This window comes from Rhinolophus ferrumequinum, chromosome 8 (assembly GCF_004115265.2).
Source record: "Rhinolophus ferrumequinum isolate MPI-CBG mRhiFer1 chromosome 8, mRhiFer1_v1.p, whole genome shotgun sequence".
NCBI classification, from domain to species: domain Eukaryota; kingdom Metazoa; phylum Chordata; class Mammalia; order Chiroptera; family Rhinolophidae; genus Rhinolophus; species Rhinolophus ferrumequinum.
In genome coordinates, this window is record NC_046291.1 from 80,152,536 (window position 1) to 80,296,714 (window position 144,179).

At 36.2% G+C, this 144,179-nt stretch overlaps 1 protein-coding gene and 1 pseudogene across 3 annotated transcripts; one reads left to right on the forward strand and one right to left on the reverse strand.

Annotated features, from left to right (window-relative positions):
* Positions 1-18,378: 18,378 nt before the first annotated feature.
* On the reverse strand, positions 18,379-73,618 carry SPOPL (speckle type BTB/POZ protein like). 3 transcript variants are annotated; one of them, XM_033112539.1, is made up of 11 exons: positions 73,403-73,618; positions 34,577-34,711; positions 34,262-34,383; positions 33,864-34,015; positions 31,830-31,957; positions 26,089-26,266; positions 25,952-26,007; positions 24,420-24,542; positions 22,804-22,946; positions 22,663-22,716; positions 18,379-19,043 (listed from the first exon to the last, which is right to left on the reverse strand). In XM_033112539.1, exons 2-11 carry the CDS (start codon positions 34,652-34,654, stop codon positions 18,899-18,901), a joined length of 1,179 nt encoding a protein of 392 aa, XP_032968430.1. In that variant the 5' UTR covers positions 34,655-34,711; positions 73,403-73,618; the 3' UTR covers positions 18,379-18,898. The 3 variants fall into 3 exon arrangements, with proteins under 3 accessions (XP_032968430.1, XP_032968431.1, XP_032968432.1); XM_033112540.1 differs by lacking the exon at positions 73,403-73,618 and adding an exon at positions 29,929-30,025 and having other exon boundaries at positions 33,864-33,944; XM_033112541.1 differs by lacking the exon at positions 73,403-73,618 and having other exon boundaries at positions 33,864-33,944.
* Positions 73,619-131,533: 57,915 nt separating this feature from the next.
* Positions 131,534-131,972, forward strand: LOC117026219 (60S ribosomal protein L32-like; annotated as a pseudogene).
* Positions 131,973-144,179: the final 12,207 nt, after the last annotated feature.

Consider the following 144,179-nt stretch of genomic DNA (forward strand, 5'->3'; position numbering starts at 1 on the left):
GGAAAATTAGAAAATGATTCAAATGGAACGATAATGAAACACAAAAAGCAATTTGTAAGATGCAGTTATACGATTTTGTAAGAGGACAAGTTATGGCTTTAAATGATTGTGATATGAAAGAATAAAGGTATAAAATGCATGATCTAAGTTTCTATCTTAAAAAGCTAGAAAGCGATGAGCAAATTATAGTAACTAAAAAGAAGGAAACAGTCAACAAGCTGGAGATCAATGAACTAAAAAAATAAACAATAGAAAGAGAAATTCAAAAGGAAATTAAAAAAACAAAATTTGACATTTGGTAAGATTAATGAAAGCTGATAAACTCCTATCAGACCAGTCAAGAAAAAAACAAAAGAAAAAAAAAACAATATCAGGAATGAAAAATGGTTATCACTGTAGTTGCTACAAACATTAAATGCATAAAAAAGGCAATATTATGAACAAATTCATGTCAATTAAGTTTGACAACATATATAAAATGGTCATAAGTGAAAAAACACAACTTACCAAATGAACACAAGAAGTACAAAATCTGAATAGCCTTATATTACTAAAGAAATTGCAAGAACATCCTTATTGAGAACATTTCTGGTCTATATAACTTAACTGATGAGCTTTTTACAAGCATTTAAGAAGACAATAATGCCATATTACACAATCTCTTTCAGGAAACAGAGGGCAAGGGAACATTACCCAACTCACTTAGAACAATTTAGCTAGAATAATTGCATTACCAAAGCCTAATATAACTATTACAAGAAAATACACACACACACACACACACAAACACACACACACACACACAGAACAATATTCTTCATGAACATACACATGTATATTAGCCAATTCAATTTAGTAATACAGTGAAAGACTAATACATCATGGCCAAGTTGGGTTCATTCCAGAAATTCAAGGTTGGTTTAAAATTTTTAAGCTGCTCAGTGTAATCCACCACATTAAAAGAATAAAAGACATGTAATCATGTCAATACATTACAAAAAGAGAGAGAATTTGACTAAATTGAACACCTGCTTATGAGAAAACTGACAAAAGCAGGAATAGAAGGGAACATCCTCAGTTTGGTAAAGGCATCTATGATAAACTGAAGGTATCATCATACTTAATGGAAAAATGGTAAACATTTTCCTCCTTACTTCAACAACACACACCACGTCTATTCAACATCGCACCAGAGATCCTAGACAATGAAGTAAGGCATAAATAAATAAATAAATAGCATAAAGAATAGGATTTCCAGTCAAGATGGCAGAGTAGGTAAATGCTGTGCTCATCTCCTCTCAGGACCACATCAATTACAACTAAACCACAGAAAAACAATTACTGAGAATCACCTGAAGTCTAGCTGAACCACAGCCCTACATCTACCGACATAAAAGAAGCCAACTCAAAACCGGAAGGAAGGGCAGAGATGCAGAACAGGCTGAACCCACACCAGGATGTGACCATTAAAAATTGAATCAGAAGGAATCTCTCGGCTGTGGAGGTGGACCTCTGAGGAGCAAGGGGTCCCAGCCTCAGCCCAGCCCAGGGTTTCAATGCCTGGGAGAGAAGTCCGCACAACTTCTGGTTATGAAAACCAGCAGAGATTGTGGCTGAATGACATGGAGGGCAGCTGCACTCCCAGGTGCTCCTCTTAATGGGACCGCGCACAAACTTACTCGTTGATGGATTCACTCGCTCTGAGCTCCAGTGCTGGGGCAGCAGCTCCAAAGGTGTCAGGGACATATGGGGAAGAACTGAATTGTGTAGCTTCAGGGTGTAATCTGGAGGGGCAGCTTTCTCTCAGATGGAGGAGCTGGAGGAAGCCATTGTTTCTTTGTTGAGCCCTCCCACTTCTTGGCGTGCTGACGCTGGCTCGCAGATGCCTTATCTGAGTCTCCATCAAACTGACTATCACCATTCTCTGCCCCGCCCCCGTGATTTCCTAAGACCACACCCCGCCCAACTTTCAGGCACACCAAAGCTGCTTCCAGTGGCTTTTCCATATAAATGGCTTGCCTAGCAAACCCTTCATACTTTCCTAAAATCTCTCAAAGGTTCAAAAAATCCAAACAAGCAGCATCTGGCTTCATTGTGTTCTGTACCTCTGGCTGATCAGCTCTAACCCCTGCACTAGTGGCTTTGGTTGATGGCTTGGATTCTCAAGTTACCTCCAAGCACAGCAAGGGCAGTGGTCATTTCTAGATTACTTTGTGGCTCATGCCAGGTGGCCCTGGTCAGGGCACGGACAGAAGCTGAACTTGGCCTCCCAGGAGTCCCTGGGGCTGGTAGACCCAGTGTCTAGCTGTGGATTAGCCAGAGCATTCCCAGCCACCTCCATGGAGACACACCCAAAGAGCAGAATGGGCGGGCACCAGAGCCCTGCTAAAGTGAACTCTGCTCTATAGGGTCAGCCCCTGCACAACAGCTCCTCCACTGTAGTCACAGCGAGTCCTCACAACCAATCAGCCTGAGGGTCAATCTCTCCTATTAATGTGCAAACAGCAATCAAGTTTCAACTATACCAGGAGGGCACACACAACCCACACAGGGACATACCTTGAGCACCTGGCTCTGGTGACCAGGGAGACTGCACCATTAGGTCCCACAAGATATCAATTATATAAGGCCACTCTACCAGACTGGGAAGCATAGAAGCCCTACCTAATACATAGAAACAAACACAGGGAGGTAGCCAAAGTTTGGAGACAAACAAACATTTCACAAATAAAAAAACAACAAAACTCCAGAAAAAGAACTAAATAAAATGGAGACAAGCAATCTATCAGATGCAAAGTTCCAAACACTGGTTATAAAGATACTAAGTGATCTCAGAGAGAACTTCTACAAAATGATAGGAAACAGAAATGGAGATAGAAAACAAAAAAGAACTAGTCAGAAATGAAGACAATAACTGAAATGAAGAATACATTAGGGGGAACCAACAGTAGACTAGATGAAGCAGAGGATCAAATCAGCGATTTAGAACATAAGGTAACAGGAAACACTCAATCAAAAAAGCAAAAAGAGGCTTTGGCTCAAGCTGCAGACTTTCCCAAATTCTCTCAAAGGTTTGTGGAACCCAAGACACATCATAATTAAAATGTCAAAGGTTAAATACAAAGCAAGAATCTTAAAAGCAGTAAGAGAAAAGCAGTTAGTTACCTAAAAGGAAGCCCCCATAAGACTGTCAGCTGATTTCACAACAAAAACTTTTCAGGCAAGAAGGGAGTGGCAGGAAATAATCCAAGTGATGGAATGCAACGACATACAACCAAGATTGCTCTACCCAGCAAGGTTATCATTTAGAATTGAAGGACAGATAAGGAGATTCCCAGACAAGAAAAAGCTGAAGGAGTTCATCACCACCCAACCACTATTACAAGGAATCTTAAAGGGACTTGTTTAAGAAGGGAAAGGGGTTAAGGATGGGTGGAAGGAGAAGGGATTAACAAGTACAAATTGGTTGTTATACAGTAGTCATGGGGATGTAGAGTCTAACATAAGGAATATAGTCAATAATATTGTAATAACTAGGTATGGTGCCAGATAGGTACTAGATCTATCAGGGTGATAGAAGGGAATGGGGTTGGGTCCAGGGTGAAAAAGTTGAAGGCATTAAGAAATACAAATTGGTAGTTAATACAGTATGGGGAATATAATCAACAAGGTTGTAAAGATCATGTAAGGAGCCAGATGGGCACTGGACTTATCAGGGGGATCATGTCATAGACTGTGTAGATGCCTGACCACTCTTCAGGTGCCATACACCTGAAGAGCTGAAGTAGAATAATATTGAATGTCAACTATAACTAAATATATAGGTATATATAGTCACGGGGTGTGGAGTTCAACATAGGGAAGATAGTCGATGGTATTGTAACAGCTATATAAGATGTCAGAGGGGTAGTAGCTTCGGGGGTGGGTTATTAATTTATGAGGGGTTTAAATGTCTAACTATTACATTGCTTTGTACACCTGAAACTAATAAAAAACAAATTAAAAATATTTTTATATACAAACAAAACACACACACAGCAAAAAGAATCCCCCCCCAAAAGAAAAAAATGAGGACAGATTAAGAGGCCTCTGGGACAATATCAAGTCTACCAACATTCACATCATAGGGGTACCAGAAGGAGAAGAGAGAGAGCAAGACACTGAAAATCTATTTAAATAAATAATGATGAAAAAATTCCCTAACCTGGCAAAGGAAATAGATATACAAGCCCAGGAAGCACAGAGTCCCAACCAAGATGAACCCAAACAGGCCCACAGCAAGACACATCATAATTAAAATGCCAAAGGTTAAAGACAAAGAGACAATCTTAAAAACAGCAAGAGAAAAGCAGTGAATTACCTAAAAGGGAGTTCCTATAAGACTGTTAGCTGATTTCTCAACAGAAACTTTGCAAGCCAGAAGGCATTGGCAGGAAATATTCAAAGTGATGCAAAGCTAGGACCTATAACTAAGATTACTCTACACTGCAAAGCTATCATTTAGAATTGAAGGACAGATAAAGAGCTTCCCAGACAAGAAAAAGCTAAAGAAGTTCATCGCCACCAATCCAGTATTACAAGGAATGTTAGTGGGACTACTTTCAGATGGAAAAAAAAAAAAAAAAAGTTGGAAAATATGAACGATAAAATGGCAATAACTATATATCTATCAACAATTACTTTAACTGTAAATGGATTAAATGCTCCAATCAAAAGATAGGGTTCCTGAATAGATAAGAAAATAAGACCCTTACATATGCTGCCTACTATCATTTCTGATCAAAAGGCACACACAAACTGAAAGTAAAGCATGGAAAAAAAGATATTTCATGAAAATGAAAACAAAAAAAAAGCTGTGGCAGCAATACTTATACCAGACAAAACAGAATTTAAAATAAAGATCATAACAAGTGACAAAGAAGGACTCAGTAATCCCACTTGTGGGTAATTATCCGAAGAAACCTAAAACACTATTTCAGGGAACATGTGCATCCATATGTTCATTACAGCATTGTTTACGATGGTGTTGAGGCAGCCTGGGTGTTTTTCGAAGGATAAACGGCTACAGAGGAGGTCGTACACATATACAATGGAATATTGTTTGACCATGAAAGGCAAGGGGTCCTTGCAATCTGCACTGGCATGGATGGACCTGGAGGGTATTGTGCTGAGTGAAGTATGTCACACAGCAAAAGACAGATGCAATGTGATTTTGTTTATATTTGGAATCTAAAGAAGAAAATAAACAAACAGAACAGAAACAAACTCATAGATATAGAGAACATTTTGAAGGTTGCCAGATGGGACAGGGATTAAGAAGTACAAATTGATTGCTACAAAGCAGTCATGGACATGTAGGGTACAGCATAGAATATAGTCAAAAATATTATAATAACTATGTATGGTGTCAGATGGGTACTAGATTTATTGGGGTGATTAATAGGAGGAGGGCTGGGAGACAGGGTGAAAAGATGAAGGCACTAAGAAGTACAAATTAGTAGTTACAATATAGTCATGTGAATGTAAAGCATAGGGAATAGTCAATAATATGGTAATAATTATGTATAGTGTCAGGTGGATACTAGACTAGTCGGGGGGGGGGGTCACTTCTTAAATTAAATAAATGCCTAACCACCAAGTCATACACCTGAAATTAACGTATCATTGAATGTCAACTGTAGTTGTAATATTAAAAATAGGAGAAAAAGGTGAAGGAGAATATAGGTTCAAATTTCCAGGTATAAAATAAATAAATCATGGGGATATAATTTACAGCATGGGGAATATAGTCAATAATATGGTGATAGCGTAGTATGATGTCAGATGGTTGCTGGACTTATGGTGATCACTACTTTAGGTATAGAAATGCTGAATACCTATTGTGTACACATAAAACTAATATAATAGTTTATGTTAGCTGTATTTCAATAAAAATCTTTTTTAAAAGTATAAAGAATAGAAAGGAAGAAGTAAAACTTTCTTTTGTCACACAGGACAAAAATTTATGTAGCAAATCACAAGGAATATACAAAAACCAAAACAAAATCCCTAGTACAGTTAATAAATGAATACAGAAATTCAGAAGCACAAAAGCAATAAGACTAATTGTACATCTTTATCTTAGAAGCAAACAGTGAAAAAAAAAAATTAAAATACCAAGATTCCCAGTTCCATTTAGTATTTAGATGGTTGCAAGAGCCTCTAACTTTCACCCTAACCATCAAAATAAGCCAGAGAAGGTACAATACCATATTTTTTCCTAAATCCATCAAGAACTGCACATGCAAAACAAAAAACAAAAACAAAACAAAAAAACAAAACAAAACAAAAAAACACCCAAGTAATGAAAACTCCAGAAAGTAACTAGCTCTTCATAAGGGAGAAGAAACCCATGGCTGTTATCACCTCTGGTGAGACAGCAGGGTAAAGCAGAATCTATCATAGGTGTAAAGTGAAACTAACCCATTTTTTTAGACTACTTAGTGGTTGTGCATGGACTGGTATGACAAATTAAAATTCTGAAAAGCCACAGTCACAGAGCAAGTCAGGCACCAACCTGCCAAACCTTTCCTATGGCACTTTACAGAGTACTAGGAACCATATACTAAATCTGACGGCAGGGCACGGCAGGGCAGGGAGGGAAAGACACCCTCTGGCATGCAGAGCCTCTCTCTAAGGTAAGACAGCCACTCAGTGAATTGAGTAAGTAGAGCAAATAAAATGAGAGAAATCGACTCAAGGTACTTAGGACTTTTACCTATGAAGTGTAGGTGTCAGAGCCTTAGAACTGAGAGAGTATCTCTCACGCCCCATCACTCTAGGCACTCTAGACTCTCAGCTTCCAAGGTATGGGGATGAAGACATATGAGGTGTGATAAAAAAAAATATGGGGTGTTTAAATTCTAAAAACATTATTACAGTAAAAGACACATTGCCATTAACCCCCCTCAAAACACTCCCTCCCGCTTCAAACACACTAATGTCATCATTCTTGCCACTTTCTGAAGTAGTTCTGGAAGTCCTCTTTCATGTCTTTAGTTGCATTGTCGTGGCTGCCTTGATGTCCTGAATCGATACAAAACATTTTCCTTTCATGGTTATTTCGACTTTGAGGAAGAGCCAGATGTTGCACAGTGCTAGATCGGTGAATAAGGTGGATGAGGACACACTGTAATGTTTTTGACAGAAATTGCTGTATCAGAAGTGATATGTGACATGGAGTGTTGTCATAATGGAGGATGAAGTAAAGAAACTCACACGAAAGAGGATTTCGAGAACTGCTGTAGAAAGTGGCAAGAACGATGGGATAAGTGTGTTTGATGCATGCGGGAGTATTTTGAGGGGGATTAATGGCAATGTATCTTTTACTGTAATTTTTTTTTAATTTAAACATTCACTTTTTTTTTTTTTTTTTTTTAAATCACACCTTGTATATCTCCAATGCATTCTAGGTGGAAAGAGATCTCCCAAGGAATTGAAAGCCTGGAACAAGACTAAAGAGCAAATGAAACTTCTTGGCTGATAGCATGGCTATAAAACAAGATACATCGGAATATTGCCAGTCATCAGAAGGGAAAATCTTGATCTTGTTTCAAAGTATTTGAAGCCATTGGTGAAATGCATTAACCCAAAGCTGCAACAAAACCCAAGAGCAAATCACTACATATCATATTGACTCAGCCTCATGTTAGAGGCATGACACAAGAAAGAGCATGCACTTGTGGGGAAACAAATATTATTTACTTTAGTTTCTATTGCTTTTTGTTCATGTGTGCCATAAAATCAAACATTAGGGAAAAAAATTAAGAAAAAAATGTGACTTTTTGTCAAGAAAATAGGCAATAAAAGCAGATTCAGCTATATCCAAGTAGTCAGAATTAACACACAGGGACTTGAAACTATAATACAAATGCTGAAGGAAATGAAAAGCTAAACAATATACAAGAAAAGAATAAGAAACTTCAGAAGACACACTAAAACATTGCAAGAATCAAAGTTCACAAATTCCCTAAGTGAAAATTACATCATTAGGTGAGATTAATAGCAAATGGAATTCCACTTAGGAAAGAATCCATGAACTTGAAAACAGTCAATAGATAGTACCCAAACTAGGCAATAAAAAATAGAATAGAGAATGGAAAAAAACAAAAACAAAACAGAGCATTTGAGATGTTAGGCAATATTAAATGATTTAACATACATAATTGGAGTCACAAAAATAGAGGAGAGAGAGAATGGAAAAGATGAAATATTCAAAAAAATAATGACTGAGAATCTTTCAAACGTGATGAAAGACATCAATCTGTATTATCAAAAAGCTCAAGAAACCCTAAAAGGGTTTAATGCAGAGGAAAACATACCTAGATATTTTACTGTCAAAACTGCTGAAAACTAAAGATAAACAGCAATTTTAAAAGTAAATGGGGGTGTGGGTGGGAGTTGGGGAGAAGACATATTACATACAGGGGAATAATAATAGAAATCACCAGAAACAACAGAGTCCAAAATGAAAGCAATAACATCTTCAACGTGTTGAAAGAAAACAAACTACCAACTTAGTATTCTACACCCCGTGAAATGGTAATTTAAAAATAAAGGAGAAATATAAACCATTTTTAGGCCTACAAAAGCTCAAAGAATTTGAAATGCTAATAGAAGCTCTTCAGACTAAATGTAAATGATACCAGTTATAAATAGATAACTAAAGGAACAAAGAACACTGAAAAGGATAAATACTGGGGTAAGTGAAAATAACTTCTAAAAAAAGTCCACACACGTGTAATAATTTAATTGTATTTAATTGTGTTTAAAAATATATATACATACATACATACATACATATATATATATACATACATTATATATGCACATAGTATACATACATATATACATACATATATATATATATATATATATATTCACTGTGGGATTTGAGCATGTATACATATAATATATAAGCAGATAAAAGCACAAAAGGTGGGATTGACTTATACTACTGTATGTGAAATATATTAGTTGAAGGTAGACTGTGATAAAGATGCATATTATAGTCTTTAGAGCACTCAATTGAAAACAGATCAAAGGAACTACATAGCAAGAATTTCAATATAATGAAATTATCATGAAGGTATAATGAAATGTTTAAAAAAACAAAACAAAAATACATGTGATTCACTCCATAGAAAGCAGGAAAGGAGGAAGAGAAAACAAATGGATGGGATAAATACCAGATATCAAGATGGGAGAGTTAAACTCAAACATATCAATAATCACATTAATTGGAAATGGACTAAAACACTCCAAGTAAAATGCAGAGATGTTCACACTGAATAAAAAGCTAGATCCAACTATGTGCTATTTATAAGAAACATATTTCAAATATAAAAACAGAGTCAAACTGAAAGTGAAAGAATGGGAAAATATATACTGAAAACAGTATAAGAAAGCTGATGTGACTATATTAACCATCAAAGTGACCTCAACATGAAGAGTATCACTAGAGATAAAGAAAGGTCTTTTATGAAGATAAAAGGACCAACTTACCAAGAAGATATAACAACTCTAAACATGTGTGCCCTTAAAAACAAAGTTTCAAAATACACAAGGAAAGAAATTAACAGATAAGGGAGAAGCAGAACAATCTACAGATCAAGTTGGAGATTTTAACATTCATTGTTCAGTAATTGCTAGAACAAAGTAGAGAAATATTAGTGAACATATAGAAAATTTGAACAGCACTATCAATCAGCCTGACCTAATCATTATTGCTAACACACAATACTCAACAATTGCGCAAAACATTCTTTGCAAGTGCATATTAGAACCTTCACCAAGATAGACCATTTTCTGTGTCATACAACAAATATCAATAAATATCAACTGACTGAAATGATACAGATCATATTCTCTAATCACCATAGAGAATAGAATCACCATAGAGATTTAATTTGAACTGGTGATAATGAACATACAACATACAAAAACATTGTGGGATGTAAATAAGGCAGCGCTTAGAAAAAAATCAATAGCTTTACATGATTATTAGAAAAGAAGAAATGTGTAAAAATCAATCATCTAAACTTCCACCTTAAGCCAGGAAACGATGAGTAATAGTTAAGTAGGACATCAATAAAATAGAAAATAGACTAACAGCAGAGAAAATCAAGTGTTTTTGATACACATCTAGCAAGATTGATCATTACTGATTAATGACAGTTCCTTTACTAGTCTGTGAGCAAGGTGCATGAGAGTAAGAGGCCTATCTTTGCTTGTAATCATTTTGTTTTGTTTTACCATCACTGTATCCCCAGCATTTTGCACAGAATAAGGGCTCAGTTGTATAGTTGTAACTAAAGGAAACACCCCTTCTTTCTGTCTAAAGCCTTAGATCCCAAGAGGAGTGGATCAGGTCAAGACTCCGGGGTGCTAAATTCTCCCAGGTTTGTTACCAGTTTTCATTTATAAAAGATCAATGATCATCCATTTTATGGAAAATGCAAAAAAATAGGTTTATGAAAAATGTGTCTTTTTAAAATAATTTACATTATCCTAGCACTTGCATGTCACTTTATTCCCAAATGATTACAAACAATCTGAATTAAGTACAAACTATTAGGTTGGTGCAAAAATAATTGCGCTTTTTGCCATTATTTTTAATCTTTTAAACTGCAATTACTTTTGCATCAACCTAATAGCAAATCGACCACGTGACCTGTAATATTACGTTTCCCAAGCTGGGGAAGTCATTAGTCTCACTAATTTCTCTTGATTTTACCACCTTTACCATTCTGGATAGCTTTAAAAAAACTGATTTATTGACTTTCCCAAAATGTACCTTTTTTTAATGTTTACTCTTTATTCTAATAATGTACACATTTGTTTTATGGAAATTTTGGAAAATACAGCCCATTAGGACAAATGATTCACAGTATTACATAACCCAAAGACAAATATTTCTAGTGTTCTTATATTTTTATTCAAGTATATGTTTATTAAATATTGGTACATACTATGATTTATCTTTCTTTTTTTTCCCTACAATTCTTTTCCTATCCTTTGGTAAAAATTTGTAGGATATTTTCCCATGTTGTAGTACTCTTACTTCTAAACCTAAGATCATTCCTAGGCCTTTTCATTTTCTGCTGTGTTTGAGATGTTATTTCTCATAAAAGGTTTCCGCCAGTACGTATATCTTGCATATTATCTCTAGATTTCCCCAGCCATTTTACTAAATTAGGATCAAATTTTAAATTTAATTTGGGTCTTATAGGAAAATTGTATATAATTTTCAAATATAGGCCTTTCCCATACTTGTACTGTATATTTGTTTCATGTTTATTTCATGGATTAAAATTTCTGGAATAATTTTAAATAATAAACATATTGTCAAGCTACCTGTTTTAGTTCTGATTTTAATGGGAACTATAATGTGTTATGATGTTGACTAATGGTGAGTGATATTTTTTATGGTGTTGAATAATTAACTCCCATAGTTTGTAAAGATACCTTGGGTGAAATGAATGTGGTTTTGTAGAATTTAACTAGATGATAATGGCTTTTAGTTTACCTTTTGATGTGGTGCAAAACTGATATCCTAATACTAAACTACCCTCAAGAGTACTAGGTTAACCTTAGATGACTTGTTTTTTTCCATTACTGAATTTTAGTTATTACCCTTTTATTTAAGATTCTATCTTTAATATTTTAAAAGAAATGGGCCCGTAATCTCACTTTTTGGTTTCTTGCTTAGCAAAAGAGCGAATGGGACTGGGAGCAAACATTTACGAGGTCACTGCTACCTCTTGGACATTGCATTAGTGTCTTGATTTCATTTATTTTTTGCAATTTTCTAACATTATCTGGTTTATACTAGCTTGATTAAAAGTGATTGTTTAATTTTTCAGTATTTACTTCAATTCCTGTACTATGGAATTATCAGTTCCTATCAAGTTTAAAATAATTTCCATATAAAACCAACCTAGTCCCAAGCCTTCTGTGGAGGTTATTATTTTTATATGTGTTTTCATTGTTTTCCTTGATTGATTCAGTTTGTACAATTTAGAATTTAAAAGGGCTTTCTTGTCTTAGTCTGACCAGAGTTCTCTCACTTGGATTCCTATCCCCTTAAAAATAAAAAGATGCACAGAGACACTGCACGTCAACAAAAAGCTGACCTTTCGGCTCTACTGCATTTTCAGTAAAATCACCATCCCCTTGCCTGGGCCTTTACACTTGTTCCTGGGCCTTTAAGTGTTCCGTTACACTTGTTCCTAGCCAGGCAGAGAGGAGAAAGGAGGAAAAACACTTTCTCCTCTCTGCCTGGCTAGCAATTATGTACTGCTGAGATGTACTACACAACACCCTCTACTTCCCCTTTCATAAGGCTTATATTTTGTTATTGGTATTATTAAATTCCATCAGAACAGGGTGTCTATTACATACCTAGCTAGTACAACCTGATGAATGAGATCATTGCTGAATAAGTTTTTCTTCGAGTAGGTGTGCTTAATCTACTCCATTTGTCACACTAGTTCTACTAGAGTTTTGCAGTATTATCTTTGCCTTCTCCTTTATTGGTGTCCTTTGCCACACACACAATGTTTTGTTTGTGCTTTGGAAGATATACAAAGTCTAATTCAAATTCTACCAGTGGATACAGCTGAACGATTTAAAAATCTTTCAATGTTTGTACCTCAAAGTTTAAATGTTGGTAAGAAAACATTTTAATTCCTGTTTATGGAAGAGGAAGAATTTTGCACTTTTATTTCCCAATCCCAGTTCCCCATCTTCCTCTTGTCTAGTTTCATTTTTATATATAATACATGGTCACCTTTACATTTATAATTTTACATTTTAGTTTATTTTTCCTAACTATCCAGGGCCTCTCAGAAAGGCAAGACAGTGCGTCTCTGCAGGGAAGATAATAACTGTTTCCCTATGTACTCCTGAGGGGTGGGAGAATGAGTGGAGGGGTACCAGAAGTTGGGGTGACAGAGTTGTGATCAATCTTTACATTTTTTACATTTATATTTGTAAATAATGTTACAATAAGTTAGACTTCCCTCTACCAGTTTAATACTCATTGTCAATCCTTTTAAGACTTAACATCTATGCTTGTATTAATTTTGATCAATTTTCAGCATTCCCTGTGCTTTGGGTACTATGTTAACATACTTCTATGTAATTTATATGTTAACTTCAGAAATGAATCACTAAGCAGCTAAGCGTCCTTCAAATTTTTTTTCACTTATTGTCAGAAATATATCTTTCACAATTTTCTTTCTTGCTTGGATGCTCACAAGGATCATTTATACCTTACACTGGACACATTTTCAGCGCAATGCCTGCTACTGCATTTAATTCACTAATAGAAATTAAACCGAATCACCTTTCTTTCCATCTCTATTCTTGTCTTTGTGATCTGGGAGCATTTCTGAACCTTGTCTTCTACTGACTCAAATTTCTGTTATCATTTCTGGTAATTATGAAGTTCAATGCATCTAATTTTACTTTTTCAATTGTACATTATTTTCATTTACTTCATTATGCCTAATTTTTATAATGTCCTGAAGATCTTTTTAGCACTCTAATAGTATATATTCTACAAACGTTTTATTATGGTAATGAATCTATTTCAGAGCAAAGTGAGTAACAGAGTCATCAGGACACTGATTGTTTTTTGTTTTGTTTTGTTTTTGGTACTGTAATTAGTATTCTTAAATTCCACATTTTTCTTTCTTTGCTCTTTGTCTATTAAGGCCCAGTTTGAATTTGGGCAAAAGGGTAAGACTGGATACTATAGGAACTGTTTGGCTATTATGATACAGACTGGCACAAGACTACACCTGAATCCTTCACAAAAAGATTAAGGGTGGAGGGCAAGAAGCAGAAGAAGAGCTGAAAAGGAAGCTTTCCTAAGAGGAACGACAAACCTTTTTGCCACTGCAGATGCTGCAAACCTCCCTGGGGCCAAGAAAAGAAAAAAGTAAGAGCAACGCATTATATGAAAGATTTCTACCAATGTTTTGTATTTAAAAATAGTGACCAAAACAAATACCACTTTTGGCCTTCTCTTAGACACAAATGACTCTGAGTGGTAGAACGGAGAAGACTCAACATTTCAATGTTCTAAAAGTGTTACGGGCGCTGCCTGCTACAGAGTGGAAGGGAAAAAGTTATTCAGTTCACTTGAAGTTTAGAATATGACTGCTTGTCCTGTTTTACTATAATCACACAATGTTCTTAAGTTTTTCAACCTTTCTCTTATGTTTCTAAGGCGAATTCAGTGTGCATGCACAAGTGTATGTGCATGTTGGGCAAGTTTTTCCACTGTGCACTTCTACTGCCACTTTGGCCATCATTTTCTAGCAGTCAGTTGTGTTACTGTTACTAAGCTGGTCCAGGAAAGCACTGCCCCAAATCTGCTCTTTTTGATAGGAGCAAATGATTAAGTTGCCAGTGGAAATTAAGAAGGGATGGGAGGACTAGGGAAAGGTGATTTTTAACGGCTATATTAAAGTTACAGGACATTAGCATAAGTCATTTAATATTGATGATATTCACATGTTAAATACATGTGCAATACCTCAGTTAAGGAATAAGTTTTTAGTAGATTTCAAAAAAATACTAGATTTCCTATGTAGAAAAGACAACTACTCTGCATAATTTTGAAGGCTATCATATCAAATATGTGGCTCTTACACAAAACATCAGTCATCTAAAAAAGAAGAGTTTCGTATTTTCAAATAAACACAAAATAAACCAATTAATTCTGAATAAGTAATAACAACTTTATTTTAATGCAACGTGCTGAAATGCAAAAGTATTTTCAGCAACAAGATACCAAAAGTATGTATCTCATCATTAACATGAGCTGATTAAAATTGAGGCTGAAAAGTTCAATATAAGTCTTTATACATTTGAAATTTGAAAATCAACTTCCCCCAGAACTAATTTTTATATAATTTTAGCAGAATTTTATTTTCGAAAGTGGGGCTCACTTAAGTTTTACCTTTATTCTAAAAAAATGAATGCAAAATTAACTGGGTTACAGTATACTATGATAAACTCTAACAACAGAAAAAAATTAAATATAAGAATTCCTTTTTAAATATAAAGTCCACATATTGCAAGCAGAAGACACGGTATGGTGATTTAATTCCTAGTGAAGAAGTCTTGCATACGGTAGGCACTCAGTATTTGTTTAACTGAACCTAAAACTTACATCATTCCATGAACAATTAAAGTAAGCTCATAATCTGTATAAAAGAGGTTTGCAAAATACTCTTGTGTGAAAGTGCTATCTTTATAATCTGAAAACACTGAAACCCACCCACACACTTTATTTTGCAAGAATACACTGAATATTTTTATTTTATCCACCAATGAGCATTAAAGTCCAACTCGAAATAATTCACCACTTGAAGTATACTTGGCTATGAGAAAAGCTTGTGTGTTGAATTTTAACAAAACAACTTACCGAAGTCCCTAGTGTTCTATTTTAGTAATACTGGATAGCATCTATGATCCACATTTTCATAAAGAATTTGGCTTAGATTTCAAATTTATGCACAAAACTTAAATGGATAAATTAGTAATTAAACTTTTGGCAATTTAAGCTCTAACTTAGGTCTAGTTTGAAATTAAGCCAATAACGTTCATGATATTATAAGAGATCTTTGTTATCATTTTAACATTAATTTTTAAATTAATGGTGTCCTAAAAAGGCACTGTTTTTAGTCCATCATGCAGTAAATTGGTCACATTTTTGAGAATTATAATTTCCTTTGTCAATCATTTGTCCCCCTAAGTAAAGCACATTTAAATGAAATATTTCAACTAGCCTGAAATTTCAATATTTAACTGTGTCATATTTTCAAAAGTTCACTCTTTTGAATATGCCATACACAAGTCCAAGTGAAAACAAATACACGTACACTCACGCACACACATGCATGCACGCAAGCACACCGACACCCAAAGGACCACATAATACATGCAAGGCTCCTCAATTACTATTTCAAGACAATGACACACGAGTATTCAAGGAGGTAACAATGGCAAGCCATAATATTATGGCACCTTCATATTTGTGCTCCAAATACCAATACACATTAATATTCAGAAACAAAAAAGGCACAAATATAGTGTTTCTGTATCTGAACCTAAAGAACAGTATTCCAATGGTTGTAATATGTAACATTGAAAACCAGTCACGACTTTTCTAAGGAGAAGTTCTGTTTAGGTGACAAAAGGGAAACAGGAGCAGGTTGATAATCAAAAACAGAACAGAATCTGTGCCTACTGAAAACAATGTATTTTAAAAATGAAAAAAAAAAAAGGCTATTTGAGTACTCACATCAGAATACATTAACAGTTTTTTATCATTGCCTCAAGAACCCACAATACCAAAAATATACATAATAAATAAAAAAAATAAATCAACTACATACAATTCTGTTAGTATAAAGGTAGGCATTATATTATCTGAAAAGTGGACATTTCTACAAACGTGGATATTCTTACAGCACAGTGTTTGACGTTTTTGGTACAAAATGTGCTATCAAACTAAAAAAATCTTTATAATAAAACCCTTAAGATTTGCAATAAACATGAAAACAAGTTAAGTAAAGGCAAGCTGAAATGTTCATTATATGGTGTTATTACTGAAGTCACTATGGTTAGAAACGTAGATTCAAGCAGTAAATTCACAATGTGCCTGTGTGCATTTGATATAAATGTGTATACCAGTACTGTTTTTGACATGACAACAAAATTCTACAGCCTGAGGAAGGAATTTTTGTTTTCTTATTAGACCCTGGCAAAATTTAAATTAAGATCTTAGTTTGTATGTATGTGTTTTTAAACTGTACATTGTAAATTCAGTCTCATGGTAAAGTTAAGGAAATGAGTTTCTGCTCCGTGTTGTACTGTTAAATAGGATGGAGTCCATTCACACGTAAGAATCTTCTATCCCAAGGGATTCTTCCAACTTCAAATTTAAGTTAACACAACAAAGACTCAATGAAACTACATAGAAAGACATGAAGACATCTGAAAATATGATCCTTTCAAACTCCAGTTTGTTATGGACAACAAATGTTCATTTGACAGTGTTGTTTAAAGTAAATATGAATCACTCTTAATATATTAGAATTGCTTCAGTGAATACCTAACAAAGAGACAACAAAAAAAATCTATTTTAAAACCTCAGGCTTAATTTTTTTTTCCTTTCGTCCTAAATTCAAAAACTAAATAAACAAATTATACAAATTTTAATCTGGAGAATAAAATTATATATGCAAATGTATAGGTAGATGCAATTTTCCACTTGTGGTCAAATATAAATCCTTCCTAAGAAGCATACTGTCACCGTTACAGGAAATACGATGCAGTGACTTGACACTGACAGCTCCTCCTTCTCCAGGACAATGCACCAGAACAGACCTCCATTGTGAACAGACCTATCAAACACTGAACATGTGTATGTTTAAAGCTAAAATTCATTTATAATAAAGAACTGGCCCATGAAAAGCAGTTTATAAATAGTATATCCTGTTCACATTACGAAGAATTTCAGTATCATCCACAATGTTTAGTATAGTAACTGAAACAGAAAGAAGTTGGGAGCGGGGGCAGTGGGGAGAAGTGGAAAAGGTTCAGAGTGTGGCCTGACATTTCTAAGGGTTCTCTCCTTTAATCTGTGAATAGTATCAGTTCATTGTTTTTAAAAGGGAGTAGACTGCACAGGATTTATTTATTATTCAGGTGCCTTCTCCAAAATGTGATAAAGCAGGAATAAATTCAATAATGAATATCTGAAATCGAAACCAATTTAACTATAATAAAGGATATCTTTCTTATCAATTATCACAAACATCCCAGTTGTCTCCATCTGTCTTAAAAAATTCTGTCAAAAGTTAAGACACAATTAATTATACCTTATTAATTCCTCAAAAGCAAAAAAAAATATATGTACCATTCAGCATACAAAAGTTACGCATTAAAAGTGCATATATATCTTTCTTAATTGGCCCACTCATTAAATTTACATTTGGTCATTCTTACTTTTAACATGTACAGAATTCTTCCTATAAATGCAGATCACTGTAAATTAAAATAAAAAAATACAGCACAAAACATGCTTTCTTCTCATTGAAATCTTAACCTCAATCAGTTCTAAATCATTTTAAACTTGGATAAACCCACAAAGAAACACAAGCAAAGGTTTGTTATGCTTCTCTCAGTTTGTTGAACAGTTAACATACAGACAAACATCACAAATTTTACTAAAAATTTGGGCCAACTCATTGCATATTTGCCCCCTGAAATGAAAAATAAATTAGAATTGAAGCAGTGTATTGCCATAACTTACCTCGGAGGTAAGCAGGTTCTCCTGTATTTATAGAACTTAGAGCGGAGACATTACCAGTTATCTCCAATGCAAGTGCTTTTAAGGACAACCTAGTTTTAAACTTTGAGATAGCACAGCACAAACCCTATAAAATTAATTTTGCTCTTCTCAAGCTAATGGAAGATCCTTTTGAAACTTAATTATCTTCACTTATCAATATTACTGCATTATGGAGCTAGTGCAATCCTGCATAGCCTTGGTCAAAAAGACAAGGCACAATAAAAAAATTAAAGTATTATATGAACAAGAGAAGTCACTGGAGATAATTTAAGGCCTTGAAGTGAATTAGAGTATAGTCAGTCTAATTTAAAGCTGAAGAATAAACCATAAATTATCCACCTGAAACGTAAGCAATATGCTTTTTTCAGCTTCTGTTCTGTGGACAAGATAACAGAAACAACTCTGGCTTATGGTTTGTCTACTAGAATCCTTCTGGACCTGGAGGAATAAAAGTCAGTTCCATTTTTCTACAGTTCATGAAAGGTTTCAGGACTGTTTTAGCCGTTTGCGTGGAATGCCAAACTGTGGACACTGTGCAGATGCTAGCGCTCGGAAGGCCTCTGCTACTAAATGAGGGTGCGACTGAATCATGGACTTCCACCCTGATGTTTCCATTATGTCTGTCGCTTGGCTGAAAAATAAAATGAAGAGATGTTTATTAAAGAGTACTTTTCAAAATGCACTGTCAATTTTTTTTATTGATGGATTTCAAAACATTTTGAACACTTGGCCTTTGTATGTATTCAAACCATCTGAATTCACTAAAATATCACCTTTACCTTACTAGTATTTTTTGTTGCAATTGAAACTATCAAATTTTTCTGGGAGGTCTATTCTCCTGAAGTATGTATGTCCCCACAGGTCCACTCCCAGTGTTAGCATTTTCGTAGCAGCTCTTTGAGCTCTTTTCCCTAGTTTACATGCAGGTTTTCTCCAGAGTTCCAACTCTTGCTTTCTACTCTTCTCCCTTAACATTCATTATTTATTCTATCTCATCCATTCTTCACAATTTTACTGTCATGTTCAATGATAAAAACTACTGATTCGCTCAATCTTAAGCCTCCCACAACGTTCGTTCCCAAAACCATTTGTTCTCTTTATTTGGATGTGCTTCAAGACTCATAAATTCAGGTTTGTTAGGTAAGAATTCAACATGTTTTTCCTGAAGCTCCAAATTCTTCCTCCCTCATTCCCATTCAGCTAATGCTTCCACCATTAGCCAGTGATTCAAGTCAGAAACCTGGGAGTCATCCTAGACCCTGTGCTTTCCAATCAATCATCAATGCCCTACTTTAATTCCCAAACACACCCTGAATCCCTAGTTAAGGCCCGTATCATTTCATGTACAGTTATTACGACAGTCTCCTAATTGGTCTAATAGTCGCCTATCTTGCTCCTCTCACAACCAGCTTCCATGCTGCCTTCGTAATATAAGTATGACTACATTAGGTCCTCTTCCATTGTTCCCCAGTGCCTGTATCCAAGTTCTTTAGAAAGAGAAACAGGTTTTCTACTTCCTCTCTTTAGCTTTCCACCTCCCACTTCTGTGCTCAGGCATTTTGTATATTGATACTGAACTGCTTATTTTATCCTATGTACAACATGCTCTCACTGAGCAATCAGAGTAAATACCTAATTGCTAAAATACCTAATTGCTAGTTACCCTTCCATGTCTCCTGTCTTCTCTCCCTTATATCAACCCTGCATCCAAATAATACCCAAATCTTATAGATTGTTCCATCAAAATACTATAGCCGGTCATTTCTCTCTGTTCCCTCTGTCTCCCCCAATCAAGTCTAATATCACCCTTCATCTCTTGCCAAAACTACTCCAATAACTTTCCAATTGGTCTACCTATATTTATTTAACCTTGCTCCTCAATTACCACACTACCTCAACCTCCCCACAATCTATTCCTTACCCTGCATGAAATGAAAGTGCGAAAAATGCAAACCTAATTAGGCCATGCTCTAAGTTAAAACCTTTTACTGGATGCCCTTACTCTTCAAGTAATGTCTAAAAGCCCTGATGTTATTCACATGGCTTTCCAGAATTTGATCCCTGCTGGCTTTCTCCAGCTTCTTCTCATAACCGCTCTCTCTCTCTCACTCTATACTCTTCTTTCTTATCACCAAAACTTTAAATACCTGATTCCCTTTTTCTGGGGAATCAGAAGAAGGGATACACTTTCCCACTCTTGCCTCTTCTTCACCAGGGTACTTCCTACTACTTAATGCTTTAGGCCTTTATACAAACTTCCCTTGAAAGAGCTCTCTGTGACCCCTAGATTAGGTGAGGTTCCTCTGCGATATGCTCCGATGAGCATGCTATCCTTTACCATCACACTTTGTTTCAATTACCTGTTTAATTCTTATTTATCTCCTGCTCAACTATAAACTCCATGAAGCCAGGAAAAACATCTGTCATGTTCACCATTATATTCTTGATTCTGAGCACAGTGCCTTGGGTATTTACTGGACAATAAATATAAGTATGTGTAAAATGACAGACTATTGTTTCATGCTTTCATACTTGATTCAATCTATCCTTTCTGTCTGCAATGCCTGTTGGTTCCTTTTTAGTTCTGCTAATTCGTATTCATGTTTTAAGGCAGCTCAGTCATCTCCAGAAAGGCATCCCTAAACCTCCAGCCTTTGTTAAGTACCCTCTTTCATCACATTGCTTACCATATTATAACAAAACATTCGTGTATTTGTTTCTTTCACTAAATTTTTATCTATATTTCTATTTATATATGAATGATATGTGCATGTATTTGTTTCTTTCATTAGATACATTTCTCAAAAACAAGGATTTTTCCTCATAGTTGTATTTATAGGCAGCACCCTAGCATGGTGTTTGAGACACAACAGGTACTAGGTAAATATTTGTTGAACTAAACAGTAGCTAATAATAAAACAATCCCTTTTATTTGCCTGACATCAAATTACAAGTTTGTCATTATGTTTATAGTTTCAAATAGTTGTTTGGAATCATATAGATGTCTCTTAATATACCTGACGTTTTCATTCATTTAATTCAACAAATAGCTACTGAACATCTGTACATACAACAGCTTATTCAGAGGATATAAAATAAGCTGATATTTTTTGACATTGAAAAAGTTATACAACATAAAATATTTTCTTAACAGAATAAAACTGGAGCTTGAAAGTGGCTAAGTATAATACAAAGGATCACAAAATTGTCTTTTGCTTTGAATACATTGTATTATAAATTCAAATTGATATTTTTCTACAGTCCTATACCATCATGATAATGTATTATTGCACATTGACCAATATACAGAACAACCAATAACTTAAAAGTAGTCACTAATTTTTACTTTTAGAAAAGAGAATTTACAAATTGAGAGGAATTCCGTTAACCAACTGCATATATACCAAAACAGATCAAAGCAACGGGAAATAATTAAGTCCAACATTCATTTAATTGTAGCTAACACTGTCTTTTTTGACTTTTTTGTAAACTTGTCTTTTTTGACATATCAATTTTTGATAATTTGCGAAAACAGAATTTAAGGGTTTAGAAACAAAAACTAATCAAAAGCAGATACAAATTTTTCAACCTATCAACTCTCCCTTTTTGATTTTGAATAATTACAAAGAGTAGAAAAGTGTTTCTAAAAATGAGAGAAGAAAACGGAAAATAATAAATTCTAATAGCTCATATTCAGAAAGTCCAGGCTTAGAAAGATGTAACAACTATGCCACCTCTTATAGTTTTACCAGGGTAAGTAAAGATCAAATTGCTCCCATTTTTGGAATGTTAGGCAGCTACCCTAATATAGCATTTGATGCAAGGTACTTGGCTAACCTAAGAAGCAATGGGTTAACATTCAAATGTAAAGACTTCCTAGGCAAATTTGGCGGGTACATTCCTCAAAGGATAAAATGAGTATTTTCCGTATTTTTAGAAATCCTTTCTGAGGGGACAAAGAAAGCAATTCTAGTAGCCACTGAAATACCTAGACTCAGCTATATACTATGTGAGCATATGTGCTTAAGCTATTACAGCATCCATCCCAGTTTACATTAACAGCTGATCTACAAGGACGCATAGCCTCAAGAATCCACTAAGTACTCAAATTATTATTTTTTTAAACAACCAGCAGCTTTCTTCAGATAACTAATATCTGGATTCATACTTATTGCAGATGAACAAAAGGCTATGCAAACAATTTTATGTAAGCAGATCAACTTTTAAGTCAGAAACAGAAGTCATCTTACTTGCTGTTCCAGTTTTTCCCATCTTTACATCCAAGCTGTCGAAGTACACTGCACCTGCGTTGAAGATTTAAACATACTTAAAAAAAGTCCAGTCAAAAAAGTTGAAGGTGTCATGCCCACTGAAATGCAAGCATAGCTCACCTATTAATAAAGTCTATGGCTTGTGCTTTCAACTGTTCTGCACTGTGCAAATCTGCAAGAACAAGGGTATCAGCAACATTTTCTACTGAGAGGTTACTACACAAAGCTTCTTCACACATGACCTTCAGCCGTTCCAGTGCATACTATCCAAAAGGAAAACATAACCATTAAACATTTACTCAAACTACCAAGTTTTAAATACATATTTGTGACTTAGAAAATGAAGTTAAAAGCACATTATCCTTTGAATTGAAGGTACTTTAAAAGTCTCCAAGTTATTTAAAACCTAATATGAAGAAAATAGGAACACATTCGAGAGCACAACCAATTTTCTTAAGAAAATTTCAATTTGCATAAGTGTAAAACAATGTATATTTTAAGAACAGAGTTTTAGTCTTGAAAAAAAAACAAACCTTATTTATTCTTTAAAAAAAGAAAAGCCTTATTACTCAACACTCTTAATGAGTGTACTTCTCTTCTCTACTATTTTGAACATGAGTGTACCAACCAGTACACTGCATGTTGTTACAACTCAATCTTGAAGAATTAATTATAAAACAAATCATATTCATAACCACCAAAAATCTTAGTGTGCGTTTATTATAACATCTTAGGCAGCTTTATTGAGGTCTAATTGGCATACAACAAACTACACATATTTAAAGTTTACACTTTGATAAGTTTATCCAGCCACATAAACACCATTAAATCAAGACAGTGAAAATATTCATGACCAAGAGTTTCCTCCTGCCCCGTCACCCTTTCTCTCACCCTACCCCAGGCAACACTTATGATACGCTTTCTTCTGCTAGAGTATGTGTTTTCTGGAGTCTCCCTTAATTGGAATCATATAATTTATACTCATTTTTGTCTGGATTCTTCAATTCTTCAACTTAATACAATTATTTTGAGATTCAAGCATGAGATTTACCTCTCTATTTTGTTTAGGTCTACCTGAATTTCACTTAGCAATATAATTTTCAGTATGTAGATCATGAACATTTTTGACAGATTTATGCCTATGTATTTAATATTTTTGATGCCAATGTGCTTTCAGGATTAAAAACTACTGGCTTCAAAATTTCCTGGTATTTTTGCACTGTTTCCTCACCATCATAAAAGAGTATTATAAAATTAACATTGTTTTTTTTCTCTTTCTATTCTACCATATTAGAAAATAAATCTGTGAATACAGAGAATTAAATTAGACACAATACCCAATATTTCTTCCTTTCTTTAAACATAGTCAGGCATTGTATCTTAAAACTAAGAATACCTGAAAATTGCAATAAATTATACAAGCTATTGTGTGTTTTTATAAAACAGAGTAAAGATACACTCAAAACTACTGAGTTCACAGTTTAATCTCCCATGAAAAATTCACTTTCTCCAAATACTGGCTCAAGATATTTTTATGTCTTACTGATTAAAAAAAAAAATCTCATTTCCTTATTATCCCACTGTATGCTATTTCATAATATTCTCAAGAGCCATCTACAAATAGTATAAATTAGTTCAATATCTCAAGTTATTTGGGGTTTTCATTTGATGACAGCTTTCTAGATGCATCAAAACCTTGAGGACATTTTTTGGCTCTTCAAGGCCCAATTACTTACTTTGTCTGCAGCTGCCAACAAGTTGTCAGCCATTTTGTCAAGGTTTGGTGCTTTCCCTGTATAAACGAATCTCATCATTTCTTTAAAAACGTCAGGGTCTACATCATTTATTTCCACTCGATTCTGATATTGAAAACACAGAAAAGTTATACTTAAAGAACATACACACACAAACGAACCAAGGGGAAACTCTGACAGCAATTTAAAAGCCCTAAATCTGCACTCAAGTACTGTACAACTCAAATATACATTCAAGTCTTTTAAAATTGAGGTAAGTAAATATTCAGTAAGCTAAGGAGGCAAAGTAAAACAGGCAGATCTAACAGGACAAGTATACCCCAGCCTAATACTAACACATAGGAATATAAACCCCAACTTCTCAATTAAAAAGAGTAAAACAAAAAACTTGTAGGCCTGACAAAATATGTCTGTGTTGAGTTTCTAACCTCTACCTTAGAGGAAGATGTCTATTAACTTTTTTTTTGCTAAATTCCTAAGTTGTAATGCAATACCTAAGATCCTATGACTAATGGTTCTGTTCCCAGCTTTAAGCAAAAGAGGGTCAGGTATATGAGATAATTCTAGAGCCCACTATACCTCAGAACGCTTCCTTTTGCAAAATGCCATGTAATATTATCTATGGACACCTCACTTCTGTGCTTGACACATACTCAAGTCCAAATAGGACTAGTTCCTTTTTTGCGCTTTGTAAATTGGGTACCTCTCCTGAAATCAATCAAGTGAAATATCTAATACTAAACGATACCAAACTTTTCGGACCCTTTGTAGTCAATACCACTTGACATCACTGATGTCTCCTTAGTTGGAAGTGATAAGAAGGCTCATCATAGTACCTGCCCAGACCAACAACCAAAAGAAAAAAAGCAGCTATTTTGTTGCAGCCTCTACTCTGCAGAAAGAATAAAGCTGAGCCACACAAATAAACTCCGGAGTTGGAGCACTAAGGATCAGTTTTAATACCACCAGCAAAGAATCAGCCTCTGATCTTTAATCTGACAACATTTTAAGATGACAGGTGACAGAAATGTCTGGGAAAACCAAATAGGTAATACCTTGATTACAGTTAATGTACAATAATGTAATTTATGTCATTTTTGTTAAATCTAATAAATATCCTCTTACTTTAGTGGTAAAAAGAATGTAGACATTGTTTTTGTTCTAGAAAACAAATTCCAGAATTAACTCATAAAGTCTTGACAGGATAAATATACACCTTAACCAGAGAACTCTCAAACAGCTATGGACTAGAACAGTCCACATATACTAATCTGGAAAACAACTACCCATTTAGTTTCCGACCAAGTGGGAATCAAAATAACTGTTATTTGGAATATTCACCCACATTGGGTTACATCTATTGTTCTACTATGGAATACATTTCCCCATCTTTGTATTGTTTTCTAAAATCATTGTATAAAAATGAGAACATGCACTGTTTCATTTAAAATATACATTCCACTATTCTGCATTTATACAAATTCAATATTAGCTTTTAAACCATATTTTCTTACCTTTTTGCTTTCTTCCATTTCATGTTCAAACATTGCATTAAAAACTGGGGATCGAGCTGTAACAAGATTAAGCATCATTATTTAATGCACAAACTTATGAAAAAAAATGTACTATATTACCCAAAAGTAGACAGTACCTGCAAGTACAGATTTATGAGCTTTAAATTCTTGTCCTCTCACAAAAAAACTGCAATCTGTAAATCTTGTGTTTTCCCAGAGATTACCTAAATCTTCTGCTAGTCGACATTCAGGCACCTTCAAAGTATTTGTATTAGTATGCCCTGATATATTTACTGAATCTTGGACCACACTCACCTAATAAAAAAGGGACAGTAAGAAAAACACTTTTATAATTTATAATAATTAGTTACTAAAACTATATTTAAATTTCTTATCATTAAAATGATTTGAGTAATTCAATGTAATCCTGATCAAAAATGCTAATACCTAAGAATTGAATTTACGGACACAATTTAAAGAGAAAAAATATAGAAAAAAATCTGAAACAAACTAGATCATTTTCAAGTGACACTTTGTATGAATAAAAGGGTTATCAATTGATTAGAATGCTTGCTTGGTTATTGAAATAATTACAAAAACTATTTCTCAACATGAAGTAAGTCATAATGTGATGTCAAATTCAAACAAGGAGAAGACATGTTTGTGAGGTGGAGGGAGAAATTCCTTTAATTTTTATTTTCTCACACTACAGACCTATCAGTATTTCAAGTTTATTATACATACAGTAACCATAGTATCACACTCATAATGGCTTTGACAGTTGTAGTTTACAAAAGGTTGTAAAGCTACAGTCTATGATATGCAATTTGGGAAGTATTTCAAGTGCTGCTTCTACATGTTTCAAGTCTAGTAAAATTGATTCAAATGTTTAATTAAATTGATTTAAATTTTAAAAGTACAAGAATTCTCACAAAAGCAATTGTAGTTATTGAAGCTTATGGTATCTTTCATTAAAAAGTCAACAGTAAGAACAATATAAATATAATTTAGTTTGATTTTCAGATGTTTTATTGCCTATTAACTAATCAATAAATAAAAGCTGATAGAGTTACATTCCTTTTACAGACTCCAATATAATATGAATTAAATCATCTCTCATTAAAGATGACCACTATCTACTGAATACAATCTTAAAACACTACTGACCAAGTCTTGCACACCACTTTTAAGAAAAGGTATTCTATTATTAGAAATTTCACATTACATTTAATAAAGTATAGAAAAATACTACCTCAACAAGTAAAGCATATGTTTCAGAGTAAATGAACCATTTTTTATGAAAGTGCTACCATGCTTCCCCGAAAATAAGACCTAGCAGGACCATCAGCTTTAATGCGTCTTTTGGAGCAAAAATTAATATAAGACCTGGTCTTATTTTAATATAAGACCGAGTCTTTGCAATATAATGTATAATATAATATAATATAATATAATATAATATAATATAATATAATATAATACTGGGTTTTATATTAATCTTTGCTCCAAAAGACGCATTAGAGCTGACGGTCCGGCTACGTCTTATTTTGGGGGAAACCAAATAAGCTGTTTTAAACTGCTCGGTTTTGTGGTCATTTCTTATGCAGCAATAGATAACCGTGCTCATTTAAAAAACATATTTCATAAAGCTTTTATTAAAGTAGGTATAAATAAGGAAATGTATAAATGTAGTAAACTATGTAGGAAATGTAAATTGCATATGGGTAAATTCAACCAAACTACAAACACACTAACACAAAAAGTATAATAATGGTCCAGCATAAAATATTTGGAGAATTAAATCTCAGAAGTCCTCATTCATACAGATGCATGCGTATATCTCGTGTGAATGAATAGACACTTCTAAAGAAAAATTTTATTTTCTGAGTATATTTTTATGAATCACTTTGTTTTTGCCAACTTGCATTAACCTTTTGGAATCATGTCCCTTAGAAATCATCTAATCCAATTACCTTGTTTTGTAAAATGTTTTCAAAGTGAGGTCAAGAGACGGTAACTAAAGTGTCCTAAATTACACTGCTAGTCAGTATCAGAGGAAGATTAGACCTATATCTCCAGATTCCTTTTTTGTTTAGCACTCTTTGCAATACGCAATATTTCTTTGGATATTTCTTTTAAATTAGTAGTACTTTTAATACAATTATGATTCATAAAGGGGATTTATCACAACAATCTTTTTAGATGCTTTTCTAAACACAGGAGCCAAAAAATACTGTCTACATAAATAATATTCTCCTATTGAGTTTTTAATTATTCAAATAATTTCTAAAGTTTTAATAACTACAAAACAGAAAAAAGCTTCTCTAATCCCTACTTGATTGCCCGATTACACCATACATTGTAACTTAATGTTCATAAACCAAATATGTTGGTGTTAATATTCAAGGTTTAGTTAGGGATCAGTTTTTCATCATATAGACAGTGTTTACTTGTTCTGAAGAAGCATTTCTCTTGAAATTTCTAGACAGCAAGAACTGGATCAATTCAATTACTTGCATAAAGTATGCAAGTGCAGTTATAAAAATGTGATGATATATTTAATTTAGAAATGGATTTCTTAAATTCTATTCATTGTCTATTATCCTAACCCAAACTAGTATATTTAATGTAAAAACCTGGCAAAAATCAGGTGACAAGAAATAAAGCCATCAAAAAATAAAGCCATTATTACCAGGCATAAAGAATATCTTAGCAACAGAAAAGTAAGATGGGAAAAACGGTATTAGTATTTTGTACATGTAATCATAATTCAGAAGTATTTATATTATTAACATACATATCTATATAGTAGTGTCATAGCAACGACAAATTTTAACTGAGACATTTCATACTCCAAAGGATATTCAAGGGACTACTTCTAGATAAGTTAATGATCTAATTAAAAATTGACACGCAATGAATACCTATAATTAAGAAATTACTAAATTTTTAGTTTTTTCTAGTACATATTCAAATATAGATAATGAACATTCCTGCTGAATAGAACCTAAAGTAAAAAATTCAGAAGAAAGGCTGAGATTCTTTCCTCAGGTTAAATTGTTCTTTCAAAGTAAAAAGGCAAGTGAACAATACTCAAAATTGACAAATGCTGCAATGCAGCACCTCAAACTCATTTGACAGTTCTTTTTCAAATTTGCTGTTGGCTTACCTTTGAGAATTCAATTAGGACTACCAATGAACATGCACAGGCTCTAATCAACTATAATGACTCTAGAAATCTGGGTCTCCTCTAGTGTGGTGACAACTGGTTCCAATTTTTAAAAATCTCAGTTCTCCACAAACTAATTCTGAAAGCTAGGAATTTACAAAAGTGCTTAGGGCTACAAATTTTGCCACTCTAATCAACAACCTAACCATTCCTCATACTGGCTCCAAAGTGAGAAACTTTTAACAGTACGATTTCACATCATCTTATAGAATAGTGGGTCTCAAGACTTTTTCACTTCCATAGATAGGTATCCTATTTCTATCATTTGGGTGATAGAAATAGGATTGTCAAGTTTTTCAGTTTGCCATAAAAGGACTTTTTAGAGAATAAAACCCAACTTCCATCCATTACCACAAGTAGTATAAAACAGAAAGAATATCTTAGCAACAGAAAAGTAGGATGGAAAACAGGGTATCTTTCTAAATGAAATAATTTAATGAAAACCTCACTATCCATCTTTCTTTCTATCAATCCATCCATCATTTTTCTATATATCACGGAATGGCATGGGGCTGTAGACTATGAGATTATTTAAAATCTGCTGGATTCAAAAGATGAATTAATCTAACCAATTTTCTATTTTTTCTACTTATTCCTCAAGTCCTTGCTTCTGTATCACCTTGGGGGAGAAGAGGCAGAGCTGTTTACATGGCTAGAAATCTCTACCTCTGGCTATTGGGTTCATAGTATGGAACTTGCAAGATTAAGTTATGTCTTGCTCAAAAAGGGTAGCACCAAACTGCCTTACCTGTCTACAGCACCACTTGCAGGGGAGGGGGAGGAGGCAGTTCTTTACGGAGGGCAGTGCAATGCTTCCTCCTCTTCTGCAAGCAGTGCTGGAGATGCTGTAGAAGGAAGGGCATCAATGAGAGGTATGGAAGAAACAGTGGAGAGCATGAGGAATGTTTGCTCAAAGTACTTTTTGCCTGTCTATGCCAAATACGGTGCCCAGGGTATAAATGTCTCGATAAAAAGGTACATATTACAGTCTCCAAAACTGAATCTGATCAATGACAACTTAAAATGTATATCATGGTGGGTTCTATTTTAAGGTCACTAGTGTGTCTAATCTAGCTTGTAGATAAAGTATACTTGAAAAAACATAAAATCTTTATTTCAGCCTTTATTCTGAATTTCTTGGTTGTCTAGGTTCCAATAGAATATGCTTAGAAAAATATCTGTAAATAGCATTTCAATGCTAAAATATATATTATCTTTTAAAAGTTTATTCACGAAACACTTTTAGCTACAGTTTTTTTAAATTGTATTCACAGCTTTAAAGGTCCTTTAAATTCTAAGATTACAAGATTTTTAAAAATTAACATGCTGAAATTTAAGATAAGTGCTAAAATTCTAGAAGATTATATATTAAGGGTGCTAAAATTTTTAAATAACATGACTTATATTTATTTAGACTACTACTTAGAATATCTATTTATTGACAATAAACGTCTTAAGTTATTTAAAAAAAAATTTTAACGATAAGCTCTGCTCAAGACACTGTAGTATGTGCTTTACCAACCAAATGATTGTATTCACAACAAATTCATTAGACAGTTCATTTAACTTGTCTAAGTGAAAATAAATGCACTACATTTGCACTATGTAGTCTCTAGAGCCATATTTCAATTATTCTTCTGACACAGCATAATGACATACAATTAGTCTGTAATCTTGCCAAGAAATTTTGCACATTTTCTATAAAGAAATTAAAGCTAACTTAGTAGCAGGTTAAGGAAGTTATCAAGCTTCCAAGACACTCATCTATCTACAATAACCAATTGAAATATACTTAACACTGAGTTTACTTGATCATAACCTTTTCAAGTGGCTTTCCTATGAAAATTATCAACTACAATAAACATTTTTGATAAAATTATGTTACTGATGCATATTCTCTATAAACTGTACTGCTAACACAATATCCTTGAATTCATTCCAAAGATGAATCTCAGCAGTTATAGATAAAATTACAAAATGATAACAAAGACAGAAGCAAATCCCAACTTCAAATTAAAGTAAATCATAAGTTTAAATTATTGGCAGAAGCAATGCTGGTAACTTCCAAAATATAGTATTTTATGCATATAAATATACCTCCTAAGTTTGTCTGCAGACACAGGCATACTTAAAGATTTGAAATGCTATTGCTTATAATGTTAACATTTGATTAAATAAACTCAACTGTTTGAATGAATAAAAAGTGTCCCAATCTTTTTCAGGCACTTACTGTTCAAGTATGGATTCAAACTGATAAACTACTAATAATACCTACTATGATCAATCTTAATATAACAAAAAATATTGACCATCTATGTCAGAATTATTCAGGATGAAGAGGTATTTAAAATTCTTATATAAAGATGTACATATCGATAGTATTCCTAAAAGGAAGAAATATTTAGTATGTGTTAGTATAACTCCATATACAATTTATAAATAGAGATGTGACTGAAATTTTTCACAGTGAGCTACTACTGATTTCTAAGACAATCTAGTCAGCTTTCACTGGTAAAACATATATACAAATGAAACCTTATCAATTATACCAACTATTAATTTTACAGAATACCCAATATTATTGTAGTTTGTTTTTGCTTTATTGCTAAATATAACCGTGGAGTTCCTTGAAATAAAAAATGTACCCACCTCACAAAATAACGTAAGCTTGTCATCTGGTAAAAGACCATTAGTTTCATCAAGCAAAAAGTCCCTTCGAATGAATTTTTTAAAACCCCAGTCCTTCCCTTGTACAAATCGATATGCTCTTTGGCTTTCTGGTGGGAAACAGAATAAAAGTTTAAATAAAACAAGTATCCAAAAAATAGTTTTGTTAATGATAACATAGTTAAATTAACATGCAAAAATATGACTTGGTCAATATATCCATCATAAAAAGTACAGATAATTGTGTTTCTAAATAAAATGTCATTAAGAGTTACATAAGATAGAACCAGATCATCCCACAGTAAATACACAAATTTTAGCCATCAAATGAGCTCACTTTCCGATTTCTGGTTATCTAAGTAGAAGAAAAGCCAGATCAAAATTGTGGAGAAGATTTAGGCCCTATAATAATAAAGTAGGATCAAAACACACTGGTATAGGCATACTATACATTGTCTACCATCAGAACCTGATTAAAAATATACCTCTCATTTCCCACTTTTCCCTTAAAAATTGATGCTCTAAATCACCAGGGCATCCTTTAGGTTTTCCTGGGACATCCATCCCACTGACTTCAGTTTTACTGAATTAAAAAAAAATCAATTAACTGGTGAAAAAGGTAAACAGTCCCTTATCATTCCTAGGTCTTTAGACATAATCCCCTCACCCCTAAAAATAACTTTCATAAAAGTGCAAAAGACAGTGATCAGTATAATTTCTAAAAGGTTTAATAAATATGTCTGAAGTGAATGTTTCAAATGCCTATCATACTGTATAACAACCATATTCTATGAAGTAAGATCTTCTACAGTAAGAATTCACTATGTTATACAAAGAATTAATTGGAGGTAGAAACCAGCAGTAAATCTAATTGAAATACTCCATGTTATGGACTGAATGTCTGTATCCCATCAAATTTCTTCTATTGTTGAAACAATACTTCCCAATGTAATGGTAATAAGAAGTCATGAAGGGATTAGATGGGGTCATGAGGGCTTCACCCTCATGGGAATGTTGCTCTTATAAAAGAGACCCCACAAAGCTCCTTAACCCCTCCCACCATGTGAAGACACAGTGAGAAGTACGCAGTCCACACCCCAGAAAGGGTCTTCATGGGAACCTGACCGTGATGGTGCCCTGACCTTGGACTTCGCAGCCTCCAGATCTGTGAGAAATGAATTTCTGTGGTTCATAAGCTACCCAGTCTGTAGTATTTTGTTATGGCAGTCTGACCTATTAAGATACTCCACTATCTTAAATGCCAGACAATGTAAAAATATATGTATGAAACTATGTATTACTTCAGCAATAAAAGACATTATTTAAACATGTATTTGGAGGAGGTTATTTTGTAATAACGTTACTTGATTCTGTGATTCACTTTTACAAAACACTTAAAATTTAATGTGACAGTTCACTATATATTGTCCTACTATGCACACTGTACATCTCCTACAATGCTCTTCTATTATGAAGCTCTAGGCTATATGGTATCAGCTGGCTCTGTGTGTGAAGCTTGAACTGAATTTACCAGGTCTTGAGACTAAGAAAAACTGATTTATTTTCAGTCAGTATTGTCTATTGTTCAAAAAATTTCTAGAGACAAGATACTTAATCTCTTTTCACAGTGTTCTTTGATTGTATTATCTGGCAAAAACAGTAAGGGAGAAGACAAATATTTCCTGAACACCTGCTATATATGTCAGGCATTGAATCAAACACCTTGCCCTTAATAGGTACTGTTTTTCCAAGTGACAAGTGAATGTTGTTTTAGGAAATGAGAAAGTTGAATTTTAATATTATTTTTTTTTAATTTTACATGTCTATTAAGTCCAAGATTTAGTACAACTGTAGTTGTACTAAATAATGTAAAATTAAATAATGGCCAAAGTTAACGTTTTAGGTTAAGCATATTTTAGTAGGAAAAGAATATCCTAAATTTTTCTAGGTAAAAGTGCAGAAGTCACAGTATGTAGTTACACAGAGACTTCTTCACTCAGTTTACAAACCACTTACCCATTGCTTTTGTTTCTTCCCTTTTAGCATTCAGAAGGGAAAATTTGAATTTTGCTCGAACTTCACTTTTTGGGCAGCTGACTAAAAGCAAATATAAGGACAAGTAGTCTTTACTTTCATCATCTAATCCCTTTGGATTTACCCTCAGGCACCTAAAATAAAACAATAGGCTCACATGGAGAAATAAAGTACTTTAAACATTCAAGAAAGAGGCAATATTAAAGTCATTTGTCAATATCCCATCAACATCCCAACAGTTCTTTACCATTCTCTGTATTATTAGGAACTTCTTACAAATCAATTATAAAATAGACGAATATCCATTCAGGAACAATAACAACAGAACCATCAAGTAGCTGAAACTCCAAACAAAACTCCAAAACAATCAAAACTCTTACCATTTCATTTTGTCACTTGGGCTAGATGAGAATGTTGAACTTTTTAACACTTCACCCATTTCTTCTCGACAAAAACTGAAGTTATTAATGGTCCACATGTAGGAAAATTTTACTACTTTAACCTAAAGAGATTCAGAAAAACACTTTTATGATGACTTTTATGCTTTTTAACCTGTCACATGTTAAACATTCTATAACCCACTCTCCTAACTTCTCTAATAACTATGCCATTTCTGTAACTATGCTTCACAGTATCCTTCAAATACTACAAAATTTATAAGTGACATAAAGTAAGGCATTTTCAACAACATGTACCTGTGTATAACACCAGCTCTCTGCTATAGGCCCAGTAGACATATCTCCAGAGAGAGGCGGGGTGGGTTCCCGAGACATTGCCACTTTATTGCAGTCTTCCAAGATTTATGCAATATCCCAGAGTTGAGTACTTTACTACAAAGGAAAAAATTTTCATTTACTGATTGAAAGGTTTAAGTGACTGAATCAAGAGAAGAAAAACTAAATAGTTATAAAACAACTGCTTTCCCAAATTAGACTATATGGGAACATGAAGATTTCATTATCTTTTTTCAGTCTTTAAGAAATAAAATCAGCCTTTGTAATGTAACACTTGAAATCTAAACAAACCTAATACTTGTAGATAAAGGCAGACTTACCAAAATACCATAAATCATAAACTTATATAGCTTAATAGTACGATCATAAAAATCACAAAATAGCATGGCAACAATATCTGATTCACCTTCTTTCATATTTTCATTGGCATAGTCACAAAAACCAAAAGATTTGAAAAGTAAGCAGAGCCCTGGAAATTACATATATTAGTCACTCATCTGTTAGCCCCAAAGTTTTGATCAACTGAAACACAGATGGGACCTAATGGGTAATGCAGTGTAAGAAGAATTACATAGATTTCCACAAAGTCTAACTCCATCTCAGATAAACCTGTTCTCTGCTAAGACTTCATCCCTATCATATTGCTCTCCACCAGATAATATGTACCATATCAGCAATTTTCCTCCCAGGTAGCTGTTCTCATACTACATCCATTTGGATGCATAATTAATTCCCCATAACCTGGCCAGGACATTAGTAACTATATGATGATGATGCTTTGCAACTTGGGAAGTCTATAAAAGAGGCAAAATACAAAAGAGCTACATATGTAGGTTACTTTGCAGGAGTATAGGTAGGGGGCATTTCAAGATTACATTCCAACACAGGGACCCGGGTCTGGAGAACCCTCTTTTCATTTAAGAATAAGAGAAGAACACTATATGATTCCTATAAAAATAAACCACTATGGCAAAAAAGGGTAGGATTTCATCCAAATGGAAAACAAAATATTTGATCTATGTCTATACCCAATGAAACAGTATAAAATGAGAAAACAAAGATTGAAGAAAAACACCTGAAAGATACATAGAAACAAAAGAACCTATAAAAGGTATGAAAACTTTAAAACTACAAATGAAGAAGCACATTAAAAATCTGCACTAGACTTGACGTAGTGGCCTCAGTAGGAGATGATTCATGTTGTTCAACTTTGCCCTAGCTCTTGGTTGTCTCTCAAACCTTTGTGCTTGTCTAAGCAACCCATTACATTTTTAATAGCACCCAGTAGTTAAGCATATGCCAAGACTTGTCAGTGTCCCAAACGGGAGGATGTCAGCACCTACATGCAGGCTGAATGAGAGCCAGACTTTCGGGCAACTTTTAAAAGTATGCAAATACATAGAGTCCTATGGGACCACAAGAGTAAGTCATGCTACCCACCAGAGCCAGGTGTCCCTTGGGTGGCAGCTGCAAAAATAGGGGCTCCAGTTGTGCATACAAGCTCTTTTCTGGGTGATACCAGCAAGCTGGAGCAAAGGAGAGAGACAGCACCAAGATGGTGTCCACAGCCTACATGCCCTGAGAGCAGCTATGCAGGATGCTAGATGTGTGCCAAACCCTCAGGCCAAACAAAGAGTATTCTTTCACAGAAAGACTGGGATATGTGCCTCAGTTTGCTGCCTGTTCATGCACTGAGAGTGGTAGCATGCCAATACCCAACTCGCCAATTGCCACAGTCCAGTCCCGTGAATGGAAGCCCCCCTTGGCCACCAGAGCCAGATTATCAAGGGGTATCATACCCCTGGCCAGTAGGCACAAAAATTAGAACACCAGATGTGTATGTGTGTGTGTGCATAGCTTCCTTTTGGGGGAAACTAGCCTAGGAGATGTGGTTGTTTCACCTACTGCATAGAAACCAACACAGAAAGTGAAACAAAATGAAGAAACAAAGAAATATGTTCCAAATGAAATAGTAATAATAATAATAATAATAATAATAAAAAACTTAATGAAATGAAAACAGGTAACTTACCTGATAAAGAGTTAAAAGTAATGGTCATAAAAATGCTCACCGAACTACAGATAAGAATGGAATAACGCAGTGAGAACTTCAACAAAGAGAAGAGAAACATAAAAAAAGTACCAAATAGAAGTCACAGAGCTATAGAATACACAATAACTGAACTGGATAATACACTAAAGGGGTTCAACAACAGACTACATGAAGCAATAAATGATTAGTCAATTTGAAGACAAGGCAATGGAACTTACCCAACCAGCTCAGCAAATAGGAAAAATAATTTTAAAAAGTAAAGATAGCTTAAGGGACTTAGGTGACGTCAAACAAACTAAATTCTCATGATACTGCTTCTACAAGGAGAAGAGAGAAAAAGAGACACAATTCTTATTTGAAGAAATAATGGCTAAAAACTTCCCTAACCTGGGGTTAGAAAACAGACAACAATATCAGGGAAGCCAGTGAGTTCCAAATAGGATGAACCCAAAGGGACCCACACCAAGACACGTTATAATTAAAATGCAAAAGTTAAAGACAAGGAGAGAATGTTAAAAGCAGAAAGAGAAATATAACTTGTTATGCACAAGGGAACCCCCATAAGACTATGAGCAGATTTTTCGGCATAAACTTTGTAGGCCAGAAGGGATGGTGCAATATATTCAAAGTGCTGACAGGAAAATGAAAAATCCAACCAAGAATACTCTACCCAGCAAAGCTGTCATATTTCTCCTTCAGATTTGAAGGAGAGACAAAGAGTTTTCCAGACAAGGAACTGCTAAAGGATTTCATCATGACTAAATCAGACTTACAAGCACTATTGAAAAATTTCTTTAAGCTGAAAAGAAACGGCATCAGTTAGTAACAAGAAAACATGTGAAAGAATAAAATTCACTGGAAAGGTAAATATAGAGTAAAGGTAGTGGACTAATCACTTATAAAGCTAGTATGAAGATTAAAAGAGAAAAGTAGTAAAAACTATGATTACAGTGATTACTCAAGGAAATACACAAGATAAAAAGATGTTTAAGATGTGACCAAAAAAAAAAAAAAAAACCCAAAACATGGAGAGTTAAAATGTTGAGTTTTAAAATGTGATCAAATTTAAGTTGATATCAACTTAGAACAGACCATTATAGATATAAGTTGATATATGTAATTCTCATGATAACCACAAAGCAAAACCCTATGGTAAGTACACAAAAGATAAAGAGAAAGGAATCTAAGCATAGAACCAAAGAAAGTAATAAAATCACAAAGAAAAAGAGCAAAAGAAGACAGAAACAGAGAGATATTATAAAACAGACAGAAAAACAATTACATACCTATCAATAATTACTTTAAATGTAAATGGACTAAATTCTCCAGTCAAAAGATACAGAGGCTGAATGGATAGGGGGAAAAAAAACACACCCAAGACCCACCTATATGCTGCCTATGAGAGACTCACTTTAAATGTAAGTACACACACAGACTGCAAGTGAAGGATGGAAAAAGATATTCCATGCAAATGAAAGCCAAAAGAAAGCTGGGGTAGCTGTACTTGTATCAGACAAAATCAACTTTAAAACAAAGACTGTAATAAGAGACAAAGAAGGGCATTATATAATGATAAATATAACAAGAGACTATATCACTTGATAATCTAACAAGAGGATATAACATTTGTAAGTATTTATGCACCCAAAAGAGGGGAACCTAATTTTATAAAGCTAGTATTGATAGATCTGAAGGGAGAAATACACAGCAATACAATAACAGTAGGGGACTTTAATACCCCACTTACATTAATGGATAGGTCATCCAGACAGAAAATCAATAAGGAAACATCAGCCTTAACTGATATCCTAGACTAGATGACACCCTAACATACATATTCCACCCAAGAGCAACAGAATATACCTTCTTCTCAAGTGCACATGGAACATTCTACAGGATAGATCACATGTTAAGCCACAAAACAAGTCTTAGTAAATTTAAGAGGACTGGAATACTACCAAGCATCTTTTCCAACCACAATAGTGCTAAACTCAAAATCAATTACATGAAGCAAACTGGGAAATTCAAATATGCGGAGATTTAAACAACTTGGTACTGAACAATCAATGGGTCAAAGAAATCAAAAGAGAAATTAAAAAAATACCTTGAGACAAATGAAAATGGAAATATGACAAAAAATTATGGGATACAGCAAAAGCAGTTCAAATGTAAAGTTCACAGTGATAAATGCCTCCATCAGGAAAAAAGAAGTCTCAAATAAACAACCTAATTTTAAACCCCTCCACCCAAGGAACTAGAAAAAGAACAAATGAAGCCCAAAATTAGTAAAAGGAAAGAAATAACAAGAATAGAGCAAAATAAATGAAAGGTTTAAAAAGATAGAAAAGCACAATGAAAGTAATAGCTGGTTCTTTGAAAAGATAAATGGAACTGACAAAACTTTAGCTAGACTCACCAAGAAAAAACAGAGGACTCAAATAAAATCAGAAATGACAGAGGAGCTATTATAATTGATACCACAGAAATACAAAGGACTACTATGTACTGTATATAAACATATAACAAACTACTATGCTAACAAATTAGACAACCTAAAAGAAAAGGGTAAGTTCCTAGAAACATTCAACCTACCGAGACTGAATCACGAAGAAATACAAAATCTGATCAGACTAATTAGTAATAAGGAAATCGAATCAGTAAATAAAAAAGTCCCAACAGACAAAAGTCCAGGACCAGATGGCCTCACTGGTGAATTCTACTAAGTATTCGGAGAAGAATTAATACCAATCCTTCTCAAAATCTTCCAAAATATTGAAGGACAGAACTCTCAAAATTATTTTATAAGGCTATCATTACCCTGATAACAAAACCAGACAAGGACACCACAAGAAAAGAAAATTACAGGTCAACATTCCTGATGGACAGATGCAAAAATCCTCAACAAATACTAGCAAGTGGAATTCAACAACACATTAAAAGAATCATATGCCATGACCAAGTGAGATTTATTCCAGGGATGCAACGCTGGTTCAACATCTGCAAATCAGTCAATGTGATACACCAAATTAACAAGATGAAGGATAAAAATCATATGATCATCTCAATAAATGCAGAAAAAGCATCTGACAAAATTCAACATCCATTCATGATAAAAACTCTCAATAAAACGGGTATAGAGGTAATATACCTCCATAAAGGTGACATATGACAAGCCGACAAACATCATCATACTCAATGGTGAAAACTGAAAGGAAAATTTCAAATGGAACAATTTTTCAATTAATCATTAGTTTACGTAATTTCACTTTTCAATAATGGTGTCTATATTAATACACTCACCCAAATGGATTTATGTAGGTTCCTCACATACAAGAGTTCCTGTCATGTAACATACTTGTAGCACAACATAAGGAAGTGAGAAATCAGCATGGCAGCCAGGTAAGAAAGTTAGGATGGTAACACTGGAAATATTCTATCAGAAGCACTTACAAATCACAATCAGCATTAAAGGAGAGGTGAAAAAGAATGGGTGTCCCTTAATTAAACAAGCAATAATACAGTAGATGAATGATGGAAGAAAATAAGAATGCCTCAAAGAATAATGTTTAAACAATTTAAGAGCATTACATAGTATCACTTGAACAAAAATTATTCACCTCTACGTAAAAATTAGGTATTGCTTTTTTAAGTACTTCCAGCTGTTATCTTCAATTACCTTCATAAACCACAAATGGTTACTTTTATTTAAAAATAGAATAGCAAACACATATATATAGTCCCAACAGTTAGTTATGACCATTAATAGAGTACCATCATTTTAAAGATGTTGGTTCCCCCTCCATCTCTAACAGCATTACTGAGGTATAATTTACGTATCACCACTCATTTTAAATGTACAGATCAATGATATTTAGTGAATTCATAAAGTTGTACACAATAAAGTTTTAGAGTACTCCCATCACTCCACAAGGTCCTTCCCACACCCAAAATTAGGCAACCACTAATCTGCTTTCTATAGTTATACCTTATCTAGAAACTTCCAGTAAATAAAATTGTATAATATATAGTTTTATGCCTGGCTTCTGCTTTTTTTTACTGAATATGTGTTATAGTTTCCCAATTTTTTTGCCTGTCTCATAACTTTTGCCTTAAAACTGGACATTTTAGTTAATATACTGTAGCAACTCTGGATTCTGATTTGTTTCTCTATGGACAATTTTTTTTTATAGTAAATTGCCTGTCTCCACCATATTGTGTGGCTGCTGATGTTTCTGGCTTTTTATACTTTCTTTCTTTATTTTTTTCTGCCTGGTTAGCAGAACTGCAGGCTGTCTCCTTTCCTTCAAAGTGAGTTTGCTACTTTTAGTGACAAATACCATGTTTCCCCGAAAATAAGACCTAGCCGGACCATCAGCTGTAATGTATCTTTTGGAACAAAAATTAAAACAAGACCCAGTATTATATTACATTACATTATAATCGGTGTTATGTTATGTTATGTTATACCCGGCTTATATTAAGACTGGGTCTTATATTAATTTTTGCTCTAAAAGACACATTAGAGCTGATGGTCTGGCTACGTCTTATTTTTGGGGAAATATGGTACATAGGTTCCACACTCCCATCCCCAAATCTAATTCACCTGATCTGGCAGCAAAGCTACTGTTTTTCTAGGCTAGCCCCAGGCTGGTAAAACTGGGATGGGGTGGAAATAGGAGCAAAAAAACAAGTTGGATATTTCTCTTAAGTAAATTAATAGTTAATAAATGTACTGAAAAAGTAATGACTCAGACTTTACAGGCAGGAATATGTGAAAGGGCTGTGTCCTAGTCAATACATGTGTCAGTGGCTCTGAAGCAAGCTGATAAGATAAACCATCACGACCGATTTTAAAAACAATGAACCAAGGAAGTATTTGTTTTACATACAACACATAAAGGTTCATTTTCCTAATATATAAAGAATTCCTAAAAGTTAGAAAGAAAAAGTAAAGAATTCAAACAAATAATTCCCATGAAAAGAACTTTACCCATAATTAGAGTAATACAAATTAAAACTAAATTAAGAAGCCTTTTTTTAATCTATCAGATTGGCAACAATCCAAAAGATTGGGGACAACATACAAACAAGCCCTCTCATACATTTCTAGTGGGAACATAAATTGTAAAGTTGTCTTAATAATCACCCTGCTCATTTTTTATGGTGAAATTTCTGGCAAAAAGGGAAGGAAATGATGATAATAAGCTCATAATTTTATATAAAAATGCCAATGGAGTTATTTGATGTCCATGAGAATCATTTACATAGTTTGTGGCAACTAAGAATAATTTCAAAAACATTCCGAAAGAGGTATTGAGATGAACAAGCAATTTGTAGAAAAATAGCTACAAAAGCTACAAACCTCATTTGTAATCAATGAAATACAGAAAGAACCCACAGCATTTTTCACCTACAGTATCATCAAAGATTATTTTAAACTGTCAATCTGTCGGCAAAATTGCACAGAAGCAGATATTGGTAAGAATTTTCTGTAGGACAATTTTACAATTAGTATCAACAGAAATACTGTCAGATTCATCCTAGAAATTCATCCTGGGAAAAGTATTACAACTGTGATAACTGAGTATAAACAAGGTGTGTTTTTGTGATATATTTATACACGAAGAACTATGCAACTATCAAGAGTATATAGCATTTTCTCAATGAAGAATTCAAGATAAGTTGTGTATAAACAAATTACACAAAGAGTATGCCTGAAAGGACCTCACTTTTATAAACATAGTAGAGATTAAGAGATGTTAGGTCAGAGAAGATGGTAAGTCAAAGAAAAGCTTTATAAGACACTACTCAATTTAATCCTAATAAAATACATAAATAACAAGTAAGTTTTAAAAACCTGGAGAAGAGACAGTTCTTTAACGACTCTGTAAGGGTTATTACCTTTCTCAAGTGTAACTCACAAAACAGTTTATATATAAAAGCAAACTAAATAAAAGGTTACAAAGATTTTTGTTTTCTTTCCGGCTACTCCTTCAAATGATGCAGTTATGGGATGGGGGTACGGAGAATGCCGGTGAACAGTTACCTTTGTGAGCACTTACATGTCATTATGTACCGACATTGTTTATTCTTCAGCAATTCATGCGAGATGGGTGGTAATAATGTCATCTTAACCATGAGAAAATTATTAGATCAGTTAGAAGGCTTACTTTACACTGTAAGTAACCAGAAAGTGACAAATTTACCTGGCTCCACTCTCTATGCCCATCCCTTCCAAATAATCATGCTGCCCCTCCTGGTATTACAGAGCTGAAATAGCTGTTATCTATCTGATGCAATTCTTATTTTACAGATGAGAACCAAGATGAGAGAAATGGATTAGACTAGAGAAATAAACCATCCAAGTTTACACTGTTAGATAAATATTAGAAGAAAGACAAAGATCTCCCAATGTTCATTTCAGTGCTATTTCCAGTATTCTATTTTTTCCTTCTCTTCAAAAGAAAAAAAAAGATAATAAACTATCAGTTACAATCATGATATTCTGGACTTCCTATTCTTGTTCTCACGAAAAAGCTTGCAAAAAGCACAACCAAAATCTGGAGAATAATTTAAGACAAGCAATCTACACCAATTAGCAAATAAGTAAAGGCTTCTTCCATATTCTAAATACGCTTCTTTTAAAAATGTTAAGTGTGATGTTTCCTAGTTTTACTTATTAAAGGAAGACTCTTACTTTTTATTGGAATAAACACATGCAATTTTCTACTTTAACAAAATGTCTGTGTGTCAGACTTAATGTTTTGTATGTCATAGACATACTCACAGCTACATGAACTATAAAGAATTTCAAATATTCAGAATATATAGTCACATGTCAAACAACCATCTTCCCACCATTCTAGTGTATCCATTTTCCCACCATCATCAAATCTCCTCCTCTACCAGAAGTTATCTGTATCCTGAATGTGTTATCATATCAATGCATTTCTTCACATTCTTATCATACGAGTTGTGATCAGGAAGTATGGAGAATGTTTAAATACACAAAATATATATTTTTTAATTAAAAGCTGCCTTTTAAAAAAATTTTATTGGGGAATATTAGGGAACAGTATGTTTCTCCAGAGCCTGTTAGCTCCAAGTCATTGTCCTTCAATCTAATTGTGGAGAGCACAGCTCAGCTCCAAGTTCAGTTTTCTACCTTTAGTTGCAGGGGGCAGAGCCCACCATCCCATGCAGGAATTGAACCGGCAACCTTGTTGAGAGCTTGTGCTCTAACCAACTGAGTTGTTCGGCGCCCCCTCTGGCAGCTCAGCTGCAGCTCATTGTCTTCAATCTAGTTGTGGAGGGCGCAGCTCACTGGCCCATGTGGGAATCAAACCGGCAACCCTGTTGTTCAGAGTTCGCACAGTAAACCAACTGAGCCGCCCAGACGCCGAAAAAAAAAATTATTACAGTAAAAGACACATTACCATTAATCTCCCTCAAAATACTCCCCCTCACTTCAAACACACTCACCCCATCATTCTGCCCACTTTCTGAAGCAGTTCTGGAAGTCCTCTTTCGTGTCTTTAGTTGTGCTGTTGTGGCTGCCTTGATGTCCTGAATTGATTCAAAATGTTTACCTTTCATGGTCATTTTGACTTCAGGGAAGAGCCAGAAGTCGCATGGTGCCAGATCCGGTGAATAAGGTGGATGAGGACACACTGTAATGTTTTTACTTGACAGAAATTGTTGTTACCAGAAACGATGTGTGACACTGAGCCTTGCTTGTCATGATGGAGGGTGAAGTAAAGACACTCATGAAAGAGGACTTCCAGAACTGCTTCAGAAAATGGCAAGAATGATGGGGTAAGTGTGTTCGATGCGAGGGGAAGTATTTTGAGGGGGATTAATGGCAATGTGTCTTTTACTGTAATAAATCTTTTTTAACATTTACCATATCTTTTGATCACACCTTATATGTATATCTGTGAATCTTACACTAGAGAGATAGAAGTTCACAGGTATGTAATAAAGTATATGCACAAAGATGTCACAGAAAATGGCAAAGTGGGTAAATCCAAAACTCTATCCCTCCACAAAAGCAATAAATAGGCTAGCAAAAACTGTCAGAATCAATTTTTTCGGAACTCTGGAATCAAAACAACACTTACAACCAGGGGAATGCTTAATGATGAATGCAGCTGTTGAATTTCAGGGAGAAACTGGCATTTTTAACATACTCACCATGGCCCCCTACCCAGTTCAGCAGCAGGCATGCGATATCAGCCCACATTCCTGGTGCAGGTTGCTGGTACCAGAGGGAGCTATATGGACTTATTCTAAAAGAACTGTGTGGCTGTATGCCTTGTCCAGTCTAGTAACTCCCTGAAGGGCCAGCTAGCTCAAGGGCCTACCTTATTTCACTTGACTTGGAGCTTCCCCATGGTAGAGGCTGCATTCTGGATGGCACCATTTGTCAAAAGCATTTAAAGGCAAATGTATTAGCCACAAGGCATAAGAGTTGGGGCTAGCAAGAGCCAGACAGGAAAGCCTGGGACAAAAGGTACTGAGAAAGACAGTTGGGGGAAAGGAGCTTTGAAGAGTTCCCATACCAGGGGAACTAGAAAACTATGTGCATACCTGAGGCTACATGCATGCTTGAAAAATATGTGAGAAGACCCTGAACTATCAACTTTGGCTGACCTTTAGGTGCCTAGCAAGCAGAAAGCGAAGACTAAGGGTGAGTTGTAAAGGACCTCGCTAAGAGTTTAAGGAGTATCCCAACACAGAATTAATCTCTACAGACTAGAAAATGTTTTTAGCGTTTTTAGGTTGTTTTTTTTTTGGGGGGGTGGTTCCACACATTTATGGAAATCAAAAAATAAACTGAAAGTGAAAAGACAGAAAAAGATATTTCATGCAAATAACCAAAAGAGAACTGGTTGGCTATACTAAGACAAAATAGACGTTGGTAAAAAATTCATCAAGATATAATATCTATAAATATATATGCACCAAATAACAGAGCTCTAAACTGTGTCAAGCAAAACTTAACAGAATTAAAAAGAAAAAGACAGTTCTACAATAATAGTTGGAGATATCAATATCTGACTTTCAATAATGCACAGAACCAAGAAGCTCATCAGCGATAGAGGATTTGAACAACATTAAAAACCAACTAGCCCTAACAAACATTCACCAGTCAACAGCAGAATATACATTCTTTTCAAGTGCACATGAAACACTCTCTATTTAGACCATATGCTAGGCCACAAAACAAGTCTAGAAATGTATGAAAGACTGAAATCATACAAAGTATCTTCTCTGATTGCAATGGAATGAAATTAGAAATCAACAAAAAAAAAAAAACTGGAAAATTTACAAATATATGGAAACTAAACACATTCTTAAACAACCAACGGGCAAAAAAAAAATCACAAGATAAATCAGAATATATGTTGAGACAAAAGAAAATGAGAATATACCAAAATTTATAGGAAGCAATGAAAGCAGTACTAACAAGGAAATGTGTGGTCGTAAACACCTAAATTTAAAAAGAACAAAGATCTCAAGTTAGTAAGATAACTTTATACCTAAGGTTCTAGGAAAAAAAAAAACAAACTAAACTCAAAGCTTATAGAAAGGAGGAAATAACAAAGATAGAGAACTTTATAAAGTTCTCAATAAAGCAGAGAACAGAAAAACAATAGAACAAATCAAATCAAATAAGAACTGGTTCTTTAAAAAAAATCAACAAAACTAACAAACCTTTAACTTGACTTACAAAAAAAAAAAACTCAAGTGACTAAAATCATAAAAGAGTAGTGCATTACTACCAACCTTACAAAAATAAAAAGGATTATAAGAGAATACTATGAATTATTGTACACCAAAAAGTTAAATAACCTAGAGGAAATGGACGAATTTCTAAAAAGCACAAATTATCAAGACTGACTTGAGAAGAGACAGAAAATCTGAACAGACCTATAACCAGTAAAGAGACAGAATCAAAAAGAAAACTTGCAGCATGACAGCTTGAGGAACTCCATGGATTTGGTCTACAGTGAAACACGTGAAAATTGTAAAAGAACAACCATTTAAAGTCTCTGGAAATGCTTCTGGGGGCATAGAGCAAATGAAGAAACTATATTCAAGAAAATCTACTAGGGACTTTCAAGAAAAGTGAGATTCTATAGTGTTTGAAGTGGGACCTGTCCTTCCCTCAGACCTTCCAGCTCAGGGAGGCAGGAACTCCATTCCAGACTGGTACAACCAAGGGCACAACACTCCTTCTTCCCCAGGGGACTCAAGAGTCTGTCTTACTGGGAGGGGCAGGATGTCAATATTTCCCATCCTGCCTCCAGCTACCTGCAATGAAGCTAAGTTCCCAGATGAATGTGGCCAAGAGGTGTGAGGGTGTTGAGGGGGAGGGGTCTCCCTTCTTCCATGAAGCCCCCATTGGTGTGGTGTAGGCTCTACCTTACGTGCGGTGCTGCTCGGGCGCTGACTGCTATTGTTCTAGTTTGTAAGGTGGGAGTTCCACAGTGGGAGCCAAGCCAAGAAGACCTGAGGGTACTGTTCGCTTCCCGTCTCCCCATTCCACCACGTGCTCAGCTCCTACAGCAGCGATATCAATGGAGAGCAACATATCATCACCACTCCATGTTCCAGAGACAAGGCTTGGAGATATTGCCTGTAGGGAGAAGGGAGACTATAAAATAGATAGTTCCAAATCTCTTCTCAAAGAAATACTGACTTCATTTGCAACAGAAGGACAAGGATGCTCTAAAAAACAATCCAAGTCCTGGTGAAAGGCAATTGAGAGGAGACTGGAAAAATCTTTGAACAAAAAGGCTAATCTATAGTGTAGTTTGTTTGCCAAGAGAGAACAAGGAAGGGAGCTAGCTAGGAGGAGCCTGCCAGGGGTCAGAACAAATCTCAAAGTACTGACTTAGGAAACTATCCCTCCAAAGGAACTCAAATTTGATTAGTCTGTGGAGCAATTAATACTTCAAGGCATTGCTGAAAACAACAGCACTAGACGGGTGGAGCTTAACAGTTGTACGTAGTTAGGGAAAGAGATTTTCAAAGAGAGCCCTGCCCAAACCACTGTCACCCCAGGGTAACTGGGAAAACCCAACAAGGCTGTGCCTCTGAGGAGCAACACTGGAGGCTTAAAACTCTGTGTGTGATACATAGGTGATGTATTATACAATTGTACCCTTGAAACCTATGCAATTTTACTAACCATTGTCACCCCAATAAATTTAATTTTTAAAAAAGTGTGTGTGTGTGTGTGTAAGAGAGGGAGGAGGGTAGAAGGAGAGAAAAACAGACTGCACTAACTCAGCCTTTCACTAAACAAATAAAGAAGCAAGAAACAATAACACATACTGGAAGGGAGAAATTAGTTCCAATAATTTCTACATTACAGGCATTCCTTCTTTTATTGCACTTTGCTTTATTGTGCTTCACAGATGTTGAGTTTTTACAAATTGAAGGCAAGACACTCCACCAACAAAAGAATTGTGACTTGCTTTATTGCAATACTTGCTCTATTGGAGTGGACTGGAACCGAACCAGAAACATCTCCAAGGTATGCCTGTATGTCCAGTTTTGATCAAAAAATTATGAAATATGCAAAGAAACAGGAAATTATGACCTATATAATGGGGGAAAAGGAGGTAACAGAAACTGTCTATGATTGCGAAATGTTGGATTTAACAGACAAAGCATTCAAAGTAGCCACTGTAAATATGCCTCAAGAACTAAAGGAAACCGTGTTTAAGTAGAGGAAGGTATGCTGACAATGTCTCAAAAAATAGTGAATATCAATAAACAGGTAAAAATTGTTTTAAAAATAAAGGAAATTCGAGTTCAAAAATGTAACTGAAAAATGAAAAAATTATTCAATTCATAAGGGGTTATATTCATATATAGTAGATATGAACTGGTAGAAGAATTATTAAGCTTTCTAAGAGATCAATAGAGATTATACAATAAGCCACAAAAGAATAAAGAAAAGTGAACAGAGCCTCAGAGAAACATAAACACTATTACACACATTCACGTAAATATAATGAGAGTACAAAAAAGAGGAGTGACAAAAAAGGAGCAGAAAAAAATTTGAATAATGGCTGAAAAACATTATTGAACATTTATTGAAAAAACATTATAAAAACATTTATTGAAAAATATTAATATAGGTAAATTTTAAAAGCTCGACTAACTCTAAGTAGGATAAATGCAAACAGATTCACAAACACATCACAGTAAAAATGATGAAAGTCAAAGAAAAGGAGAACATAATCACTAAGATGGCTGTAATAAAAAAAATTACCAGTGTTGGCAAGGATACAGAGAAATTGGAAAACTTGTATACTGCTGGTGAAATGCAAAATGGTTCAGTCACTGTGGAAAACAGATTGGCAGTTCCTCAAAAAGTTAAACATAGTATTACCATCCAGCAATTCCACTCCTAAGTATATATCTAAAATAATAAAAAACAGGTGTTCAAACAAAAACTTGTACATGAATGTTCACAGCAGCACTATTCAAAATAGCCAAAAGGTTACTGGATAATAATCAATCCACAGATAGACACTTCAAATAACCATCAACAAATGAATGGATAAACAAAATGTGGTATATCCACACAATGGAATATTATGTAGCAATAAAAAGTAATAAAGTACTGACATATGCTACACATGGATGACCCTCAAAATATCATGTAAAGTGAAAAATGGCAGACAAAATACCACACATTTCATTTATATGAAACATCTAGAATAGGCAGCTACATCGAAACAGAAAACATATTAGTGGTTGCGTAGGGCTGGAGGGAGGGGAGTGAGTGTTCAATGGATATGAGGTTTCCTTTTGGAGCAATAAAATGTTCTGGAACTAGACAGTGGTGCTGGTTGCATAGCACTGTCAATGTACTAAACACCGCTAAATTGTACACTTTAAAACTGTTAAAATGGTGAATTTTGTTTTATGAATTTTACCTCACTAAAAAATATATATGCACATACATCACTCTCATCTACACACATATTTCTTTTGTCATTAAAAAAGTAATGGAAGCAATTATAAAGTTTCTTCGCTAACCACTGAGTCTAAATTGGCCACTATTACAGAATAAAGTACTAAACAGATTCTTTTTAGTAACTCTCAAAATAAAAACTATTAAGATTTTTGAACAACTGTCTTGAATTGTGCAGTATTCCTAACATGTTGCCGTGTTTCCCCGAAAATAAGACCTAACCGGAAAATAAGCCCTAGCATGATTTTTCAGGATGACATCCCCCGAACACAAGCCCTAATGTGTCTTTTGGAGCAAAAATTAATATAAGACCCAGTCCTATTTTCGGGGAAACACAGTGGCTTACTGAGCTTCCAGACAAAAGAAATATATGAATTATCCAGCAAAGTAGTTTTTTTAAATCACTCTCTGAAGAATATTATCAAAATTCTATCCAGTTATAAAATGTGACTATCATGTTTATGAGATCATCTGTAACCTCTTTCGTAGTGTCATCTGTAATAAGTGCTAGTCTTCCAGGAGCTAGCTTAATCAATTGCAATGTTAATCATACAATATATTTTTGTTTACTAATTCTTCAACTAACAAAATGTAAATCACTCTACAACTGTAAAATACTACCATACTTATGTTGAAAGTTATCTGAACTGCTTCACGAAGTTATAACTAAAAATACTGTCTGAGGTCAAAGCAATTTTATATAGCTAATGACTATGATTACATAATGAAAGGAAATGAATTAATATGTAACAATATATAACCTTCAACAGTTTTGCAAAGACTGTTATCAGGAAGAATAATTAGACCACAATAAATGTTTATAAAGGTGATAATACATGTATCATAAATTTCTTAAATGTCTTTGAATTAAGCATATGACTTCATGTGAATGCAATAAACATTTATTATATGCTAGATATATTATGCAATCTAATGGATCTTAAAGTACAAAGATGAATAAATTATAGTCCCTACTCTGGAAAAGATGATAAAATAGCAGAAGAGACAATACATGCTAGGATACTTTCAATATAACAGGACAGTGGAATGTATGGAGTAATGAAGCACTGTCAGGACAGAAAGCATGTCCTGAAGATAGTCCGAGCTAGATTCTAAGGGAAGCAAATGAATTATAAGAAGACTCAAACTAAAGCACAGATTTTAATACCAAGTATAGAAATACTGAGACCAACCTGAATCATTGTTTTGTCATGAATTCTGTAATCTTATAGACATTGGGCATTTCCTTTGTCTACCCTTTGACTATAGCATCTCATTTCTCGAATATGGTTAGTAATTGAATAACATCAAATAATATATATACATAGCACAAAGTGAGTACTAGAAAAGACATATAGCAAAGAAAACTTCACAGGTGACGTATGAGGATAAATAATTTGGGTAGTGGTGGTAATAATCAAGTCAAATTAATGTATATTAAAAAGTACTTAAAAGTTATCAAGAGGTCTTCTGAGTAGGATGGAATAGTTGGCAGGTGAATTAAGTTCTGCTATCAAGTAGAAAAACTTGGATAAAAATAACTATCTATTTAAAGGCATCTAGAGCTGCTCAAGCAATCAGGGTAGGGGTCCCAAAATTCCACAGAAGAGTGAATAATCTAAAGGTAAGCTGATATGCTACAGCTACTTTCTTCCGTAAGACTATTTGCTGATTCTAGTTACAAAGCAAAATGAGAATCCAGGTTTTGTCCTGGCTGAGGGCTGCTGCCAAGGGGTAGAAATACCAGCGAAGATTTTGTGGGCCTCATAGGTAGAAAACAAAAGATACCTCAGGAGCTAAGATCCTAATACAAAATGCTCTTTAATATTTCTGCTGAATGTTGACCCTGCATGGAGCAAGATGCCAAGAAGGAAGCCTCCAAAAAGCACAGCAACATTTTCATATATCTCATATTGTGAGGAGACAAGGATTAGAGTTCAGGTTCAAGTAGAACATCAGGCTCTCATCTGAAGGCCTGGAAAACTAGGCTGTATGAGGACAAACCAAATGGACAAATAGCCTAATTCTGTCTTGATTCACACAGTCCCTGCCTGTCTCAAAGTTACCTACCCCTATGCTTTATATCTAGAAGGGGAAAGCATGAATCCTCTATGAAAAAAGATGCCATCTGGAGCCTTTCCAATTTTCATAATGGATGGTATTCAATTAATAATTACCAGGGTGTCAAAAGACAGATGCCTATGACTAAAAACTAGGAAAGAAAAAAACAGCACCAAAAACAGACCCATAGAACTTCCAGACAGAAGTCAGAAGACAAGAACTCTGAAATAACTGTAATTAACATGTTGTAGAAGAGAGAGAAAGATGGAAAAAATAGGTGAAAATTTTATCAAGAATTTAATTCTTTAAGAAAGAATCAAGTAGAAATTCTAGAACTGGAAAACGGAAATTAACAATCTAATATATGTTTAACAGCAGACTGAACAGACTATATACTTTAAAGGTCAATAGATATCTGCACTAAAGTAGAAAAAATTATGAAAAATACAAAAGGAACCTAAGACAAATGTGAGACACAATGAAAGTATAACCTAGTGTGAGTGGAGTTGCAATAAGAAAAGGTAAATAAATGAGAATTTCCCAAAATTGTCAACAAAACAATAATTGTAACGTCATGTGGAGCTTAAATATGTGTACAATTAAAATGCATGACAACAATAATGTAAAAGGCATGGGGGTAAATGGAATGAAAAGTGTTTCAAGGGTCTATCGTTCTTGGGGAAGTGGCAAGTCTAAGAATTAGTATTAGCTGTAAGTCAATGAAGCATACTGTAATCACTAGGGTAACCACTAAAAGTGAGACAGCATAACAAAATATAATAGATAAAAATAATTACATTTACATGTAAATAGGCTACACACTCCACTTATCAGACTGGATTAAATAACGAGATAACCAAAGGCATAACAACTAAGTGCAATGCCAGGTTTCAGAATAGTAAAAAGACAGTAGCGGGAAAACTGGTAAAAAATCTGATTTAAGTCTTCAGTTAGTTAACAGTATTATACCAATGTTAATTTCTTGGTTTCAATTAAGTTTAATATTGTTATATTATTGAATATAATAACAAGGTTTTTCTATTTACGGGTGTTTAATATGCGTTCAATGTAGTGTTAACATTATGGGAAGCTGTGTGAGGCAAAAGCAACGCAAGTATTTACTGTCTGGGAAGACTTAAATATAAGGATATAGAAAGATTTAAGTAAAAAGGATGGGAAATATACACCTTGCAAATCCTCGCCAAAATAAAGCAAGTACACCTATACCACGATCAGACAAAACACACTTTAAAGCAAGCATTAGAAAAGGTAAAAAGGAACATAATAAAATGAGAAAAAAAGACTAATTGTGAAAATATAATTCTAAATCTGTCTGCATGCAGTAACATTGGTTCCAAAAACCATAGGAGACTTTAATTCACTCCTCTCAATAATTAAAATAGATTAGATACCCACATGTGTCTGTGTGTATATATATGGATATATACAGAGAGCGTCAAAAACATGTATACATTTTAAGAACGGAAAACTATTAAAATTGTAATACTCAATATATACCAATAACAAAAGATGAATACAAGTCACGTTTGACTTGTGAAATTACAAGAAGTGCTCAAAGTGGTTACCATCAGTGCTCAGACATTTCTGATCACGGTGAACTACTGCATGAGCAACGATGACCAAAGTGTCCACTTGTAGACATTTTTTTGGCAGCCCTGGTATAATACAGTGTTTTCTTGAAAATAAGACCTAGCCAGACCCGGTCTTACCAATTTTTGCTCCAAAATACGCATTAGAGCTGATTGTCCGGCTAGGTCCTATTTTTGGGGAAACACAGTAGAGAGACAACATGCCACCCAACAGCAAAAGAATGCAAATTCTTCTCAACTACACAAAAAACATTTACCAAAACCAACCATATTATTACATGATAAAGAAAGCCTTGCAAACAAATTTCCTTAATCACAGTGGAATTAAATTAAAATCAATAAGCAAAAGATAGCTACAAAATATCTAAGTCCCCAGAAATTAAATAGTATACTAAACAATAATCTATGGGTGAAAAAAGAAATCACAATGGAAATCAGAAATATTTTCAACTGAATGATATTCAAGATAAAAAATTTCCAAACTCGTAAGTCAAAGATAAAAAATTTCCAAACTTGTAAGTCACAGCAATATCAATGCTTAGGAAATATACAACCTTTCACGAATGTAGCAAAAAAGGAAAGCTGATCTAAAGAAGCAAGGAGGAAAAAAAAAAAGTCAAACCCAAAGAAAGTAGAATAATAAAGGTATGAGCAGAAACCAATGATTGGGGGTGGGGGGTCAGGGGGTGGAAATGTACAAGACAAAATACAAAGCCAAAAGCTGACTGTGAAAAACTAGTAAAATTGACAGGTTTAGTCAGACTAATCAAAGGAAAACAGAGGGGACACAATTTTACACCACCAAAAATGATGCCCTAGAAAATAATGAGGCAATCATGAAAACGTTGCATTAATTTAATTGATAGCATAGATGAAATGAGAAAATTACTTGAAAAATATGACTTACCAAAACTAATACACAGTATGAAAATCATAAATAGTTCTACTTTGATTAAAATTAAATTAGTTATTAAAACCCTCCTTCAAAGAAAACTTACAGATAGCTTCACCGCACAAGCTCTTCCACAAAATTGAAAACGAAAACAAACTTTGAAGCTTGTTTTATGAAACCAGTATGACTTTTATACCAAAACCTGTCAAGCACATTACAAGAAAGTAAAATATAGGAAAGTCTTTTTCATGAACACAGGAGTAAAAATCCTACACAAAATAATAGCAAGTGAAACTTAGCATTGCATAAAACGTATAATGCATGACCAATGGTGTTTTATTCGAATAATACAAGGCTGATTAACATCAGAATCTAATAATGTAATTTATCTTATTAACCAAAAAAGGGAGAAAAGGATCACCTTGATAGATGCAGAAAATGTTAGATAAAACTCAATACCAATTCAGGACAAAATCTCTTAACAAACTGAAAGCAAAAGAGAACTTCCTTAATTTTACAAAATGTCTTAAAACACACCCCTACAGTATGAGTTCCCAGTCAGACGAGACAAGAAAGACCACTATCAGCACTTGAATTCAGCATTGTACTGTAAGTTCTAGCCAGTACCTTAAGGCAAGAAAAACAAAAAGCACAGAATTGAAAAAGAGAGAAATGATCATTATTCACAGATAATATGAATGTATAAATTAATAGAATTAACAGGTAATTTTGTCTAGGTTGCTGTATACAACATACAAAAATCCATTGCATTTCTATATGTTAGCAACAATCAGAAAATAAAAAATTTAAAAGATACCATTGTTAGTATTTAAAAATCCAATTCTAGAAACAAATCTAATGAAGGATATTCACAATCTCTACACGGAAAACTACAAAATGATACTCAGAGAAAGTAAAGGTAAGCTAAATTAATGGAGGAATATCCCATGTTCATGAAATTGAAAATTTATCTAATAAAGGATTCCCCCCGGATTGACATATAAATTCAACACAATCAGAATCAAAATCTCTATAGTGCTTTTTGTGGAAATTGGCAGGTTATTGTAAAATTATTTCACAATGAATAAAAGGGTGAAGAATACCCAAAGTAATCTTGAACAACAAAGCTGAAGGATTTTAAGTATATCCGGTATATGACATCAAGACTCAAGTATAAGAAGTAAGTATAAAGTATCAACACTTAAAATACAGTCATTGAAATTAACAGTGTGTGGTATTGGTGTGAAAAATAGAGAAACTGGTCAATGAGTGGAAGAAAATAAACAGGCCAGAAACAGACACACACCTTTTAGTCAGTTCACCCATGACAAAGGTAGTAATAACGTTCAGTACAGAAGGGATGGTCTTTTAATAAATGGGGCTGGGTCAAATGGATAGTCATACAGAAAAATAAAATCTTGACTCCTATTTCACATCATATACAATGGTCAATTCTAGATGTACTTTGGATATAAATATGAAAGTAAACCAATACTGTTTTGGGGGGAGAAATGAGAGAGTATCTTTATAACTCTGGGGTAGGCAAATATTTCTTAAGCAGAACACAAGGTAGAAGAAATTTGCAATACAGGTATCCAACACAGGACCAAAATATAAATAGAATATATCCAAAATATAAGTAGAATTCCTGCAAATTACTGTAAAACATGCAGGCAATACAACAGATTTGGCCAAAGACTAACATAAATTTGGCCAAAGACTAACATAAAAAGTAAAAAAGAGGATATCCAAAAGGTCACTTAACATATGAAAAGGTATTCATCAGTCTTTAGGCAAACATAGTAAGACAAAAATGTGATGCCACTACTCACACAACACAGTAGCTAAAATTAAAAAAAAAAACACAATAAAATAAATGTTGACAGATATTGAGAAGTGAATATCTAAAATTACACTAATAGTGAAAGTATAAATTAGTATAGCCACTTAGGAAAACTATTTGCAGTATCTATTAAAGCCAAACAAATGGATACAACCCATCAATTCCACTGCTGGGTATATATCCAATAGCATACATTCACGTGTACAGGAATATAATTTGTACAAAAGATGTGTACAAGAATGTTCATAGATGGACTCCATATATAAACATGAAAATAAAGCAATCAAGTACTTGTGATAACCAAAAACGAAAAACTACACAAATGTCCATCAACAATATAATGGATAAATTGTGACACATTCATATAATCAAATACTATACAGCCATGAGAATGAACAATCTATTAAAACATGCAACATGGATGTATCTCATAGACATAACGTTTAGTCAAAAAATGCAGACATGCTGTATGATTCCATTCAGACAAAGTTTTAAAACAGGTAAAACTAATTTATGATATAAGAAGTCAGAATAGCAGAGGTCCAAGTGACAAGATTTTGAGGAATTATGGATATCAAGATTTGTAGTTTAGAAAACAGACTTAGTTCAGTAATAAAGGGAATTCATGTAAAAGACAAGAAGAAGTTGGGTTTTGGGACAACTTCGGAGTTTGAGATCCCAGTAGGAGAAGCGGGGTGGTGGTGGTAGGGTGCTACATGGTCTTTTAAAAAGACCATTAAAATATACATCATATTTATCACAGCTTTACAGAAGTGCACACACAGAAATTATACAATGAGATGAGTGTTATTTACTGGCTTTCTCTGAGCCCAATTAGGCAAAGAGCTATACTACTCCAGTCAGCGCTTCCTAATAAGGGAACAACAATCTCTAGTAGCCAAACCCCTGCAAGTATGCTTGCTACTGACTCCCACAAACCACCAACAAACTTCTTCACCAAGTTTTCAACTAACATAGCAGAAAGATTTTCCTCTGCAAATGCACCTTCAGTGTTACAAAGAGAATCACTGTGAGATTTTATTTTATAATAAACTACTTCATAGCCAACTTTGAAGAAACTCACTTGTTCTGTAAGGAAAGAGCTATCAAAATTCATAACTAACATTTTCCTGAATAGAAGCAATTTAATAATACCAAGAATATATATATTTTAATGACTTTTTATATGCCAGGCTTAAGTATTTATCTGATTTGATTCCTAAAATAACTCTATGAAGAAGGTAATAACTGCCTCTGCCAATGTTATATATAGATGCAAACCTGAGTACAAAAAGGCTATATCACCTGCCCAAAATTATAACACTAAGATTTGGTAACACCTGCCTGGATTTCAGCTTAAATTTACACTACCAACATGTAAGTTCTTAAGGACATCCTTTTCAGCACATTAGTAACAGGAAAAAAAAGAAAAAGATGTCTGGTTTAAAAACCCACAAAGGGATTCAAACCCTCTCCCAAACTTATGTGACAGTTATATAGCCTTCCATCAATTTTCTAATTTCTAGATAACTACATCAGATATTGCACCCAAGATGGAATTTTGAAAACAGGCCATGGCTCAAGGCAGTGAAGCGAGCACATTTATCTGTCTCTTTTACTTTTCAACATAGCAATGAGATGACAAAACAGTTTTACAAAAGAATGAAGGCATAATAAGGCTGGAAAATAAGAAATGGTAATGTTAGTGTAACAGAAATTTTGAGAAATTCAAGGCAGATAAATGAGAACAAATTAGTAGAGAAATCAATTAGATGGGAACAAATTAGCAGAGAAACGAAGAGAGAAAAATCACAATCCAAGACACTAGAGGTATTCACAGTTCTTTCAAGGAGGCCCAAATAAGAACCATCCCTTCATCAAATACAAACAGCAGGAAAAGGACAATGACAATCCCCAGGTTAATCATTTTGGAAACAGCGCTTGGGCTAGCTGAGAAAGGTAGGGCCCTCCCCTTTCCCAAGGCTGGCAGTTGTGGGTTTTACCATCATGCCAAAGCCCAAGACTTGCCCTCTAAAGGAAGCAGGCCACCAGTCTGGGCACATTCCTTATGAGAGTGTCAGTGACTGAGACACAAACACAATACAGATTGGAGTTAACTGAGTATCATAACAGACATTAGGGACAAGATGGTGAGAAGAGATCATTCCTAACAGACATTAAATATGAAAACACTCTACCACACAAAATAAAGCTCTCCTTACTCAGTCATGTATACAGGTTCGCAACTTACACACGCAACCTATAGGTCACTGTTGAAACACTGCCCACCTACACTGAACACATTCATAGTCTTCCTTTTTCAGGGGAGAGGCCTGCCAGGGAACAGACCTAACAACTTCAGGAAAAAACCGTACCAGCCAGATACTGTTACTCATCAACTTACTTCTTCATCTCAAAATATTAATGGAAAACCAAAGACAACAGATATTTGCGAAAAGATCCAAAAATATAAAACAAACCAAATAATCCTAGTAGAAATGAAAATAATTCAGGGAACAGAATGGTACACTTAAATTTCTTTCTCATAAAAATATACTTGAAAACAAGAACAAGCTGCTTTGAAAAGGTGGTCAGAAAACAAAGAATTCTTGTTAAAAATACAAATGATAAAATAAATTCAACTTCCATCTCCCTTTTAATGCAAGGAATGTGGAGCTAGAGTTGGAAAGGGACAGACTGATGTCCAAAACTTCTCAAAGGAATTGGGTAACCTTCAAGGGAACTTTCTGGAGAAACAGACATGATCTGTATCTTGATTGGGCTGTTGCAATACAGGTGAACACATCTGTTAAAACTATTGAAATGTACCTGTAAGATCTGTATATATAACAATACAAATTTAAACATATATATACCGGGGTGCCAAAAAAATGTATACACAACTTGTATTCATCTTTTGTTATCGGTGTATATTGAGTATTACAATTTTAATAGTTTTTTTTTTCCTTTCTTAAAATGTGTATACATTTTTTTGGCATGCTGTGTGTGTGTGTGTGTGTGTGTGTACACACACATGTATGCATACATATATATATGTTTCATAACCCTTGAACAAGTTACTTTCCTTTTCTGGCCTTTAGCTTCCTCATCTTCAGAAAGGGAATAATTCCTCACTCAGAAAGATGATATTAAAGGAGATACACAGTTACAGTAGTGTCTGTAATATACTTACAGTAGTGTCTACAGTTTGTTGCCAATTCTGGATCCACTAATATTAACCCTGGGCATTTTTCAAATTTACTGAGTCCTAAAGCATTCATCCACAATAAAAGCTATATTCTTTCCCTCTCCCTTCTCCTACTCTCCACCAAAATCTTTTTAGGAAAATATGGGTAAACATTTGTTTAAACCTTTTGACCCCCATAGTTTTACTTTTACAGAATTGTTAAGTCTTTCACTTTCATTCTTCATCTCCTGCTCATTTAGCAATGGCTAAAAATTTTACCTTAAATCACTGAAGACTTCTTTATCTATCTTGCCCAAAATTAATGTGCTACAATACCTCCCTCAAGAGACTAATGTGCCAATGAAATGGAACAGCAAAGTAAGGAGTTGATGGAGATTAGAGCTGTAATAATCGTTGAAAGGTCTGAAAGATATGCATCAATTTTGCAATATCCTCTTGTCAACCTGTAAAAATCAAGAATAATCCCCAAATATCCTAGCTACCCTTAATAACCCATTATGAAACTACTATCCACTAATTTATGTAAAATATTATATAATTCATTTCCTGTATTACCTTTTGAAATACAAACATGTCTAATTAAAATTGGGGTAATTAATTCTATACTTTGAAAATACAATTGTGTTAAAGTAACAGTTCCTTTTACTAATTTTCAAATCACTTTTTTAAAGTGTCTAAGCAATGCTCTTTGTTCTAGAATTCCAGGACACTGAAAGAATTTCACACTCTAGCATTTACTGAACAAACATTTATTAGGTACCTAAATAATTCAGGCACTGGAGAAACAAAGATAAGCACAGAGAGGCAAATACCTAAAGTAGAATTACTAAAATAATACTGTCCTTACACCTGTGAAGGATTTAGGGGAAAAAAAGTTGAAGTAGAGCTCTTCCAACTCTTCACTGTTCTCCCAGACTACTTTTCCACCCTTCCAAAAGTGGCAATTTCATGAGTCCAATATTATTAATATATTCTCTTACCAGCTTCGCCTGTGTTTTGATCTACTCCCCTCTTCCGGTTAAGCTCCCTTATGGAGGACTTTCACACTTGTCTCCATTGCCTTCTTCACTATTCCTGCCATCACCTTGGATAACTTCACTTCTGTGGATTCTGACCTACCAGCAAAGTTCCGTGCCTTCCTGAATGATCTCATCCACTTAACATTTTAGCAATTTTTTTCCAAAGATTCTGACTTGGAATGTATTACCTGGAATAGCTTAACCAACTATGAAAATAAACCTCAGTATATCATTTTTATAACAGAATTTATTCCTGTTGTTATCAATTTAATCCACGATACTTATTATCAACACTTCATTTAGCCCTTCTCATTCTTAAGTCATTATCCCCATACAGCTTCCCTTCCTTATCAGAAACAAAATCCACAATGCATCATTTCAAACACTCTCTAGCAAGCATGCTTAACATTTCACTTTTTTTTTTTTTTAACCACAACCATTCTGTAAACCCTCCTTCACTCCATATCAATCTAACCACCCACTGTCTGCTCCTTTATTTTGGCTGCTGAGCAATGGTATAGAAAAATCTTAAAAAAACAAAATAGCAATTTCTTAAGTGTATGCTTTCATTAAATATATATTTGTTTTTTAACTAATTGTTGTCAAAAGGATTTGTTGCAAAATAAAAGTCTTACCAAATAATGAAATAAATTAAAATTTCAGTTTCTTAATTGTACTAGACTCATTTCAAGTACTCAGTAGACACAAGTGGCTAGTGTCCATGAAAATGGAAAGTGGAACTTATAGAACATTTCTATCACCGCACAAAGCTTTAGTAAACAGTGCTGCTCTACACATTCTATGGCAGGACTGCCCAGCCACTATTTCCGCTCACAAACCTGTAATTTCCCACTGACAGCACCTACTGCCATCCTTGTGACTTCGTGAATCTTTCAAGCTGCAGCAAGGAACATGAAACAACAGGCTGGTACCAAAGTGGTAAGAGCAGTGGCATCAAACCTCTCTCTTCCCATCATCACCTAAGACCAAAATTAGTTGCTTCTAATCGTTTGTGTCCTAGCCCATGTCCAATCATGGAGATCCCTGCCCCAAAACTGTCATTAAAGGAATATGATCCAGGAAGAGCAATGTGTGAGGAGACCCTGGATTTTAATCCAGTCTTTTCTAAAACGAAGTTAACATGTGGTCAAACTAGACTTAATGAGGAATCTATTGCCATCCACCTACTAATCCTACCTCTCTAACAAGGAAATGTTTTGCAAAATAAACTGAGTTCTTTTCGTACCTCATAGGAACCCTTTACGGACATGAATGCCATCTCAGCTCCTCTGACGATGAGCCAGTAATTCCAAGGTAGTTCCCCCTGACCCCCAAGGTTCTTATAACTAGTGAAAATCAGTAATTGTATGTGAATATGTAGAGCACAAGTATTTATCAAACAACTGTTCTACCTTGCAGTTGTACTTTGCAGCAATAATAAATGAAGTAAGATATAAAAATATTAGCTACAAAAAGGCATATAAAAGGTTAAAAAGGAAAAACTATGGGCTTATCTGCAGTTATGACTCTATATGTGTGTTTACATAGAAGTAAACAATGAATTACGATGCCCAAAATGTACAAGAATGGTGCTTCCCCACATATGATTCTAACATGATCGACATTCATTGAAGAATGAGAAGAGACTAACCATAATCCTAATACTGAAAGAATATGCAGACTGAAATATTTTTTGCATCCTTGATTTTCACTACACAATTTGAAAATGAAAAATACATATTAGCAACGCTGCCTTTTGTGACACAAGGAAAAAATCCATAAATAACAAGAAATTAAATATAAAACAATACACAGCTTGTTGTGGGCATGTTGGTAAATTTTTCTCAATTTGACTTTTAAGTTTTGAAAACTGAGTAAGCTCTGCTGTATAGGCAGTATTTTCCTTATTCAAGAGGTAGCAAAACCTCACAAAATAATGAATGAATACAACCTACAATCTGGGTAGACAGTCAAGTAACAGCAAGAGCATTCCAGCACTATGTAATTACAGCTGTGGGCCAATGTTGCAAACTCACTCAATAAAAGAGCCTACAAAACTTTTCACCAGCTTGCAAATCTTAAAACCTTTCTCATGTTTAGTAATAGGCAGAAGTGCACCATTTGTCTGAAAATCAGTGAACTATACAGTGAAGCTATAATTTTCATGATGGTCTCATTTTCCTTAAATTATACTTAAATGTGTTTTATAGTCTGCATCTTATCAACTGAAAAGGCAACCAGTATAATCCAATGGATTTTGTGAAAATAAGCATGCCTCTATTGTACTTTCTGTTGGTATGCACATGGGAGGGATGTGTAAGTATGAGTGGGGAAAATGGAATCATGTTTATTTTGAAAAAATAGCCTATCCACAATGCAATACTACTTTATACTCACTAGAACTGCCAAATAAATGAGACAAGTATCAAGCAAATGTTGCAGAGCATGTGGAACAAGCAGAACTCTCATTCACTACTGATTAGACTATAAACTGATGCAATCATTTCGGAAAACACTGGGTATTTATACTAAAACTGAACATAAACACACACCATGGCCCAACAACTTCACTACAAGGTACAGAATGTGCTACACAGAAATGTATTCATGTGTACCAAAAGGTATGTAGAAGAGTACTCTATAGGGGCATTATTCATTGTGGCTCAAAACTGGAAACAGCCTAGATGTTCACCAACAGTAGAATGGATAAATCATGGTGTGTTTATAGCCATACAATGGAAGAGAATATTACAGAACAATGAGAATGAACAAGCTCCTGCTACACACTACATGGAAAGATCACATACAAATGTTCAGGGCAAGAAGCCAGACACAAAGGTGTACATGCTGTATGATGCTATGTGCATGTCTTTGAACATGTTATATTTCAATAACAGGTTAACTAAAACAAAAAGAAGAAAATAAATATCTAATAAATACGCAACCTTGATGCCTACATATTTATAATAAAAATCCTCTTCCCAGTGCCACGTTACTTCCACCCTAAAATTGGGACAGAACACTTTTTTGAATCTTCCCTCATGCTAATTTAAAACATTTTTATATTAAAACAAAGAAAGCTGTATTAAGGTAATAGAATACAAAAGTTAAATCCTGTTTAGGAAAAAATACTAATTTGAAAAGAATTTTAATAACAAAGTTCTCTCCAGAAAATATTGGATACATTGATGTGCCTATTTAAAAACAGTCCTTTGGCCAACAGGAAATACTGGCTGAAGATGGAAAGTTATTACTAAAAAAGTTCTATGATTTCAGAGTCCTGTTCTTAACGCCCCACTTACCCAAAACTCAAATTCAAGATATGCAGACCTGGATTGGGTCTGTGGCCTTAAGACGTTAGTTTTGAAGGACTCAGTTGGCTGGTTGATAACTAAGAATGGACCATTTGAATCTAAGATGATGAAAGCCTATCCATTTTCAGCCTCTAAAATTAACAATGACACACTGCCAAGTAGAACACTTCCTGATGGGTTTTAATTTTAAGAGGCTGGGTAAGAGCCACTCAAAACATTCTGAAGCCACATAACATTTGGTAAGTTAAAATGTGTTTAAGTATATATAGTAGAACAAAACATACTATTAACCAATATCTGTCTATAAAAGAGTAATTTTAATTTTAAAAAAGAAGTGTGTATATAAAGATTTCAGTACTGTGCCTAAGAATTCAATGACTGGACAGAATTAATAAATACTAAATAGTGAGTCTTTCAGGTCAAGGGCTATTTCTAATTCACCACTGTAAACACAAAATAGTTGGTCAATAAATATTTGCGGAGTAAATGAATGACGTAAGCACAAAACAAACAAAAAAGAACAAACTGATAGAAGGCAAAAGTGGGAAAGAGGAATGAGAGACAAAATCAAGGTCAAAGGAAGATCTTAACCTATTTTTGTTATCAGGGTATATGGCAAGATTTTTAAATCTCAATATGAAGCAATGAAACCGTATACACATAAAACCATTAAAATAAACAAAAACTGCCTCAGTATTAATTTTCCTCCATAGAGTGGGATGTTGATTCTGAAATTACTGCCCATTCCTTTCCAAACATTACCAAACTGCAACACTACAACTTCCAGCACCTGTTCCCTGCTGCAGAGCTTGAAATAAACGTGCCTCTGCACCCACAGCAAACTTCATACTTCAACCAGTGAAGAGGTATATGCTTCTATGAAGCTGTTTCTGTGAAACTGGAAGTTTAAGAAGGATTGAAGAAATATTAAAGAGGTGGAAAAGAGATTGATATGGTGCGGAAAATGATATGAGGAAAGTTTGACTTCCAGGTTCCTGGTTTGAGCAGCTGGTTGTGGTGCCATTATCCAAAATGGGGAAAGGAAAAGGAGCAGGGCGAATGAAGAAAAAAATTGATTCTGAACATTTGTGGTATGAATGAAATAGCAAGGCCACCTACAAATTAAAAAAAAAAAAATACATGGTTAATACTGAAACCCTTTAAAAGATTTCTGAATGAATTCCTTGTAAGATTGACAGGAATCGTAAGTATATTACAGGTTATTTTCAAGACATCCATCTTATTCGCAATCGATATTATGACTAAATGTAACAGAGGTGAAAGAAAAGCAGATTTCAGCTGATGCTTTATAAGTATCATTTTTATGAAAATAAAAATGCAATTTAGAAATCAAACTTGCCAAGACTGCAATCTTACATTAGCTTTAAGAGACAAATCAATAAAATACTTTAATCTTCATTGTATGCACAAAATATCAATGAACCATTTGACAAGGCCCCTTTTCCCACCCTTTTAAATACATCATCAACTTATATAGCTTAGATCAAAAATAGCATTACTGCTTTTATTTAACTAACATCTATACAAAGCACTTAACTATGGGGAAAGTATTATTCTAAATGTAAATATAACTCATTTAGTTCTTATAACAACTCTTGAGGTAGGTACTATTATCATTTCCATTTTACAGATGAGAACATTGAGGCAGAGATGCTAAGCAACTTGCTTAAAATCACAAAGCTAAAGCTATGAAATAGCAGTCTGCATGCACACTCTTAACCTCTATGCTATGCTGCCTGGAGAGCTCTGAAATGAAGCAGAACTAAATTTATCCTGACTTTATTTGATATTAGGAGGTTAGCTATTTTGAAGACTGGGTGGTAACCATAAAGCGAGGCAGCACTAATGCCACATTTCACTAATTCTAAGATACCCATTTTTTTCCCGTATTTTAACATTTCTGAAATTGATGGTATTTTATAATTGTGATTTACAGTGCGCTCTCGCTCTCTTTCTGGGGTACATAAAATAATGGTTCATCTGGTAATCGATGGCAACTGCAATTAAAAACTTATGGTATTATCCACATCTCATAGGTTAGTAATAAGTAAATGAGATAAAATAACTAAAGTACTGACACTGTCTGCTACAAGTACCTTTAAAAAGGGTAGTAGTTGTCTTTAAAACAAAATGATCTACGAGGAAATTCCATGTCATGGTATCTTTACACTATAGTAAACTGTCAAGTTTCTCAGGCCCAAGTTCAAATAATCCTGGTTATACTCTGCTAGGAAAAAAAAATACTGGTTTCCTTACACAATTTGATGAAGAAACTTTTCTGATGAAGGACTTGGGATGGGGGGAGGCAGACAGACAAAACAGTGGAAATAAGACACCTGAGGAAAAAAATACCAACAGTGAATCAAAATACTGATTCAAGCCAGTTCTCAAATGCCATTGATAAAATGCTCACATGAAAAAGCATTTTTACGTTTTCAAATAAATCAATCAATAAATCAATCAATAAATCAATAAATCTCTGAATGGAATCAGAAATGACCAAATCGATTTCATATGTGCTCACTCCCCACTTGATCTTCTCTAACAAAACTGGACATATTAAACTGCCATGTTGAAGAACTGACTAATAAAGGTTTTAAATGATCCTAAGAGTCGCCACCAAAAAAATTTAGCTAAATAAAATTCATGTACCTATTTGATAGTTTCCTGCGCTAATACTGATACTAGCCTTGACAATTTCAGGATGAATTTATATTCACTAATATTTTGTGTTTGTTTGTTTGTTTTCGTTTTATAGGATGAGAACTATTTACCTTTCAGGGGAATTTCCCACTAAAACACCAGAAATTGTATCCAAATTACAATGAAAACAAATGCCATAAGACAACTGCACTCTACCTTAAAAACCACTTAATTATGGGGGTGGGGGTCGGCAACACAGGAAAGGAGAAATACAATTGAATTTTACATAAGGAAAACCTTAAATTTGCTTCAGAAAACACACCCACACAGGAAACAATTTTATCTTCTTAGTTAACAAATCTCAAACAATATTAAAAAAGCACCACACTACTTTTCAGTTATACTACAACCTTTGAGATCTTGCTTTATCTAATATGAGCGAAAACCTTTTTTTTGTTTTGAATTGTTATTCCCAATTATTTTTATTCATGTATTTAATAAAGGATGAAAGCAAATATGACAACCCCAAAGGCGTTTCGGGGGAAGGCGGTACTTTCTAAGCACATTCATATTGCAGAGATGAATTATATTTCCAGCATTCTTTCACTTCAGGTATATAAACAACCTGTCCCAACCATAGTTGAGGTAATGCAAGTTTATATTTGTAGATCAAATTTTTTTTAATCTGCTATCTTTAACCTACGAAAAGTTGTTTTACATAGTTATGTAACACAATTCAGAATCCAATGCTAATAATTATTCTGTCCTCCTTCGAAACACGTAGGCAAGTCTGAAGAATATCACAGAAGGGCTTTACTTATTTATTTATATAAATAAAAAGCCTGGAAAAGAGTGCCTGTAAAAACCATAATAATATGTGAAAAGCATGTATTACACAAAAATGTAGTAAGATTTAAAAAAACAAAAACCAGGGAGAAGACAAGAGCAAAAAATATTAAAGCAAGTTAAGAACTAATAAAAATAAATTTTAAAGTTACAATTTTCTTAAATCAAAATTTAAGGAAGACAGCCTTCAGAATAACACGTTTCCACAATAATCTCAAGGAGGTATGTCAGAAGCAAGTGTTGATATAGCCCACTTCCTTTTATTTTAAAGCAGGTATCTTCTAGATCCTTTACTGCATTTTTAAAATCCATTATAACATCATTTCCCCTTCCAACACACTATTTCCTTTGAGGCTTTGATCTTGCCAATTAAGATTTTCCAACTACAATATTCTTCAGAAAGTAATCCCCGCAGATGGACTGTGTTCTACAATGGTGCAAGAGGTAAGTCCAAGGATGTTTAGACAACTACTTTAAATAGCATTTCAAGTATCAGGGGATTGTTCTTATTCTACTGAGTGCAAAAGCACCATCACTGACCATCTACCTGAGGTTTAGTACTAAACTCTTAGCAATCCTTACCCAGGCCTTCATTTTCAACTCTCTAAATTTGATAACAAGTTATATGTATAAAATTTCTCTAATTAAAAAAAAATCACTAAAGCATAACTGAAATATTTAAGTTATACTATCAGTTACTTAATGATTCTATAAGTATAGGTATAATATATAAAACATAAAGCTAACCACCAAACATAAACCTTGTCTTAGGTAACCAACAAGAAATTGGAAGATCTGAGAGGCAACAAAAGGTAGTAAGATTGTAAAACCGTATTTCCTGGCTCCACTACCTTGGACAATAAATACTACAACAAAAACAATCTTTAATTTCTTAAGGTTTTCAGAGATAGTTCCATGTTTGGTGACGACACGGGTGGTGATATTAATCAAACAGAAAACAGAAACAGGTATTAATTCAAGAGAAAAACTTCTGAATGGCATGGCCAACCTAACATACTAGAGCCACAATTCCTTGTTCTTGCCTTCGCATGCTTTCAAAATACTTCTTAAATATAATTTCCTTAGCCTCCTCTACCACTGTATTGCCTTCTCCACCACTCCACTTGTCTTTCAGAAATACTCTGCCCAAGTGTCATTTTTCTTTGAAAGCCTTCGCTGATGCCCCTTCTCTGTGCTTCCAAGGCAACCTGAATAAACTGCTGACAGCTCTAATCATACTATAACAACAGTATCGAATTGTCCATTGCCCCTAGTCTCTGAGGTCTAATTGCATTCCTAAAAGTCTAGTATTCAATGCCGGATAAATAGTACTTAAAATAACATATTCTGTTGGACTATGTTGTGAATGAATGAGTTACAGAAATAGAGTTTAAGATGCTTATAGAACATCCAGATGGCAACAAACAGAAACATGGTTCTGAGCTCAGGAAGGAAGATATGGCTCATGCTACAGATATGATAATTTTATTCTAAATTTAGGACTGTTGCTTTGGCAGATTAAAACAAAATTCATCATCAAATAATTTATGGATGGACTTATTGAGACATACATAATTTCCTTCAGGTTGTTAAATACAACGTATACTTTGTAGTTCCCAACTTACTTGATTTCTCAGTTTCATTCAACATTGATTAGCCACTCCCTCCTTTTATAGTCTCTCGCCTTACTGGTAGCCTCAGTAACGACCAGGAAAATTTCCTACAACCTCTGGCTACACCTTCACAGTCTCCTTTGCTTCGTTTCTTTTTCCCAATGTTTAAATGTTGAAGATTTATAGGGGACTATGTCCCTATATCTTCTCTCTATATACAGTCTCCTCAGGCAACCTCATCCCACACTAAGACATCAATTATAAGCAATATACTGAGTATTCCCAACTGTATTATGATCAATATTCCCTGCCTTCCCAGAAACTAACAAAAAACTGCTCTTCCCCCAGTATTCCCCATGTTAGATACAAGAACCACTAACTCTGGAAATCAGACTTCTCTTCTCTCTGGATCTCCAAATCTAATCCATCACCCAATCCTATCAATTTTACTTTCCAAATATTTGTCAAATCCATCTGCTTTTCTCTATCACTGCCATCCTGGACAAAGATCCCATTATCTCTTGCCTAAATTACTATAATAGCTGAACTCAATACTACTCAGTATGGTCTGTGGACCAATACTGGTCCGCGAATTATTGCTACTGGTCTGAGACAAGGTAAATACAGAAACTGAGGAAGCATTTAGACATTTTTATCGCAATTTGACACTTCCACAACATCCATTTTATTGTGTGTTACTAAAGTACAGTACAGATTAGAAACTAAAACAAAACAAGTCCTTCACCACAGATGAGTTTGAGAAGCACTGGGCTAACTGGTCTCCCAGGATTTATGTCTCCCTCTCTCCAATTCGTCCTCCACAGAGCAGCCAAGTGATGTTTTTAAAACAAAATGTTAAGTAACTTATTCAGCCGTTTATCATTCTCCAGTGGTTTCTCATTGCTCTTAGGATTAGTACAAAATGCTTAGCAATGATTGACCATTGTGATCTATTACAGTCTTATTTTATATCACCCAGGTGGTGCATGTGCTAAGGTCCAGCCCCTACGGGACTTTTCAGTTCCAGAAAGCTGAAATCACCATCACTTGGATAACTCCAGTTCATCCTTCAGGTTTCCGGCTCAAAGTCCTTTTTTAGAGAACTATTCACTGATACACTAGTGGGCTTTCACTGCTTACAATAATTTTCCTTTGTGGCAGTTATCATAACTGAAATTGTTTTTGTAATTGTTTAGTTTTTTTTATTCCCCAACAGACTTTTGCCTCCATGAATACAGACAAGTACACTCTTTCCATTAGCATGTGTCAGCAGAGCCTAGCACAGTGCCTGGCACAGATCAGTTCAACAAACTTTTCCTAAATAATAAATCTAAGTCAGGAAACAAAACAGTGGGCAGGAACACCAAATTTAAATGACTTCAATATCTAGTCATACATAAATAAGACTTGGGATAAGTCTGTGTACCAGGTGCCTTACAAAGTTAACTTTTTTTTACTTCCCTAAACAACATAAAGACAGGGAAACTGTTGCGATTTAATAAAAGAAAGAGAGAGAGAGAGAGAGAGAGAGAGAGAGAGAGAGAGAGAGAGAGAGAGAGAGAGAGAGAGGATTTTTCAGAAAGGTGGAGAACCTTGTCTTAGGTAACCAACAAGAAATTGGAAGATCTGAGAGGCAACAAAAGGTGATAAGACTGTAAAACCGTATTTCCTGGCTCTACTGCTTACTTAGCTAAATGATTTTGTGGAAGTTAAGTAATCTCTGTTTCTCAGGTTCCTCATTTGTGAAATGGAGATAAAATGAAGCCTTCTTTAAAGGACTGTTACGCAGTTTAAACAAGTTAATATATATAAGTCATTTGAAACAGTGCTGGGCACAGTGTTTTATAAGTGTTAGTGATTATCATTATCTTTAATATTACCAGTGCTCTTATAAAATAATTTTATCTGCTTATTTCCTTTTAGTCTATCACTGCCACTAAAATATAAATTACACAAGAATAGAGTCTGTATTATTATTCTCTGATGAAGCTTTTATCAACCAAGGTTCTGTAGGAATTAAACACTACGTAAGTGATGTAAGTGACTATTTCCTCAGTTCTCTTTCTCAGGGCTGGTACATAGCTAGTACCATTTTAGGTGCATAGGAGTGGAGTTAATTCACTGCATACCTTGGATGCCTTAGAGAATTAGGGCTTGATACTCACTGAGACCCCAGTTGAGAAGGGCTGCTCTTGTGTATCCCCAAGGCCTGGCACAAAGTAGGTGTTCATTAAATATTTTTGGAAATAATGAGTACTGACAAAACCAAAGGAATAGTGCTTAGCACAGAGTAGACGCAAAATGTCAATTTTATTCCACCCCTTCAAAGTTCCCCTAAATTTTAAAAGTCTGATTCTAGGGGAGTCATTTTTCTTGAACCAGAGCTGCCTATACTATTCAAAGCCAAAAATACACAATACAGAAAGTAGGAGAGCCAAGAAACAAACAAACAAACAAAAAACAATGTTGGCAGGAACTATGTGGATTATAGTAAGAGATGGAAGGAAGATAGGTAGATTTGCATATGCAGGAGAAAGGGCAAAGGTTATTCTAGACCAGGAAATAGCATAAGCAAAAGCAGTGTCACCCGAAGTTTGGAGTGCATTCTGTTATTGACACAAAAAGCTATTAATGAGCAAACATTTAAGCTATATATGAGCAAAGATCTCTATTCTGATAGTTGCATATGCACATAATTTTACATGTAATTAGGACATTAAATTGTGATACCAAAATTTTGCTATTTGTAACAACATTAAACAGTACCTATTTGGATTGTTTAAGTGAGTTGTTTTAAAAATATATATTAAGAAAATAATAATGCATAGGAGATAAGCAAATATGACAAAAATTGTCAGAGTTTTAGAGTGAGCAAAATTTGGGAAACATCAAGCCATGGTCATGTGAACGAACGTAACATGTTAAGAGAGAAAAGCCACTAGTCTTCTGAATGAAGACAAAGCTCCATCCTGAGCAGCAATTCAACATAAAGGACATATGGGTGTGAAGAATACCACCAGTTTTGAGTATTTAATCTGTAAAATTATAGCATCTGTAAAATCCCCATTTTCCACTATGATAAATCTACTACACTTTCAACTTTATTTAATCTCAAAACAAAGATAGAAATTTAAAATTTCCAGACAACAGATTGGGACTGACCTGCTTGTAGCCTCGTAACTTACCTGAAAATTGGGAGCTAAAACTCTGTGTTTTTCACACCAGAAGGAATTAACTTACACAGTAACAAAATATGAATCATATCTACATCAAAAAGGGTGTTAAATGAAAAAGAGCAAAAAGGTAGCTTCTGATGGCCACCTTCCTCTCTTACAATTAACCTACCAATAGCCAAATCAAGTCAAGAGGTAATGAACATTTACTTGACGCTTACCATGTGCCAGGCACTGTTGCATTTTACCTGCATTAAGTTATGCAATTATCACCACCTTCTTATGAAGTATATCAGTATCCGGATTTTATAGTTCTAAGAATAAAGGCACAGAGAGATCTTGTCCAAGGCCAGAGCTGGTAGATGGCAAGGCTGATGTTTAGATCACAGCAGTTCGGCTACAGTCTGAGCTCTTAAACACCAGGCACCATTTCTCCCAAGATTACCAGGATGATAATTTGAAATATTCAACTATTCCCATTATGGCAAAAGAGATGTAATTTTCCAAGGCATGAACCTTTAATTACTTAAGTTTCCAGTCTAAGAAAAACAGTCGATTCAACTGTAAGGAAAAACTGGGAAGACGAGTCTTATAATGGAACAATCTAGGCCCAGGATTATAGACAAAACATCAGAAGTATGGCTGAATGACACTATTCACAGAGAAAGAAGCCAAAAGTTGGGATAAAGCAAAGGGTGAATCTCATTCCTACTGACTCTACTTCGGGGGAGATGCCATCCTCTTCCTTTTACGTGTTTCACTACACGAGTACATAGATTTAAGCCATTAGGAGAAATGATAGCAGAAGGAACTAGAACGGGGGGAAATCGAGTCTTGGACTCTGCACCACAAAGTTAGCTCGATGTACCTCGGTGAAGGAGAATTTGAGTGGGCAATTTGTGCTTGGAGGTAGGGAGGTGGAGGGCATGACCACCGAGGTGGAGGTACTGGATGTCTGTCGGGGGAGTTGAGAATTTACCCTAAAAATGGGCTAACACGGATGACAATTTCGAGTATGTTCGAAATCGGCGGTGTGGACATGGATGCGAGGTGCGGGGATGAGGCAGTTTCTCCCTTCGGGCAGTCCTCAGGGAGGGAAGAAGAGCCACGGTACAAATAGGCGGGCATGGAGGTCTACAGGTACAGAGGGGGACTGAACAGGAAACAGGGCGAGGCGTTGGATGCAGGTCAGGGGGATCCTGGTGGGTGGAGGCTGGGCTATCAATGGGGGAGGTGGGAGGGAGGCGCCCCCAGGGGAAGTAGAGACTCCCGGCGAGGGCGGTCCGGGGGGCGGAGGGTGGGACTGAGGGGCGGGGGCGGAAGGCGAGCCGCGAAAGGAGCCGCCGGAGCCGGGTTCCCGAGCGAAACGGGATGGGGGCGCGGTGAGCGCGGAGGCGGAGGCCGCCCGGCTCCGACGCGAGCGAGTCCGGGCGTGGGGGGCGGGGGGAACGGCCGGGGCTGCGGCGAGGACCCCGGAGGGGGAGGGGCACCTACCCGTACGTGCGGAACTGCGGCGGGCGGTCCCGGCCGCGGCTCCTCTCCGGCTGAGGTGGCAGCTGCGGCGGCCCCAGGAGCCAGAGGCTGAGGCGGCCGCGACGGCGGAGGTGATGGCGGCGAGTCCCTGTGGCGGCCGCCTCCGCCGAACCGCATCCCTCCTCCCCGACCCGCCCTCCTTCCCTATCTCCCGCTCCTAAACTTCTTCCCCGGGATAAACAAACCCGCCGCCAGGGGCGGCCGCTCCCGCCCCCGCGCAGCCCCCCCACCCCCCGCCCGGGGCCCGTCCGGGCTCCGGCTTCCGAGTTGCGACTCCAGCCCCAGCCCCAGCCCGCGAGGGCGCGTGCGCGCGGCGGCGGCTCGCGAGGCTCAGCCTCACTCCCTCCCGCGCCGGGCACTTCCGGGCCGACCCGGATCCACCGCCGGGTTTTGGAAGTCGCCGCCGCTGGCTGCGCCGGGCGCGGGGCTCCGGGCCGGGCCGAGCCGGGCCGCTCCGCAGAGGCCGAGCGCGGACCTCGCTTTGAGGGGACCCCGCTCCGGCCCAACGTAAAACTTTCCTTACCTAGAAGGCCCCAGGATAACGCCTCCTAACTGATCTGATGGATCCACGTCGGGTGCGAACGGCGCAAGCGTTTCTGCTCACGATTTCCTTGGGGCTGTACCAGGCTAAAAAGCCGAGGTACAACTTTTACGGAACCCCTGTTTCGAGCCCAGACCTATATGAACTGACAAAACAAATACATCAGTATACAGTCTCCAACGAGAAAGACTTGGAAAACACTTCGACTACACAAATGAAGTGCCACAGTGGCACGGTTTTCCTTTGGAGCAGGATGAGCCTCAAAGGGAAATAAATCTCAGGCCTAGGAGGGGAGGGGGCCGCCGAAGGACCTCAAGGATGCTTGGGAAGCATGGGAGAGGGAGAGCAGGCTTCTTCCCAAGACTAGACGTTGGTAAATAAAGCTCTAAGGAAACGTCCGAAGAGTTGGGACTGCCTTACGGCGTTTAGAGACACAGGTGACAAAGAACAGAACTTTATTCAGCACGCCCATTGGGCAAGACATAATTGCTCTAGCTGCTAAGAATATTCTCATTGAAGAGGTTTGGGGGACTAACGATTCAGGCTTTGCCAAAGCAGGCAGGAGTGTCATTTAAGGACCCCAGCTCCATTCACTGAAGCTATGTATCAATGAAATGACTGACTGCTTACGTGGTTTTCCAAGAAGAGGAAGAGGGAGGGGATGGACGAAAACTTCGGTTGTTTTACTACGTGTTGAGCACTGGAAGCACAGACTTCAATTATCTTTTTTAAATCCTTTCAACTTCTGCGGATCAGAAAAGATAATTCATCCCAGGGTTACTGGCATTTGAAATCTGGGAAAACAGATCCCCCTCACTTCAAATTAATACTACATTGGCAGTCTTATTCGTGTATTTAACACACAAAATATGCCAAGAAATAGTAGAAAAAAAATAAGCTCAGCCTAACCATAGAGTTCAACGTTGCCTTAGGCCAAGAATTTAAAAACAAGTGAAAGTAAGCATTGGTGCAAGTGGTGGGGAAAGGAAATAATAGCGTAAAATTTCACATTCTAAACATGAACAAAGAACAGTTAAAACTATTTGCTATATTCATTGTGGGCCTGTGTTAACTTTATGATATGTAACAGAGACAGTGAAAATTTGTATGTAAGTTTTGCCCAGCCCTCGTCGTTGTTTCAGCCCGTTCATATTATATCATGCCCTCTCTTCCACTAGTCAATCATTAGGCACTAATAAATGTAATACGCTCAAGGAGTCAAATTATAATCAATCCTTTAAGCAGTTTGCCAATTGGGAGTTAAGAAATGAGTTTTACTTGGTGACCCTTGACACTTGAGTGGGTTCTCGTCAGGCAGTGGTCCAATAAACTAGTCTATTACAATAGGCTTTAGTTTATTGTTCCTGTAAGTGACTCAAAAATAAATAAGAACTTTATCACTGGTGTAGAGCATAGTGTGCTTCCACCAGTCCTGTATCAGGCTTACACTTTTATGGTACTAACTATTAGGATCATCCAACTCCTTAGACACCAAGAAACTTTATGATACTCGTTTTGCTCTTCTGTCAATTTTTTTGTAGGAAACCATTCAGACTCCTCAATGGATGTGGCTTACTTGGAAGTTCTACTTATTGTAGTTAATAGGTTGGCGGTTAGTAAAGATCAGAAGAGCCATCCTCTGAACTTAATGAGCACAGATGAGGACCAGACTTTGCATCTTCTTGACCTAACACTATAAGGCTCTGTCTGGAGAGCCAACCAAGCATTCCACTTTGATAGTTTAGGGACTGCAGCATCTTATTCCCCTTTTCTAAATTAAACCACAGACACTCCCATTTCGTGGCAGGGTATGCACAATGGACTCAGAACTGCCTTCCGTACCACCACCAATTTTGTATTATTTTCCAATTCTGGTTGTCAAAATGAAAGCATACAGTGGCCAAAGTTCCCAAATCCACTGTTACCTTCTGTTTAGAGGTTAAAACACAGTAGTAATATGCTTGTTAGCAAAGGTGACATACTTCGTGAACCTTAGGTGATGACTCTCTGAGCTTCCCTGGACATTTTGCTCATACCCCTACCCTTTTTAATGTGGTCCATTCTTAAGAAGTGTGGTCACACTTAAGAAGTGTGGTCACTTCTTAAGGATCCAAAAATTTCAGAACTCGAGCATTGTACCTACAACCCTTGTATAGTGATATCTCTAGCCAAAAAAGCACCAGCAAGTATGATACACTTATCACTCAAAAATCATTCCCAGAAAAAAGAAAAGGGCCTACCCAGAATTCTGAGAACAGGATAATTTTTATTTCCTTTGGTTAGGTTCTTCATTGATAACCTTTATTTTCATGTCCCCAGCCACATTATGTCAAATATTTCAGGAAGCTCCCTTGTTTCAAATTAAATACACATTCATATATTTAATATTTTGGTCCTTTGGATAATCTGTCGAATCTACTATAAGATAGGTGATTTTTGTTTCCTTTTCTTTTATCACCAGGTGAAGAGAAAGGGTTGAGTTACAGTTCACTTGATGGCATACTGTTAACATTTTATAGCAGTTGAGTTAAATATTAATTTTAATTAGGTTTGAAATATTTTTGAGGTTCGTAAAACGTTAGTAATCCCTAGATTCTGGATCAACAATGTCCAGTGAATAGGAAGTAGCAATGCTTCAACCCAGGCAATACAACATCTTAGAAAACTCTTGGTCAGCTACCTGCAAGTCCTCTACTCACAATATAATAGAAGGAAAACAAGATTATCCAAAGGCCCTACAGCATCAGTCCAGGCATGCCCTGACAACTCTCATTCAAGCTCACTTACAGTTGTTGGAAACATTTCACTGTGCAGGGATCCAGGCTGTCACTGCAGCCATGATCTAGTAGTCTGTGATGACCTCTCTCTTCTTCAGCTTCGCCTGCTGAGCTCACTGTCCTCTGGGGGTGCTCTGGCCCTGCTCCTTCTCTGCTCTCAGGTAACCAGAGAAGTTGTAGTTGGTTCTGGAACCTGCAGAGAATCCCAGATGAAACCTAGAGCTCTACTCTGTGCTCTCTAGCCAGAGGTCACCAATCTCTGCAGCAGCCCCAAATGGCTCTAGAAGGGCAGCTGCTCAGTCTCCTCCTCTTTTATCTCTGCTCAGTTATCACAGTGTCTCAGGGTCAGGGTCTTTGATCCCCTCCCAGGGAGACACACCCTTCTGCCTATCAGGGCCATTTCTGGCTAGAGGAGTTTATTTAAACATCTGCCCCTGCAACAGCCAATGGGTGGTTCCCTGTCTCTCTAGACTTCTTCTCTCTGAAAATTGGGGTCACTTCATTCCACTCTTCTCTGACCCTGACTCAAGAAATGGCAATTCCAAGGCTGTTTTCTCTGGCTATTTTGAGGGGCCCTTCCTACAGCAGAAACAGGCCTCCTGTTTCACTCTGACTAAGGCACACCTCCTCCCAAGGGGGAGGAATATAGAATTGGGCCCTGCATTTAGAAGAGCAATCTAGAAGTCCGAGAAGGTCCATTGGGTAGCCTTGGAACCTCTGGGCATCAGTGTTCCTTGACTCTCTAATATTCCACGGCTCTACTGCCTCAGAAGGACTGAGTTCTCCTGCTCAGTCCTTCCTTCCCTTCTGCCACCTCCCCGCTTTGGAAGCTAAGCCCAGCTATCTAGCTGTTGCCAATTCTGCATCCATACCCCAACACAGCAATGAGTGCCCACCTGCCTCCAGATGGTTCTCTCTGCTATTCAGAGCCCTTCTCTGCCAACCTGTCTGCTGTGTTAAAAACCCTGGTATAGCCATTTCCAGAATTACAAGCCAGACATGCCATCTGCAGAGACACTGCGCTTGTACCGTCCAGCACCTACCTGGTCAATACCAACCTCTGCAACTGTCCCAGACACCCTCCCCCAAGCCTTCCTCTTCTCTTGACCTTCTCTGCCTGATCTATGCCAGGCTGAAGAAGGACCAACTCAAGGGCTATACAAACCCTGGATATTCTTTTAGAGGCTTCATCCCACATGCTAGCAAACACTGGAAAATGTAACCATATCTCACACAAAAAATATGTTTTGTTATACAAATGAAAGAGATGTAATTTTCCTTTTGAAATATTTACTAATTTCATATTACAGTTTTTGGGTTTTTCATTTTAGAGCAAAGACATTTTCTTTTCTAGCTCTCAAGCAATTTGATAAAACCTGGAAAAGCTTATGGGCCTTGGGCATTGTGTCTATAGTGAGAATCTGAGCCTTAAAAGGATTAAAAAAGTGGCTTGGGTGGTAAACACTTACACACTTGATTCAGCCCCTTCCACACCCCAATCATCCCTTAAAGCTTTCTCTTCCCTCTTCATAACCCGGCTTCTCTGTTTGATATCTTGTCTTGGTCACACACCGTTTACCCACACTTCTCACACAGATACTCCCTTATTCCAAATGTCACCTGCCCTGCCTGGATTTCACAGCATCCTCAACCTCTGGATTCCCTGTCACAGGCTCCTTCCACTGCTTAGGGCCCTTGGTTATTGTCTTAATGTCCCCTGTCCCCAGGAAACTGCAGCTTTGGACTAAGGTATTTGTTTAGTTGATCCTGTAGATATGATGATGTTCTCTGCAGACTGGACTCCAGTAAGTCTGCAGTGACATCCAGCTCTCTGCCCTGTCCCCCATTTGCAAGACAGGTCCACTACTGCATTTTGGATGCTTCTGTCTTACCCTATCTACTGGGACTGACCAGTGAAGTCCACTGTGGCTAAAGCAAGATAGCTACAAGCAATCACTCACACTTTACATTTTCCTACTTACGTGCCTGTTCACATTTCTCTGTGCTTTGGGTGTCTTGTTCTCTAAAGGAGGCCTTTTATGCCTTGGTTATACAGCATCACTGATGCACTTCTCTGGAGGCTTTCCTGATCACTCATTATGCAAACAGAACATATGCAAGAAAACGAAATGTCCCCAGAAATTACACTAGATTACATCTCTTCTAAATATTAACCAGTATTTAGTTGAAAAAGCCAATAGAAGTTTGGCTTTTACTTTCCAGATTTCTAGATTTTACACTAGTGATTCTGTAATTTCAATATACTTATTAAAATTGAATTAGGCATATTCAGAGCACACAGCCAATTTAGAGGGAGAGCCTACAGGAGTACAGTATTGCCTCTGTGTCTCCCTTCTCAATTTTTTTCCCCAGTAGGCATATTAGTCTAGTCCTTTAAAAATCATATTTTGTACAGTCTACAATTTTGAGAGGAAAGGTGATGAACATTTTTATTTTCTTGTTGCCAAGAATCCAGCAAGAATTTGTTTCTGTTTTGAATGTGGAGCCTACTGTGTGCAAAACAGGTGTGACAAAAATCCCACCTTCCTTTCCAAACACCTATTAGAGCTGTTTTCTTTCTTTTTTCCTATTGTTTATTTCTCTCCATTGTAATCACTTAAACATAAAGGTCTGGATATTTACACAAAATATTATTGTGCTTCATTTGTCAAATTCCTTCTCTAGTCTAAGTTTGGTTTTTATTGTACTTATTTAGTTTGGTCCCAAATAAAGACATGTTTTCCTTGACTTGAAGGAAAACATGATTTAGGTCCCAGAATATTCACTCGATGCCTTAAATTAATTCAGGGTGTCTTTCTATTGGTATAATGCACACAGGGTATGTGATGGTTCTGAGCCTATTTACCTTCACATCCATCCCCTGCCCTTTTCCCTCTCTGTTCCTGCAGGCTGTTTCCCAGGCTCCCTTGTCAGCTGGCTTCCTGCTGGGTTAGGCCAATAGAAAGCACTGTCAAGAGCTTGGAGGGAGTGAGGAAGGGGAAAGCCGGTTTACTTCTCCAGCTCTTTTCCTGCCTTAGGTGCAGTGTTTCTGCTTCCAGGCTCCATTTCCGGCTGGGCAGGCCTACCAGGGATCAGCCCTGGGCCCCGGCAATACCACCTCCTGACTCCTGCCTGGTTAAAGGTGTGTGGCTTCTTGTGGTTGTTAAATACTGGATTCTTCTGTTTTCCTGTGCCATAGAGTTCTTGTATCAAATTCTCTGTTTGAAGTAAACTGTGGTTTCTGTTCCTTTGGTTGGACTCAACACGATTATCCATTTAATATTTTCAGAAGGGTCTTATCCTGTTTAAAGGGAGAAAGAATGATTTTAACAGGAAAATGGTTGCTATAAACTTAGGGATCTGTCTATGCTCCTCCATGGGGCTTGACTAATGTCATTGTTCTTTCTGCTGCTTACCTCCCATGCTTGCTTCCCGCGTCCCATAATATCCATCCAACCCATGCCTTGCCCTCTCCCACTCTCCATCCTTAGAGCAAATGACATCTGTCTTCTAGAGTCAGTATCCCCATAGATGCATAATGATTTGCTTTTCAAATTTTTTAAATGCCTTTTTATATAATGTTCTTAACAAGAATGTCACGACTGTAGGATAGAAAAAGGTCACTGAATTTTCCATCCAGAATTTGAATCTATGTGACCTTGTTTGAAACTCTTAGCGTCTTTTTGCACAAAAGTGGCTTTGGCAGTAAAACAGGAAAAGGATTCATCATCAGAGTTATGAGAAGCAAATGAGATTAAAACATATGAAAGAAATTTGTAAATTGTAAAATGCAAAGCAAATGTAAGAGGTTATTATTTTAAAATAGTAAATAATACTAGTTACTTTTTCTTGAAACAAATGTAATTTTAAAAGTTAGCAACACAGGTATTTCTCAGTTGGAATTTATATTGAAGTTTAACAGCATCACATAGCCTTCATATAAAACGGGATTTCTCAACCTCAGTTCTATTGATGTTTGGGACTGGATAATTCTTTGTTGTAAGAGTCTGCCCTGTACATTGTAAAATGTTTAGTGGAATCCCTCCCTTTATCTGCTAGATGCCAGTACCACCCTCCTCCTCAGTTTTGACAACCAAAACATCTCTAAACATTGCCAAATGTCCCCCAAGAGAAAAGCAGGAGCAAAATGACCCCCTGGGTTGAGAACAACTGATCTTCTAACCAAACCCACTTGGAAAAATGTCACGTCTTTTAAATTTAAGTTGTTAAAATAAATAAGAAGTTTGGCTTTCTAAAGAAGATTTTGGAAAAAAATCTTTTTAAAATGCAGTTTAGTCATGAAACATAACCTGCCTTAGAGATCCATAAACTCAGTGAAAATCAGTGGTTATTATCACAGTAGTGATGTGTCCTACTAAATATTTATGTTGGAGAGACTAATCTTCCTGCTCAGTATTGTGGTTGGTCAGCCTAACCAAGATGGGCATTCTTCACACAATTAATACCTTTTGTATTTTTACTAGATATTAAAAAAATCACACTAGTACTTTATATCTGACTATTATATGTTGATATCTTTTGATGTCATTTAAGGCAAGGAAACTCAGATGAAATATTAGTAGGAGCATATATTACAGTCATAATGTGACTCAGATATTCTCGGTCTGTACCTGTATAGACTACCTTGGGTAGCAGGAGGAGTTAGAATTTTATGAGCATCACAGCTACCATTGAGTTTTTAGGACACTGGAAACCAAACCGCACCCAAAAATCTAGATATTATTATTTTAAAAATACTGACCGCAGCTCTTCCAACATGTCTTTGTTAGCTTGTTTTGTCAACAGGTTTCCAAGACCAGTTTCTCATCTCCAGCTGTGTCGGTCAGCTTTCTTCCTTTCTTAAAAAAATATTGACCAAAGCAGATTATAAAACAGGAGAAGCAGGTTGTAATAGTAGGGCTACTTTTGCTGGGAAGACAGAAGAGATGTATTCTCCTTGACATATTTCTAAGCGTTGTGGACACACAATGTCTCCAAGGCTGGTAAAAAGGATACCTACTGTTTTAGGAGAATCAGATTCATTTCCTCACCTATTGATATTATGTGTTGCTCTTCTTTTAAAGATTGTGTTTTCATGGAGTATTTCAGTAGAAACAATCTTATGATTGAGGTAGGTGGTAGGAGGTTAGGACTCAAACAGTGCCTGTAAGTTCAGCCAGAAAGTTAGGGCCCTCCTATTTGCTGTCATATTACTCAATTTAAATGACTGTTGACCAGGTCTACCTCTACATTTACTGCCACTTCCCCAGTTCATCACACATTGCATCCGGTCTGCAACTTCCCATCAACTTCCCATCTATCAGACCCCTGGCTGTAAACTCTGCCGGAACAAAACTTGGGCTAACATTCACACTATGAGTGTTCTTGTTATATATATATGATATATATATATATATATATATATAATTTGAGCCAAATTTACCATTATCATCCGAAAAAGGAAGAAAACACATTGATGATGGGTCATTTCACAGTCCTTCCTGCTACCTCTAAGAAAATCTATACGGCCTAGACGGAGTTACAAGGAATAGATTTATCCTCCAACTTGTAACCAAAAAAAAAAGGAGAAAAAGAAAAAAGGAAAGAAACAGAAACAAAACAAAACAGATAAAATGCATGAAGACACTGAAGTGTCTATCAGGCAGTGAAGGACAGTGATTCCTGAAAAACAGGAAACAAAAGACACGAGAGTTTTCAGGCCATGATATATGGAAAGAGAACTGAGGTGAAGCCCAGTTAGAACCATGAATTGAAGAGATGGGGTGAGAATCCAGGGAGATCAGGGCCGTCAGAGTTAATACAATGGGTGACAAAGAGGAGAAAACTGCACAGAAAGAATGCTGGCAGTCTGTAGAGGGACTCTTGTCAAATATTCAGCAGAGAACTGATCACATGCCTGAAACTACATGAGGCCCTGGAAAGAATCATCTGTAAGGAATAGAGAGAACCTGTGCTTAGGGCACACACAGGGCCAGAGATAGTGCCTGTTTCCACTAGCCAGATGGGAAAAACTCATAATTCTTAAGGCATTGGGTAGATTACTCAAGAAGGTATTGCCTCATTAGTGGGAAATAATTCACCCTAGACTAAGAACTGCTCCCAGCCTCCCAAACAAACCATAAAGGCAAAACCTGAAATAATTAAACTGTTTGCAGGTAACTTAAGATCATTTCTGAAAAATGGTGAAGATTTGTGGAAATTCAAAAATATCCAGCACCAAACAAAGTATATCCATAAAGTATGCATGCAATCAAAGATTATAGGCATGCAAAGAGATAGGAAAATGCAACACATAATGAGGAGAATAATCAGGCAAAACTGACCGAAAATTGACACAGATTATGTAATTATTAGTGAAGGATATTAAAATAATTACTGTGACTATATATTCTATGTACTCAAAAAGTTAAACAGAGATTTAAAAAACAAACCTATCATGTCTAGAGATAGAGAAAACCACAATGTCTGACACAAAAAATACACTGGATGAAAATAACAGCAAATTAGATATAGCAGAAGATAAGATTAGTGAATTTAAAGGTATAAGCAATAGAAACTACCTAAAATGAAACAACAGAAAAAAGAATACAAAAAAAAAGAAAGAGTATTAGTGAGTTTTGGGACAACTACAAGTGGCCTATTGGGTGGGTAATTAGAGTCTTCATAGAAGAAAAGGGATAGAGGCAGAAAAACTATTCAAAGAAATAGATTGAAAACCTTTCCAAATTTAAAAACTACAAACCCACAAATCTGAGAAGCTCAATGAAACCCAATCACAAGAAACAAAATTCCACAAAGTTCCATCATCACCAAATTGTTCAAAAATAGTGCTAAAGAGGAAAAAACCTAAAAGTATCCAGAGTTAAACACATACAGAGCAAGAAAGATAAGAGTGATGTGAGATATTTTTCTTATTGGAAACAACACAGCACAGGAACATCTTTAAAGTAATAATAATAATAATAATCTTTAAAGTAATAATAATAATAATTAATAATAAATAATAATAAAGACTTGTCAGCCTAGAATTATATATCTTGCTAAATTATATGTAACTGGAAAACAATGGTAAAATAAAGATATTTTCAGACATATAAAAGCTGAAAGAATTATTACCAATAGATGCATACTATAAGAAATGTTATAAGTGTTATCCAGGCAGAAGAAAAATAATAGCAGATGGAAATATGAATAGATACAAATGAATAAAGAGCAAAGGAATTGGTAACTACATGAGTAAATGTATAAAACATTTTTCTTATTCTTTATATACTCTAGAAGATAATTCACTGTTTAAACAAAAATAATAACAATGTTCTGTGGGGTTAAAACGTATGTGTAAATAAAATGCATGACAACATTAGCATAAAGGCCAGGAGGGAGAAATGGAAGTATACTATTGTAAAATTATTGTTGTGGAGCTTAAGTGGTATAATATTACTTGAACATAGATTGTGACAAGGTAAAGCAATCATTAAAATTACAAAAGAAAGACTTACAGTGAATAAACCAACAAAGCAGAAAAAATTAATTCATAAAAAACACTCAATCCAAAAGAATGTAGGAAGAGAAGAAAGGGTGAACAAAGAACATATTTGACAAAGGTAAATAGAAAACAAATAACAAAATGATAGACTCAAATCTAACCATATCAATTATCATATTAAATGTAAATGTCTAAGCACTGCAATTTAAACAGTAAAATTGTCACATTGGATTTAAAGGCAAGATCCAACTATATACTGCCTACATGAAGGATGGAAAAAAAATATACCATGCTAACACTAGTCAAAAGAAAGCTGAGGTGGCCATATAACATTAAACAAGGAAATTTTCAGAGCAAAAATACATTACCAGCCATGATCCCTTATAATCCTTATGAAATGAGATATTTTTTTATTGGAAAAGATCCAAATGAGAACACATCTTTTGTCATTTCAGAAGGATTATGATGGTCACTTCATAAGGATCTGCGATCAATTCATCAAGAAGACATGATAATCCCAAATGTTTATGTATTCCTAATACAGTGCTTCGAAATATATGCGGTAAAAACTTACAAATCTGCAAGGAAAAATAGACCAATCCATAATTATACTCAGATTTTTAACACTCCTCTCAATAATAGAACAAATAGGCGGAAAACCAACAATGAAGGAGGACACTTGAACAATGCTCATGACCATCTTTTCCTGACTGATCTTGATATAACACTGCACACGACAAGAGTGGAATGCACATTTTTCTCAAGTTTACACAAAGCATTTACCAAGACAGATTATATTCTGGGCCTTAAAACAAATCTCAGAAAATTAAAAAAGATTCCAATCATACAGAGTATGTTCTCTGATCACAATAGAATTATATTGGAAATCAATAATCCAAAGATCATTGGAAATTTCCCAAATATTTCAAAACTAAATATCCATCCATCATTCAAAGAAGAAGCCAAAAGGGAAATTAGAAATTACTTTGAACTGAGTGAATACAAACACAACATATAAGAATCTGTGGAATATTTCTTTTAGAAATTTGTACTGTGAAGTGCCTATGACAGAAAAAAGGAAAGGTCTCATGTCAGAGAACTCACTTCCACCATAAGGAAGTAACAAAGTAAAGGAAATTAAACCAAGTAAATAGTAGGCATGAAATAATACAGATCAAAGCAGAAATAAAAAGTATAAAACAAATAATAGAGAAAAACAAATGAACCAAAAAATGATTCTTTGAGAAATCAAATAAGACTGATATACCCATAGTCAGACTGATTAAGAAAAAAAGAAGAAACACATAATACCAATGTCAAGAATGACAGATGCTACACTACAGATTCTATAGACAGTGAAATGATAAGGGGATATATAAATAATTTTATGCCAATACATTTGAAAACTTAGATGAAATGGATATATTCCTTGAAAAAACACTCAAGAAGAAAACAATAACCTGAAAAGACTGATACCAAAGAAATTGAAATTTTTTTTCCAAAAAAATTATCCATAAAGAAAATTGCAGGCCCACAGGTAAATTCTTCACAGTTTGGTAAATTCTACTAAACTTTTAAGGAGGAAATAATATAAATTCTACCCAATCTTTTCCAAGAAATTTGAAGAGTAGGGACTACATGATAACTCATTCTATGAGGTTGGTATTATCCTTTTTTTTTTTTTAATTAAAGTTTATTGGGATGGCCACGCTCCCTGACTTCAGCTTGTACTACAGGGCAACAATAAGCAAAACAATATGGTACTGGCAGAAAAACAGACACACAGACCAATGGAATAGAATTGAGAACCCAGAAATAAACCCACATAAATATGGACAGATAATTTTCAACAAAGAAACCAAAAACAAACAATGGAGCAAAAAGACAGCCTCTTCAATAATTGGTGCTGGGAGAATTGGAAAGCCACGTTCAAAAGAATGAAACTAGACTGCTATCTGTCACTGTGTACCAAAATTAACTCAAAATGGATCCAAACCTTGAATGAGACTTGAAACAAACTGCATAGAGGTTGGTATTATCTTAATATCAAAACTAGATAAACACATTGCACAAATTATTCTGAAAAAGAAAACATAAAGATGGAAGGCTAATAGTCCCTGATTTTAAAGCTTAAATTTATACAGTGATGCATGTCAATTATTTCTCAATAAAACTGGGGCAGGGGAAAGCAGTGAAATGCCACTTCACACCCACTAGTATGGCTGTAATCATAAAGTTAGATAATAAAAAGTGTTAGTGAGGAAGTGGAGAAATACATCCCTAGTACATTGCTGGTGGGGATGTAAATGGTACAGCCTCTTTGGAAAACAGTCTGGCAGTTCCTCAAATTGCCAAACCTGTAGTTACTATATGACCGAGCAATTTCATTTCTAGTTATGTACCCAAGAGAAATAAAAATATATGTTCACACAAAAACCTGTACATAAATGTGCATAGCAGCATTATTCATAATAGCCAAAAGGTGGAAACAATAGAAATGCCTGTATATTGATGAATAAATAAACAAAATGTGGAATATCCATACAATGGAATAATATTCACCCATAAAAAGAATGAAGTCCTGACACATACTACAACATAGATAAATCTTGAAAACATGCTAAGTGAAAAAAATGTCACACATTGTATGATTCCATTCGCATGAAATGTTCAGAATCGGCAAATCTATAGAGACAGAAAGTAAATTAATGGTCTCCAGAAGTTGGGGGTTAGACGGTGGGGTGGGGAAGATGGAAAGTGAGTCCTAATGAGTATGGGGTTTCTTTTGGGGATATTGAAAATGTCTTAAAATTAGGTAGTGGTGATGTTGCACAACCTTGTCAATATATTAATTACCACTAAATTGTATACTTTAAATCGTAAGTTTGTTAATTATATCACAATAAATATATTTCAAAAAAGAATGTAATCAGAAGGGAACCAACTTACCTTCCCACCATCAAGTCAGTTGTATACACTGTCCTTCATTTAACTCCTCCCATTCTCTCCTTAAGCCATCCCACCACTCCAAATGCCATGATCTTTTCAAGGCCACTAATGATCTGCATTTGTCTAATTCATTGTCAGTCTCTGTCCGAATTTTCCTCATTCTTAACCACATCAAAAACAAGTTTATCATTGCATTCTCTTTGAAACATTTTCTTTTCTAGAGTTCCATGAAATCACACTCAGCTAGTTTTCTATGACCAGATTTGTATAACCAGCTGTGTACACATAAATCTTCACTTAGATGTCTAATAGGTGCCTAAAACCTAAAATGTACATGACAGAATTCATATCTACTCACTATAACCCTATTCTACATAAATACATCAAGCCCATGCACTTACTTTTCCCCAGTCTTTCTCATGAAAGTTAACCATTTACCCAGATGTTCAGGCCAAAAGCTAATAAGTCATTTACCACATTTAATTGCACTCGTCCTAATCCTTTCACAACTAATTCATTGGCAGGTCTATATAGTTCTACTCCCAAAATATATGCTCAATCTGTCTGTACTGCTCTTCAATTATTTATTCAAAGAAATCAGAGTGGACATATGGAGCTATACCTGAGGGATTAGATTCTCTGTGGTCTTGTGGGCCACCTTTCCTCCAAATGAAATTTGAGAAATTGATCAAAATAGTAACATGATCTAGCTTAAGTCTTTAAAGATCACTGATTTCTGTGTTGAAGTTAAATTATGGTGCAAGGGCAGGGTGGGCAAAAATGAAAATATGGAACTCAATTAGTAGTCTATTACAATTTTAAAAACAGTGATATTTTGTACAAGAATGTTGGCAGTGGCAGAGTAAGTGGTGGTTGAATTCTGTGCATACTTTTAACGTAGAGCCAAAATAACTTGCTAATAAAGTAGATGTGGAGCATGAGAGAAAGAGAAAAACCAAATAATGATACAAGGAGTATGTCCAAGCAACATGGGTATGGGTATGCCGTTTCCTGAGTAGAAGAGGACCACTGAAAGCATGTTTGAGTAGGAGGAGGTAAGAATTTGACTTTGAATATTTCCAGTTAAAATCATTTATCTGGTATCCACGTAGAGATATCAAGTAGGATGTTGGATATAGGAGTCTAAAAGTCAGAGGAGAGGGCCCCGCTGAAGATTTTAAATTCTGCAGTTGTCAGTATGTGTATGAAATTTAAAGCCATGAAGCCGGATGAAATCACCAATATCAGCAGCATGGATAGAGAAAAGGCCATGCACTGAGTCCTGGTACCCTCCACTAATTAGAAGTCCTGGGGATAAGGCAGAATCAGCCTTATAGAATCAGCCTATATAGAAAGGCTATAGCAAAGTGGCCAATAAAGTAGGACAAAAACTAGGTGAGTACATAAACATTTTAATACACTTATGGGTGAAATTGCAGCATACTTGAATGCTGGTAATGACCCAGTAGAAATGGAAAAATTGATGATGGAGGTAAAGAGGTATAATTTGTTGGGGGGATATCCTTAAGCAGGTAAGAATGTGTGGGAATAGGATACTAGAAACCATGCTGGTCTAGATAGGGTCAGAGGTCGTTCATTCACACTAACAGAAAGGAAGGCAGTACTGTGGCACAGATACAGAGAAATGGATATTGTGGTGACACGTTCTCTTTTGAAGAACATATAAAGTCGCTGGAAAAGAGAAGAGAGAAGGTCAAGGAACTGAGAGGCCATGATAAATATTACAGTCTCCAAGAACTATAATAAGAGTAGTGTTGGAGAGAATGACAATGAGCTCGGGGCTAAAATCTTTAAGGAATAAGGAGGAGTCCTCAAGGGGTACCCCTACAATGAGGGGTAGTGGTATTTTGGTAGGAAAGATGAAGTTCAAAGCTGGAGTTTTGGGGAAAGAGGGCAGGAAAATGATCTAGAAGCAGTAAAGTACAAACAGTAAGGAAGACACTTTAGGCCCCCACCAGGCCCAGGGTTATGGGACACCAGAGAGAAGAAATTGGCACTATTTGTGAGGGCCACAGAGGAAGCTGTGTTCCCAGGGAAGATAGGGACATGTGGAAATATGGAAAAGCATGGATTAAGTTTTTGGTGGTCACAGTGACTAGTGAACTGGAATGCTATAGAAATTAAGTGTTCAGGGAAGAGGGATGCTAAAAGTCCCAAGAGGCAGGAGCAAATGCCAACAGCGTCCTCACTAGGAAACAAAAGGTGGAAAGCACATTGAGAGAAGAGGCTGAGGATTCTCAGTTGGGTTCCTCCAGGAAGCACCATTGATTGTAAGTGGTTTATTTGGGGGTGCTGGGAAAAGTAGTGAAGGAAGAGGAAAATGATTTAGGAAAAAGGGATCAACCAATGGTGCACTATAAAGCCAAGTCCTTCACTGGGTAACTGGAGCTTAATTTTATGGGAATTTAAAATGGGGAAGTCTGAGAAAAGAGCAAAACACTCGTCACAATCTCAAGGGTGAAAGAGCTGAGGTAAATACTCAACATCTGAGAGTCACTGACTGAGGGTTGTGTATCTGAGGGATATGGGCAAAGCACTGACAGCATCTGTTACCAGGATGTAGAATAAAAGTTTATCTGTAGGATAGATTATAACAAGCAGAATTGCTGGGTCTAAGGACAAGTACATTTGTAGTTTTGGTAGACATCTCCAAATTTTCCTTCACATAGAGTATACTAATTTCATCATACTAGAAATTTATATTCATGAGAGTTTATTTTTTCATACCTTCCCCAAGTCTATATTCTAATAAACTCTTTCATTTTGCCAATCTTCTAGATAAACAAGTATTTCAGTGTAATTTTAATTTTCATTTATCTTATTAGGACTGAGGTTGAGCAGCTTAACATATATTTAGAAACCTTTTTTGAATTTCCTCTTATGCAAACCGCGTCTTAATATTTTTTGTCCATTTTTCTTTCAGGCTATCAGTGCTTTTCTTATTGATCTGTATAAAAGCAACCCTTTGCGATATGAGGTGAAAATATTTTTCCAGTTCATTGTGTGTCTTTGGTATTTCCATAGGGAATCCTGTCCATTTCTCTCCACTCCACTGCTGGTCCAAGCCTCTACCCGCTCCCACCTGAACTAGAGCCTCGGCCTCCTACCAAATCTCTGTTTCCATTCCTGCTCCTGGCTGCTGTTCTTTCTGTACAAGACAGAGTGGCCTTTGTCAAATATGAATCAGATCGTACATACTACAGCTTTACTCAAAGTACCCCAAGGGCTACTTCTGAGCACATTTCAATCTAAACCCTACGCCATGGCCATTATAAGCTCGCTTGATTGACACCTTTCTTTCTACTCTGAACTAATCTTCTACAGCTTTCTGCCCAGAGAATGACCTTCTTTCATACCCTTGAACAAGCTGAACTTGTTCATCCCGTATGGCTTTTGTGCTTTCTGCTTCATGTTCCTTCTCCCTGGAATGTCCTTCCTCCAAACCTCATAGGGTTCACTTTCTTTCTCATTTGGCCATCAGCATACATGTCACCGAGAGAGAGATCTCCCCTCCCTATCAGAGTCAAAATGGTGCACACACACCCATATGCAGTTTTGAGGTCTCTCTCTTTGCCCCTTTGTATTATCTTTGTTTCAGTACTTAGCATAATGACTAGAATATCATAGATTAGATTCTTGATATTTTATCCAAAAGTATGCCTCAGAATAAAACGATATTGTCTTACATTCAGATTCTTGTAATTCTTTCATATTGCAGAGCATTTTCTAAATTACTTTAAACCTGTATTGTTTGGGGAACACAATCAAATTGAAATAGCCAAAATCAATGCTAGTTTTAAATGCTTAGACAGGTCATTTGGCTGAACTGTTCTACGGGAAAAGAAAGCACAGTAATATAAATAGATTTTTTTTGGTGGGGAGGAAGCTATGATCTTACAATTATAAAGATAATCATATAAATAAGCCTTTCAAACATCACTTAAAAAGCAATGTAGCAAATGTAAATACTGTGAAGATAAATGAAGAGAAGAAAACTATCATAACGTTATATTAATAGAAACTTGTAGCATAATAAAAATGAACAGTTGTTAGCATCCTATACACATTTAAAGAAAGCTCTCACTTAAATGATTTTGATAAAAGTTAAATTGATATGCTCTGAAAACCATTAGAAGATTATAAAAGCAGCCTGATTTCTTGAGTCTCCTTATGAAACACATTTATTGGAAAAGCTACCTTGACTCACAACAGACACAGTAAACAAGAAACAAATTATTGTTTTTATTAAGCTAAAATGTGTGTTTATATTTTTAACCAAAGCATAATCTACCTTACATTGGTAAATACAACTATCTACTCTACAATATAATCTTGAATTATAATATATCTGAAGGTAGATTCATATGGTTTATTTATATCTTTTTAATCTCCCCTACATTCTTTATATATATATATATATATATATATACACATATATATAATATGTATATACATATATATATTTAAATTTAGATATATTGCCCAGAAATATTCTCACCTATAAGTATAAAATTTAAAAACTATTGCTTTTAAAAATAAAAATAATTCCTTAATTTCATCAATCATATAGAGTTTATACTAATTTGTTTTAAAATGTCATAGCCACAGTGTTTGAAAAGTCAGTTTGTGGATCTTATTTTTAAAATATCTACATTTTTTACAAGAAATATAAAAACCAAGATTTTATTCTAAAACAAGAAAAGAATATACATGGTTACATGCACATGGAGTTAGGAGTGCTAATTTACTCCATAGAGATCTTTGTCTACATGGTTAACGTAAAGAATTAAGTCTCCGATTTCATAAAATATTTCAAAAGCATGTCATAGAAATATATGCTTTAATTACTTTAGTAACATTTTATAACAAGATATTATCATACTAGTAAACTGTATTTTCCATATCCCCATTTCCCATTGGATATGAAGATTTCTTAAAGGCTGGCTGGAGATGCCACCCAAATATCTTGAGACTGTGGACATACCACTTCCCTCTTCTGGTGCACGTTGCTCCCTAGGAAAACCAGGATTTTGACTGAGCTATGCTTTGTGGTGACTGACATCATTCTCTGGAGCAAGGGTAACATAATGTCCAGCCCATCACGCCCATTTGGAAATGTCCAACCCGAGGTTGCCCATATCCTTTTTTATTCACCCCTTCTAGACCCACCCAAAAAGGGACAGAGGGACCACGGCAAATTTTTACCTTATTGCACCAGAGTGTACTACCACATCTTTCTACATAGCAATTTCATTTTTTTTGTTTGTTTCTCTGATTACAATTCTTGATTCTAGAATTTTATCTCAGACCAGAATATATTCACTATGATATGTAGAAATTCTATAATTATATACATTGGTATGAGAATCTAAATAATTACCAGTAATACCTCCTAATATTATTTACTGCTTTATTAAAAAGAAAAAAAAAGTATTTTATTGCCCACAGTGTTCACAAAACCTTCGTTTGTTTTAATTATGAAGTTGTTATTGTGAAGATACTCTTTAATCATTGTAATCTAGCTTGGAAATTTCACAGAACTCAATTACTAAGTTAATGTCTGTGGCCTGGTTTATAACAATAATGGCTTAAATCAGCCACTGTTCCAGAAGAGGAACAGCATGGTGTGGTGGTAGATCAATGCCCTTCATGAGAAGCAATTGTCCTGGATTCTCATGCCCTCCTGAGTTGCAGTGAAACCTCAGCATAATACTGAACTGTACTCCATAAAAGTACAACATGGGCATAATTGCATCTCATTGGTTAGAACACAGGGAACAGGGCAAGATGTTCTCTTCAGGCCCCTTTTCACACTAAAACCACTGGCTGACTTAGAATCAGGATCTAATTAAGAACTGAAAGTTGTAGAAATCACTTGACTTTGTTGGGTGAAGATCTATTTAATGCAGAAATAATATATCTATCCAAAACCCCTACCTAGATAGAAAATAATTACCTATTCTTTTACAAAGGAAAAACAAGTACCCAAATTACCAAAAGATCTTTTAGATTTTGTTGTTAAATACTATGACTCTGGGAAAGAAAAGAAAAGAAAAGCCAATGAATGAATGTTCTGTGAATCAAGACAGCTCTTAAAAGGAGTCACTTCGTATTTTTCCCTTGCAAGTGTAACAGGAGGATGGCCAAGGATTTATCCCAAGTTTTCCAGCTCCAGAGTGATATGCCATGGACTAAAAGGAAAGCAATAGGACGGGATTGCAGAAGAAAGCTTTTTTGGTACTCTAAGGCATGCTTCCACCCACTTTGTTAAGTCTTCTCTTCCCAATGAAAATAGAATGACAGCACATTTAGATTTGGAAAAGTACTGATTTATAGAACACCCTGCCACCAACATTCTGGGATCAGTTGGGATGGAACAGGGGGAAAAAGTAAAAAAATAAAGAAACACAAATCCTTCAGCCAGTTCATTAAAAACATTTCTATTTGAAATCTCTTTTTGATTTATGGCCTTTCTTGATGACTTCTCCAGACATCTGCTTTTATTCCCCTACAAGTTATTTCAAAGGATAATGAAAGGTGGGTAAAAAAGATTTTTCATGCTGTATGGGAAAAAGAAAGTATAGATTATTTTTGTCCTTGCTTTGATCATTCTTTCCATGACTTTCTAGTCAGCTTCATAAACTATTACTGAGATCAAAACATAATTCCTGTTATCACTGTGAACAAGTATCTGCCTGAGTAAATGTGCAGATGTTTCTTTTCATTGGCCTGATCGGAAGCATAGTTTTTAGAAGCATATAGCATAGAACTCCCGCAACCCTATTCATTAAAAACTTTGATTCGTCATTGACAAGGGTTTCTTGGACTCTAAACATATATAACAGGTTTGAAATAAAGACTCAAGTGTCATTTCTTTTTATGCAGCTACAGACGTGTACCATTCATTCCTAATGATCTCATTTTCCCTAGTTTTGTTGTCCCCAGTTTCTGCCAGCTGGATACAATAATGTCCTTTTCAGACTGGACCAGGCTGACCCCAGTTCTCTAGCAGAGCCTGGTCAGGTCAGGAAGTTAGAGCAGTTTTGTTAGCACCACCTATCAATAGAGCGAAGAATTATTCTTCCTAGTTTGTAATTGGCGTGGATGGAGGAAGCTCTTGGATGGGAACATATGAACGTTTGTCGTAGGAGGATTTTTTCCCCATTACCCACCATTTTAATCCAGCTCGTGAATTTGCTCTGCTTTCCTTGCTGGACTTGACATAGTCCCTGAGCTGGAGCTCACTTGGCTGTGACTCCAACTACGTATTTGATGAGCACCAAGCCTTTTTCCTGTGGACCCTGGATCCTGGCAAGACACTTGCTGCGAAAGAGTGATAATCAATATCACATGGATTCCTGACGTTGTTCTCTGCCTGACTGATGGGGACCCTTAGTTACTCATTTGACTTCCTGACTATGTACCCCAAAAGCTAGCTGCCCAAGACTGGTTGGTATGCTCATGCCCTCTTTTTCAATCTCAGCTTCTCTTCCTTCCTTGGATATACATGTTGCTAAGGTACCAGGATGCCTCATGTCTCAGTCTGCCCAACTTATGATACTATGGTGTTTTCCCGCCTGTGCACATATAAATGTATTTGTTTCCATTATTTTAAGATAAAATTTGTTTCCATTGTTTTAAGATTAAAGCGCTGCATCTCTAATTTTCCCTAGAACCCTCAAAAGCTGATATGGAAGAAGACAGTCTTGAAGCCACTTGAAGCCCTTGAAGAACTACTCAACTGACTCTAGAGAACTGTACTTACTATTTATAACCTGTCCATCCACTTCAGGATCTGTGACATGCCTGAGTGACGCTTCATATATCTACCTGAGGCTAAGAGAAACCATTGCTCATAGTCCCATTACCTAATGATTTCTGGACTCCCAAGAACTTCAGAAGGCATTCCTTTTCCTAACAATCCAATTCATTCCTGAAGTTACTTTAAATTTAGCCTTTAACCCAGTTGAGCAGAAAACATGATGCTGATATCTAAATAATGTGATTTGATTGTATAGACTCTGGTAACTGAAAGATATCAAAGTTGTTACTCTGGCACTGGGTGTTTTATTTCCCACAGCTCAACTTTAGTTGTACTGAGTTTCTTCCCATCTATGAAAAGCATTTTTCTATCAACACAAATTTTAATTCTCCTTTGCCTCCTAGAAATCATTTCCTTCCTGGCATCTTTCCCAGATCATTCCTTCAACCTTATGCAGAAAATTTCATTTTCTCTAACACCCCAAATCATGGAAAAGAATTCATTGCTCAGACTTTTTATTTTAACCTTGTCTTTTGTAATGGAAATTAGATTTTTCTTCAGAACACAGAACATAAAGTTGATAATAAGCTCAGGCAAAAGCTAATTATGGCACATTTAGGGCACTGGAAGAGTTTTTGTTGGTGTCTCTACTCCCTGTGCTCAATGAATGGCAGGCAACTTGTATATTTTTGTCTTGATCACTAAGAACTCCTGTCAACATTGTTTTAAAATCTGTCTGTTTTTTGTCTTCTTCTCAAGCTTCCAATTTGATACATATTAATATTTTTTTCTTTATGAGTACGTATTCCTGTTTCCCTCATGGATGTTAGACAGCCTATCTAACATGGGCCACAGCCATTATCGGGCTTTTATAGTCACCATCATCCTGGGATTGCCTTTATCTCTCTTTTAAATTGAATTCCCAGTTTGCTTAATCCTAGTCTTCCTCTTTTTTACGATGAAATATGGTCTCTGAGAAAGGTTGTGTGGGAGCATATCAGAGTTCAATCAGAAAAAACAGAATCAACAGGACATACTAAGGGACATACAGGACATATCATGCTAAGGGATTTGTTTCAAGGAACTGACTTATGTGATTGTGAAAGCTGGTCAGAGAAGTCTGAAATCCGTAGGGTAGGCTGTCAGAAAAGGCAGGTTGGAAGTCTCAGAAAAGGCTGAAGCTGCAGTCCGCAGGTGGAATTCTTTGTTTCTTCCAGAAAACCTCAGGTCTGCTCTTAGCTTTTCAACTGATTGAATCAGGCCCATCCAGTATATCTAGAATAATCTCTTTTACTTAAAGTCGACTGATGATAGATGTCTATTTTCTCAATTCTTTCTTGAGATCCTAAAAGTTGTTTAAAGGCTATAAGAAAAGCTTGGTGAGGTATCCTTATACAATGAGAGTTTATCTCAGGGAGTTTAAATATAGTATCTCTTCTTCTTAGTTTGAAGAAATTTTTGTGAATCTTTATTTTTGGTTCCCCGTTTTCTAGCTTCAGTTTAAATTGCTGTGTTTCTATAAACACATCCCATTCTTTCTACAGGTAATAAATTAATATAATTGATTAAGTTACTGCTTTTCTCATTTACATTTGATTCCTTGCCTATATTTAGATCTCCTCAGGAAAAAAAAAATGGTCTCTTGAATATGGAACTTCTACAGGTGGCTACTTTCATGTACAGTAGTCTTCCCTTATCTGTGGAGGATATGTCCCAAGAACCACAGTGAATGCCTGAAACTATGGATAGTACCAAACCCTATATATGTATACCATGTTTTTTCTTATATATACATACCTATGATAAAATTTAATTTATAAATCATGTATAGTAAGAAATTAACAGCAATACCCAATAATAAAATAGAATAATTATAACTATATACTGTAATAAAAGTTATGTGAATGTGGCCTCTCTATCTCTCAAAATATCTTGTTATTCTGTACTCACTCTTTGTCTTTTGGGGATAATGGGAGATGATACAGTACCTATGTTATGAGATGAAGTGAGGTGAATGAAACATTAAGTAAAATACGGGTGCCTGGAATACAAGTACTGTGATACCACAGCCGTCTATCTGATTACCTAGATGGCTATTAAGTGACTAACGGGCAGGGAATGTATGCAGTGTGGACACACTGAACAAAGGGATGATTCATGTTCTGAGTGGGACAGCATGAGATTTCATTACGCGACTCAGAACAACTTGCAATTTAAACCTTATGAATTCTTTCTGGAATTTTCAATTTAATATTTTTAGGCCATGGTTGACCGTAGGTAACTGAAACTGTGGAACACAAAACCGTGGATAAGGGGGAACTACTGTACTGTGTTTTTTTCTTTGTGTGTGTGTGTGTGTGTGTGTGTGTGTGTGTGTGTGTGTGTTTATAAATTTTATTGGGGAATGTTGGGGGACAGTGTGTTTCACCAGGGCCCATCAGATGCAAGTAGTTGTCCTTTGATCCAGTTGTGGAGGGCGCAGCTCAGCTCCAAGTCCAGTCACCGTTTTCAATCTTAGTTGCAGGGGGTACAGCCCACCATCCCATTGGGAATTGAACCGGCAGCCTTGTTGTTGAGAGCTCGCACTCTAACCAACTGAGCCATCCAGCCGCCCCTGTACTGTGTTTTAACTCTCATTACTTTCAGTCTCCCAGTTTGACGTTTTTCTGATCTTGCCTAAGCTTCTGAGAGTTTTTCAATTGTAGCCAGCCGTTCATATAATCTAAGCTATACATAAATTTGAACTGCTAGTATGAAAATTCTAAGAATCTGGACATTCTGTTCTTTAATCATTAGAAAGAAAATTATAAAGTTGAGCACCCAATTCCCTATTGCTATGACAAATTCCACACTAAACAGCATGGGAAAAATGCATTCCAGCTTCAGCCACATTAGCAATGAATTCTAATTCATAACCTTCCACAGTTGGCTTTAGAAGTATTAGCGTTCCCTTCCTACATCCTTATCTATAGCTTCAGCCTCCAACAAAGTCCCCGAGACATATGGTTCTGTATTTCTTGGAAGGTTTGCAGCAATTCGTTACTATGTTCAAAATCCCTTGAGTCCAGCTACAATGCTGGATAATTACTGCAATATGGAGAAGAGTCAAATTGCATCTGAACGTGCTTCTCCAATAATTTCTAATTCAAATCTTCAAAGCAACAACACATATTCTTGCTTAGATTTTAGAATTGTAGAGTGGAAGCTCAGTTAAGTGTTGTGCATAGTGCTACTTTGTAGAGTAAGCATTGGGAGTAAGTCCATGGGTAAGTATTTAAAAATATTTCTACACCAAAGAGAGGACTTCTCTGCGTCACTGCTACTGCTCAATAGTAGATTTGTCAACAAGCGACTAGATCAACCAAATGAAGTATTCACAGTCAATCAGTAGCTGGGGCAACATTACTTATTGTCAAACTATTTTTTTTTTTATGCTATGTAATCCACTTTACAAACAACGTTGTGTGGAATCTCAATATATAAAACAGACAAGGAAAGAATTGCTCGTGTTGAAGAATATGAGATGCAAGTGAGTTTAGCTTTCCCTTCTATTATAGTGGCCAGCAAAGCACATCTGCAGAATCTCAGAGCTCTGCAGAACAAGCTAAGAAAACCATAAATCTATATTAGTTCCAAGAACTAATTTTGGTTATTTACTTAATAATATATTGATTATTTCTGCTATGTAAGATGTAGCCAATGAACAGTCAGTGAGCCAACTTTTGGGAGGACTCATTGTACGTAGCCTTAAAATAAACAGTCAGGGGAAGAAATTGCCATGGAAAATAAAATTTTTGAGCCTGGAGAGAATCTGAAATGAAAACATAAGAAGGATGCTATTTTGGAAAAAAACTTGGAGCACAAGCAGATATTTAAAAACATGCTAACTAAAGCACACCTGATCTTGTTATATCTAGGAAACTAAGTAGAGCTAATCTTGGTAAGTGTGTAAATAGGAAAAAACCTAGGGTTACCAAGAGCTATCTATACACTAAATCGTTGGGGAGCAATGATGTAGCTGTGCTTACCAGGAACCTATGAAACATAATGCTCTACTCACCAGCACTCTGACACAGTTGTTTTGCTAGCTGGGAATACATATATAGCTGAGACACCCCAAGATCCTAAAGTACTTTTTATGAGTCACCCCAAGAGAAGATTACACTACATCCATTAGAGGTATAGTTATATGACGATAATATAATGTAATATAATAAATATAACTGTGTTTTATTGTTGGAAACCTTATAGGGTATGTCAGAAGCATAAATTTCCAGTAACCAGAATATTTGTAGGGCTGGGTATTGCATTAACTGTATCATATAAGAGAAGTTCCTGTGTATATGAGCTAAAGAGCAGCTAAAATCATTGAAGGGACCAGAATCAAGAATAGGAGGCAGAAAAGTTTTGAGAACTTTAAAGGTTGAAAGTTTGTCAGAGAAAAGTAGAAGAGGGCATGAATTATAAGATGAATAAGTTCTGGGTGTCTAATATACAGCCTGTGGACTATCGTTAACAATTCTGTACCGTATACGTGAAATTTACTAGGAGAATGGACCTTAAATGTTCTCATTAAACATACAAAGTGGAACTATGTGATGTGAAGGACGTGTTTCACCTTATTGTGGCAATCATTTCACAATATATACATGTATCAAGTCATCACATTGTACATGTTAAATTTACAAACTGTTGTTTGTCAGTTAGAATTCAAGCTGGAAAAAAAAATCAAAGTTTAAGAAAAGAAGAATCTCCCTTGCTTACATAGGCTTACATTTACTTTGTTTTTCAATTGACATTTGTCTTCCAAAAGGAGATTTGTATTTCAACAATGGCAATAATGCTTCCTTTGTAGAACTTGTCTATGTGACCATGGCCAAATCAGACTGGGCACAGCAAAAAGCTCACATTTGTTTCTTCTTCCAAATGGTGCTTCATCTTGGTGGCAGTGCCATATGGAAGGCATTCAGATATAACAGTTGTATCTCCATACAGTGGTGAGCCAGTCCCCAGTGACTCCAAAGGCTGAATGTTTTGATTCTGCAACGAAATGATATAATCATAGAGACGTAGCCTATCCTGGCTAGGCATTCGTCTTTTCCTTAATTAACGTATGCAGTTAGTTTTCTGAGGCGGTTGCTTAGGCACTGTATAGCTGCTGTAGGGCACGTAAAGTAAAGTTTAATCCAATATGGCTCTCCCCCTAAGGATCTTGTTACGGTTATTCTTATATCTTCCCTTCTGCCCATCTCTGAAATTTCTCACTTTTCTTCTTGGAACTCCATAGTTGGATTTGATTTACTTCCAGGGACTGGCCATGGCTTAGAAAAATGAGTCTCTTGCTTGCCAGGATCCCTGTACAGACTCTGCCAAGTCAAATTTAGTGCCAAAGGGAATGTGTGCTTTGTTTGATCAGCAATGATTTCTGAACTGAGGCCTGGAAAAAGAAAACATGGATTTTGTCAATATCTATGGAGCCAGAGAAAAGTGTCCTGATTGCAATCTGTCCCAATTACAGCTGTGCTGGTACCAAGTATGGCACTCAGAACATCTACTATGGTCTCATGGCAACCAAACTCCATTTCTGCATGCAGCAAATGCTAGGGACTTTTAAATAGGGCCTTTTATGACTTGTAAAGTACGTATTCAGTTCTTGAGTTGGGAGTGACTTTGTCTTGGATAACTTTGCCTTCCTCATGAAAACCCTCTGCTACTACCCACCTAGCAGGTTCCTCCTGATCCCCATGATGATACTTAAATATCTACCTTGAACTCATGATGATGATTGGATTCAACATTATAATTGCATATGCCTGACTTTTCCACTCTGTCAACTCCCTCATTCCTGGAGTACCTCCCAGTGTCATATCCTGTTAGGTAGATTTGAGCCTAGAGGACTGCGTCACAGTTTTATGAGCAAAGGTCACATTTAATTCTCTGTCATTTTCAGCGCTTAACACATTGTCAGTACTTTGAAAGGCTGAAACAATTCCTTAACATATGTAGGTGTAGGGCATTTATAAACTTTAGAGGTACTTCTATGTTATTTTCTGCAATTCCCACAATTACCCTGTGAGTAATGGCAAATCTCTATTTGACAAATGAGGAAACTGAGGCATAAAGATTAAGTGGCTTCACTGATGTCACACTGATAGTGATAGAATTAGATTTAGGATTGATTCCCCTGATTGCTAGTCTCAAACCTTTTGTGTTAAATAATGTCTAGTCACATCATTACTCTCTGAAAGCTATTCCCACCAGAAATCTCATTTTAATTAGGTATTTTGTCCCTTGAAACCCTGTAGTGGGGCTAGCATTTACAAAATCATGCTGAGTGGAGGTAGTGAACAGTGCCTGGGTTGCCCAAAGTAGCAAAAAGATACAAAGACAAAACTAACAGACAGATTTTTACACTGACTCTTTGAAACAGGATAGTGCAAGCTCAGATCCACCCTGACACCAAGTTATGTTGACACTCAGTCTTTCTCACGGGGACCACTGGGTGCCTTTCTCACAGCCACTCCAATGTGGTTCTACAACAGTGCTCAAATAGTGAAACTCTGTCTCAGAGCTTCGATGGGCTTCCTGCCATATCTATAGATCTACAACTGTGAGTTAAATTTTAGAGCATGGAAAGGATCTTAATAAGGATCATGAATCACATTTTACAAATGAGGATGGAGGATATGAACTTAAGTGACCTAGTCTATCAAGGCCACGGAGCCAGTTAGGCTTGTTTCTTCATTAACTGATTCACTCAAAAAACATTTATTTCAAAACTTATTTTGTTCCAGGAACCATTCTGGGTACTGGAAACACAACAGTGGGGAAAAAGAAAAAGAAAAATTATTGTTTCAATAGAGTTTACATTCTAGTGAAGGAAGGCAAATAATAACTGAAAATGACAAAGTAAATTTTGCAGTATATCAAATGGTGACAACACATGAGAGAAAAGTAGAGTAGGTATCTTAGATTGTTTGGGTTGCTGTAACAAAATACCACAGGCTGCGTAGTTTAAAAATAACAGAAATGCATTGCTCACAGTTCTAGAGGCTGGAAGTCCAAGATCAAAGTACCAGCATTGTCACCTGCTGGTGAAGGCCCTCTTCCGAGCTCATAGCTGGTGTCTTGTCACTGTGCCCTCACATGGAAGGGACTAGGGAGCTCTGTGGGGTCTTTTGTACAGGAGAACTAATCCCATTCATGAGGGCTCCACCTCCTGATCCAAGCACCTCCCAAAGACTTCACCTCCTTATATCATCACATGGCATTAAGATTTTAGCATATGAACTGGAGCAGCAGGGATGGGGTGGGGGGGACATACAGACATTCAAACCATAGCAGCAGCAAAGGAGGACAAGAAGTAGTTCTGGCGGCACTGGGTCAATTTTAAGCAGGGGGGTCAGGGAGGTATTCATTGACAAGTTTACATTTTTGAGCAATAACACAAAGTTGATAAAGGAGTAAGTAATGAGATTATCTGGGGGAAGCCTGTGCAAAGCCCCTAGGTAGGAACATGATGTCATCTTTGGGAGGTCAGGGGGCAGATGGCTGGGGCAGAATGATTGAAGTATAGAGTAGTGGGATAAGAGATCTTCAAGGTCATGGAAAATACGATCTATGTAGGGCTTTGTAGGCCATGGCAAGGACTTTGGCTTCACTATGAGTGAGTGAGATGAGGAGATATTGGAGAACTTTGAGCAGTGCTGTAATATATTTGGGCTTAGTCTTAAATGGATTACTTTGGGTTTTATCTTGAAAATGGATTAAAGTGAGGTCAGGTTGCAGCCTGGGAAACCAATTATTAGGAGACTGTTGCAATAATCCAGGCAAGAGAAGATGGTGGCTCAGATCAGTTGGGAATGGTAAAAATGGTCAAAAGAGGTTAGATTCTGAATGTATTTTAAAGGCGGAGCCAAGAGGATTTACTGAAGGATTGGATTTGGTGTGAAAAAGAGAGGAAAATTAAAGATGACTCCAAGGTTTTTAGCCTGAAAAACTGCAAAGGTAGAGTTGCACTTAACTAAGATGGCAAAGGCTGCAAGAGGAACAGGTTTGAACAGTTCCGTTTTAGAAATATTTTGTGTGAGATGTCTAGTAGATGTCTAAGCAGTGATGTCAGATAGGCAGTTGAATATGACTCTAGAATTTAGATAAGAGAATTGGACTAGATAATTTAGCAGTCATCAGCGTATTAATTATTAAAGCTTTGAGAATACCAAAAGAGTGAATGTAGACAGAGAAAAAGAGAGCTCCAAAGATTAGGCCCTCGGATCCTTTCAGTACTTTAGTGTAGAACTCAGTCTTCTGCTATCCTTACAGACACATGTACTGGAATACTGGTTAAGGCTCATAAAATTGGTTTAACTGTAATGTGGGCTACCAAAGCCAAGATTTTATAGAGGTATCTCAAGAATCCAAAGTTTACCATAAAACAACCTTGCCTTACATTTCAGATGTATTGGGGTCTTATTCATATTCATGAGAGAAGATGAGGGTAGCATTTCAATGCCTCCAGCCCCAGTTTCCCGGACCTGATGTGAGTTTTCCCCTCACTATATTGTACTCCCTCAAACCTTTTGAACAATTAGCTCCCAACAGACAAAGTAAATGCTCACCATGTTCTGGATTCCTACATCTACGTAAATTGCTGTGCTTTGTGGGACTTTCGAGCTTTCAGATAACTGTTTTGTACCTTGTAGTCTGAGAAGATTTTCTGAGAGTAAGTTGAAAGGTGGTTGAATCCACATCAGCCTTTTATCCCTATTCTTTAGGCACTGGCTCTCAGATTTAAGTCTATATAAGAATCAGAAGGTGCTTATTTAAAATGTAGGCTCTCTGGTCTTAAAATGTAGATTCTCCAGAGATTCAGATTCATTGGGTTTGGAGCAGAGCCTGTAATTTGCACAGCAGGTGATTCTGACGCTGGTTCAGAATCAGAAGAGAAAATTTTTGATGGTGGATGAACGACTGTCTTAGATAATGTCTTTGACAGGGGAAGAAAAATTTGCTGCATTTTTGGGGAGTTTATGGATGGACTATGATCTTGAAAAAAAGTCTTATAAAAGGGTTGTATTAAGTCACACAAAGTGTACATTATAGAAAATAGGAGATGAGTCCGTATAAGAGAGGTTTTTCTAATAACTAGCTTTATCAAATCATAGCTTCTAGTGAATAAATGTGTGTTTTGTCATTGAAATAAAAAAGAAAACATGAGTTTGAGAAGGCACAGATTTTGTCTTTGGGAAATAAGGTTTTGCTGCCCGACTTCTAAAGCCACTATAAATTATTTTTAAAAACAAAGCAGGGAATGTATAAACAAATAACTTCTCAGGTCCCTACGAACTTGTAGATTCTTGGAGTGTTTTTAACGTGCTCTAAAGACAGAGACCTGGCCCATATTTTCATCATGATCTTTCCCTACTTCTTCAACCCAGAGACCTCCTGGTGGGGTGGAGCAATTTGAAACTCTTTCTAGATATACTGGAAAAAGTTTCCTCCCTGATGTGGGTAATACAAGAGTAGATCAGAGTTGACACGACTAGGATTACTACTAACTTGAACAAGACATAAAAAGCACATGAGTGGCAATAAGATGAAGAGTCTGTACTGGATGATTTCTAAGCTCTCTCTCTAATTGTAAGTTCTAAAACTGAGTTCACACAGTCTTTACCTACTCTTATGAAAAACTGGTTCTTGTTTGCTGGAAAACTCACAGAATCCCATCTCTATTCCTCATTCTCTAAGTAAATTCAGTGGCAACCCATCACACACCAATATCCACAGCTTTTTATTCCATTTTTAAATGATTTATAGATATCAGATACTTAATTCTACCAAATGCCTCATTATAATCAAGGAAAACAGTTATGGCAGTTTGCAAAACAAGGTTTTAATTTGCATGTAATATGCTTTTCAAAATTCATTTTAAAATGCACTCACTGTCTTGTTTTGAATTTTTAGTGTCATTTTTTCTCGCCCTCTGGGTGTTCATTATGTAATGATTTGTCAGTCAGTGGCATCCTATAGGTACATCTCTGTCAAAATTCCAAAAGCACATTAGCAATGGTAAAACAATGCCCTTAGAGGTAGGCATATTTTACTATAAGATAACATTTCCCTTTTAGGCATTTTTTACCATGTGTCTTTGAACACCTATGAATTGTATTATCTCATTGTAGCAGAAGGCTTAGCGTTTTCTAATGTAATTATGTGATGAAAGAAAATGTAGTTTAGAATGAACTATATTGTGCCGTTCGTGTTTTTAAATGACAGTTTAATAACAATAAAACAGGTAACCATAAGTAACATATTAAGAGAATAATATGAAGCTACATCAAACTTTAGGCCCTGAGGACTTTCTAAACTAAGTCTGTAACAATTCAGAGGGATAATCTTAAATCAGCTTAATTTATTGGATTTACCTGAGGCAAATCTTTCCCCTATAAATCGCAGTAAGTCTAAAAAAGACATTTTACTATTTCATCTCACTCGTTTTTAGCAGTTTGGCATCCTTTTCTTCCTCTGATGAGAGCACCACGGTTTTCTTTTGGGAATTATTTCTCGCCGACTGTTTGCAGTCTTGTTAACTGGCAACCAAAGGGCCCTACTCTCACCTGGTAAAGGAGTGAGTCGATGAACCAATCAGATGTTCTTTTCCAAGATCTGACTCTTGAAAGGAGTGATAGAAAGATAGAATGAATAGATCCTAGTCATGCCCACATGGGTGAACTGGTAGAATCCCGATTGGTTCCTCACACCTGGTTCTTGCTACTTGAAGCCCTTTTCTGAGCACACTTCTTCAGTTTCTACTTTGGTTCTGTGAGTCACCCCATATCCTTCTAAGTCCTTCTTTATTTTTCAAGTTTTCTAGAGCTGAACTTTATTGTTGCACCCCTCCTCAAATGTGTTACCTTTCTAAAGGATTATACAGGATTGAATACTTAATATCAGTATATAGATATGAAACATTTACTCCTTTCCACAGATGTGTATGTGTACTTGTATGTGTGTGCTTGCATGCTGTCATGCGGGACAGCCTGCAGCGTCTCTGCTCCCGCTCCCCACATAGGGACGCAGGATATGGTGAGGCCAAAAAGGAACACCCACGGAGCCATAGGTAGGGAAGTCATACCACTATGGTCTCACTGGAGGCTGGGTTCACATGACGTGCGACCTGCTGTCTGCTTTGCTGCCAACCGACCAACTCTCCTCGACTCTCCTCCACTCTCCACTCTCCTCCGTAGCCCCGGCAGTTATATTAGTGGCCAGTGGCTCAATGGTTACAGCTGACGGCCAACCAGCCACAGCTGACGGCTATCTACTACCTGAGCCAGCACCTTTCCACATGAGGCCGAGAGCCTGGAAACTGCTCTCTGGGGCTCTGTCCCCACACATGCATATGAGTTGGTGTATGACACATATATGCAAATACCAAGATTCCCCAGCATCTTTATGAGATCTTGACTTTTCCTAATTAAGGGAAATTGCTGGATTCAAAGCAGAAAACAGGTGGTTCTAAGGATCTCCCTTAAGTACTCTCTCCAGTTTATTGGTTAGTTTATAGGCCCTGTTTTAGTCAAACTAAAAGAGAAAAGCTCTTTTAAAGCCAGTAAACAATGTTAAACACATGCTAATTTCATAATAATTTTGTGTTTGATATTTGGAGAAAGAACTTAACTAATTAAGTTCTGTTAGCTACCATGAATCCCCTTGTGGGGACAGACTTCCAGAGAGCAGTTTCCAGGCTCTCAGCCTCATGTGGAAAGGTTCTGGCTCGGGTAATAGGTGGCCATCAGCTGTGGCTAGTTGGCCATCAGCTGTTACCGGTTAGCCATTAGCCACTGTAACTGCCGTAGCTAAGCTAGCAAGCGCAGATTGCAGTTAGCACGGCAGGTTGCAGTTAGCAAGTGGGGTTGGAGGGTTCAGAAGTGGACGGCATGTTGCGGATCGTGTGGCTCCTGCTTCCTGTGTCTCCAACCCAGGCGCCAGTGAGAATTAGTGGTATGAGTTCCCGATCTGTGGCTCTGTTGGTGTTCCTTTTTGGTCTCACCATATCCTGCGTTCTTATGTGGGAAGTGGGACCAGAGACCCCGCACGACACCCTGTGTGACACCCCTTCAAGGGGATATTTTAAAAAATTGTAGAAACATAGCAATAACATTTCTGGAATGGCAACATACATTGCTTAAGAGGCTCAAGAGACTATAGAAAAAGATGTTATAGTCTAGAGATCTGAGGCCTAGAAAGGTTGAGATTTGGGGCTTAGTCTTGCCTCTGTCATTGAATGACCTTTAATATTCATTTCACCTTTTATGGCCATAATTTTCCCAAATGTGAAGATGATAATTTCTTTATCTTCTGCATAAGGTTGTATGAAGATCAAAGGAGATACTCTTCCATTATGCTAAGTAAAGTAAGTCAGACAGAGAAAGACAAATACTGTATGACCTTACTTATATGTGGTGTCTAAAAACATTGAATTCATAGAACTAGAGAGTAGAATAGTGGTTGTCGGGGGCTGAGGGATGGGGTAACTGGAAGATATTGATCAAAGGGTATAAACTTTCAGTTATAAGATGAATAAATTCTTAGGATCTAATGTACAGCATAGTGACTATAGTTATCAATACAGTATGACATACTTGAAAGTTGCTATGAGAGTAGAGACTTAATGTTCTCAATGTAACAACAACAACAAAATGTTAATTATGTGGGGTGAAGGATGCAATAACTTAACTTTTTGTGGAAAACATTTTACGATCTAAACATATATCAAATCATCATATTGTACATCTTAAACTTACACTTATATGTCAATTCTTGGGGAAAAACATAAGCTGCCCTCCAAGTAGTTCAATGGGAAATGTGTTATACTTTCAAATTAGAAGTCTGTAAAAATGAAAGTAAGGCAAAATGACAAACAAAAATAGAAAATAACAATCAACACATGGAAGGAATTATATAATTTGCATGGGGGCCCAAAGTAAATAAAAACACTGAAAAGCAGATTTAAAACAATGCTAATCACAACTGTACAAAAATGTGAGGCTTATTCAAAAGGTGATTTTATAAGGTAAGCAACCAGTTTTCTTTTCAATAAGAATTACCTTTTACAATGTGTGTAATAAGTGGGAATTAATACCTATCAACAACCTACTATTTCTTAGGCCCTCTGTTAGCTATATTTTTATGGTCTCATTTAATCTCCCAAATTATGTGAACTGGGTATTACGTACTTTCATTTTATGGAGGAGGAAACTGAGATGCAGAGAAATTAAATTACTTGTCAAGGTCAAAACTGATGGAGCTGAGATTCAAATTCCTCGTGTGTGCCATTGTGCTTGAGTCCAGGTTTGACCATGTGACTTGCTTTGGCTAATAGAATGTTAGGAAGCATGGCATAAGCAGAGGCTTAATAAGTGCTTGCACTTTGGGGACTAGTCTTTTTTGCAGTGCATCCTCTTGGAACCCCATGAAGGAGAATCAAAGTGCCCATTTGAGAATCATACCAAGACTTCAGACATGTGACCACTGTTGAGACATCCAGCCTCCCCCACACATCATGTAGCAAAAACAAGTAAGTCATTCTCACTGTGCATTGCCTAAATGCCTGAATACAGAGTCATAAGTATATAGAACAGCTGTCATTTTACACCATCTAACTTTGTAGTGATTTGCTATGCAACAATAGATGATATTTAACTTAGCCTCAATCTAAGGTTTGAATACTCTGTATCCTACAATATGCTGTCTCAAATTATTGAACTTTTTCATATCACCTCAAATGAAGTCTATGTTTTTCAAAGACATGAAGCAGGGTGGCTGGATAGCTCAGTTGGTTACAGTGCGAGCTCTCAACAAAAGGGTTGCAGGTTCGATTCCCATAACCACCAGTGAGCTGCGCCCTCCACAACGACATTGAAAACAATGAGCTGCTGCTGAGCTTCCAGAGGGGTGGCCGGGTGGCTCAGTTGGTTAGAACGTGAGCTCTCAACAAGAAGGTTGCCGGTTCAATTCCCACATGGGATGGTGGGCTGCACCCCCTGCAACTAAGATTGAAAACGGTGACTGGACTTGGAGCTGAGCTGCGCCCTCCACAACTAGATTGAAGGACAACCACTTGGAGCTGATGGGCCCTGGAGAAACACACTGTCCCCCAATATTCCCCAATAAAATAAAATAAAAAATTCCTCTTAAAAAAAAAGACATGAAACAAACTTTCATTAAAAAGCAAAGAAGAAAAAAACAATTCCCTACACAAATACATAGTTAACATTTTGACTTTTTTCTAGTATTATTTTTAATAACATTATATCTTTTCTTGTAAATGCTAAGCATATTTATTATAAATAATTAAAATATTGCAGAAAAGTACAAAGATTTAAAAATCAGTTAAATATCACCACATCGAAAAAAACTTAGCATCTCTCTTTGTTACCCAGTCATATTTCTTTAAAAAATAGAGTGATAAACTGGAAAAAGAAAATACTTTTAGTATGATTATATTATAGATTTTTTCTAAGATTAAAAAAAATAGCAAACTTCTGTTTGATCAAAAAAGAAAACAAGCACCCTCCCCCCCAAATTGTGAAGAAGGTGTGAATTTCCAATAAACTCTTCTTTCTTCTATATAAAAGATATTTCCTAAAAAGCTCTTCTAAGCTTATGGAAGAAATTTTGGAAAAAAAAATTTAAGAAATTGGAGTCTTTTTTTAAGGTCTCAATTTTAATACAACAGAGTGATTACATGCTATATATGATGAGGAGATTGTAGTCACATATTTACTCTCAACTCACTCTATTCATCTTCCAGGTGTTCTGAAAAAATAGTTTTTTAACATATGGAAATATTATATTGTACTATAAAGATGGTTTTTTTTTTCCTCTGAACTTTGTAGAACCAAGATACATTGTAAAGGAGTCTGAGGTCAGCATGAAAACTTCCCCAGTGACGATTGGTTTTTTTCTGTCTTATACTTGAGCATTTTTTCTTTATTCTTGATAATAGCATAACTAGCATACGAGGTCAGATGATTAAGTTCACGAACTCATCCTAGAAAAAGGATGAATATCACTATGGTCACCTTCAAAGTACCCCCCTTTGGGACGCTATGCACGATGCCAGCTCCTAGTCCAACCTTCAAAGCAATTTTGGAACTCTTTTTCTGGAATGGCCATCGGAGCTGATGTTGTATCACACTTGATATAATGAATGTTACCAAAATGTCTTCCTTTCAATATTTCCTTTATTTTCGAGTAAAGAAAGAAGTCATTGGGGGAAGATCAGGTGAGTAGGGTGAGTGTTCCAATACAGTTCTTTGTTTACGGGCTAAAAACTCCCTCACAGACAGTGCCGTGTGAGCTGGTGCATTGTCATGATGTAAGAGCCATGAATTATTGGTGAAAAGTTCAGGTCGTTTTCATCTAACTTTTTTCATGCAGCCTTTTCAGCACTTCCAAATAATACACTTGGTTAACTGTTTGTCAAGTTGGTACAAATTCATACTGCATTATCCCTCTGATACCAAGAAAGGTTAGCAACATCGTTTTGACTCTTAATTTGGACTAACGTAACTTTTTTGGTCATGGAGTATTGGCTGACTTCCATTGTGCACTTTAACGCTTTGTTTCAGGGTTGGATTGGTATACCCACGTTTCATCACCAGTGATAATATGGCCCAAAACATCGTCTTGCCTCTCCAAAAGGACTTGGCAAACTTTGACTCTCCTTTGCTTTTGTTCATTGGTGAGTCCCTTCAGGACCATTTTTGCACACACCTTTCTCATGCCAAGATTTTCAGTTAAGATTTTCTTGTTTCTCTATTGATGTTTACTTGGTCTGCTATGTTTCTCACAGTCAGCCTATAATTTTGATGCACAATTTGATGAATTTTTGCAATGTTTCATCAATTCTGCTTGCTACTGGCCACCCTGATTTCTCTTCATCAGTGACGCATTCTCTCCCCTCAGAAAAATGTTTAATCCATTTGTTCACTGCTGTTTTCTTCATGGCAATATCCCCATAAGCTTGGACTAATATGTCCCTGATTTCACTTCCTCTCTTGCCAAGTTTAACAAGAAATTTAATGTTTGTTTGTTGCTCCAATTCAAGCTCAGATATTCTCATGATGACACACAAAAACATGCAATGATAATGAACACCACTCAGCAAGACATCACCACATGTCAATATGAACACAGCTGTGAGACACTGATATACCAAGATTATGAAACCTTAGCGAGCTGTTTGTACAGTGCTGCCAATGTAAGCACGTGGTGGCAAGTTCACAAACTTAATTGTCAGACATCGTGTATCTTTGGATACATGTTGTATACAAATATAACATTGTGCTGATTTTGTGAATGACAAATGGTCTATTTTATGGACAGGAATTTTAAGTTTCAAGCCATCACTTTATGACTATCAATATTTTGCCTTTTAAACTTCTAAATAACAATATATCATAAATGTTCAATGAAAATGTTAACTTTGGAAATCAGAAGAGAAACATTACTTCATTCTTTGCTTAAATGAAAAGTTGGAAAGTATATTTTGAAATGCTATGGTAAAAATCCAGAATGTAGCTCAAACTTTACTTATCTGATTGCTTGGCTTAATGGAATCTTACTGAGCCAGCTGACCAGCTGTTCAAAATTAGGCGATAGGTTGGAAAAACGTGACATCATCATCTGAGACAGCCTTAGACCAAATTATAAAGCACGAGAAAGGAGAAAATGTCACGTTCTCTTTCTAACCTGGTCCCATTTTTCAGTTCTCTCTTCTTCCTTCTAGCTAATCCTATGTAAGAAAATAATGAAAATACTGATCTGGTCATGTCATCTTTGATTGAAAGTGTTCTAATGGTCTTTGCCTGCTTATAGGTGTTAAAAAGGAACAACAGACCTAAAAGGGAGCCACTTGCAGTAACCCCACCGAGACTTTATAATTAACCTAATTTCAGTTTCATTCTCTCCCAGGAATGGAAGTTTAAACTAACCAATCAGGAATTTCCTGGTCACCATTAGTGAGGTGATCTGCCTGGTAAGACCCCCTGCCTTCCCCTAAGGGAAGGTGATCTTGCCTCAAATAATCCACTCTTTTAAACTTACTGTCCCATCCTCCTTTTGCCTATAAAAACTTCCCATTTTGTACAACTCCTTGGAACTCCCTTCTATTTGCTGCCTCATTTATGAATTGTTAAATAAAGCCAATTACATCTTTAAATTTACTTAATTGAAATATTGTTCTTTAACATAGGATAAAATCCAACTTCTTTAGGATAAACAAATTTGGTTTTTGTGATCTGGACATCTCTTAGCTCAGGAATTTGCCAATGGATTTGTTCCTTTTCTGAGTTCATTGCTGTTTCTTTTGTCCCACACTTTGTCAAGGAGGTTTTCCAAATAGCACACTTCTTTCTCAACCAAGTTAGGAATGAATTGAGAAATAAGACAAAATATAAGTCATATGAGGACCAAAATATGACCTTTGTTGCCAGTAGAGCTGATACTGGAACAAAATTTCCATTGGTGGACAAGTGGGCTTCCTAATACCAGTTTCCATATGATGGTAATAATTAAGTCACAGGCAGTGCTGGATGAGGCAAAACTCCCCACACTTTGTCCCCACGTGCTTCATAGGAACTTCTTGCAGGCAGCCTACGTCCCAAGCAGAAGGGAAGATGGAAGGGCTGGCTTACTTAAGCCCAGTCCCTCCTTTCAAAGTTTCTAGTCTTTTTAACTCAATATTCAGAGGAGGACTGAGTGAGCTGTGGCTGGCAAGGGCTGAGGAAGGCCAGGGTTGCGATCCACGTGTAGGACCCTCCTGATGGTGCAAAACATAAGAGGCAGAGAAGAAGCAACACTCCAACAAGACAGACTGACTTTCCAGCTTCACTTTCTTTATTGCCAAAGCACAGAGTTCTTTTAGTGAGGACTTACGGGTGGTAAAGTCTTTATTGCATGTATGTCTGAAAACATCTACACTTTTCCCTCACTTTTGAAAGATTATCTAGATTGGTAGTTTTCAGAAGTTCCACAGATCTTCTTCAGTGGATGTGGTGGTAGGAAAGGGAAGGAAAAGTGTTAAGCTGGGGGTGGAGAGGGGGGGGACCCAGGTTCTACTTTCTAGCCACAGTCATTCTGTCTGTATTTCTTTTAGGTACATACTTGGTTTCTGCCTAATATTATTTTGAACAAAGATCTCATCAATAGATAAAGTTTGCAAAATGTCATTGTAAACTAATCTTTCTTATAATAATACCAAACACTTAAGTAGTATTTATAAGCCAGGTACAACATTAAGTGATGTTTGTGTATATGTGTGTGTGCAAACGTATTAATTTAATTATCAAAACAACCTTGTGAAATAGTTATAATGACATTCCTTTTTATAGATGAGATTAAAACACACAGAACTTAGATAACTTTTCTGAAGTTATGCAGCTTGTTTAGAAGTACAGCTGGAATTTGGCACCAGGTATTTTGAATCCAGAGTGTGTATTATAAACAATTGTACGACTGTGAGTTCTAGAAAGCTAGAATGAAACCCACATCTAAATAATGAAAGGGGAGAAAAAAGAATCTAAATCTTCTTACTTTTCTTCTAGACTTTTCTTACTTCACCACATCTCTTTTCAGGGTTGCCACTTACTCTGCATGCAGGTAATGTTGACCCTGTTCACTGCTGCTGATTTAGTGCAGATGACTCCAGACTTGGATGTTCAACATCCTACTTGATTTCACCAGTTGGATGACTCACAAGCTTCTCAAACTTAGGAAGTCCCAAACAAAACTCATGATTCCACACCCCATAAACCTGTTCACCCTATTCCCATCTGCTTTAAGTAAAATGCATCACCTTTTGTCAGTTGCTGAAGCCAGTGAATGATGAATGACGAAACTTGTTCATCATTCATTCCTCTCTATCCTTACCTCCCATGTCCAACTCACCAGCAGGTCTTTTTGATACCAACCCCACAATACAGCTGGCATCTATATAATGCTCTCCAACACCACTGAACCACCCAAAGAAAAATAACACAGTAGATATTACCACCCAAGTCCTGTGTTTATTTCCACAAAATGAGTTCTCTCTATACACCATCTGTTTTTCAAAGGTTTATACTCAATGCACTCAATAACAACACTCTATCCAATCTTTTTTCCTATTGTATAATCTTATTTTGTGAGAAGTAAATGAATTCACAAACATCTCAAAATTTACCGCGAAAAATCGTATTTCCACAAAAAATTCTTCCAAAAAGCGTAAGAAATTATAAATATACACACACTACAACTGTCTTATCCCCAATTTATTTTATGTTTGATCTAATTTCTAATTCATGTGTTTGCAAAGTTGTTATATTTGAAGTAAGCTTTCAGGCATGTATCTATAATTTGCCACAAAACACTTTTGCTATCTGTTTCAGTATTTAATTTTTCAAGATTTAATATCAAAATATATACTTGGGAAAGTTTAATTTCAAACAAAATACCTAAGCTGTATTGAACTTGTTTAGTTTAGACATATTTTAATCTTCTTGTTATTATATTGGCATGTTACAATTAATGACCTATTTGAAATTCCATTAAATCTTCTATTATCAGAGTTTCATAACTGCAGCATAAAACATTTTCTCCAGGTTGAAACTTGTTATACAAGGTCTCAGCCTAGAACCAATTAAAAAAATTAGTCATTAAATAGTTTGTCTTTGAATGCAGACTTGTCATTTTCATTAATTTTTTGACTGTTTAGCTAGGTCTATATTCTTCCATGCGAATACTCTAAAAATTATTTTTGAAATGTTCATATGAATAATGATGAGAAATATAAGGGAGAAAATGTTCTCATTTTAGATTGACAAATGGTATGGCTCTCCATGCCCTCTCTAATGCCTGATGTCCTCCAGTCCATTATCCTTCTGATTCACCATCACCATCATGTAAACCTCCATTCTTTTTCCATTGCTGGGAAGATGGAAGATTCTTTGCTGGTCTAAGCAGTATAGAGAGTGGAATGCTATCAGATTTTAAATGAATTTTCCTATTTTTAGCCCCACACTCACTTTCTATTTTTTAGGGGTACAAAGTACCACCAGTTTCTGAGCCTCCTCAGGGTTCTGTAATGAAAGTCAAGTTGCTTTTTAGTCAAGCAGATGAACAATGATGATAAAGAGCATAGTTACTAGAGTCACGTTGCGTATGCCATCCACTGACCTTTTAATCTTAGATCAATTGCTCAACTTCTTTGAGCCTCAGTCTCCCCACCTATAACATAGGGATAGCAAACTGTCATAAGGGTTTTTGATAAGGATTAAGTGAATTAATAAGGATGGGGTTAAAAAGGTAACAGAGGGCTGGATAAGGCAGGACATAAGTCATTGTAAGGACTTGACCTTTACTCTGAGTGAAATAGAGAACCAGGGCAAGATTTTGAGTGGAGAAGTGAAATGATCAGATGTATTTATTTTTTTAATTAAGAAAGTAGAAGTTTTTACTATTACACTTTCTGACAGATTGAATGTCTGACAGATTGAAAAAGAAGTGTCTGTGTTGATTTCAAGAATTCTGGCCTGAGCAGTGATGGAGTTCCCATCAAGTGAAGTAGGAAAAGCTATAGGAGGAGTGGGTTTGTAGTAAAGGGAGATTAGGAGTTTTTTGGTTTTCTTTTGGACATCTAGATAAAGTGTTGAGGAGAGAATTTTGGGCAGGAATTGTAAATTTGAGAGCCTTTGCAGAGAGCTTATGTATAATGCCATGAGACAGGATTAGATAAGCAATGCAGTGAGTATAGATTATCAAGGACTGTGCCTTGGGGCACTCCAATACCAATAGCTCAAGATAAAGAAGAGGATTGGAGACTGAGAAGAAGTGCTCAGTGAGCTTTGAGGAATCCAAAAGAGTTGGTGTCCCAGAAGGCAAGTGAAGAAAGTGGTTAGAAGAGAAGTGAGGATTAACTGTGTTCAATGTGGCTGGTAAGAAAGATTGGAACTGTAAATTGATACTGGATTTAGAACAGTGGAAGTCATTGAAAATGACAAGAGCTATTTTCATGGAGGATCTGGGGAAAAGTAAAGTAAGTGGCTTTAAGAGATCGCAGGAGGAGAGGAATTGGAGACAGTGAGGTAGGTAACTTTGTAAAGGAATTTTTCTGAAAAGAGAATAAAAGAAATGAAGTGGTATCTTGAAGCAGTTGGGTGGCAAGAGATGTATTTTTTAAAAGAAGGAAGAACTAATAATTTATTTGGGGATTGGGACTCAATCCTCACGGACAGAATTCTAGAATGCTATAGTTTAATTCTAGAAGCATAACCTTTACATATACTAACTAATAAATAAAATCAATTGTCATAGCTGTGTTACTGTGTTTGTGAGAATAAAACAGTTGTAAGCATAAAGCACAATGGTTAAGTGTATGTATAAAGTTATATAGTTAGAATGCCTAACTTCAAATTCCAACTTTGATATATATATTTGATATGTGTATATATATATATATATATATATATATATATATATATATAGAGAGAGAGAGAGAGAGAGAGAGAGAGAGAGAACGAGAGAGAGAGAGAGAGAGAGGCTAAGCAATCATGCCTACTTCAAAGGATTTTCATGAGGACGTCTTTGTTACAAGAAAGGAGGGTCCTTGACTTCATGCAGGAAAAATTCAACGTGAGCTGGTATAGAGTTTAAAGTAAAAGTAAATGTATTTAGCAGTTAGTAAGAAAAGAAGGGCCATCTCTCAGACAGAGTGGTACTCTAATTGCTAGTGGAAGAGGAACCCACTCCATCGTTGGGCTAGGGTTTATATATGTTTTCTGCTTCAATGGAAAGTTCACTGGTATGGAGGAAAGGAGGATAGAACAATGGTAAGTGTCCTGGCTTTTTGTGGGGTTACCCGAGACCTGGTAGTGGTGGGAGTTGTCCTCAGTTCACAGCGTGGCCTCTCTTACAGGCTTTCATGTCCAGCAAAGGCAGTAACCAACAATGGATTGCTCGTAGCCCCTACCAGGTAGTTCCAGGTCAGTCACAGTCAGTGGCTGAACTGGGGCTTGTACTGGAGCCCCTCCCAAAAGGCCCCAGAACCAACATACTTGGAGGATGGCTTCAAACCACAGCATAGCACTACCCAATTATCTTCACAAGTGGCACATCCAAAGGGCAGTCTCAACAGGCACCAGAGCCTGCTGGGGCAAATCCCGTTCCATGGGGTAAGCCTCCCACACAGCAGCCTGTAAGCTATGGATGTGGCCAAAAGCCCACAGCCAGTTAGCCTAAGGGACAATCCCACCCACGAATATGTTAATAACAATCGAGTCTCAACTATAACAGGAGGGCATACATAACCCACACAAGGGACACTCCTGGAACACTCAGCTTGGATACCAGAGAGTCTGTGCAAATGGGACCCACAGGGCACCTACTATATAAGGTTACCTGGCAAGACTGGGAGACATAGCAGATCTACCTTATACATAGAAACAAACACAGAGAGGCAGCCAAAATAAGGAAACAAAGAAATGTATCCTAATTGAAAGAACAGGAGAAAACTCCAGAAAAAGAACTAAACTAGATGGAGACAAGCACACTTCCAAAGACAGAGTTCAAAACAATGATTTTAAGGATGCTCAAGGAACTTAGTGAGAACTTCAACAAAGATAGCAAGCATAAAAAAAGGACATAGAAACCATAAAAATGAACCAGTCAGAAGTGAAGAATACAGTAACTGAAATGAAGAATGTGCTAGAAGGAATCACCAGCAGACTAGGTGAAGCAGAGGATCAAATCAGCAATTTGGAAGACAAGGTAGCAGGAACAACCAATTGGAATAGCAAAAAGAAAAGAGAATTCCTTCCCCCACCCCACCCCCCAAAAAAAATAAGGATCGTTTAAGAGACCTCTGAGATAATACCAAGTGTACCAACATTCACATCATAGGGATGCCAGAAGAAGAAGAGAGTGAGCAAGAAATTGAAAACCTATTTGAAGAAATAATGACGGAAAACTTCCCCAATCTGGCCAAGGAAATAGACATGCAAACCTAGGAAGTGTAGAGAGTCCCCCAAAAGATGAACCCAAACAGGCTCACACCAAGACACAGCATAATTGAAATGGCAAAGTTTAAAGACAAAGAGAGAATCCTAAAAGCAGCAAAAGGATGGCAACTAGTTACTTTCAAGGAAGGTACAATAAGACTGTCAGCTGATTTCTCAACAGAAACTTTATAGGCCAGAAGGGGTTGGCACAAAATATTCAAAGTGATGCAAAACAAGGACCTACAACCAAGAGTACTTCATTTAAAATTGAAGGAGAAATGAAGAGCTTCCCAGACAAGAAAAAACTAAAGGAGTTCATCAACACCAAACCAGTATTACAAGGTATGTTAGAGGAAATTCTTTAAGACAAAAAAAAATAAAAATAAATAAAAAACATGGATAATTAAATGGCAATAACTACATAGCTATAGACAATTGTTTTTAATGTAAGTAAGTTTAAATGCTCTAATCAAAAGATAGGATGGCTGAATGGATATAAAAAAACAAAACCCTTAGCTGCCTATAAGAGACACACTTCGGATTGAAAGACACACATAGATTGATAGTAAAGGAATGGAAAAAGATATGTCATGAAAATGGAAGCAAACAAAAAAAGCTGGGGTAGCAATACTTATACCAGACAAAATAGACTTTAAAACAAATATAAAAATAATAAGAGATAAAGAAGGACCCAGTGATTTCACTTCTACGTATTTATCTGAAGAAACCCGAACACTACTTCAAAGGTATGTGTGCATCCATATGTTCATTGTAGCATTGCTTACAATGGTCAAGATGTGGAGGCAGCTTGGGTGTCCATCGATGGATGAATGGATAAAGAGGTGGTCGTTCATTGGAATGCATGGCAGTGGAAGGGAATGGGTTCTTGCCATCTGCAGTGGCATGGATGGACCTGGAGAGTATTGTGCTGAGTGGAGTATGCCAGACAGAGAAAGACAGATGCAATGTGATTTCACTTATATGTGGAATCTAAAGAAGAAAATAAACAAACAAACAAAACAGAAACAAACTCATAGAAACAGAGAACATTTTGAGAGTTGCCAGATGGGAGAGGGTGAGGAGTATGTAAAAAAGGGGAAGAGATTAAGTAGTACAAATTAATTGTTACAAACTAGTCATGGGGATGTAGGGTATAGCATAAAGAATATAGTCAATAATATTGTAATAACTACGTATGGTGTCAGATGGGTACTGATTTGTTGGGGTGATAAATGGGAGGTGGGTTGGGGAAACGGTGAAAAAGGTCAAGGAATTAAGAAGTACAATTGGTAGTTACAAAAGAGTCATGAGGATGAAAAGTAAAGCATAGGGAATATAGTCAATAATATGGTAATGACTATGTATAGTGCCAGGTGGGTATTAGACTAGTCAGGGGGATCACTTCTTAAATTATACAAATGTCTAAGCACTATGTTGTACACCTGGAATTAATATAAAATAATACTGAATGTCAATTGTAATTGAAAATTTTTTTTTTAAAAAGGGGGTGCAAGGGAATAAGAGGTTCGAACTTCCAGGTATAAAACAAATAAGTCATGGGTATATAATGTACGGCATAGGCAAAATAGTCAATAATATTGTGATAACGTGATATGGTGTCAGATGGTTGCTGGCCTTATGGTGATCACTTCTTTCGATATATAAGTATTGAATAACTATGGTGCACACCTGAAACTGATATAATGTTGTATGTTAGCTCTATTTTTTAAATAAAACCCTTAAAAAAAATCTGGAGGTGACCAAGTTTAAAAATATTCGGAAATCTGGAATATAATAAATGCTTGAAAGAACAATGAAAACATAAAGAGAAAAGATTTCAGAATTAATCATTTTTTCAAAGATCAGAATTAGGAATAAAAGGTAGAAAGGGATATTATGGCTTGATATACAAATTAAATCTCATAAATTGAATGAGATGGTTGTGAGGGAGTCATGATTAGCTCTCACATGTACTATTCAGGCGGCACAACCAGGAATGTTGTATTGGGATTTCAATCTGGGAGTGCTATGTTAGACTCGGGAGTTTCTAAGATCACTTATGGATCTAAAATGTAAGAATTGTATAAAATTTCTAGAAATGGAAATTATTAGTCCTGCTTGGAATTTTGACTAATTTGTTCTGAGGTGAGTCACTTAACCTCTTTGGGTGTCAGTTTTGGGTTCTCATCTATAAAAGGTAAGGCCACTCTCAATGGCTTTCTAACGGCTTTTTGGCTCTGAAGTAATGAGGCTAATTAATGAAAGCCACCTAAAAAACTTTTTCCCACTAGTTTTTAATTTTCATTTTCCTTTGGAGCCAGGAATATGGAGAATTCTGGTCCATGCATAGTATATAATTCTTACTTTTCCATTTGACTTTAAAGATTAAAAAATACATGAATTATTTTTGAAAGAGATTTTGAGCTTTGCAAATAAGGAGATGGCTCAGTAAATAAAAACTAAATTTCAGAGTGAATAATGTGTAGTGCAGGTAAAATTAAACATTTACTCCTGGTTCTGAACGTAAGTTAATAAACCTAAGTTATTAGAACAGAACAAAATTGCAAGCAATTATTGCTGTGAGAAATGGCTGCTGTTTGGCAATCTTAGGATGTCAATTCTGATCTGCACTGAGGGCTAGTTTCATGGTGCCTGGGAGAATTATTGAAACTAAGACAACCTTTCCTAGCATATGTAGTTCATTTCTTTTATACCCTTTTCAGTTTTTCTTCAGTGTACCATTTTTCTTTCTTCCTCTTATTTTCCTGTGCCATTTTTTTTTTGGGGGGGGGTCTTTCTAAATCAACAATCAGCATAACTGATGAAGGATAGAGCAAGGGAATATAAAGAAGTATAAGACTTGGTCCCTGATTTGAAGGATTTGTAGGGTATTTAAGGAAGAGAGGATGGAAAGAAAATACAATAAACTAAGCTTATACAATGACCTTGGCATTGTGTTAAGTGCTGAGAAAACAAAGATTCATGCCTTCTAGTAGTTCATAATCTAGTGATTGGCAGAGGTTACTCATTTAATCTTCTCAACAACTTGGTGAGATACTTAGCACATCCTCATTTTGTAGGTTAGAAAAAAATTGTCCCTGTGTGTCTGAATTTAAAGCCATACGAGTATTTCTTTACTATTAGGTTGGTGCAAAAGTAATTGCGGCTTAAAAGGTTAAAAATAATTGCAAAAACCGCAATTACTTTTGTACCAACCTCACATTGTGCTTCCCTAAAGGAGCAATAGAAAACGTTGGGTCCAGTGCGTTGTAGGGTGGAGTAGGCTATAACAGGCATATGAAAGATGGAAAAAATATTACAGGTTATTGGAAAGATGTGTGAGGACTTTATGGAGAGATGGGACTTGAGTCATTTTCTCTATTCATTCTTTAATGAAATATTTATTAAGCACTCTAGGCCAAGCATAGTCCTATACCTGGCTTAACTGCTTATGACACATAAATTTTAAAAAGAACTGATGCCTCCTGACAAAATTATAATCAACATTTTGTGAAATATATTATGTAGTGGACAATAGCCATATTTCATATTTTTATTTTCCCAAGTTTCATTGATATAAATTAATTTCAATTTTTTGAGTTAAGATGAACCCCTAAGATCTTAAAAAAAATGTAACCAAGATTTCTGTTTTATATGTGTTTTTAACTTAAAAGGAACATTTAGCACAATTTTTTCTCAAGTTTGTTTAAGCAAAGTATTACCTGAGGCACTTCTTATAATTATGAATTCCAGGAATCTGGAAATCTATATTTTTAACAATATCCCTAGGTTATTGTTATCATCAGCAAGTTTGGAATCAGTAATTCAGCCCAAAGCCATTTGAAATTTAGCCTTGGATTTCTTGATAATCAGCTCAGACTTGCCCAATCCACGCTGGTTTGCCACACAGCAGCAAATGTCAGTCGGATCACTGGGCCAGATGGACTTGAAATTGGCCTAAAATTTTGATGGGAAAAAACAATTATGAACCAGATTTAGGTGAACAAAATTTAACATAATTAATTTTTAACATGTTAATTAAAGAAGGAACACCTGAATTCAAATCAGTGCCATTTGAAAATTTCTAAGACTAATCTTTTGAGGGAAGAGAATCAGAAAAGTGTTGGTGAAAAGATAGTGTTAGGATCATTCATTTTAGTTTTAAACATGGGTATTGGAAGCAAATCCAGTATGGTAGGAAATATGGAACCTGGTTTTTGGGAGAAAATATTGTTTTATTTTCAGTTTTAACAGAGTTCAAGGTTGAATAGCATAGGAGTGACCAAGAATTTCAGTGAAAAATTTTCAGATACTGAAGGAGGTTAGTAAACAAAAACTGTTTTACATATAAAATGCCTGATAAATATTTCGTAGTGATGATTGTGGTAAGCTTTCTGAAACCTAGAGCCATTTTCTTTTTCTTTTTTGATAAAGCAACTAAGGGCTGCTTTGCGGTACAGGGAAGAAAAGGTACTTGAGCTTCTCAGTCCTGAGTGGTAAGGATTAATGTGAACTGTCCTGGATAGTAATCAATATGCTTGAGTTTGTTGGTCCTGAAATTAACTTGCTGTGTGATTTTGAGAAAAGTACTTATCTGTTCTGCTTTTATTTTCAATCTCTATCAAGAGAACTTCGCTAACAACACATTGTATATTCTAAGCATTTTATAGACTACTGTGAGGGTCAAAAGACATAATGGGTATAAATACAACGTTATTAAACTCCACTGATAATAAAAAATTCTGTGTATTTTCAGACCATTCAAAATGGTCTGAAAAGCATTATTCTACACTGTTTAAAAGCAGTATTTGGTCAGGGAACATGATTCAGGCAAAACAAAGTCCTCGACAAATTCTTGAGATCCTTCCATTGCCCAGATTGTCTCAGATGACACAGTTATAAGTCCACCTCACCACCAGAAATTGTTTCAACATCAAAGAATACAGGAGTAGTGGTGTGGGAGCCACTCTCGTAAACTTTCCTGTTCCCTGCTCTACTTGTTTAGCAGCTCAATAGAGGCTGTCCCTGTCTACTGCTGTCCATTTTCACCCTTTTCATGAGCCTGTAACTCAGCAGTTTATGTTCCTTCCTAATTTAAATGCTGTTGCTCACTTGGAATGTCAAGTGGGAAAATGCTGGCAATGCAAAGGTTAATAGAAGCTCTGACACAACCCTAATTACAGCAGCACAAACATATCTCTATAATTGTGGCTAGCACTTGTCTCAGTTTCTCATATTTGTTCAGCCCATTGAGATCTGCTTCAAGCTGAGGATGAAACGGGGGCATCTGGAGTTGCTTGAATGAGCAGGGTCTGATAGAGCTATCAGGCTTTTGCAGATGGAATATCTGCCACTGTTGGAGACATTGTCATAATTGGTATTTAGGCAAAACTCCTGGACTTCTGCAAGGACCATCACTCCTCTCCCCTCCTCGGCTCTATACTTGTGTCTTGTCATTCCACTGACTGGGAGGGACAGTTGAAACTGAAAGGGATAAAAGTGCCAGTCTGAACTGGTTGTCAGACGCTTGACTGAATGTTTCCCATTAGATCATTGTTTACCCTCATTTGAATATATGTTTATTTTCATTCTTAGGAAGACATTGGAAATGTGCCCAACTCATCTACAGCAACTGACTGTAGCATTTAAAACCCACACATGCTGATGCTTGTTGAGTGTAATTGGCCATGCTACATAGTGATGGCTTTGGGACGGTGGAGATGCTCATTTTGCAACTTTGGGATCTCAAGTCAGCTAATTTAATGAGGATCCCAGACTCCTTACTGTCAAAAGAAACTCTGATGAGATTGACCATCACCATTGTTTATCTCTTTGTTAGCACTGAAGTGTTACCTAAATTATGTACTTTTATGGTGCCAGTTAGACCAAAGTTGTTGGGTTAATATGGATAGGTGGAAAGATCAGCATTAGGTTTCTTAATTTTAGTTTTCCTAGTCTTTGTGTGTTTGATTCTGCTTGAAGATTTCATGTATGTGAAATTATCTATCATCTTTCAATCCATCTATCCATCCATCTATCCATCCATCCATCCATCTCTCCATCCATCATCCATCCATCCATTCTCTCTCTCTCTCTCTCTCTCTCTCTCTCTCTCTCTCTCTCTCTCTCTCTCTCTCTCTCTCATTTATTTATTATTGGGTTAGTTATAGGTTACATGTATGACACTATTATGTGTATGATTGGGGATATTTTTCTTCCATATTTTTACCCTGATCCTGCGTAGGTCATAAAGCTAACATTTCTCAGATGAAACTGTGTATATAGAAAGACACTCCTGCAATATTCCATTGATTTCAAAGGCAAAAGCCTTTGCCAGCTTTTACAGACTAATGTCTAATGCCCAGGTTTGTTTTGACACCTCAAGTCACTCATTGGAGAACTTACTATCCTTTCATTCCCTTTCCCAGAAGATCTGATACACTCAAGACCCATACTTCTCTCATTCAATCCGATAATTTATTCACACTGATGGTTTAGTAAGTTACCCCATTTTCAGTAGCATTTTTGTTTAAAGGAGGGAGTGTGGAGAGGGAAGAACTGATAGTCATACAATAGAACAAGTCACTAAAAATGACAGAATTCCAGTGATTGGTGGCAATGATACTTTCAGAGAAGGGGTCCTCTGTAGTAATTTTCACTCTTATAATCAGCTATGGTAAAGAGGGCCCTACTCTGGATCATGAATCTAACAATCTCAGTCATAGGAATAAGTGGGTGTATGACTATATGGGTCTGTATACTGGGGGAGATGAAACACATACTGAAGAAATAGCTACTGAAAATTAAAACAGCTCTACAGAACATTGTGAAGGCTGAATAAAGGGAAGCAACATTTAGAGTAAATAAATATATGTGCAAATGGCCGACTAAAGCTCAGTTATAGTATTCTCACATGGCTAATAATAATAATAATAATAATATTAATAATTATAAGCCAGCATTTATTGAGCTTTTATTATGTGCCGTAACTGTATAAAACCCTTGCAGTCACCGTATGAGGTAGGTCCAGTTCTTATTTCCATTTTAGATGGTGAACCGAGGTGTTGAGAACCTAAAGAAACTTTTCGACATAGTAGTAAGTTGTTGAAGTTGGGTCAAATCCAGGTGATTCTAATGCCAAATCCTGGGTCTCCAATCAATGTATTACGTTACTTCCAACAACGTTAGTTCAGAGTTTTCTTTAATTTTCATTCGTAGAAGGTTTGATAAGTCTGCTCAAATCAAGGAAGGAAAAATGGCTAATTAGGACACAAATTACACGAACCCAAACCGTGAACTCTATGAACTACTGCACCTCGTAAGCCTCTAGTTATTGCCTGCATCAGATCAGATAAAGAGAAAGTTATTTTTGAGACCCAGAAAAAGAAATTTTAAATAAAGCACTGAATAAAATGAGTAGTAAGGCTCTACTTAGAAAATCCTTCCTGATCTCTATATTTTTTGAGCTAAAAAACATTATATGTATTTTATTTTAATCAGGAAATTTATGTATTTACTTCTTTGGGCTTTATGTATAAGCTGATTCTTAAGAGTCTTTAAAATTCTGCGATTGTGAGGCTCTTCTAGGAACTGGATTCATCTTGTCCCTTATTGAATTTCAATTCTGATACAGGGATGGTCTTTCGAGGCAGTGGGAGAGTAACTGCCTCCCTGACGTGAGGAGAGTGAGAGGCTGGCATTGGATGTGTGGGGTGAATTCCCAGCTCTGCCTGTCCCATCTGCGTGTGGCTCTGGGCAAGCCAAATCACTTAAACTCTCTAAAGTAGGGGTCCTCAAACGTTAGCACTCTTATGAAAATGGAGTGCTGGGCTTCTCTCCAGAGGCTCTGATTCAACAGGTCTGGTTGAGCCCAAGAATTTGCCTACCAGGTTCCCAGGTGATGCTAAATTAACACTACCAGTCCAGAGCCAAACTTTGAAAAACACCACGGTAAATTCTAACTGTTCTCATCTTTGAAATGGGGAGAATAGTATCTACCTCACTGGGCTGTGTTGTGGTTTAGAGACAGAATCTTAAACTGGTTTTCTTACCTATGCACGGACGCCTCACACTGTGACCACCAGTTCGCTTAATGCTTAAAGTCTACCATTCAGATCCTCTACCTGGATTATGAAAAGGATCGATAATTCAAATGTCTCTGGAAAGATTGACTTAAAACTTGTCAACTACCAGATTTGTGGAGTTAACTTGCCAAAATGACAGACATCTGAGAAGGAGGGAGAACAGCACCAGAGATCTGTGCTTAAGCAGGGTAATGAGAAAGTGCCTGGAACAAGCCTTTCTTCCTTGATATATATAACATTGGGGAAGGTCTTTCCCGATGTGCAGTATATTCTAAACAAAAAGCAGGAAACTAGTCTGACTTATTAGTTCACTTATTTAGCACTCATTTACTGTGAATGTCTTTATCCCCATGCTATGCTACAGTCCTAAAATACAAAGATGAGAAAGATATGATACCTAGCCTTAAGAAACTCTATTTAAAAATGGTTAAAATCTTTGTTTCATGGTTAAATTCTGAATCCCCATTTGTTATTTTAATGTACATATTATTTTATAAGACTCACTAATCTAAATCAATTAACTGTCCACATGTATCGAATAGCACATTGTTCTCTGCCCTTTATTAGGTTTCAGGGATGGTACAAAGATCTCTGAACTCAAAGACCTGAGAGTTTATTAACCAATGTATTTTTAAATATTGCACTCTACCAGTGCTTACCTGCATATACTTACTAAAAATTGAGCAATGGTCAGAGAAGGATACCTAAGGAAGATTTCCTTGTAACAGGAAGTGCTTCCATCATGTGGTGGGCCCCTGTTCCTCTATAATTCAGAGATGATTTAAGTATAGAGTCACTAAAATTATCACTTTTAAACTTAATCCAAACTTAGAGCCCATCTGAAATCTGAAAATTTTTGGAGTATATGGCAAAGAAAAATCTGTTTGGCTTTTCCCTTTATGGGTACTATTTTACATTTCTACGTTCATTTTTTTGGCTTCTGGAAATTCCAATCCATCAAGGCATTTACTGATGATACACATAAAGCTCTATAAGTTTGTTTCTTGACTCTGAATTCTAAAAGTAACTCTACCCAAAGTTGGAGAAAATCTTTACTTGTAACTAGCTTTGCAAATCAGAGAAAATGAATGTAAAAAACTTATTGTGGAGTTTGATGTCGGTTAGAAAATCCTCTCAGTAAATCTCTGGATATTTAATAAAATGTGGCATCCTTGATAGGCAACTGCAATATTATTGACATAAACATGTCATTATGTGTTCATTCAATAGATAGGCACTTAACGTCTATTTTGTTTCAACAGTCATAAAGATGGCTTTTTACTGATTTTTGCACATGATCTTGTTTGATCCCACTCAAATTGAAAGGCTCTCATCTTCAAATTTTTAATTGGAACTAAGGCAGAAGATGCAAAACAGGAGATCTGTCATCACTTATATTAAGTAAATCTTATATAATAAATTAAATATAACATATACAAATTATATATAATTTATGTAATGTGTTTATTTTTTACATTAAAAATTAAGAATCATTAAATTTGTGTAATTTAATATAATATAATTATACAATGTAATTTATATGTTTATATATAAAATTTATATATTATTCCTTATGTTATATAATATTCTATATATTTAAATATGTATTACTTATATTACATTATAGTACTTATATGGTATGATTTAATATGTATCCTTTGTATACTATAGTTTGCCAACACCTGACAAAATAAAAGAAATTTATGAGACCAGTTGAACACTAATTGGAAAGAAGAATAGGGATAGGATAACCAGAATAAGCCCTTTTTTTCTGGGAAGGAGAAAGGAGAATAATGGGAGGCACAGAGCAGTTACTAGTACATAGAAATTTTGAAATCTAATTGCGCAAGGTGCTCCTTCATGCTTTGGAGTAGGGACTATTCCAAGTTTACATCCTAGTCTCTCTTCCTGTAGTAGATTTTCAGTCTGTTGTATTTTCTGACCTTTACCTCTACCTTCTGGGAGTTCCTACCTCTTTCGTTATCATCCTTCACCATATCTGAATATGATCTCCTTGGGGCTAATCAGCTTCTCAGCCTGCTTCGTTCTGTGCTAGATTGCTTAGTGTTCACTTAGCGTCTGGATTCCTCCTTCAGGTTGGAAACCACATTTCTCAGAACCCCTTTCTGTATGGTGTAGAAGAGACTTGGCCAGTTAAACGAACTTTGCTCAGATTTGGAAGGCAGATGAGAGCGGAGAAAGTTACTCTTGGAAGATTATGGGGGTAGACAAGATGTACAGTGATTCCTGGTGGGCCTCCTGTCCTCTCCTCTGCTCCAGCTCATCTTGATGGCTGGCTGTACTGACCAACAGCTGCCTCACGTTCATCCAAGCTTGGATAAAGGCCCACAGAGGCTTGCCCCAAACTCTCCATGAGCTCCTCCTTTGCCAGGTCCTCTGGCCGTGAGATGCACAGGCTTCCTGTGTTTTCGCTCAACTTCCAAGTTGTCCGAGCACTCGTGCTAGTGCTTCAGGATAAAGTCATTAGTGACTATTTCTTGGATCCTTCAAATCCTATTCCCAACACCTTCACTTTCCTAGCTCCACCCACATTTGAGTAAATTCAAATTTCCATATTAAATCTCTTATTCCTTATAATACTTATAAAGTCTCTGGTTTCCTGACTTAACCTCAACTGAGACACTTGCCCATAGAAAGTTGAGGGCTAAGAGTCATTTTATGTCTCAAACAGTTGTTCATTTTTAGTCTAGAATGGGTGACTTTTGGAGTACAACTCTATCAAAAACTTACATGGCTTCTTGTCTAGTTGATTTGGTTTTGTTTCTTTTATTAATACTCACACTAATGATTATTTTCAATACATGTTTCTCTAAAGTTAATTATGCACACTTGATGCTCATTGGATTTTCATGGGGGAATCATGCTTTTAGTCTATTCTCCCTCTGCCATTTGTCCAACTGCAAGGGTTTTTGTTGGCTCTCTTAATTGATTCAGAAGGTTTGAAATGGATTTTATGGTCACATCCTTGATTTTGTCTTTCCTATAGAGCTTCCTTTTAAATTGGTCTTTGTCACCCAATGTTGCGAACTGCAAAACACAAGCAGTGGGAAAAGGCAACAGAGGCGGCGAAGGCTAAGTTTTGTTAAGAGAAATAAAGACTAAGACACAAAATGCAAGGAAACCACAGAGGACCAAGGGACTCGCAGCCTCAAGAGACTGGAGCCCCGAATCGGGTCGTCGTGGGTATTTATTAGCTTTTTACAATAGGCATCACATGATTCTGGGCAGGTCTGCAAAACTCTTACACCACCAATACAATTAGCATATGGCCAATACCCAATCATACTGTCCCAAAGCAACCTGTGCATGCTGTCCCCATGTGATCAAGGTGCAGTATGTACAACCCCCAGGGGAGTAGGTCTCTCAAGGTAATTTTCCCATGAGCTAAGCAGGGAGCGAGATGGTTTCGCTCAGTTAACGTTCCTAGCACAACAGGGTGCTGGACAATTGAAGCATGCGTCAGCAGCTTCCCAGAGAACATTGGAGGAGGGGTATTCCTGTTATTCTTAAGGCAAACTCATGGGGGTCCCCGGGGTCCCGTCTGGCTTAAGTCGTCCCTCCCTTGAGGAAATTTACTCGTCTTTGACTGCAGACCCAGCATACTGGGACCAAGAGAAGAGACTTATAAACTCAACCTCTAGAGGGACAACCCCGCAACCCTCTTTCCTAAGGAAAGGATGGAAGGGACAGACGGTTAGGATGCTGTGTGACAACAACCCAAAGCTTTCTCTTTTGGGTTAATCTCTTATCATCTGGAGATGAAAAACAGTTGCATTTTTCAATACTACAATATTATCAGAATATGTACTTCATTTCCTATTACTCTTGCTTATAAATTATCCTTTTCTGAGTCCAGGTCTTCCCTTTAGTAACTTATCAAACACAGCCAATAGCAACCAAGGCATTGTACCAACACTATGTCTCCTCTTAAAGCCACAAACTCATTTAGTACATCATCTGTCTTCTAGGTTATTTCAGTTTGCAACTATATGCCGTGGGTCATTTTTCCAATGCAAAAAGGTTTCCTTGCTATCCATACCCAGCACAGAAGCTAATGTCACATGTTTCAGGTCTTTTGTTATGGTAGCACATCACTTTTGGGATGAATCATCAACTTACTTCTATAGCAGTATGTTTAGGCTATATTGTGTTACTGCTTGGCTATGTTAAGCTAAATCTTAATGGCTTACAATGATAGGATTTTTTTCTCACTCACATTACAGGTTTATCAAAGGTCACCCAATGTTCTGTTCCACGACAGCTTTACTTGAGACCCACGCTGAGGAAGCAGTATTTATGGGAGATGTGTGCAGTCTCATCATGGAGAGAAAACAGCACAGTAGGACCACAAAACGGCACCCAAATCTTCTCCTTGTCCCAGTCGTTTCTAAGTGTATATCATTGGTGAAACAAGTCCTGAGTTTATCAACACAGAGACACATCATCTTCCTGCAGGAAGGTATGCATCAAATTATATGGCTAGGCCTGAAGTGTATAATTCAACCACAGGGTCACTTAGCTATGTCTGATGTTGCATGAGGTGAAAGGTGTAACCCTCCCCAACGTGGGGAAAGATAATACTTTGACTCATAATGCAAACTATTTTGTTTCATCACTTCTCACAAGCAACTTGGTATCAGTTTTATGCCTGTGTTCTAGCTATAGTGTGTTTTAATTGATCTACTGGGTTCTAAACTTCATGATGCCAGATATTATCTTTCATTCAATTAAAAAAAAATTCATGCTCAGGATTAAATTGAAAAAAATATCACTCATTGGGGAATTTCATTATAAATAACTTTTGCTTGGTGATCAATTTAAAATATTAATATTAAAGTCTTTATCTGCTGAGTATGGCAGGACATCTAGTTTTTCACAAATGTCTTACTATTTGGAAAAACAATTTTAATTCGAAATATACACTTGTCTGAAATGTGGACTTATAAATAGAATATTGATTATCATTTTCTTTATCCTCCTGTACAAATTCCAACTGTACAAATTCTTAGCTATTTTACTATTATTTGTGCGTTCGCTTAAAGGAAAGCCCTTTAGTGTTTAATTAGACAGTAGACAATTCTCAGTAAAAACACTGTTTTATGCTAGACTGCAAGCTGAACTGTATTCATTTTTGATCTACTGAAACATTTGTTTGGTACTTATTTATCATGTTTGCAAAAGGTGACACATTAATTTGCAATGAACTTTTAATTATTATAGTTTTTGTAAAATTACTCCTTTTCCCAAGCAGAGAATTTTAAAATAGCCAGAACAAGCCATAGCAGTAGCCGAAGCCAAAGTTCCACGGCCAAAGTTGTGTGACAGAATAGGAAGAACTATACCTTTGAGTAATGTGGGTTTAATAATTTGGCTGGCTTCCCCTGAGCTGCCTACGGAGGTGGTACTCATCTCCTACTCGGTATAATGGCTGCCCTCAGACCACTCATCAAGCACAAGATCGTCAAAAGAAGGACCAAGAAGTTTATCCAGCACCAGTCAGGCCGATATATCAAAATTAAGTGTAAATGGCGGAAACCCAGAGGCATTCACAATAGCCTGCGCAGAACGTTCAAGGGCCAGATTGTGATGCCCAACATCGGTTATGGGAGTAACAAGAAAACAAAGCACATGCTGCCCATGGCTTTTGGAAGTTCTGGTCCACAATGTCAAGGAGCTTGAAGTGTTGCTAATATGCAACAAATCTTAACATGCTGAGATTGCTCATAACGTCTCCTCAAAGAACCGCAAAGCCATTGTGGAAGGAGCAGCTCAGCTGGTCATCAGAGTCACTAATCCTAGTGCCAGGTTGAGCCGTGAAGAAAACGAATAGATAGCTTGTGTGCACATTGTGTTTTAATAAAAACATAAAATTCTGGGGAAAAAAAAAAAGGTCTGAATTCTTCCTTTGTTCTAGTAGAATAATCTTTTTACTCCTTTGCCGTGGCCTCTTTTTAGATAGAATGTACTTCCTGTCTCCTTGATTTTGGATTTGGCTATCTGACTTCCTTTAACCAATGGGAAGTTAATAAAGATGGCGTAAGCAGAGTTGAAATATTCATGCAAGGCAGGGCTTGCTCCTTTGTTTCTGCATCGCCCAGAGAAGGACATGCCCTGCAAAGTGCTACTCCTCCAGTGTGGTGGGCCCCAGAAGGAGACACACGAGACAGAGCCCCTGCAGGCGCATGAGCCCAAAATATATGCTATGAAAGTTATATTTGTAAAAATGGGAAGATGAAACATTTTATGTAAGTTTCTAGGTTGATTTATAACATTTAAATATTTAGACATATGATACGTGGGTCTCCATTTTTTTTTTATTTTTTTTTTAACTTGCCCTACATTTTGCAAAGGTAGAAGGCTGGTCTGTAGTCAGATAATACTCCATCATTCCAGTAATACCACTTTTTTTTTTTTTTTGCAGTTGACATTCAATTTTTTTCATATTAGTTTCAGGTGTACAGCATAGTGATTAGACATTTATATATACATAGTTATGAAAATATTATTGGCTATATTTCTTATGCTGTAGTTTACATCCTCATGATTGTTTTGTAACTATAATTTTGTAATTCTTAATCCCTTCACTTTTTTCACCCACTCTTCTACCCTCCTCCCATCTGGCAACGATCAGTTCTCTGTATCTGAGAGTCTGTTTCTGTTTTCTTTGTTTATTAGCTTTGGTCTTTAGATTCCACATATAAATGATATCATATGGTATTTGTCTTTCTCTGTCTGATTTATTTTACTTAGCATGATATCCTCTACTTCATCAATGTTGTCACAAATGGTAAGATTTAAAAAAAAAATAATATTCCATTGTATATTCCACATCTTCTTTATCCAATCATCTATTGCTGGGCATTTAGGTTGCTTCCATGTCATGGCTATTGTAAATAATGTTACAATGAACATAGGGGGTGCCTATTTCTTTTCAAATTAGTGTTTTGGATTTCTTTGTATAAATACTCAGAAGTGGAATTGCTGGGTCATAGGTAGTTCTATTTTTAATTTTTTGAGGAATCTCCATACTGTTTTCCATAATGGCCGTACCAATTTACATTCCCACCAACAGTGCATGAGGGTTCCCTTTTCTCCACCGCCTCCCCAGTACTTGTTGTTTGTTGATTTATTCATTATACCTGTTCTGACAGGTGTGAGGTGATGATATCTCATTGTGGTTTGAATTTGCATTTCTCTGATGACTAATGACATTGAACATCTTTTCCTATGTTTATTGGCCATGTGTATGTTCTCTTTGGAGAAATGTCTATCCAGGTCCTCTGCCCATTTTTAAATTAAATTATTTGCTTTTTTGGTGTTAAGTTGTATGAGTCCTTTATAAACTTTAGGTATTAAACCCTTATGAGATGTATCATTAATGAATATCTTCTCCCACTTGTTAGGGTGTCTTTTCATTTGTTGATGGTTTTCTTTGCAGTGCAAAACATTTTAGTTTGATGTAGTCCCATTTGTTTATTTTTATTCTATTTCCCTTGCCATTGAGCTATATCAGGAAAAAAAATTACTAAGAGCAATATTAGCGTTTACTGCCTATGTTTTCTTCTAGGATTTTTATGGTTTCGGGTTTTACATTTATGTCTTTAATCCATTTTGAGTTTCTTGTATATATTATAAGAAGGTGACCTAGTTTCTTTTTTTTTTTGTATGTATCTGTCCAGTTTTCTAAACACCAATTATTGAATAGACTGTCTTTATCCCATTGTATATGTTTGCCTCCTTTGTCATAGATTAATTGACCATGTTGACATGGGTTTATTTCTGGGCCCTCTATTCTGTACCATTGATCTATGTGCCTATTTTTATGCCAATACCATGCTGTTTTGATTACTATAGCCTTGTTGTATAGTTTGATATCAGGTAGTGTGATATCTCCAAATTTGTTCTTCTTTCTCAAGATTACTGTGGCTCTTTGGGGTCTTCTGTGGTGCCACACAAATTTTAGGATTATTTGTTCTAGTTCTGTGAAAAATGCCATTGGTATTTTGATAGGGATTGCATGCAATCTGTAGATTGCTTTGGGTAGTATGGACATTTTAATTATGTTATTTCTTTCTATCTATGAGCACGATATATGCTTCCATTTAATTGTATTCTTCACTTTCTTTCTTCAATGTTTTATAGTTTACTTAGTACAGGTCTTTTACTTCCTTGGTTAAATTTATCCCTCGGTATTTTGTGCTTTTTGATACTATTGTAAATTGGATTATTTTCTTAATTTCTCTTTCTGATAGTTCATTATTGGTGTATAAAAATGCAACCAATTTCTGAATGGTAGTTTTGTATCCTGCTACATTACTAAATTCATTTATTAGTTCTAATAGTTTTTTGGTGGAATCTTTAAAGTGCTTTCTATATAGTATCACGTCACCTACACATAATGACAATTTTACTTCTTCTTTTCCAATTTGGATGATTTTTATTTCTTTTTCTTTGTCTAGTTCCTGATCTTAAGGAAAACACTTTTAGCGTTTCACCATGGAGTATGATGTTAGCTGTGGGTTTGTCATATATGGTATGACAAACATAATATTTATTATGTTGAGGTATATTCCCTCTATTCCCAGTTTGCTGAGAGTTTATATTATAAATGGATGTTGGACTTTGTTGAATGCTTTTACTGCATCTATTGATATGATAATATGATTTTCATTTTGTTTATGTGGTATGTCACATTAATTGGTTTGCAAATACTGAACCAACCTTACATCCCAGGAATAAATCCCACTTGACCATGGTGCATGGTCTTTTAAATGTATTGCTGAATTTGGTTTGCTAATACATTGTTAAGTACTTTTGCATTTAAGTTCTTCAGGGATATTAGCCTATTTTTTTTTTTTTTTTTTTTTTTTTGGTAATGTCTTTATCTGGTTTTGAAATCAGAGTAATGTTGGCCTCATAAACATGAGCTTGGGAGCTTTCCCTCCTCTTGAATTTTTTGGAATAGTTTGAGAAGCATAGGAGTTAATCCCTTTTTAATTGTTTAGTAAAATTCACCTGTGAAGGCATCTGGTCCAGGACTTTTGTTTGTTTGAAATTTTTTGATTACTGATTCAATTTCATTAGTAGTAATCAGTCTGTTTAGATTTGCTGTTTCTCCTTAATTCAGTCTTAGAAGATTTTGTTTCTAGGAATTTATCTGTTTCTTCCAGATTGTCTAATTTGTTGGCATCTAATTGTTCATAGTATTTTCTTATAATCCTTTGTATTTCTGCGGTGTTTATTTTCACTTCACTTCTTTCATTTCTAATTTTATTTAGGTGGGTCTTCCCTCTTTTGTCCTTGATGAGTCTGTTTAAAGTTTTATCAATTTTATTTATCTTTCCAAAAAACCAGCTCTTGGTTTCACTGACATTTTGTTTTGTTCTATGGACTCTATCTTGTTTATTTCTGCTCTGATCATTATTTCCTTTCTTCTACTCACTTTGGATTTTGTTGTTGTTGTTGTTGCTGTTTTTTTGCTGTTGTTCTTTTTCTAGTTCCTTTAGGTGCAAGGTTAGTTTGTTTATTTGAGTTTTCTTTATTCGTTTTTTTTTTTGAGATTTTTCTTTTTTCTTGAGGTAGACCTGTATTGCTAATGAATTTCCCTCTTAGTACTGCTTTTGTTGTGTCTCATGGATCTTGGGTCTTTGCTTTTTCATTTTCATTTGCCTCAAGGTATGTTTTGATTTCTTCCTTGTTCTCATTGTTAAATCATTTATCAATTAGTAGCATATTATTTAACCTCCATGTGTTTGTGTGTTTTTCAGTTTTTTTCTTATAATTGATTTCTAGTTTCATGCCATTGTGGTCAGAGAAGATGGTTGATATGATTTCAATCTGCTTAAATTTATTGAGACTTGTTTTATGGCCTAACATACGGTCTATCCTGGAAAATGCTCCATATTTATTTAAAAAGAATGTAGATGCTGCTGCTTTGGGGTGAAATGCTGTAAAAATATCAATTAACTCCATCTGGTCTAATGGGTTATTTAAGACCACTTTTTTTCTCTTTTTTGGTCCAGAAGAGCTATCCGTTGATGTCAACAGGGTGTTAAAATCCCCTATAACACCACCTCTGTTTGTAATCTTTGTATACATTCTTTGTGTGTGTGTGTGTGTGTGTGTGTGTGTGTGTGTGTGTGTGTGCGCGTGTGTGTAGAATATGCGGGGCCCTCTAAGCGGTGGGACATAGGGAGAGGCTTGGTGAAATAATAAGGTTGTTCTCAACATTAGTGTTCATTTTGAAGGATTTGGGTGGTGGGCCTTTAAGCTATGGCTTTGTGAGTTTTTATCATGTCAGAAGTAATTGACCAGTAATCACTTACATCTTTGAATTTCAAAAAAATATGGCAAGGACATAGACTGAATGTTTGTGTGCCGTCCCCTCCACTGCACTCCCTCCACACACACCCAAATTCAAATGTTGAAACAAAATCACCAATATGATGGTTTTAGGAAGTGGGGACTTTGGGAGTTGATTGTTTTGAGTTTATTCTAGGAAAAAATAAACAAACAAACGACAAAACAAAACAAAACAAAAATCAAAAAAGATTTCCTCAGAATACAGACAATGCAGATTTTGTCTCTTGGCCTAGAGAGATTCTTAATAATTAATTCTGGTTCTTCCTCTGATTGTTTTGATGGAGGCTAGCTCACCGAAGTGTATTTTAAGTATTACCTACTTTTCCAAATAAGTTTATAATGATAAGCACATTCCCAGAATACCCCAGATCCATCCAAGGGGGAAAAAAGTGGATAGGGAAACACTTTCACATTGCAAAATGATAACGTATACCTCTGCTTAATCAAATTCACAGTTAATCATAAACACCAAGGTCATTTGAACAAATGAATTGTTTGTGCATGTTGAAACTCTGATTTAAATTCTCAAGCCTTCATAATTTTAAAATCAATAAACATTTATTATAGTTCCTATTTGTAGCCTGAATAAATCACTCTGTAATTTTACCTCTTAATATAAAAATATTGATTTTTAACAGTTTTTGTGCTATTAAAAGTATATGTAATTTATACATACACAACCTTTTGGCATAATGCCTAAGGCAATGAGATTGCTGCTACAAATAAAGTTGTGAAAACCTTTTATTTAAAAAAGATCTTTTATAAAAGTCATACAGAATTGTTTACTCAAATGATAAGTTTACAACTTCATGAATTTTCATAAAGTGGTCACACCTGTATAGTCAGTCACCAGATTAAGAAATAATAGAATATAACAGCACCTTAGCAACTTCCCTCTTTGCTCTCCCGTTCACTATGTCCTGAAAAAGATAACCACAATCTGATTTCCAACACTACTGATTAATTTGGCCTGGTATTGAATTTTCCATAAGTTGAATCCCACAATAGGAAGACATTTGTGTCTCCTTTGTAAAAACAAAAAAAAACCCTTAACATTGTGTTTATGCAATTCATCCATATATTTGGATTTAGCAATAACAAATTGTTATACAACATGCTTTGGTATGAATGTGCCATGTGACTTTATACATTTTCTGCTGATAGACATCTGTTTCCAGGTTTTAGCTATTATGAGGAATGGGGTTATGAACATTCTGGTACCTGTCTTTAGATGAGCACATGCATGCATTCACAGTAGGTCAAAGAGTATACCCATATCCAGCTTTAGCTGATACCACCAAATTGCTTTCTAACGTGGTCATATCAGTTTATGCTCTTAGTAGCATTCTTATTCACTTCTTCAACCACTTTGTAATCATTTGATTTGCCTTTGTAATTTTAATCATTCTGGTGGGTATGTTGTAGTATCTCATTGTGGTTTTAATACCCATTACTTCTCTGATGACTGATGATGTTGTGTACATTTTCATAAGATTATCAGCCATCTGGATATCCTTGTTTGTGAAGTACCTGGTAGAGTCTTTTGCCTATTTTCTATTAAGATGTTGATCCCTTTTTTAAAAATTAATTTGTAGGAGATTTTTTTTCTCATGTCTGGGTTTGAGTCTTTCATGTATCTCATGAATATTTTCTCCCACTCTATAGTTTATCATTCCCTTTTCTTAATGTTTTTTGATGAACAGAAGTTATTAATTTTAATATAGTGTAATGTATTCATTTTTCCTTTACTAGTGCTTTTCTGTGTCCCATTAAAGACATCTTTGCCTGACCTAAAGCGAAGAAAGTGTTCTCCAATATTTTCTTTTAGAACTAGATATGAGATAGCTTTACTTCTTAAAAATAATTTTCTTACTAGGTGTAGTAAAAGAACACAACAAATATCATTAATATCTTTCATTTCTATCCTCCCTAAGCAGTTGCAATTAACTTATGGATTTACATTATTATATAAATATTTCTTGGAATGCTGCCTTCATCAGAACCGGGAATCCAATCTCGAGTAGCTTCATATCTAAGAGGGAACTAAGAGGGAAGACAATAAGTGCAAGTAAATTACAGTGCAAAGATAGAAAAGAATAAAAGATGTAGCTAAAGAAACATGGGTATCTATATATTTTATTTAAAAATATATGTATATATTTTAGTGGGTGGCAGAGAAGTTTTCCTGGAAGAGGTGCACTTACATCAAGGCTGGCAGTATGGATGAAATTTGTACATGATGAGATAGAGTAAAGGCATTTCAGAGAGAAAGCACAGAATAAACAAATGACCAGAACTGAAAACATGTGGTATAAATGTAAGGATAGGGGTAATATAACCAGATAGTTTATATGAACTGTGACTAAAACATTACCGACCTTGAGTGTTAAAAAGCAAATACAACAGAAAATAAATCTAAATGTGTGTTATTTCCAACAAAGTAGTTGTATCAATTAGTACTTTAAAAAAATAATTTTTATTAAAAATATAGTTAGCATAAAATATTATATTAGTTTCAGGTGTACACAATAGATATTCAACATTTATATACCTAAAGAAGTGGTCACCATAAGTCCAGCAACCATCTGACACCGTACTATGCTATCACAATTTTATTGACTATATTCTCCATGCTGTACATTATATCCCCATGACTTATTTGTTTTATACCTGGCAATTTGAACACCTTAGTCCCCTTCACCTTTTGTTCCCCTTTTTAATTTTTCAGTTACAATTGACATTCAATATTATTTTATATTAATTTCAGGTGTGCAGCATATGGTTAACATTTATATAATTTGACTATATTCCCTATGCTATACTTTACATCCTCATGATTATTTTATAACTACCAATTTGCATTTCTTAATGCATTTACCTTTTCACCCTGTCCGTCACCCTCCTCCCATCTACCACCGCAATAAATCTGACAACATACATAATTATTATATTTTTGACTATATTCTATGCTATACCCTACCTGCCCAAGACTACTTTGTAACAATCAATTTGTACTTCTTAATCCCTTCCCCCTTTTCATGCTACCCCCAAATGCCTGTCCCATCTCGCAACCATCAAAATGTTCTCTGTATCTATGAGTTTGTTTCTGTTCTGTTTGTTTGTTTATTTATTTTCTTCTTTACATTCCAAATATAAACAAAATCACATTGCATCTGTCTTTTGTTGTCTGACATTCTTCATTCAGCACAATACCCTCCAGGTCCATCCATGCCACTGCAGATGGCAAGAACCCATTCGCTGCCCTGGCCGAGCAATATTCCTTTGTATATATGTATATACCACTTCCTCTTTATTGATTCTTCTATCAGCAGACACCCAGGCTGCCTCCACAGCTTGGCCATTGTAAACAATGCTGCAATGAACATATGGATGCACAAACCCTCAAAGTATCGTTTGGGTTTCTAGGATAAATACCCAAAAGTGGGATTACTGGGTCCTTCTTTGTCTTGTTATAGCCTTTGTTTTCAAATCATTTTGTCTGGTAACCCCAGATTTTTAATTATTTTTCATTTCCAATTTCAAGAAATGATGTTTTCCATCCCTTTACTTTCAGTCTGTGTGTGTCTTTTAATCTGAAGTGAGTCTCTTGTCGGCACCATATGTAAGGGTCTTTTGTTTTCTTATCCATATAGCCAGCCCATCTTTTGATTGAAGTATTAATCCACTTACATTGAAAGCAATTGTTGATAGATTTGTAGTTATTGTCATTTTATTATTCATATTTTTGATATTTTTTCCCCCTTCTTGAAGAAGTCCCTCTAACGTTCCTTGTAATACTGGTTTAGTGGGGGAGGAACTCCTTTAGCTTTTTCTTTTCTGGGAAGCTCTTTATCTGTCCTTCAATTTTAAATGCTAGCCTTGCTGGATAGAGAACCCTTGGTTGTAGGTCCTTCTTTTTCATCACATTGAATATCTGTCAATCCCTTCTAGCCTGCAATATTTCTGTTGAGAAATCAGCTGACACTCTTTTGAGAGCTCTCTTGTAGGTAACTCATGGTGTTTCTCTTGCTGCTTTCAGGATTCTCTCTTTGTCTTTAAACTTTGCCATTTTAATTATAATGTGTCTAGGTGTGGGCCTGCTGCGGTTCATCTTTTTTGGGCTTGATTTTCTATTTCTTTTTTGGCACTTCCTGGGCTTGATTTTCTAGTTCCTTGTCTAGGTTAGGAAAGTTTTCAGTCATTATTTCTTCAAATAGATTCTCAATCCCTTGATTTTTCTCTTCTCCTTCTGGTACCCCTATGAGGCAAATGTTGTTATACTTGATGTTGTCTCAGAGGTCTCTTAAACTCTCTGCATTTTCTCGGATTCTTTTTTTCTTTTTGCTGTTCTGATTAGGTGTTTTCTGCTACCTTGTCTTCCAAATTGCTTATTCAGTCCTCTACTTCACCTAGTCTGCTGGTGATTCCTTCAAGTGCATTCTTCATTTCAGTTATTGTATTCTTCACTTCTGACTGGTTCTCTTTTATGGTTTCCATGTCCTTTCTTATGCTTGCTATCGCTTTGTTGAAGTTCTCACTAAGTTCCTGGAGCATCCTTATAACCATTGTTTTGAACTCTCTCATAGGTTGTTTCCTCCATTTCTTTTAGTTCTTTTCCTGGAGTCTTCTCCTGTTGTTTCATTTGGGACACATTTCTTTGTTTCCTCATTTAGGCTGCCTCTATGTGTTTGTTTCTATGTATTACGTAGGGCTGCTATGTCTCCCATTCTTCCCAGGTGGCCTTATGTAGTATGAATCCTGTGGAGCCCAGTGTCAGTCTCCCTGGTCACCTGAGCCGGGTGCTCCAGGAGTGTCCCTTATGTAGATGGTGAGTGCCCTCCTGTTATAGTTGAACCTTGATTGCTGTTATAGTTGAAACTTGATTGGCATGTCAGTGGGTGGGATTGACTCTCGGGCAGATTGGCTGTGGGGTTTGGCCATGTCCACAGCTTACGGGCTGCCGTTCAGGGGGCTTACCCCACTGAATGGGATTTGTCCCAGAGGGCTCTAGTGCTGTTGAGACCACCCTTTGGTGTGCCACTTGTGGGGCTAATTGGGTGGTGCTTTGCTGGGGTCTGAAGCCAAGTTCCAAGGATGTTGGTTCTGGGGTCTCTTAAGAGGGGCTCTGTTGCAGGCCCCACCCAGTCAGCCACTGCCTGTGACCATCCAGGGAATACAAAGCAACCCATGGTTGGTTGCTGCCTGTGCTGTACCTAGAGGCAGGTGGGAGAGGCTAAGCTGCAAACCATCACAGCTGCCACCAATACTGGGTCTGCGTTAGCTCTGAAAAACACCAGGACACTCCAAAGCCTGCTGCCACCTGTAGGCTCTGATAAGGTTTTGCTGCTGATAAAGCCTCCTGTGCTATGCAAGTTAAGTGAGGCAGGGTCTCAATGAGTCAACAGAGTTGAGCTGTGGAGCTCAACAAGCCGGTCAGATTCAGATTTGGCCTATGGGGGCGGGCTCAACACAGGAAAGATGACGCCCATCTGCTGGCTGCACGAGAGAGGGGCCAAACATGGGAATAATGGGGACTGTGCCTTCAGTTTTCGCGCTGAAGTTATACAGCTCAGTCTCTCCCCATATGTCTCCGACGCCCCCAAAATCACCATCCCTCCGCTGGAGCCCAGGGTAAGTCCCTGCATTGGCCCTTTAAGAAGATGTCTGAGTTTCCTACAGCATTCCATCCCACCCAGATTGTTGTTCACAGCCAGAAGTTGTGGGGAATCCACTTCCTGACACCTGTATTCTGGGCTGGGGAGCCTGGTGTGGGAGGACTGCGGTCCCTTTCCCCTTCATGGGGAACCTCTGTAGTCGAGATATCTCTCCTGATTTTCAACCACCACACATGGGTGTGGGACTGGCCGTTTCATGTCTCCACTGATCCTACCTGTCTATCCGGATGTCGCTTCTTGTTTATATCCTTAGTTATAAAACTTGTGTTCAGCTAGACTTCAGATGGTTTTCCAGGTTGATTGTTCTATAATTTAGTTGTAATTTTAATATGTTCACGAGATGAGGCAAGCACAGCGTTTACCTACTCCACCATCTTGGATCTCCCTAGCACTTTTTAAGTTATATTAACAGAAACCAAATCTAGCCTGTTTGTGGCTAATGAGAAATAAGGATAAGTGGGTATTTCATGGAATCTAAGGGTAAGCAAGCAGCTTGGCTTTGGAAACCAGTGAGGACTAACGACTAGGGCTCCATAGTGACTCAGGTATTCCTTTCTATGTTTGTCAGCTCTGTCTCTCAGAGCAAATCAGTTTCATTCTGCTTCTGTGCTGTAGAATGGCTTCTTAGTCTGTTTAGGCTGCTATAATAAACATACCATTGACTGGTGGCTTATAAACAACAGAAATTTATTTCTAATAGTTCTGGAGGCTGGAATTCCAAGATCGGGGTGCCAGCATAGACAGGTTCTGATGAGGACCCTCTTCTGGTTTGCAGACTGCTGACTTTTCATTGTGTCCTCACTTGGCAGAAAGAAAGTGAGAGAGTTCTCTGGGGTCTCTTTCTTATAAGTACACGAACTCCACTAATAAGGGCCACAACCTCATGACCTAAGGACCTCCACAGGCCCCACCTCCTAATATTATCACATTCTGGGTTAAGCATTTGAACATATGAATTATGGGAGAATACAAATATTCAGCCCATATAATAATAAATGGCTTCCCTGCTTCCCAGGCCAGATGTGAGAAAACAGCTTCTTAGAGCTTTTAAGTGGATCACCACCTTTCAAGAAATCAGACAGATGTAACTGGAATCTCAAATTCCATGAGGAAGGGGCTCATGGCCTCCGTTTGGGTCAAGTGCCCAGTCCTGGCTCAGTGAATTACGGCAGGGCAGGGCATAGAGGCACGTGGTAGAAAACATCACATTTGCTAATGGTATTCTTTGGAGCCCTTCCATTATAACCAAAGGGATTTTGTGAGGCTGGGGAAGTGTTCTCAGAATTGGGGAAAGCGGATTGTATAATCAATTCAAAAGGTATCACCTTGGAAGGCTATGTTGATTGCTTATAAAAGGACATATTATTGAGAATGATTTATTGAGCATGTACAGCAGCACAGGTTCTTGTTCTGTTTATTAACTTTTAATTTTAAAATAATTATAGATTTATAGAAGAGTTGTACAGATAGTGCACAGAGCTAACTGAATACAGTGTATCCAGTTTCCCCTAATAGTGACATCTTATATAACCAGGGCACATTTACTAAAACTAAAAATGAACATTGTACACTATTATCTAAACTGTAGATTTTATTTAGATTTCTCCAATGTTCCCGATGACGTCCTTTCTCTGTTCTAGGATCCAATCCAGGATAGTACACATTGCGTTTAGTCATCATGTCGTCATCATCTTCTCCAATCAATGACGGTTTCTCAGATTCCCTTGTTTTTTGTTATCTTAGCACTTTTTTAAGAGTACTGGTCAGATATTTATAGAATGTCTCTCAATTTTGGTTTATCTGATGTTTCCTCATGATTAGACCTAGGTTATGGGTGAGAAGAATACCATAGAGATGATAGTCCTTTTCTCCACATCATATCATGTTGTCAGAGATACATGATAGTAACATGACTTATAACTGGGATATGAACTTAATCACTTGATTAAGGTGGTTTCTGCACTGAAGAGTTACTATAAATTTGTAAACAAATGTTTAAA

What these genes read in the sequence shown, in the direction of transcription:
- SPOPL (XM_033112539.1), bottom strand. Translation starts at nt 34,654, where the DNA reads ATGTCTCGGGAACCCACCCCGCCTCTCTCTGGAGATATGTCTACTGGG. An exon ending in GGAAGAAACAAAAGCAATGG is followed by an intron (nt 31,958 to 33,863) that starts GTAAGTGGTTTG and finishes GTTTCCCACCAG; the next exon opens with AAAGCCAAAGAGCATATCGA. An exon ending in AAATGGAAGAAAGCAAAAAG is followed by an intron (nt 24,543 to 25,951) that starts GTAAGAAAATAT and finishes TTTCAATATCAG; the next exon opens with AATCGAGTGGAAATAAATGA.